The sequence below is a fragment of the Onychostruthus taczanowskii genome, unplaced genomic scaffold (assembly GCF_017590055.1).
Source record: "Onychostruthus taczanowskii isolate IOZ18803 unplaced genomic scaffold, ASM1759005v1 scaffold6, whole genome shotgun sequence".
NCBI classification, from domain to species: Eukaryota; Metazoa; Chordata; class Aves; order Passeriformes; family Passeridae; genus Onychostruthus; species Onychostruthus taczanowskii.
In genome coordinates this window covers 5500887-5620655 of record NW_024503679.1, presented here as the reverse complement: position 1 = coordinate 5620655, position 119769 = coordinate 5500887, and the positions used below count along the sequence as shown (strand labels likewise).

Here is a 119769-nt window from a genome sequence, read left to right as displayed (position 1 = left end):
CCAGCCACCCGTGCCAGGTCCCAGTCCATCCTCCAGCTCTGCTGGTAGGAGCTGCTGGGTGTCATTGCTGGTGTGGAGGAAGCTGGAGCTGCAGTGTGGCTGTAGCAGTGCAGGAGCCCAGCGCAGGCTGAGAGCAGTGGTAATTGCCAGAAACCCATTAATTGCAGGGGAATTACTGCAATTTGCACCAGCCAGCTCTGCCTTCAGACAGAGTCCCCAAAGCCCAGCTAAGGGGCTGCCATGATGCTGCACTCCTGGCAGGGTGTCATTAACTCTTCCTCTCAGGGTAGCCCCTTTTGTCCTTACAGTTCCTGCTCCGAGTGTTTTTGATCTGGTGTCACTGTAAGCATGTTTAGACACTTTCTTTTTTCTCATGCTGAACTCCTGACCCAATTACAACTGTATTCCCAGATTTCAAGTATGTTACACTAATGCTATTAAGACCCACCATAAAAATGTTTACTTTTGGCACATTTGGTCACTTAGTAGATTCCTGTTTCATTCTAAACCTGTGTACAGTTACCATCTCCATTACCTTCTCAGCAGAGATTCACTCCTTCCATGAGCAGATGGGCAAGGACACTTTGGGCTGAGCCCTTGGGATGCTAATGAACTTTCTCTCCAGGCAGCCTTCATGTACAGCAAAAGCACACCTTGACAAAGGGATTTTAACATAATTCTCATCTCATCATAAAACCACTCCAAAGTGAAAGCAATAATTTTATTTACTATATTAGCATTTTTCCCCTTCCAGCAACCTTCCCTGGCCCAAATCATGGTGTACCTTTGCCAGATTGTTTCACAGTGCCCCAGAGGCAGCCTCCAGATGTTTACCCCCAACCCTTGAAGGCTCATCACACCAGAATGAAGAGGAACCCTGCCATGAATTTCAGCAGGAGATGGATGACATGCCATCATCTTCTCCCCTGCTGCCGGAGGTAACCACAGGCAGTTTGGAAGAGCAACCTCACAGGGATCTGGCAAAGTGCATTTCCTTGCTCTCCCATGCCCATTTGCTGCTACTGGAAGGTGTGAAAAATACCTAAATATTTTTGGTCAGTCAGCCAGCTGTTTCTGAGATGCAGGGCACCAGATCTTGTTGGTACTTTTAACAAACTGCAGAGCTACAGAGAAAGCGGCATACCTGATCCTAGATGCAATCTTGCCCTCAAATACAGTGTAAATACTTTATGGTGTAGAGTTAGGATTTATTGCAGCTCCAAGCTCTCTCTTCTGGCCTTCATGCCACAGCTGATGCTCCTGTGCTTCAGTGAATTTCTCTGAAGACATAACCTGCCAGAAAAGACTTTCTGTTTTTCAGTAGAGCTTGTTTTTTCCTGGTTAATCTCCCAAATCTAGCTCTCAGCTGCAGAAACACCGAGGGTTGCAACATGGAGCAGAAGGTATGGCAATGGCATGGGACAGCAGCTCAGATCAACCAAACCACCATGAACATTTCCCAGGCCAGTGAGCCTGCACACTTTTGCCATGCCACCTTGGGTTTCCAAAATGGAGCTAAGCACCATTTACTTCCTCTGAGCTCAGGGGTGCTCAGGACTCCTGTGAGGAAAGTCCTCACCACTTGGCTGGCATAGGACCAAAGTGACAGCAGACTGGCAGCAGCAGCAGCTCGAATTTGCACACTGAAACACACAGAATATTTTCATAAAGGGTTTATGCACACATAGAAATTGTGAAGCACAGGAATAGCCAGCAAGCGGAGACTCCCATTTTATGGGAGCTGTCCCATAAAATGCATTTGCAATGTATATATTTTTTAATTGGCTCACTAGTGTCCCCTCTCTCAACCCTTTCCACAGCATGGAAACAACCAAAATCCTGGAAATGGTGCAGTACTGTATTCTGATGTTGTCTTCCATAAATCAAAGTGTTTAGGCACTGGGTCGATACACTAAGTATCAGACAAAGAATAACTCAACAGAAAGAAAATATCTCCTAGGTCACCCTTTTCTATGTTTCAATCTACAAAGGAATCTCTCAGAGGCAGCTTTTTGTTAGTCTGTCATGCTTATCATGATAACCCACTGTTCTGCAGCTATTTGTTTAGCAACAGGCATGAAATATGGTCTCCTTTCATCCCTATATGTTACCTTCATTCTGCTGTTACAACAGGAAACAGGCAAATAATTTCTTCCTCTTTTCCTCTATATATTTACAACGATAAAACAAATATTAGAAATAAAATAAATGAAAAACAAGGCAAGCCAGAGGCTAGCTAGCACTTGGACATACTGCTGAATATACCATGCTACAGATACCTATTTATTTTTGCTGTGAAAGATTGTCTTTCCTTTGTCTTTGCATTCTCAGCATGTTAACAATGTGGTCTCTCCTCTTATCTACAATTTATCCCAAGGAACTATTAAAAAGAAGGATTGGAGGAGGCTTCCTGCTGCTCTTGGTCCCATTTCATCTCTCAGAGACATAAGGAATTGCTGGTCAGCGAGAGGCCACTTGGCCAAAGCAGGCTGTGCCCCATGGGTTTATCTCCGTGCTGCCAGCGCTGCTCCCTCCAGCGCGCTGCCCTGTCACGGGAGAGCGATCGCCTCTCAGGAGTGTGAAGATAAACAGATTTGAAGCCTTCAAGGCATGTTCCCACCACCTCCTCCCCCTCACATGCACACAGAGGCTCGGCCTGCAAATGCCCCTGCGCACAAGGCGGCTTTGGGGATGCAGACCGAGACGTTTTTGAAGGGCCACACGAAGCTGTGACTTGCACCAAAACGGCTTGGCCAAGAATTCGGGCTGAGCCGCTAAAGGCAACACCCTGGTGCAAGGAGCGAGCTGAGGGGGGTGAACCCAGGGGAGCCAAAAGCTGGGCATTGCAGGGCTGATTTCTTTTGATGCCCAAATTGCTGCCTCCATCAGCTGCAGTTGCTGGGATTTTATCTCAGCTGGGCTGCAGGAGTCACTTGGGGGCCCGTGGGGATCTCCTGTTTAAAGGCTCTGGAAGAACTGTCTGCCCAGTGCTGGACAGGATATGAAGGCAGGAGACACAGCTGGATCACAGTGCCCTGTGTGGCCCAAGGGACTGTGGGGAAACAAAGCAGCACACCCCAATTCCTCCTTCCCCTGCATTGTTACTAACCTGCCTTAGGTCTCCAGCTGGTTTCTGCCCAGCACAGCAGAGCAGGAGGAGATCAGAAGCTCTGCTGGAAGCACATCACCAGATGCCTTCAGTTTAATGCAATTCAGCACTATCCACCCCAGCATAGGCACTGCCAGCTGCAAAGAAGTTGTGTGGCCAAGTGAGGAATCAAGAGAACTAATCCTGATACAAATAACTTGGGGGGCAAATTACAACCTTTTTTTGTTTGTTTGTTTGTTTTGCTGGAATTAATTCCCTGCTTCAATTTAATGTGTGGCATACAAAGGTATGGCTGCATAATGTATCAGGAGAGCAACCAGCAGTTAAAGCTGCTCATAGTATAACTGCTCATAGTGTAACTGTGCTGCTATCCAGCTATCTGTGCTGATAATCATTAGTCCAGGATTATGTTTGCTAAACAACATTTTGCTGTTATTTGTGTTCAGATACCTCTGTATGACCACAGATGCCAGATGCTGGCACATGACAGAACTTGTATTGTTTAAGTAATACACATATGGAATACACACCAAAACGTTCATGCTAAGTAACTTGGGGAAAAAGCATGTGTACCATGTGTACGGGGCATTTATGACAAGTTAGGGAGTTAAATTGGCCTAATGTGCTCACTGAGAACCAGGCCACTCCAAGTCACAAAGTGGCAGTCCCATCTGGCGCAGCTGGGGCCATCCCACCAGCCTCAGCAAGCTGCAGCACCCAAAGCACGATGCCTAACCAGAGCAAAATTTCAACACACAGACAGCAGCCCTACAACTCCTGCTGGATTTTCCAACTGCTGCTGGCTTCAGGAGGAGCCTGCCCCGTTAACACCTCCAGGGCAGGACAGCCCCAGTCACATCCTGGAGCCCACCCCCGCCACGACCCAGCCCCACACCAACTGACTGAGCCATCACATACAGCCTGATCAAGATTAATTTCTTCCTCCAGTTGGAGATCAACTGATCCAGCCTGTTTGCACCTTTAGAGTCAATTAAATAGCTGGACCTTTTCCAGTACAGAAAAGCATTTACGTGACTGAAGTGTTGTTTGTTTTTCAAATTCAGATGTAGGTAAGCATGCAAAATTTCCACTTCACCTCTTATCTTTACAAAATTGTAGACATTTATATAAATGAAAACCTGTTCTTAGAAGGGCTTATAGTCAGACCCCAATTCTCAGTGTGGAGAACAGCAAAATTAATTAATTTGCAAAATAACAATTTTAGCTGCATATTAATAGAGCTCAATTGTATTATATTGGATAAAGCAGCTCCTCACATTTTGATAGCTAACCTTTAATTATACTAAGAAAAGCACTTATAACAATCTGATAAAGCACAAAGAATTACTTTTTACTAACCTGTGAAATAATTATTCTGTGAGTCTTCAGCACAGTATGTCTCTAACTACAGGACTGAGACCCAAAATAGGAATGAACAGCTTCTCAGTCCCCTGGTTTTGGGCCCATTTCTGTAGGTCTACATAGAAAGGGAGGCATTTATTTAAAACTCTGCATTACAGCAAGCAATAGTGCATGAACAACTAATTAAGCATAAATCTATTAAGGATGGACGACTAATTGCTGGGCAGTAATACATAGAATGGAGAGGCTCATAACTCCATCAAACACTTTCTGAAACTGAATTTATCATATAGTTATCACAACTAGAAAATAATGTGGTGTAGCTGTTCATCATAAATAAAATATATTTTCATTAACCACTAGAGAGTAATTTCTAATATCTTCTATAGAGAAATTCCTTTACTTGGGCAAAGGAAAAAATCAGATTTTCCAGATAAAGGGATGGCATGGCATGGCGTGGCCTGGGTAACTTCTGATAAAGTGGCATAGTTTGTCATATCTGACAACCCACTGAAGAAAGTTATCACTAGTTAAGGGCCTGACCCTGCATTCCTTAAGTAGACAAAAATCCCTTTGAAGTCAATGAAGCATCCTGCTCAGATAACTATATCAGGATTTGGCAATTAATGAAAACTTCTAATTTCTTAAGTAGACTATGAAAGGTTTTCCCTGAAAAATAACTATTACATGTTACTCACAGCAACTCCTTCACAGTGCAGGTTTGCTTCCAGCAGTTCTTGCAGCACAGGAACTGTTTTTCACTAACTAGGAATTACCAAAAGTCAAAACCACATTGTTTTCTATTTGCATTGATCTGCCTTAAATGTTCTTCTCTAGCTCATGTCTAGTTGAAGGTTTTGACAGCTTTGCATTCAAAAGGTCAGTAAGCAGTCCTCGGGGCAATTTGATTTAAACCTTCAGCGTTTTGCACACTCCCAAGCAGCAGTGCATAGAAGGAAGTGTATTCACAGCCTCCAAAAGATCATACTTCCCAGCCCTCAAAACAAAAAAAAAAACCCAATCAGAAATATTTCAGCTTGTAGAAAATATCAGAAAAGCCAACAATTATGAAAACATTTGCCATTGAATTAAACTCAAAATGGTTAAGAAAAACAATTTGTAATGTATGTTTTTAGACTTTGGTGTACTTTGATGGGAAGTTTCACATTCTGTCACATTTGGGAAAGCTGCCTTATCTGTCTTTCCTCAAGAGGCAGGCTCACTTACTTAATGTCTGTTTAGGTTTTCCAAGCCACTTGGCCTCCCCCTCCCCAAAATCCCAAGCCTCTCTCTGGGATGAGAACCTGAAACCTACAATGCAAAATTTGTTTGAAGTCTCATTAAGCAAGAAACCTCAAATTAAGGACAGCTCAGCAAAACAAAACATTTTTCTACAGAATCACGTGGACAATAAACCAAGCATTACATGGAAGTTCTCCCTCATTATCCCCTTTGTGAGTTGTTTGTATTCTGATTAGCGTGCTAGTGATATATGTTCCACAGAGAAAAAGCAATTAAGTCTCCACTTCAAAGAAAAATGATTTAGTGTAAGAGCACCAAAGCTTGTGCTTGCATCTCCTCCTGATTATGTGATGCTGCAGAACAAAATGGCAGCTGTTAAATGCTTAATTCCCATTTATAACCATGGAAGATGGTACGTGTGGGCTGTCTTTTAAATGAACAGACATTTCAAAAACGTGCTTCTAGGCCACCAGAGGTATGGCTCCTTGGTGGTGGTCAGACTGCAGATAAATGAACTCCTCTCAGTTCACATCACAAGAACTGCAGAGTGAGTCTTTTAACAGTTCATAAAAAAGGGGAGATATTAAAATAAACAAACTGCCTGATAAAAAGCAGTTTGTTTATTTAGAAAAATATAAGACCCTATGCGAAGAACTCAAGCACCACAAACTAATTAATGAGAAATAGAAAGCACACATGAACAGACAGCATGAAAAATAAGACAGAAGATTCTTGTCTCCTAACAACTGACATTATTTTTGACCCCACAAGAAATTAATAAAATGAAGACAATATTTAAAAGTACACCTATTCAGTTTTAAGTATTTGATATGTTTTAGCATGTCACCATTGCCACAATGCAATTCCCAGCCTAGGGAATTGATGAGTATCATGTATTTGGTAAGCAATGCTGAAATTGCACTGAAAAAAATAGACAAAGGAAAAAAAAAAAAAAAAAAAAGGAAATGTGTGCTGATCCAGGACACGTTCCACACTGACAGTATGCCAGAGGCAGCCATGCATTTCAAGGACACGTGTGCAGATTTTTGTAAAGATGTCATCAATTAGTGAAATAGCACCAAACTGTGCTATGGATCTACAGAACAAATCAAACGTCAGGGCACTACATAGCTTACAAAGTAAGTGTATATATGAAATAGTGAAGTTAGAGAGAGAAACAGGATAAAGAATGAAAATTAGTAGTTTACACCCATGTATTTTGCTCAGTATCTAATGTATTTAGTCCTAGTCTCTAATGTAAAAAAAACAACTTGTTTGATATGCTTCAGATGTGATTTTTTAATAGTAATTAAAAAGAATTTAAGTCATGTGTTCTTCAAACTGCATAAGTGAAGACTCAATGGCACTTTCTATTGAAATTGTTGTTTTTCACTTCCACTTAACCCACAACTCTACCTCATGATGCAGCCAGAATGCTGAAGAATCACCTGCACCACCTCGAGAAGTGAGACTTGTATCAAGTAACACCCAGCCTGTTGAGAGCAATTAATTTTGAAGAGAAAAACCAACAACACCCAGTGCCCCAAACCTCCAAGTGAGTGTTGAATGTGTCTCCTTCATGCCTAAAGTCTCATTTCCCTACCACCAGGCTGCAGAGCAGTTACACAGACATTACCTTCAGAGTAAAGGAGAAATTTTAAAGTTTCCACTACAAGTCTTTGTTGAGGTTAATCTATATACTTACCTTTTTTAGGCCAAATAAATTCCCTTCAAAAGCATCCTAACTATTTATTCAGAAACACTCTTTACTATATAACTGTAATAATTAATACACTAATTAATACACAAATAATACCACCAGCCTTATTAAACATGCAACAGGAATAGTTTAACTTCCTAGGGAAGTTTCCTGAAAAGTTTCCCAGAGGTTTCACACCATCCTAACACCCCTAACCCCTGTTCCAGCAGCTCACATCCCTGCTGTGCCAGCAGCTCACATTCCTGCTGTGCCCCATCACCCACTGACCCCAGGGGCCTGGCCCAGCCATCTCCAGTGCCCAGGGAGGCCCTGGCCACTCCCAGCCCAGCCAAGAGTCCAAATCCCGGGCAGAGCCTCCACTGGAGTCTCCAGGTTCTATACAAGATTCCTGGAATCAGTACTGAGCTGCAGAAACCACAACCAACAGGAGGGAAACATTTTGCTTACAGCTCTCCAGCTTGGAGCAGCCCAGAAAACTGCAATCACAAACTCATCTAAATTTTAAAATGTGGTGTTTTTAAAGCTGAGAAAAGCAAAACTATTCCTGTTGCAGTCATCCTCTGCCTCCTGTTGTGATCCATCCTCTGCCCTAGCACGCACATTTTTCTCAAGATCTCTCAGTTTCTTCATAGATCAATATTTCTTAACCAGATCTGCACAAAGTCAGACCAAACATCAACTCTACAGCTATTTTTTCTCCAGCAGATTTGCTCTTACCTACCTGAGAAACTCTTCCTCCTTACCCCTCACCTGGCACCTCCCCTGAGTGTTAAAAGCCATTAAATCAGTGGGACAGAGCTGGTTGCTTGCTCACAAGGAAGCAGCTGTTAACCTCTCCTCTGCAATGGCACAGTAAGAAATCTGCAGCTGGCATGCAGAACTGTGTTTCTGGTGAAAAAAATGGGTGTTCATAGGAGTGTCTCTGGAGTTTCCCCCTCTCTCTGTGTATATGCTTCAGGAAATAAAGAGGTTGATGTGCAGAAAGTACCAGTGCAAAGGGCTATGCAGCAGATCCCAAAGAGCACCTCCCTGGTTGCACCCTTGTTCAGCTGTCCATGACTCCCTATGGAAGCCCCCCAAGCCTTCCCCTTGCACTGCGCTGCCCACAGATGTGAGGGAATTGTCTCCCCTAAGAGCCAGGGTTTACAATTCCAGAATTTCTTGACAAGCTACAAAACCCACCCTGCTCCCTTCCTCATGACAAACAGCAGCCTAGGGCAAGTCCTGACCAGGATGTTCCCATAAGGGTCTGCACCAGCCTGTTGGCCCTTCTGCAGCCCTCACTCACAAGCCATGTCTTTTACTCCTCCCTGGCTTTTCCCTGGCTGCCTCTGTGTTCAGGCACACAAGGCAGACCCCCTTCAGCCAGTGCCATCCTCCACAAAGGCTGCCTCACCCTCATCACCCTGTCCCATCTGACCAGAGGGTTGGAGCACCTCTCTAAGGAAAGGCTGAGAGAATTTGGATTGTTCTGGAAAAGAGAAGGCTTCAAGGTGACCTTATTGTGGCCTTCCAATACTGAAAGGGAACTTACAGGATAGATGGGACAAGGCATGTAGTGACAGAACAAGAGGGAATGAATTCAAATTGAGAGAGAGTAGGTTTAGATTAGCTGTTAGGAAAAACTTACTGTGAGGATGGTGAGTCGCTGGCACAGGTTGCCCAGAGAAGCTGTAGCTGCCCCATCCCTGGAAGTGTTCAGGGCCAGGCTGGATGGGGCTTTGAGCAGCCTGGTCTGGTGGAAGGTGTCCCTGCCAGTGGCAGGGGGCTGGAATGGGATGATCATCAAGGTCCCCTCCCCAGCTAGGCCATTCCATGATACTCAGCACCACCAAAGCTCTCCTTTACTTAAGCATAAGCTGCTATCACCACTCCCTCACAAACTTAGTTTAAAGCCCACAGAAAGGACCTGCTGCTGGGCAGGGTTTCAGGGCCCCTCTCCCACTCCCCACCCAGCTGTGCTCCTGCCAGGAAGGTTCCCAGAGCAGGGAGGAGCCTGGCCCTGCCTCACCTGCTCAGTGGCCTTGCCGAGGGGCCTCCCCTCAGCATCTCCAGGCTGGCCAGCACTGAAGGCTGACAGTGACCCAGAGCTTCTACAAAAACACAATGTGTGCTTTTCCAAGGCTGCATGTCTCAGCAGCAGAACACCAGGAGACAGCACTGCTGCATCTTCACTGCTCTGCAAAAGCAGCAGCAGCATGTTGTGGTGGAACTACTGCCATGGCCTACCTAGGAGGACAAAGATGACTCAGTTCTTGCTATTTCAAGATTACTGATTTGCATTTCAAAGAACTCAATCACAACTTATTAGAATAAACTTTTATTTACTGCTCTCAGGATCCTTATTTTATACTTTAAAGTATGCAACAAAACCTGCTACATTCAAATCTATACAGATTTACTGATATATCATTCACGTTTTACAAAACTGCATATAGATTTGGGAAATTTATATAAGTTACCTTTATTTACATGTAATACTCTCAGTCCTAATGACCTAGTCAAAGGATAAAACAAAGTGGGATTTTAAATATCCCTTAAGACCCATTAACATTTGTTACATAATTTACATATCTTCAGAGAGATGTGCTACACTTCCTTCTTGCATATTTATAAAGACTGTGACTAAACAAATTTGGTGGCCAAAACTAGGTACTGCCATTTCCTCAGATCATATTGGTAATAAAGTGTTAAAATTTGAGCAAGCCAGGTATACAAACCAAATTTTTTTTCTTTCAGAACCAACTTTGCTAATCATTTTAACCAGCATTTGCTCAAAAAAATGTTAATATTAATACAAAAAAGACCCACATTTACAAAAGAAATCAAACTAATATTTATATATGACAAGTTGATCTACAATAAATTGCACATTGTTGGTTATGACTTTGGTTATACTGTATTAACAAATTTGGTTTCTAGACTAACACTGGAGAAAAAAATATAAAAATGCAGCTGTAGAAACTAGCAACCTGTAAACATATCACAGGACCAAATTCTGCACCTGATCACATGTGCATAACCTCCATACAATTCAGGAGTTTGCACATAACAGACTGCTGAATTTGGCCCAGAAAACCCTGTAAACATGTTCTTTATTGTTATGTAGTGCAATACTGCAAGAATGGATAATAAAGGCCTCTAACTATCAGTAACTAAATACTGAGTGATATCCATACAAATTTCACTTTAAGATTGATTTGTTGCAAAAGGCTGAATTGAAAGTATTATCATTCAACTACAAATTTATCCAAAAAAGTGATGAACACTCAATAAACCAACATCAGTATACAAATTCAAACAAAAAATGGATAAAATTTCTCATTAAAAGTCAGAATTATGCTGCTTATCTGTTTTGTATAAAAATCTTGGGTTTGTTACACTGTTTTAGCAAAAGCAAGTTAGAAACAGAAGTCTAACAACTGTAGCAAGTCAGTGTTCTGCAAACAAATGTTTTCCAATGTTTTATCTAATATGCTGAATTATAAGGTGCTTTGGGCAGATCTGTTGCAAAGAGCCTGAAGCAGCAAAAATTATGATATTGTAATACATGAAGTTTGTTGGGCTTTTTGTTTGGCTGGGTTTTCTTTAAAACAGTTTAGCAATTTCAGTTGCTCCTCTTAAAGCAGCAAATCAAATTTAAATCCTCTGCAAAGATTTCTTCACAGCTTTACTTCAGTAGTTTACTGCAGGACAGTCTCAAATATTGTACAAGAGGCAACTGCTAAAAACATTTTAGTTTTTGACTTACTTGGCACTGGCTGATCCAATGTGTATATTGCATGTATGAGCAAATACACAAAACTATCGAAACGACAAAATCTATTTTCAAAAGTTACTAATTTTTAATACTTAGTTATTTTATACACGGTACTATGAAGGTTCAATAGCCATGTGACTAAATACAATGGTAGTCCCTGGAAAATTCAGATTTGTTTGTAAACCCATAAAATGAAATTGCAGCACTGGACCAACATAATTTATGTCTGTGTCTTAATCAACCCCATCAAAACCCTGAGTGTTTTCAATGGCTAGAAGAAGTTTATCCCATAAATCTTCAAACGAGTCATATGGAGGCAAATCCAAGCGATTAAAGCTGAAAAACAGATGAAAACTCTTAAGTATTTTATCACTTATACTAGAGGTCATAATTTATCTGAATTAAACACTCACCAGGTATGAGCTCTTGGCAGTTTTTCAGGGGTACCCCACTGCTCAACTGTGAACAACTGTGGTCCATTTGAACCTGAAGAAAAGAATACATCAATTTTCACCCTATTATGAAATCCCTTTAGAATCAGACATTCAAATGATGACGTATTTGGGGGTTTTGTAATCCAGGTCTGACATTTGAAGGAGCTATCTATATGAACAAAATACAGACCATAGAAAGTAATAGCCAATAGTCCCAATTCCCTTGTATTTTAGTTATTTCTTGCTATACCTCAGTTTCAGGAGATTTTTACACCTTCAGCTCAGAAGCCTAAGACCTAAATGTACATGCAGAGTAGCTGGCTTGGAAGTTTTCTGGACAAAATAATTTTATAATTTTATAAATTTTACATGTAAAAACGTATACATGTTTACCACCAAGTTTTATAAGCTGGTAGAAAATAGTCAATTGCCCACCCTACCTATGCAGCAACAAAAATAGAGTAACCGAGAACTTCTGGAAACACGGCAATCATATGTGCACTCCCAGGATGTTCTTATGCACCTGAGAGAACATTTTTTGGCTAGCAAAAACAGCCCCAGCTCTCTCTATCCTCCAACAACTGTTTCACAGCATCTCATCTCTAAGTTTCTTGGACTTCTCAATTCTCACCAAGCAGATGCAAGGACTATTTTATAACCATTTCCTTAAGCTGGGAGAAGTTAAAAAAAGAGAAGGACAAAAGCGGCACTATCTCAGAGAATGTCTGTTCAGGGTCCCGGCTGGGTTTGCTCCCGAGCTGGGAGCGCTGGCGTTTGAGAGAAGGAGCGGCCGGCGGTGCCACGAGAGGGAGATCTCCGCCACGGAGCGGCTCCAGCGCTGCGGAGCGGCCGGCCAAGGGAGCTCCGGCAGCAGCAAAGCGCCACGGACCAGCAGAAAACACTGAAAAACCACGTACAGCTCTTTCAACACAAGGCACAGGAAATGTAATTGTTACTGGGGTTTAGGAAGGACGGCATGCTGGCCACAGTAAAGCAGAAATAACTGTAAGAGAAACAAACAAAGCACTGTGCAAGACAGCTGCTAGTTGAATTGTTCATTAACGAGTGAGTGAATACAACTACAGAAAACTGCTCAAGTATATTCTAAGCCCTGGGCAGAAGGAAGCCAACAACTTCAGCAGTTTCTTTCCCAGTATCAATTCCTAGTTCTGTGTCTAGTAGAGTTCTTAGACAAATGAGCAGAGCTCCTGAGGCAGCAGAATTCTGACTGGGTTCCCTGTGATGAGCACGTGCAGTAGCACCAGCAATGCCAAGGCTCAGGTGCAGCAGCACACACATGTGCTGAGCAGCACACTGCTCTTCCCACTGCAACTCACTACTCAGTTACTGATGGAACAGAAAAAAATAAACCAAGTATTTATGATGAAAATGAAGACATGGAGATGGGTGGTTTTGTTCACAATCCTTTTGTTTTATAAACAAATTAATGTCCTGTTTATAAAAAAGGAAATGTTTAATCTAAGAGGCAAGTTAGACTATTCAGTCATTTGCACAGCATCTCAAGCACTTTTATCCCTAATAAAGTAGTCTAGCAGAAAACGTAATAGCTGATGGCAGCTGAGAACAGACCTCCCCTAAGCCAAGCATCCCCACCCTTTGTGGGCTGCTCTATCTGCTTGCCTGAAGTCTGCCCACAGTGGCTTTTCTGGCTTTGCTATTGAAATTTGCTCCCTGCTGTCCTCTGCTTGTCTCAGTCTCAGCTTTGTAGGTTCACTACTTTTCTTCTGACTTTATGTTTAACTCATGACATTTCAGTGGTCCCCTTTGGAGTATATCCTTACAAACAACTGCATCTGCACAAGCATGGCTTGTGAGTAGATAAAAGCAGTTGTGGAACTGAAGTTAACTGCTGATGCCAGCATGTCTTTGTAATCAGATCTTGGATAACTGAGAATTTTCTTCAGGCTCAATCATGTGTTAAACAGGGATTTTTGCAGCTCTTGAGAACTTTAAAAATCCATGTTCATTTGAGAACTCCTATACATTTAAAAACTTCCAAACCCAGAATTAAAACAATATGTTCCCATATAGAATATGGGAAACATGTCATATAAATTACTCTTCTCTAACTTTGTTTCTTATAACTGCCAGTACAAACTAAATTTTAAAACAAAATTTGAAAAAAAATTAGACAATGTCTGAAGTCAAACACCAGGACAATGTTGCCATCGGGTTCTTTGTTACTTAATTGTGAAGATAATCTTAAGTACTCACCATACAGCTCAGCAAACCCATTCATGGGAACACGTGATGTGCCAGTAACAAACTGAAGTAACCTTATTCTCTTTTCAGAGTCCATCATTAAGACTGCCTATGTATGACAATGATTACAAATAAAGATTTTTTTCTTAAAGTTTTAAGCTAATAGACTTATGCAACATAGTATCTACCTCTAAATCATTATCTGTGAAATACATATGCATTTTTTTAGTGACACACACAGTCATTCTCTGCCTATTGCTTAAAGCTATAAAGTCAAAAATTTTTTAATGGCACTGTAACAAGAGTATGGTCACTGGCTTAGCAGGCTGTTAAAATGCTTCCCTTGAAGATTTGGTCCCCTACTTTCTTTGAAGTTTCTTATGTTATGAACTAGAAGCCAAAATCCTGTAATTTATTAAACAGAAGAGTTTAACACCTCTTTAGTGTAACCATGCCAGGAAAACCTACACAAATATTTTTAGCCCCAGTCAGACAGGGATATTTTTGAAAAAGCAATCATCAGTATTGCATTTCCATTCTTAGCATGCATCTCATCTTTAGTTTTCTTACTTTCTCAGGAATTTTAATGGTCAGATAATATTTATCTAACCTTTTAATGAATGAAACTACAAACTAGCAGAGAGGCAGCAGCTTTTGAACACATTTTCAAGAAGAAAATATTAGAACTTCAAAATACCTTCCAGAACCACTGTATTACTTGATGGTTTATGTTGTAGCCATTTTTGTACTTTGTGTGTAGTTTCCAATCAGCCACATCCACATCTCCCAGTCCACACATTAACAACTACAGAGATAAAAAAAAACCAAAACAACACCAAAGTTTAAGTCAGTAAACTAAAGTTTCAAAATAATTTTTTCTCTTTTCCATGATACACCTACCTCTAGCTCATTTTCATCAAAAATTTTAATCAGATCCTGTGGTATCAGTTCAAAAAAGCCCTAAAAAAGATGAGGGAAGTTTGTAAAAATCAAGGCAACATTATTTTAGTTTTTAGTCAAGAAGGATATTGAGAGGCTTTGGTAAACACAGCCAAAGCAATATATCAAAGACAGATGCTTGGACACCAATCCTCATTTTCATTACAGTACCTTTAATTGATTTCTCACATCTTTACTGTGCAACACTGAGTGAGGAGTATGGAAGTCTGAATATCATCTATGTATCAATTGGTACAAAAAAGGGTAAATTGCCTAGTTTAAATCAAACTAATTAATTAAGTTTCATTTCTGCAGAGGTCATTAAATAGTTTGCTCTACAGCTAAAGCTGTCAGTCAGGATTGAGAAATAAGCAAATTTTTCAAGACAAATTAAACACCTCAGTAAAAACATACCAAAATATTTTTAACTCTGAAATCATTCAAAGCTGACACTACAAACAGTATCACTGCCTTTTCTAATACTTTTAACAAAATTATTAGTGAGTCTTCAGGGTGTCCAAAAATATCAGATGCAACAAACTCTTAGAAGAATTTATTTTGTATTTAGAACTGTACCTCTTTAAAGGCTGTCATTTGTTTCTGTACTCGGCTCACAAATCTCCACTGAATTACAAGACTGCAAAAAAATAAAAACCCAAACAAAACCACATTTAAAATAAAAGTGATTTATATACAAAGCAACAACTTCCTTTTGTAAATAAAGCTAACAGAGAGCCCCTGTGCTAGAGGGCAACCCAGGGAGGTACATTGCACACAGCAGCCACTACTCACTGAATGTAGTCTCTCTTGTTCTTGTTGGTGACAACTATTTCTGATCCGCCACTTTTCAGTTCATGTTGATGGGTCTAAATGCAATGCACAGAAGAGGTCTTAAGGTGAATATATAACACAACTCCTATGTTAATATTAGATAATTCATGCAACTCTTGAGGACTGCAGAATTTGAGAACTATGAGAAAACAGATCCAGTCACACAGGTCACCTAATAAATAGAATGTGGTATATATTTTTTAAAAAAAAGATCTATTATTAAGGGATGCAATGGGAAACCTCCATTTTTTCTGACCTGCTACACCACACAGGTTCACAGTAAGGCACACTTCTCCAACTACATATTCCATGACCCAGCCCTCATTCCAAATCTCAAGGAAAAACAATTACAGAAACCACTTCAGCAATCAAGTCAGTAAGTGAATCAATATACATCTCCCTTACCAAGTGACTTATACTACACTAGAACCTCAGAAGACAAATATCTCATTTTCAGTTATCATGGACGTACATTTTCATTGCTTCTTCTCAGGATCACTGCTGTTACACAAGACCATAAATGTTATTACCCTTAGATCTAGCTGGCAACTGCAATTTGGAAGTTTTATTCAAGACCTGTGGTATTTCTACACGACTTATCTTAAAAGAGCTTTGTATGCAATAACCAACTTGTTTATTCTATAGGTTTTTAGTACATCTTAAGAGAAAGGAAACATGTTATCTCCCAGCAATTCCAGCATTTTCCATAGGAACTCATCCTTTCCAGCCAATCACATGAACTCAACCTCTACTCCAGATCAAATAATGGACTATGGATATCTCAGTTTTGGTTACCTTCACAGCAACAGCTACAGCTACATTTCAATGCAAGCAGTATTCAACAAAAAAGCACAAGCAATTTTTAAAGCTCTGCTTATTTCCAAGTCCTTTATCACACCAGGCTAAAATGCACTCACCACATGAGTGGAAAGAGCTGAGTGAGCAAAGGGCTTTACTTGACACCATGCACATAAAATCCCCCAGTTTCACAGGTCAAGTATTTTGTTCCATGTTTTTTCTATTCCACATTACATGAACATACTAACCTGACCAAAAAGTTCTTCATCAACTATGAATCTGAGGTCCAGTTCTGTTGGATCATTTTCAAGAATCCATCTCAGTGAATTGTAATATTCACTATCCTAAGAGAAAATTAGAAAAGAGTAAATGCTAAATAAAGCAGGCACCTTATAAACTGCAAGAGGTACCATGACAGCCCAGTGAACACTTCTGCCTAGGGTAATCCTATACTGGATACAGAGACACTGCAGTTGTACAAAGCTCTGAAGACCTTTAAAACTTGATTGCTCAGCAATCTATGTAAATGTCTCCAATAGCAAAATGGTGGCAAGATGGTATAGCAATATCTGAAGCAATAGATTTTGGACTCTTCTCTTGTCTCTCAAACTCTATCTTCTTTCTCTTGTCAGGCATTACTACAAAGAACCTTAGGAAATGAAAATTAACATAAATTCAACCACATATTGGCTGCACCTAAAGCAGTGTGACCAGAAGGTTGAGGGAGGTGATTCTGTCCTTCTACTCAGCAGTGCCCAGCTCTGGGGCCCCCAGCATAAGGACACGGAGCTGCTGCAGTGAGTCCAGAGGAGGCCACCAAGGTGCTGTGAGGGCTGGAGCACCTCTGCTCTGGTGACAGGCTGGAAGAGCTGGGGGAGCTCAGCCGGGAGAAGAGAAGGCTCCAGCACACCTTACAGCACCTTCCAGCATCAATACAGGAGCTCAGAACAGATGGTGAGAGACCTTCTCTCAGGGAGTGTAATGATAGGAGGAGGAGGGTAGATTTAGCTTGGATATTAAGGAACTCTTCCCTGTGAGTATGGTGAGTCACTGGCACAGGGTACCCAGAGAAGCTGTGGCTGCCCCATCCCTGGGAATGTCCAAGGCCAGGTTGGACAGGCCTTGGTGCCAACACCCTTCTAGTGGAAGGTGTCCCTGCCTTGCAATCCCAATCCAAACCATTCAATCATTCTAGAGTACTGAACAAAAACCAAGCCAAAAAAAAATCAGGACACCTCTATCGATCTATTAGTCAGAAACAGAGAGCAACTACATGCTGTAATCTTAAAGGGCAGCAAAACCACTAACAGATTAAAAAGCTAGAATAAAAAATCACTTTGTCCATGACCATTCTAGATAAGAGTCATTATCAGGGAACCAACCAAACAAGAAAAGTCTAAGGGACACGTTTTTCCCTCTAAAAATGTTACATTGTATCACTCAATTGTCAGTCCTGGAAAATTATTATTTATTTATAAAAATTTATATTTTTAATCAAAGAAAAAAACTAATTTAAAAACCAGGTTAAGATAGGAATCCTGAAAGTATTTATATTCCAACAATCTCAGTGTCTAAACCAGTGTCTAAATAGAAAGTTTAGGTTCCAGTTTCCAATACAGCTTAACTGACTTGAACCAGAGTCTAGGTCTGATTTTCACTGGAAGTTTTAATTCCTATACAACTTACAGACTTATAAAAGATGTAGCCTAAGATCGTTAAATCATGCATTTTCAACCTTCAAAATGTCACTATAGAAAAATATATATATATACACACATACATAAAAATTATAAATTAACATTACATTTGTCAACATGATAAAGCAAATTACATACCACGGACTCCATATCATGTAGTGTTATTGGTTTTTGGAGCATCATCTTGTAAAATGGACGAATAAAAAAGGCTTTGAAGAAGAAGAAATAAATTTAACAGATGTAAGGACTTAGGACTCAAAACATATGCAATATTAATCTGAATATCACATTACATAAGATAAATACTAACCATCCAAAAGTTTGCCATGGTAAACAGCCATTCCAGCCACACGACCTATAAACTTGAAATAAGAGAGATGATCTTCATTGCAAAGTCCAGAGTTCGGATTGATCTGCAGAGTATAGTTATCTCTGAAGAGTTGAAGGAGGGAACAGGGAAGAGAAAGAAAAACAAAAATGTACTATTGGACCAGTCTCACATTTGAAGATCTGAAAGACATCACTTATTAAATCAGCTATTGCTTTTCATTATGATATCTAACATTAAACAATACACAATATAAGGCTATTAGTATATGAGAAACACCAACCACAAACTACCTCAGTTAGAGAAACTACCTCAGTTAGAGATATACCAAAGAGAAGGGATTAACTCCCATTCATTGTAAAGCAGAGTAACATTCTCTGCATTACTGGTTATATACTGCCTCTTCTGTATGCAGGAGATGGTTGCAAGCACGTGCTTGTCCATGCAAAAATGCCATGGCTTACGTTAGACTGTTGTAAAAAACCCCACAATATTGTCTCCACATTACTCTTCTGTCAAACAACTGAGTGCAGATTATTGCAGTTATTATCAACTAAACCCTCTGGTACATTTGCAAGGGCAGCAGGAACCCTTAAACCAGGGAATTTTTTTAAAAGGTACGAGAAATACGATCTCTTTTCCTAAGTTTTCACATCTTCCAGAGCAGTATTACTTACGTAGCTGAATATTCAAACAATCCATAATAAGGATTAAACATTTCTTTAGAGAGAAGGAAGAACCATTCCCTGGCAACTCCTCCATAGTCTAAACCTTTTTCACCATCAAATTCAATCCAAAGTCTTGCTTTAAGGAAATCTGCTCTCTTTACAGCTATGATTCTTCTGTAGGAATCTTCAAGGATTGTTGTGCGATGAATTTTCATTTCAAACCTATTTGGAATATCACTCTAAAAATGAGAACATGAAAACAAAGAACAATAAAACATCTTCCAGCATCTTAAAAGTTTTGCAGAATATGCAAATTCTGAAAATAGACAAAGAGGGCACAGAAACTGTTTCCTTACATAACTTGGAAACATAACACAGTATGATTGAAAAGAGGCTCCATTTACCTACAATTCAACTAGCAAAGAGAATTTCAGACACTAACTTCTATTTCATGCTAAGAAAATACAGTTCAAGTTCTTACTAGTAACAGCATATGGACAGTTGCTCTGCATGCAGCAAGGCATGGAGTCTCTTCTGACATTGAACATTTATCATATTACACACTTGATTAAAAACAGCTCACAGTTGACACATAAAATTATCTGGAACCATTTTTCCTGACTTATTCACCTCTAGTTCAATATTCTATGAGCCTAGGTGTCCCATTCTCTTACTTAAGACAAAATCTACAGTTGTATTTCATTCTTAAACCACCACAATTCTGTTGTGTGGCTGAGCTCTCTATCTCAGATTAAGATACTGACATTTGAAGGAATGTCAATCTTGTTTTACTAGGAACACAAAAAAAGAGGTGCATATATAACTTTGTGCAATTTACACGCAGCTCAAAATGCACAGGAAGACTTGGCAGGTAGAAGGTGAAGCATGGATCTAAACTCAAAGGCTATTATATATGTAAAATATCTCGCAAGGATGTAAAATTTGATTGAGCTTGTGCAGACTCATTGTTACCTGGCTGTCCAGATGCTATTTACAGTCTTTTATGCTACATGTTATAAACATACCTGGCACTGCCACTTCAAACTAGAGTTTGGAAACAACATTCATAGACTTCAGATTTTAAGGCTGTAACAATTTATTGCAGTCATCCAGCCTGATCATGATGACAGCAGAGATTTCTACATAGACAGACCAAAATCCATTCTGAGAACTTTCCATATTCTGACTTTCAAAAACTACTCTATGCTTGATCAGTGATTTCCAAACTTTTCTGTTGCTAGTCTTACTTTCAGGCTCATGACATTTTAACCTTTGAGAATTTCTACTTTTTAAATCAGATTGCTTACATTCTTCATCAGTGTATAAAGTCACAAACCCAGCTGTTAGAGCAAATACTAATTATTATAGTTGGCACTTCACAAATGTATTTGTGATCAGACAGTAAATTTACTTTCGCTGTAAATTTGCTTTCCCTTGTTTAGGGGCCTAAGTTTCATAACCTTCTGCTGGATTCCTACTGATTACTAACCTGTTTCTTCAATTTCTTTCTGAAGAATTCATACTTCCGCTTATAGTCCCTGGAGTAAGGCACAGCCTTTGGGGGGGAAAAAGAAAAAAATTCTTGTGTGTCTTGTGAAACACAGACAACCCATTTAAATTCTGAGATAACAGGAATACACGTTTTACTGAGTGCCAGGGGAAACTTCCAATTTATAAACACCAGGAATGAAAAGCACTTCTCTGTTCAGATCAGATGCACAGAACTCATGCTGTACTTCCCCATTAGCTGATGTAAGTGCCTGAGATCCCTGAGTGGCCCAGATCAAAGTGACCAAAATGCCTTTGGTGACGTCCATTTCCCTGCTGGATCATGAGAGACCTGGCTACAAACACCTCTATTTTCCATGGACAGGGAAGGTTGTTTACATATGCAGGCTATTAATAAACACAGATATCAGCTGAACACTAAAACCCATCTATAATTATAATGCAAACCATCTTTGCAATTAGTTCTGGTAATTTCACACTTCAGATTAAGTATTGAGGCTGGATAATTATTTTCCAGTTGAAAATCAATCTAATTCCTCTTTAAGCCCTTTTTTTTTCTTTTTTTTTTCCTCAAATTTACTTCATGAATTGAGCTAGTGTAGACAAGAAATAAATAAGACTTCCTTACCTACTTCAAAGCCCTCCCCCCAGTCTATAAGGAAACTTTCTTACTACCATGGGAACTTCTTTTTCTTTCTGGCATTTAAAGACCATTTCCCCAAAAAGCTTCCTAAACAGTCTTTAAAAATAAAAATGCTTTGTTCAGACATCCTGAAAGTTTTGCTTTCTAGACTGACTAACTTTTAAATGACAAGAGTTTGTTTGGATTCTATTAACAGTATGAAAAATCTACATTGGGAAAGCTTACTGGTCCAGTTATTGCCACATTCTGCAGTCGAGGATCCTCCCATTGTGTTCTCTTTGTATCTGCAAGAAAATTTTTCATTAGTTTCATTAATTCAAATAATGATCACAAATAAAATGATGAGTAGAGAAGAACACTAAATCGTACATACTGTGGTTTATGAAGAATATTCTTCCATCTGTGTGAGTTCTCTCTTCCCACCCTGGCTGTAAAAAGACAACATTTTTATTACATTTTTTGATTACATTTTTATTATCAATTTCTGATCACATAGCATGCATAGAACTCAACATGATCTACAGTTGTGGGCATTCCTCCCCCATCTACTGTCAGCACTGAAATTCAAACCAGTATTTTTTGTATGAAGAAAGCAGGCTGCATTTTCTCAAGTGCAAATTTCAATAATGCTAACTTAAACAGTTAAATTGTTACATTTTTCATCTGCAAAACAAGTACAAAATGGTTTACTTACTGGTAATGGGCCCAGGTCACCTGGATCTAGGGAAGTCTTTCTCCTTGGATGAGCAGAAATTTTCAGTCTTGGATCTTCCTTTGAAAAGCAAACAAGCAGCATGTTAAAATCCTTTTGCTGCTTTGTTTTGCTTTTAATTTTTTTGTCTTTATTTTGTCAAGAATATGCCTAGTACTTGTTAGGTAATGGTTACATATTCTGCAGCCAGAGGAATCCTTGTGGATTCTCAGTCCTTCAGTAATTTACAGTCATCTTCTAGTAACCTCTCACTTTATTTACATATATATAAATATAAATCCCTCACTCCATTTTTGTGTAATACAGTCAAATTACTCTTTCCACGCCATTTCTGACACACCTTATATTTTTTGGGTTTGGTGGCATTTTTTGTTGTTTGCTTGATAGGTTGGGGTTTTTTGTGGGAACTAAGATGAAGGTGGTTATATCATATGAGTTCTTTTTATCTACCTGGAGAAAAGAATACCCATTTTGAATCAATTTAATGCATTTCTCTTTCCCTTTCACCTGACAGTAACACTGACTTACTCTGGAGATGCTTAATCCCATCTAACAGCACTGCCAAGTGGTGTGCAGTGCCCCTCTGTGGAACTGCAGCTGTACAGCTCCCTCATCCATATGGCACTTGCACCTGGTCTGCTCTTCTAAGCATTCACAGAAATTTGTGTTGTGCCCTGTGATAAATTCAAGGTAATGGATTTCCTGTTGAAGGTATGTTTACAGAACTCATTTCTGTGAACAGCTCCTATAAGCTACCACAGTTCTGCAATGTCATGCAGGAGAGGCTTACATCTGCAAAGCAGATTCCTGTTTTCCTCCTTCCAAGCTAAACTTTCAAGTACCAATATAATTAGTAAAATTTATAATCTTTTACTCATGACAGGTATTATAACTTGGCATTTTTATTACATTCTCACTCAGACTCACACAGAATATTCTGGGTTTGAAGGGACCCACAACGATCATGGAGTCCATCTCCATGGCCTGTACAAGGACTGAATGCCCCAGCTTGGCTTTATTAGCACCATGATCTGACCATGCTCCTGAACAGACAAACACAGCTACCTCGGCACTAAAGAAACATACGGAAGCTTGCTGAAAGCAGAGAAGTTTTGATTCAAGAGGAACTAGAATTTCAGTTCATGAGAACAGTTTTCCATTACCCATGTTGTAGTTTTGGTATTGTGGTCAATAAAGAATGGTCTCCCATTGGGTGCATGTCGGACTTCCCAGCCTTTAGGAAGAAATCCTTGCTCCATTTCAGGCTGCTGCTGAGAAGACTGTTGTGATGAATCACTGGATGCTGCTTGTGGCTGTCTTGCTACAGAAATACTTTGTGCAGCTGACGCCTGACTTGCTTCCGCAGCAATCTATGGTAAATGACCAGAAAACATCCTATCAAATCAAACCCCTGTAAAGCAATATCTTTTTTCTATTAACCTGTATTTTGACTCATGAAAGCAGTTTCATAAAGCAAGTCCCTGACAGATGTCATGATATCAACCACATTGACCAACAATCACAGATTGTGGTGAAGGTTTACAGAAGCTCTCCAGCCTCTCCAGAAGGGAGAGTGACTTGCCATAAACATTGCTGTTGCTAACTCTCCAACTCTCCATGCAGTCTCTCAGGTATTTTATGTGGTACTTTACAGTTAATGCCTTTTGTGTGTTCTATTTCAAAGCCATCTCCACTTCTATTACATGAGATGTTTTAAAGGTTCAGTGAATACAAACATCAGTAAATTGAAGACAGGCAGTACCTGTACAACTGGTTTTATCCAGGTAGTGGTTCTAGAATTGTGATCTATATAATATGATCTTCCTTTTTCATCTTGTCTTTCTTCCCAGCCTGGGGGTAATCCAGATGAAGTAGGCAGTAACTAAATGTTAGTGATAACAGACAAAAAACAGTTAAGGAAACTATGAAACTTACTGTGAAAAGGTTTTCCTCTGTCAATTTAAAACAACAAAACTATATTCCAGAAGGTTCATGACTTTTATGAGCTGAATAAAATAGATAAGAAGTATTTAAGTCCTTTCTGAATAGCACGAAGTAACAGATTTTTATTTGTTTATACAAAACTCAAACTCCTCATGTTAAAGGATTCATTTATATACCTGGTTTAGGCTGATCCAGCCTAGTACTTCTGGCTATGAGATCACAGTTTGCAGTGTCACCATAAAAGCATAATGGAATGTGGGATAGCTTTTAATTAAAAGTAAACAATTATAAGGCAAACCATTTGAAAAATGAAACTCATATCATCAGGGCAAGACTACTTCCTTCTGCAGGCTATGCATCAAGATAATGCTAAACAAAGCTGAAACGTGGAAGCTTTACAGCTGAACTAGACCCATAATTGCCATTTTGTCAGGACAGCTGCTGGGCAAGGAAGGCCAAATCTCATCTGAAATGTCAGCAGCTAACACAGCTAAAAGCCTGTGGTTTTTGAAAAATGACTTACCACTGGATGTGCAGGCTGCTCTTCAAGTCTGTATGTCTGCAGACTACCTCTTCTGCTGGAATGGTTCTTGAAGGAGTGGAGAGGAATGACACATTAGTTGTTTCTGCAGCTTTAAGGATGGCAGCAAACAGCCAACAATGGCTATTACACTTCAAGCTATTACAGTTTCCATCCTGAGCAAAGTGTTGTATTTGTTTTGAAACATGATTTAATATGGTATTTTTCAAACTCTTGTTTTAACAGCTAGAAACATCAAGTTCACAGAGTCTATTATAACCTTAGAATGACAGAGGCTTGTGAAAGTTCAGAATACTCCAGCAAGAGATGTCTTGGCAGGTAAAACATTATTTACAAATAGTTACAGTACAATTGAGTTTACAGAGAGTTATAGAACTTTTTGTGTTGTCAGTAAAGTCTGTGATAAAGCAGAGCTAACACAACTTTCCAGAGAGTAAACTAGGTCAATATTGAAAAGGCATGAGTGTCTGAGATAATAATTTTGAGAAGAGCAATTAAATCCCTGGACTTTGCCTAAGTGTCCACCTTCCTACCTACAGTCACATTTCGGTCTCACTTGCTACTTAATTAGGCACATGTATTTCATTTTGCTCCAGAGTTTCTACAACTACTTGAAGGATTTTTCCCTATACACACACTACTGAAGTACTTAAAAGAAAAAACATTATTAACTTCTAAAGTTTTTTTTTTGTGGGGGGGTGGGGTGTAATGCAGGTGAAAAAATGCAACACTGCCATTCTAGCTGACTCTTGCAAATAATTTGAACATCTGCTTCTTTCTTTGCCCAGGCCACCCAAGCAAGCTGAAATAACAGTTTCTTTGCTATCCATTGAATACTGAACAGCAGAGATCAAGTAAAGTCCTGTTACTCTCACTTGACTGTTTCCAGCAACACTAGTGATACATTTGTACAAACTAAGATAAACATTGTCAATTCCAAATTTACATTTGGAAGGGTATTCTTAACATCACACAAACTAATGATTATTTCAATACCAAAATCTAACAGACTAGATGGCCTGGGTCACCTCTAAAGGCTTTCCTCAATGGACAGTGGATTTCTCACGTCACATATCAGGTTACAAGGCTGTTTGTGGAGCTCGGGTTTCACAGGACAGCTGAGCTTATTTAATTGCTTGTTACCACACCACCAAAAAGTCGAGTTTCACCCTGGCTACATGCTCCTGCTGTTTTCCCTCTGCTACTGTAGCATTTGTCAGACGACCTAGCATGCTGTTTCAGTTGCTCAAACTGCAAAAAAGCAGAGTTGGGGAAAAGAGCATAGTTTACTGCTGGGTTGCTGAACAGCTTCATGCAGAGGTCTGGCAAGTTCCACAGCTGGCACAAGGGCTGTGGAACTGTATGAGCAAGCTCCCTATTTTGCTGCTAAGGAAGCAGCAGGTTTACACAACCCAATCATAAAACCTTATCCCAATATTCAGAACGAGAAATGGTCAATCTTAGAACTTCTTCTAATTGGAAAAGTAACTCACATAGCACAACTCCCTTAGAAATAAGCTTCCAAGATACAGATAAGATTTTTTCATTCGTAGTTTTCAGCACTCTATGACATCAGACTAAGAGGTAGATTTACAGACTGAAAAATAGTTCACATAAATCTGTTTTAACCTCAGGCAGAAATCCATATAAGCAAAGCACAGAGAAAGAAAATGCTTGCTTAAATGGGATTCTACAGCAAAAAACTATTCTTAAAGTCTGTGCACTTGATATGAAATTAAAAATAAAATTCCTAAATAAAGTATTTATGGATTTAATTCTATCAGAACAATGAGAAAAATAATTTACAGTGTGGGCTGTTGACTGGCCAGTAGCTGGACTTCCAGAGGTAGTAAGTCTGTTACTCAGTTCTTCTGCAAGATGACTCTGTATATCACAGCTACTCTGCGAGAGAGGTATTTGAACATTCTGACTGCTGTACATCGTTGCCTCATCTTCAGTTATAATTTCCCAGCTCTTTAAAAGGAAAGCAAAGGGAAAACATTTTTAAAAAGTAGTTCCAAGTTACAATTAATTAAGACAAGCTTTTTGAGTAGGCTAGATTAAAAACACCCCTTGCATTTCAGAAACACGTGGAGATGGATTGTTTTACCTCAGGGGAATCTCTGTTGTCGGTGCTCTCCGTATCCTCTGAGATCTGTCGCCGGTGAGTGAACACGTGCTGGGCCTCCAGCTGCACACTGCCAAGATCTGCAACAGCCACACTGTCCCTGGTGGGGCAGGGGGGGAGAAGTCAGCTAACGGCAGCCAGAGTTTATCTTTCAACAGTAAGCCAGGCTAACAGCAAAAACATACATCAGAGTCATTTTGGCAGAAGAAAAAGAAACTGTCTGGACTACATAAATTAATGTAAACTGTTTAAGATGAATAAGCATTTATGTCAATGTGAAGTGTAAGCTGAAGAACCAGGTAGCATTCCGGGGTGGGGTAACAAAAAAAAAAAAAAAAAAAACAACCAAGGCAAACAATTCAACAAAGTCCCTGTGGGATGAAAAAACCAGGCTGAAAACTGAAAAATTATTTATCTTCCATTGCTATAGTTGTTATCTCTCCAACTGCAACCAGTTTCTATTTGAACACAAACTTCCAGAGCACACTACAGTCAAAATGATCACTAGTCAGTGATCACTGCATGAGGGCTTCCAAATGAAGTGAGGGAAAGCTCTCTAATAATTTTGAAGCTGTTCACTTTTTATTTCTCCTTGCTTTCAATGTAACTAGGGTGAATTACACTAGCTAATATAAGACTTGAATTTGCAGGCTAAAAGACTTACTGTGCAGTTGGTCTTTTCCACTGTGTTCTTCTGAACTCATGATTGACGTAGTAGGTCCTGCCGAGGATGTCTTGTCTTTCTTCCCAGCCTGAAGGCAGTGGAGGAGATTCCTGCTGCTGCTGTTGTGGCTGGCTAGCAGCCTCTGGTTGGTCCAATATAATCCACCCAGGCTGAAAGACATAATACAGCTACGTTTAATACTACAGAAGCTGAAAAACATATCTCAATTTTTTAAGCCATTCCCCCTTTTAAGGTGTAGTTCATCTCAAGCCACTAAATTTTACTCTGTTTTAGTGTGTTTATTTCTAAAAAATGACAGGACATATTATGCATGCAGAAATCTTATTTTTAACTCAAGATCCTTAAATATATTAATACCAGAAGTTCTTAATTCCAGCAAAATAAACAGCATTCACAGAATACATTAAAAGCTTAAATATTTTCATTTCATACACATGCTGTGAATGTATGAGGCAGGTGAACACACCCTTCTGTAACAAAGTTTAATTACAGCAAAGCTGGTAATGCTGAATAGAGCTAAGTCTGGAAAATAAATCCATTAATCTACATTGGATGTGCTTTAAACAATCATATATACATGGTAGGTAAGATCAAAATGTCCCTATGGATTGGAGAGAATTGAAACTCTAAAACCAGAGAGATGTTAGTGTGTCTCTAGGGTCAAAAAACATTAAACAGTACATACAGCAGAAACTTCAACACTTTAAATTGTATGCACAATACAAGCAAACACTTTTAACTGGTTTGTTTCTAAAATATTATTTATAGCTTAGTGATTCCTCACATTTATGTTTTAGCAATAAACACATTTTTTCCTACCTCTAATTCTTCAGCCTGTTCTGTGGTTTCTTCTTCAGACCCATTGTTTTTAGGTAAGTAAGTCATTTTTAATCTAAGGTGGCCTTTAACTCTTGATTTATGGCTGCAGAAGAGAAAATAACATCTTATTGTGCACTTCTAAAACAAAACAGCTGAAAAAGCACAGCTAGAAGATTATTCTTAAGTGTTCCAACACAAACGTGACTTTCTATAATTTACATTAATGAAGTTCTATAATAGCATTGAGGCTTCAGACTTCTGAATACAGTAAGTATTTAAAATGCTGACTTTTTAGTAGAATATCAGTATCTTAGAAATGGCTACTCAAATTTCTTGGATGGAAACAGAAAAACTTAGAAAATGCTTATGTAGTTACAAGTAATTACGTAAGAACATGGTTTAGATATAAAAATTAGAATTTCCATGTGGTATTTACCAACCTTCTTGGATGAAGAACAAAATCCTTAAATGTATATGGTCTCTCCATACTTGGATTTTCTGTCTGGAATAAGAATTTTTTTCAAGAAAAATCTTTATCAAGCACTTGAAATCAAAGAAAATTATCAGAAATTTCCAGTTGATTTCTCTGAAGGCCTTGTAACATTTTAAAACTTAAATTACAGGTTCAGGTACACTAACAGCAATACCAGCTTTAATCTTAGCAGTAAGACCAATATTCTGGTTCAAGAAAACAACAACTACCTTTCAGTGTCTATGCACATTACAGAATGAAACACCTGCTCTTGGAAAAGGTTTGCCATGGTTGTTACCCTGTTTTTAAGACAGTTTATGACAAATCTGTTAGTATCTGCTAATATTTTGAGAGTTCAGAGGAAAATGAAAAAGCTTATTTATTTCAATGTTCTTAGTGATATTTCTTAAAAACTGATTATCTGCCTTGCAAAAGGATTACAAGAAACAGAAAAAAAATGACCAAAGCAACAGTAGCTCTATTTCCCACTTACCCTGTTTTTTGAATCTGTTTATGTGAATAAGGAACAGTAAAAATAAATTTACAGGCTTTAAAGAAATATTTTAAGACATGACAATAATTACAATCTCTTCGTATCTTTAAGACTGTAAAACTATGGAAAAGGTAAAGCACTCCAGTACTGGAAAACAAGGTAACCTACACTATTTTATAAATATCAGCACTGAAAAACCCCAAAAAGATCTACAAAATAAAACAAAGAACCCACAGAGCAGGAGAATTTAATCACTTTATTACCAGTATTGTTAACTTCCTTAGATGACTAACAGAGTGCGTATAGAAATATTATTTCCCTTTTGTAGTCTTAAAAACAAACAAAAGATACAAACCGGTAACTGATAAAGAGGAATATCCACTTGTCCAAGAAAATCATCTCGAGTCTACAGAAAACAAAAACAAACACCACTGAAAGTTGAAAGCTGCAAAGTGTTTTAAAAAGCTGCAAAGTGTTTGTCCCCCACACCCTGGTAACATACCAATGCCTTCTTAGAACCTGAAGGCACTTTTGAATTCTAGGCAGTAACTTGTTCTGCACAGAGCAAGTTCTGATTGACCCAACACCCCAAACCTTGGACAGTTCTGCCTTCCTCAAAAAATTTGTGGGAGGTGGAGATTTAGACTGTTTATTAAATTATACAGACTAATGTTAACGGAACAGGAGAGTTGCTCAGCATCAGGACTGAGACTGTCAGTATCTCCAGTAGAAACATTGTCCTAAAGGACCCACCTCCTAGGAGGCCCCAGCAATTTCCATAAACCTAGGCAGCTGTTTCAAACAGGCATGTATAAACACTTTTTTATTTTTTACAGCAAATCTTACAGCTACTGTCAAAGCTAACAAGAAGCAAAAGTAAGTGAAATCTGTGGTAAGTGCTTTGGAAGTTCCAGCAATTCCAGTGGTCCCAAGCTTGGCATGAAAATCTGTTAGAACTATGAAAAAATGCCTTCTGTCTACACACACTGCAGAGTTTAATTTCAACAATGACCATCCAGAAGATTTTACCTGACCTGGACATCTGGACTGTCCAGCTGGGACCAGACTATGAAGGCAGCAGCTGTCAGACCAGGGCAGGACTGACAACACACGGTATTGCTGCACGCTTGACTTTTCCTAATGGATTTCTGCTTGTCAAATAAATTACAATTTCAGTAATCTACATAGGTAATTTCAGTATTCACCAATAATCATCACCAGCAGTACTCGACTTCTTGCTGGATTTGGTGCCTATTCTTTCCTAAATCTGTTGTTGCATTTATTCAAACTAATCACCCCAGATTTTTAATGTCTGTCCATAAAACTTTTCACCACAAGGCTCTGCAGCTTGCTGACATCTATTTCCTTCACCTCAGGGCAAAACCAAGTGTTTCAATTTTCTTCTGGAAAACTTACCTTGATTTTCAACTCAAATGCTTTACAGCCTTAAAACTCCCATCCAATCCTACCCATTTTTTGGTCCCTCTGACATTAAAGTGCAGGTATAGCTTGAAGCAGTTCTTTTTGCCTTAGTAATTCTGGTATCTTTTTTCCTTAGCTCTGTTCTCCTAAGTTCATCCATTTAACCTTTAAGTCATACATTTATTTGAAGAATCAGTGTCTCATGTGGGCCTCAAATTTTTACACCTGAAAAAAGTGCAACTATGTTGTTATAGGTGATAAAATATAGAAATTTGGAGATATATCACTTCAAATTCAGTTTGCAGTGTGATTGCCATGTTCAGAACTGAAGGGGACAAAAATTAAAATATACAAAAAACATCCACTGTTTTAGTCCACAAACTCATTTGAGCTAGAAAGCTACAACAGGTTTCATACCTGTGCAGGCTTCCCTCAACTACTGAAGGAACACTTTCTGTGCTATTATAGACCACAGGACTCTGGAAAAAAATAGTTATCATTTTTGCCTATGAGGTTCTTTTTTAAATGGCACAGCACATACCTTAGACATGCTAAAAGGCTTAGTATTTGTAAAGTTCTTGGCAAGCCTCAAGTGGAACATGCCTTCCAAATAAATTATTGGAATGTGGGACAAAAGTTTTCTCTATTTTAGAAACCCTCAGAACATTGTGTTTGTTACCAGCATAATTTGAGTATGGGCTCCTGTTATTCACTTTATTATTCTGCTGCCTCTCCTCCTATTTTTAGCAGAGTTAGCCTCGATAACCAACTCTTTAACAGTACTTTCTCCTCCAGCCAGAAAGCAAAACCCTGAGTGGAGATTTTTGTTGACCTCCAAACAACTAACACATAAATCAGATAGCAGGAATGATCTCCAGCAATGTGTGCCCCCATGACAAGCTGACTAACTGCCTGCCAAGAGGTGCCAAAGCAGCTTCGCAACAGACATGGCACACAGGAACAACTAAATGCCAGCGGAGCTGAAACTGTTTGGATCTCTGTTCCATCACAGCAGGCAACACACACAAGTGGGTCAGTTGTTCTTGTCAACTTCTAATTTCTTAACAGCCAGAGAACTCAAACTTACTGCTTGGCATGAACCTCAATTAATGATATACTGCGCTAACAGAGAGGCCTTGTATTTTACTGATTCAGTGGTTTAGTCTATAGAAAGTTATTAAAAACAGGTGAGGACAGACAGCTGCTGTACACAATTCATTTGAAGAACTCCAGTGCAATGCCAAAGCATTCAAAAAGACAGTAATTCTGTTGAAAACTCATTTTCATCTACTTTACAAATATATGCTTACTAACTTTTAGATTTTGGACTTTTTTTTTCTGCAACTCCCATCAGAAATTGAAGTAAGATTTTAAACAGACATGCTTATCTGAGTCACATATTTAATAGCAGTACCGAGAACATAATCCAAAATTTATCAGATTTGAAAATGGGTCACTGAATTTAATGCCTTTCTCAATTGCTGGATTCACCACATAGCCTTTTGAAACAGCTCTTGTACAAGACAGGGTGTTGAAATAACAAGCATTTTCTCTACCAGTTTTTGTGACAAATGTTTGGTGGTATTAGTGCATTAATTAGAATCCAAGCATATTTCCAGTCTTTTTCTGAATAAACAGGCAGCTAGTTGTGAACAGTTCAGTCTTTGCACAGAAATCCACAGCTGTATGGCAAAACAAGAAAGCATACAGCTTTTATTGGAGGGAACATAAGTATCAATTCAAATTGAAAAAACAAACAGTGATCTGGACTATCGCTGCTTAAGAAAACATGAGCTCAATAGATGCCTTATAAAACCAACATTCTTCTTGCTTAAACACCCAAACATCAACATTAGTTACAAGCTTGATGAGAATGAAAAAAACTTTCCTGAGCTACACTAGCAAATTCAAGTATTTTTCTTTTCATGCTGCGCTGAGTGTATTATTTCGTTCTCTTAAATTCTAAACTGAAAAAAGTGAGCATTTTTTCTTCCATAATATACTGCCAGCATATGCTATTCATCATGAAAAAGTTACAGTTTCAAAAAACCAAGATTCAATTATGACATTAAGTTTGTACCAAATTCATGGATTCCACAAGTAATGTTTTCTCTATCTTGCAATGCAATAAATATTTGGTTGCAAGGAATTCATTACAGTCCCATCTCCTGTATTTTTAAGGGGGACCTGTGGATTGTGAGACTTCTGTCTTTTTTTTTTTTTGATGATATGTAGGCCAAGTAGGCATTTCTTTAGAGTTGGCATCTATGGCAGTGAGATACAAGACCCTATCAGCATTTTCAAAATAGGGAGAATACATACTGTTAGGTCAAGGGTTATTACACAACATGTGTTTCTGCAGGACCTTCAGCCCTGCTGGCTGTTTCAACAGCAAGGTGTCAGCACAACATGCCTCAGCAGTTTTACCATCTGCTTAACAGACAGCATTTAGAAATGACACTGAGGTTATTTTCACTAATTCTCTCTCACTTCCAAAGATATTTTCAGACAACTGTTTATCTAAAGACCAGAGTAAAAGCATCATCTGTTTCTCCATTTATAGCTTACACATTTTATATGGCACCAAAATCTTACTGCTTCCTTTAAAGTTCATATTTAGTATACAGTACTTTTACAACAACATTCATATATTAGTGCACGCAAAGTGTGCTGCTTTGAGAACTTGTCCTTAAAAGTTTATTAACAATGACATTTAAGATAGCTTTTTTTCCCACACAGTTTACAGGAAGTCAAGTTGTCTAATATAACCAAAGCATACTTCAGAACAACATAAACAGAGAACATGTCAAAAGGTATTAATGCATTGATTTTATTCATCAGGACTTCAAGTTGCTTTGGTTTGATGTATGCATGTGCCAAACAAACTACCATATAAAAAGCAGGCATATTACATTTTATGAAAAGTCAAAAGCCAATCCAGACTTGTCCTCTTGTGTTAAATCTGCCAATATTCACCACAAAAACTTTAGAAAACAGTATCAAATATTTAATTAAGTACTATTTCAACAAGTCATTCCTGACATCAAGTCAGTTATCTTCATAATAATATAAAAACATAAAACCCTTGCATCTGTTTTGTGAAAGCTTTTTTGCCATATTTTACGACTTCAAATAAAGTTTGAAAAACAAACTCTTGTACTAACAATTCCAGGCGCACTTTCACCTTCTCCATGTAACACTACAAAGCTTAAAACACAGAAATGTAAAATTCTATCCAATGTTAAAACTGCATGTGTAATTTGGTCTCAGAAGTAACAACAAATAAACCAGGTACTGCAGATGTTTACTACAGTGGCTAATTAACACATTCAGCTCTGAAGGATTTCATACAGTCATTCAACTTTTTGTTTTTCAGAGCAAGAGGGAAGGCATAGAATTAAAAATAAGAGAAACTAATTTTCTCCAAAAGGGAGACAACTGGAGCATGTCTGCATCATGGTCTCACTCCTATGAAGTTCACTTGATCCAGTTCAGGATCACACAGAGGCATAAAGCTGGAAGCTGCTTTTCAGCCCTAAATTACCTCAGCTGGCCAGGGCTCTACAGGTACCTGGCCACTTCTTACAGCACAAGCCTAGAGCAGGGCTGGATGCAGGCTGTATGGCCTCACCTTGCTCCAAAGTCAGTCCAGCAGTTTTCAAAGGAATTCCCAAATGTACTGTCAATGCAAATGCAGCACCAACACTGACTCAGGACAGCCCTGTGCATCAGCACACAGGTGGTGGCCACTGCCAGCCACACCACAGCACTCCACACCCAGCTTTAGCCCCCAGCCACTGCTGAACAGGAGCCTCAAGCCTCACCTATCGACCTCTCCCAGCCCCAAGCCTAAACCTCTTGCTGCCAGGTGTAAGGGTAGACACAGGACCTGGCTAGAGCAGAACTCACGGTTGGGTTTGTTTGAAGGTCCGCTGTGAATCCCACCTGTCCAAAACCAGTCTGCATGAACTGACCTTGGATGCCTCAACCTCTAATGACAAAAGGCAACCACAACACAAATAATCCAACCACAATCACTTTTCCAACAAAACAGTATTACCATTTATTTCAGACAAGCTCAAAGACACTAACAAAGTTATATTACACTTCCCACCTCACACATGGTTTTATTAGCCTATAATTTGTCAGATGTTAACTACTTCAGATTTCTCATTAAAACACTAAATATTTGTCCCAAAACAAACTTAGTAGAAACAATGATTAGTAGAATAACTGGCTAATGTAGAAACTCAATTAAAAATAAGTAATGTTCATAATAAATTCTGGAATCCCTTTCCCTTCAAAAAGCCCTTGTACTTTGACGTTACCAAAGAGGCCATCTCCCTTATGCTAGGAAAATCACTGATTGCCAGAGAAATCATCCAGGTCTGAAAGAATCCAGTCCTGTGTTTCTTACCACATTCCTCTTACAGAGTAGCTGGAGTGTTTCATTTGCATTTTAATACGCCCTAACTTCAATGACTCCAATTCAAGTTTGTATGTAATTTCAGCCAGCAACTTGCTGATGTCCTTCTTAAATTCTGTTTGCTTATGTTACAGTGGATACAGCTGAAAGCAGCCCAAGGTCTCAAACAATAATTGCAGCTATCTGTAGACTGTTCAGTTTATTGTAAACTATCATGACAGAAAAAAAGAATGATGCACTCTCTTGAAACAGAGATGATTATAGATCCATAAACTAACACTGCAATGAGCTACAAACATTTTGCTGGCTGCATTCCCAAATCAGCATGTTCTGTTTGTCACAGGGAGTAAGGAAAAAAGTACACTTGAAACAGAGACACTTCACAGAAATGCAGGGCAGTCCCCTTCAGACAAGGGTGAAAGTCAGTCATAAGCAAATGACTTGAAAAGGCCACTCAGTTTTGCTTACTTGCTTAATCTGCGAAATTCATCCACTTCTGGAAGATGAGAAAACACGTGTTGGAACACAGAAGAGCACTCTGCCAAGGGTGAGGGGAGAGCATTTCTACCACTTGATCCTCTGTGGCTGCAAGGGCTGCCAGGCACCAGAGAGCCTGGGGGTCAGATTAACACTCTGCCTACCCTCGTATCCTTTCCATGTAATGGCCAAGAGCAGATGCTTAAGGAATAATAATAATAATAGTGGTAATTAAGAACAGTACTTCCTTTGATACAACCTCCAGTTTCCAATGAATAAGTGGTCATGGACCCCTTGATCCTGACATTAAAACACATATTGAAAATACCCTTTGATGGATATTTCTACAACTTACTTAACTTGTTAAAATCTATTTCTACTTTTGATATGAAGATCTTGAGACCATTTGCTTAGCAACACATAAAAGAATATATTTTTTAAAAAGTGGAATGGAAAAATTCACCTCCCCTAAAGTATAGTTTTACAGATTCCCTCTATACCACCTTTTTTTTTTCCAAAGCTGAAAAACCCCTGGTCTACTTAGTGTTTCTCCTCACATAAAACTCACACCAATCTTGCAACCCTTCCTTTTTCAGTTCTGTTATCCATGCTTCCTGAAGAACCACCAGAAATATACATGTCATGCACCTATGTGGATTTGTGCAATTCCATAATGGTGGTTTTAATTTTGTTAGTTTATTTCTTCCCTAATAAATCCTAAGCTTTTATTTGCCTGTCAACAAGATCTGAGCTAACATTTTCAGCAAGTCTTTCCCCATGACACAAACCATTTCCTGACCAGTACAGTAGGCCATCATCAAGGGTACATCATTAGCTGCTTTTCATGTGTGGAATACTTGGCACTTTTCAACACTGATTTCCAAATTGGAAAAAAAAATTAAATTAAAGCAATGATCTTGTCTCATATCTAAAAGCCTGCAAGTTCCTCAGGTAGTGAGGAGTAAAGGAAGAATGTCTCTAGCTTGCCCTGTGAACAAGTTTTATTTAACACATTCTTGTAGGTATACCACATTTCAAAAACAGAGTAACTATAGCTTGTGGCAACATTAAAGAAGCCACAGCATCAACGCTAGCCACTCTCTCATGGAAGATTAAAAGGACATGAATCACCCTGAAGGCTGGATAATTACATATTTACATAAGCTGTTTCAGGAGGCCTGCTCTGCATGGTTCTGCAGTTTTAGTTTCCCTATTTTTTTCTGGCAGGAGAAACCTGCCCAAATTCAGTTCAGCTGCAGACTGTAAACAGAATTAGGCTAATCATAATCTCCACACAGGACAATCAAATAAAACTTCTCCTTAATATGTACACGTAATGTTTGCTAAGGACTGCAAAGTGCTAGAGCTTTAATATACTGGTATATTCAAGTATCTGCTTCCTTACAGTATGATGATATTCTGAAAGTTACATACGGCTCATTGTTGCCAAATACAACCTGCAAAACCTGAAAAACTTCAGGGATCGAGTTATTACCAAATAATGTTATTTGATCACTTCCTTTGCATCACTTTCCTAATACATCCATGCAGTAGGCTGTACGATCTATCCCATCCTTTGTGTGCCATCTTTTTCTTCCTCTGAAGAAAGACTGCTAATCAAAAAAGCATGAAGAAAGGTTGAGAAGAAGTTGTAAGTAAACTCTGCATTTAGCAAGAGGAAAAACAGAAGAAATTAGTACCAGCTATTAAAGCACTACAGGTCATTAAAGCACAGAAGCAGGAAATTACCTACAACTAATTATAAATTGTTCATTACTGTGATTAACACAGTTTCCACTGTCTTCCCTTCAATGTATTCATGTATACTCCAGCTTCTAAAACTTGTCTGAGGCACAACACACACTCTTATGTGACTGAAGTCTAACATAGTCACTCCCACAATTCCTCAGAAAGACACAACCTTCCTTTCAATCCCAACTCTCCCTGACTGAACTGACAGACCATGACACAGCAATGCACCACATGGTCCTGTAATGTGATCCTCTCAGATATGCAACACTGAACAATATGAAAGTTGTTAGATTATGGGGTTACCATAGCACAGTAGCATAAAGTGATGCCAATTTGTGCTTTGCTTTTTATTGGCTCCATAATCTTCTGCTTTTGCTGCTCCTTTTCCACCTCACTTCCTTGCACAGATTTGGGACACTGATACACATGCAGCCCTTTGCTCCATGTGCAAAGCTGGAGCTGAGCCACAGCTGTCCTTCCCTTCTCTTGGCGCTTCTCCCTGGCTGGATCACAGTTTTCTGGGAGGGAGTTATGCTGTGACAGAAGCTCTATGCCTAAGGAGAATGCAAGAGAGAAGACAACCTCAGACTATTCAGCACTCACTTGTGGTGCAGCATTTATCAAGGGAATCACAATCTTCCAGACACAGGTTCTGGTCCCCTCAGCGTGTTCAGATTAGCTGGGAAGTTATTCAAGAGAGAAACCCTCAACACAGCCCCCTCAAATTACTGTATTACTAAATTTAAATTTAGTAGAGCAAGATTCAAATAGCATCTTTTACGAAGGCAAAGTTTCAGAGTTTGGTGAAAAAAGCTCAAGAGGTCCAACTAAAAGGTTTCCCTTATGTGAATCTGCCAGTAGAAAAACAATTTGGTTATTTTACACCATAAGTCAAGTTTGGGTTTTTTTTTTTTTTTTTTGCTTCAAAACATGTCATTTCAATAACTAGAGACAAAACTCGAGCAAAATTATTTGTAAGGCCTATAACACACTTTATTCCTTCAATTGTATAAGAAATTATTTTAAAGGTATAGAGCTGCTGAAACAGATTTGCAAGTACATTTACAATATTCACATTATCCAATAGAGAGTGATACTGATGGGGAAGGAACAGCTAATGTCAACAAGGATGTCAACATGATATTTTACTTGTAGAAGAGATTAACAGAACTTTTAATTTTTTAGAAATTTGTTTATGCTCTACAAGAACTGGAACTGTATTCACTGTTTCTGCCTTTCTCTGTACGTCTTGGACTTCATGTATGTATGATGACAAGTAACCTGTTCCCTTACTCCAATCCACACCTGTGATGTCAAAATGCTTTAGTTGCAGATTTATTTCTACCCTAAGCAGAGACAGATGCACTAAAAAAAAAACCCCCAAAGCCCCAAAACAATAACGAAAAAACCCAAAACATTAAAGAAGAAATACATAGTCAAGGACAACCTTCAATGCTGTAACCAGGGACTTCTTTCTTCTGCTCCACATAAATGGAATTCCAACATCTACTACAGAACCTATGCAATAAGTTTCCAGTAAAGACCAGAAGTCACACACTGGCCACCTCCATTCCCCATTTTGTGACTTAATTAAAATAATCCAAAGCCAGTTGTCATAGAAATGGTGTTGATTTTTTTTAAGCCAGCCTTTAACAAGCTGTTGATTATGGAAAGCAGGAAATGTGATCCGAGGTGGCTGAAGGCTGGTAGCAAGGCATGGAAGAAAAGAATGCATAGACCTTTTGCTGCTTCAGCCTCTGGAGTCTCTGACCACAGCACTGATTTGATTTCATGGCTGCCCTGTACAGATAGCTGACATTACTAAATGCTACTCCAGTATCAACTTGTTAAATTTGAACCCAGACTCAGCATATCAATATACTAGGCCAGACTAACTGGAGTCAAGAGAAATATTTTGGGAGTTGTTTATTTTTAAATGAGTCACAATACACCATGATAATTAACTGGACTATGTAATTAAATGATTGCCACAGAATCTGTTGTATTGGTCACAAAGACTAATAACAAATACAATGGCATTTATCTACTTTATTCCAGTGAATTACTGAACTGCTGTGAAGTCAGTTAGGGTTTCTGCTTGGTTTGGTGGAAGAAGCTTTTACATTTTTTGACAACATGTTTTACAGACTATTTACCTATATACTGGTTTTACATAAAAACTGAAAATAGCCATTTGAGGACCGAAAATTTTCTGTACCTGATATTTCTGTCAATCCATTGTAAACACTGCTTCTGGGAACTGAAACAAACTACTGCCAGTCCAGTGTCCTAGGAGGTTTGCTGGAAATGTTAGCTAACAGTCCAATCCTGAACTTGGATTAAAATACAGACTATCTTCCATATCAGTTGTCATTAAACACAGAGACCAGCAGTGCTAGTTGATGAAAAATGCATGTTTTTGAAGTGCATGACTCAACATTATCTTCACAATATACTTTCAAAATAACTGACACATTTTAATAGTCTGGATCTAATCTGTTTGTGCTTATTGTGGATTCTACCCCTCAGTTTACAGTGAGATTTTGGGAAGAATCACCAAACAATATTTATATATATATATATCTCTATATATATATATATATCTAATGATTATCTGTGTTCCACTGTGAGTTTTATAAAGAATCTTAAGCATAAAATCTTAAGCATAAATCACAGTTTCCCACAAAGGAAAGAGCATTTTTCTTTAAACTCTAAGCAAAATGCACTGAAGAAGTCAGAAAGTGTGGAATCATCAGGCACTGCTCTAAGAGCAACAAAAGACTGAAAATTCCAGGCTAACACCTCCAAGGTGTCCTACTAGTTTAGACAGGAATTGTCATAACTGTAAGGTCTATGGCAAAAAGCCCTTTGTTTAAACAAACATATTAGTTACATGCTAGTAGTGTCAAATCAATGAGAATGAGTTCTTAAAACAATTTCAGTAACCATCAATTGTTGCACTTTTATCAGCATTCATAACTAAAAATATTCAGATAATTTAAGTCCTCACAATGTTATTTAAACAAGGTTTAAAATCTACCCTCCATGTGGCCTATGCTTTACTAACTGTCTTAAGAGTTAATAAGAGTAGACACCTCTGCCGTTTAGCTGGACATGAAATTCATTACAAAAAAATATATATTTAATATAAGCCTTCTAGACGCAAGTACTATAATTTAAACAGCAATGCTGTTGGAAGAGGTATTAAGTTACTCAGTACTGCTCAGGCTGAAATAGTAGTTGGAAGGAGGAAAAAAAGAGCGAGAGGAAACTGAAAATTCCTGTGGTTCAGGGTGTATACAGAAACAAATGGTATTTACAGTTTCTCTGCTCAAATAAGACTTATCTTTAATTCTACATACAACAAACTGTTCTGTAAAATAAAGCCTATCTGAAATAAAACTAAAAGATCACTCATTTCTACCATTTTATATGCAAACAACTTCAGTAACTACTATTAATTTATGGAAAAGTTAAGTGTTTATAACTACAACATTTAATCTGAAGTTTAAACGACTCCCATGTCTCAATAACTAGACAAGAAAATCCCTCTGAGCTCATGTAAACAGCAAACTATTGTTTAAAATCTATTAAATACACTTGTTTCACAGCAACACCTATTCACCTATGCTACTGTATGCCCCATATTCTAAGAAACTAATCTAAAACCCAAATGTTACAGATAATTAAAAAATTAACTTCCTAATGGTGACAATTTGACACCATTAGGAAACTCTGAAATCACTGCACTGAAGTCTTGATTGCAAGCTTTTACTACTTTCCAGCTAAATTTCAGCTCTAAGATGCCATCACATTTTTCTATAAACCACAACACTCACCTTCTGGGGCCTCCACAAAGTGCTAGACATTTCCCTTTTAGAGGTTCCATATCTTTTCCTAACACCAGTTGCTTTTCCTTCATTCCCAGCTTTGAACTGTATGTGCAACTGAGACGTCCTTGCACTATGACACTTGTATTTAAGGCTGGATAAGCAGCAAGAAACTTTTTGACGTGATCCTTCCAAGGAAACACTTCTTTGCAAAATATGGGGAGTTTTGCTCATCTGTGCATTCGGTCTTGCTAGTTCATTTATATTAATCTGATATTCTGAATCTGTTTTTGAGGGCAGACATGCAGATGTGCTACGTTCCAGTTTTAAATGAGGGTATTTTGTACCAGAGTTCAGATTTAACTCTGGACTACAAGAGCCATTAACCATTTCACTGCTTGATGCAAATGCTCTTTGTGTAAGATGAACTGAAACACGTGAGAAGCCATCAGGTACTTCTTCACAAGTTGCCTGCTGAGGACCACTCAAAATTTGACTTTTGTCCTGTAACGATGCATTCAAATAAAGCGGTCGCACGTCTCTGACCTCACCAGAAGAGCAAACTGTTTTAGACAGTCTAAGTCCATTGACTGCTGTTGAAAGGAATCCCTTGGAAATGCTCTGGTCTTCTTTTTGTGCCAGCTCACTAGGAGAAATAATTAATTTATGAGATGTTTGATAGGTGCCTCTGTGTGGTAGCTGACCTGAGCTTACTGGAGAAGCTGGAGGAGTACTGGAAGGACTCCTAGGAAAAATAACCAGTGATGAACAACGTCGCAATGGAATTTTGGTTTTCTTCCTCACTGACAAAGCATCTTGGTCAAAAGTAGTATTACTTCTGTACAGTGTTTCCTGAGATGAGTTGCTCCTGGAGGGATTACATTTGTTTCCAGTGCTTCTATATGAAGAGTCACCATGTGCAACACTACTACAGAAAGTACTGTCACTTGTCCAAAGAGTGCCACTGCCACTGTCACTGATGATACTGTTAGTATACGAACCTCCATCACTTGTGGTACTTGCACATGATCCGTAGTCACTGCCAGCACTGCTGAACGAGCCACTGTCACTTGCTGCAATGCTGCTGAGACTGCCCCTGCCCAGGGCAGCACTGCTCAGAAGGCTGTCGTTAGCTCGATGGTCAGACACTGCTCCAGCACTGCAGCTCCCTTCACTACCAATACCAATGAATGAAGTGTCTTCACCAGCAGCCACGGCGTCACCAAACCTAGAACATCCACTCTGCTTCCTAGACTGCAAGGAAATGTGCAATGAACTGCTCTTTTTTATTTGCAGTGAAGAAATAGTTGTGCTTTTCTCTTGATTAATTACTTGTTGCACTACAGGTGCATAAGCAACTTGTCTAGGAATCAGTTTCACTTGTGTAAAGCTAGGTGCAGAAGTCTGTGATTTTTTGAAGTACACACAATTATTACTATCCAAAAAATCTTCAGAGGTTTCTGATAATGGGTCTGTGTTGCTTCTTTGGGTAGCAAAATGCAATCTTAACCGTTGTGCCATTTGTTCTCATTTCCATGCATGTTAGCAAATGAAACCCACAAAGATTCTTCAGCAGAAAGGCTACAGGCAGCTGCACAGAACCCAGAGCTGGTACATTGCAACAGTAAAAGCCCATAAAAGTTACAGTCTTTGTCCTAATTTCTACAATATACTAGCATTTTAAAAGAAAGTACCTCTTGAAATAAGTCAGCCATTCCTTGAACTGTAGTTTCTGGACCGTCGTTGATTGCTTGCAGTCAGAAAGCCTTCATTTAAAAAGCACTTATGTTCCAAGGACCTCAGCTGCGACACACTGACAAACACTACTGACCTTGTTCCAATTACACCTTCTGGAATTTGCATAAATGAATGCTATAATAGGCTTCCAGAACTTCCAAGTTCCAAACAGCAACGCCTGCTGCGGCTGCACGAGCTGAGTCAATGTGTCCGTACTTTCCTCAGCAGCGTATGACTACTAATATTTTTACCCTTAGGTTTAGAATTACAGGAAGTTGGTAGGAATGAAGTCCCATATAATTGAGTATCAAGTCCAGGATTGAATTTCCAAATAGTAACCATGCTAGCAAACTGCTGAGGTCTGAATTATGCACAAACTAGTGAAATAAGCCTCCTTTCCCTTAAGAAAATGTTTTTCTGCACTATTTAAATAAAACTTGAAAGCAATCTGGCATTATCTTGCAATCCACATGCTGCTAAGCAATCACACTTTCTAAAGATTTGCACATAGTAGAACCCTCTGTGCTGATTAATTCATAATTTTAAATGAGGTGCAACTGAAAAGGAGCCAAAAAAAGTTTTGCTGGTTAATAACTTGGCATTTGTTTTTATTTCTAGTTTGACCTTTTCTAACTACAGCTGTTAAAGGTAGAAAGAAACAAAATTATTCTTACAAATCAAACTACCTCATCTTATTTGCTGGAAGCCCAGAGTAAGGACACATTCATTACAGTTCAATGTGATTTGCAGATATGTGACCAGCTACACAAACTTTAGAAAACTGAACTAAGTATGCACAAAGGTATTACCAAACAGAATTACAGAAGAAAGCTATTCTGTGTCATTACGTACAAACTGCCTCACAGTTTCATAACTAATTATTTTTAGTTTTCATTTTTTAAATAAAATAGTCAGCATGTCAAGAAGTTAATACACTATCAATTCTTCCAAGAGTAACGGGACTGAGAATTCCTACAAAATGTTTCACTGGCTCATATTATCTGTAGAGGTCCTTTGCTGGCACCTAGTGGGACTTTTGATAAAAGACAATCTTGAATCTTGCTGTTAAGAGGGATTTCTGTTGTGGGTTTTGTTTTGAAAAACAGCAGCATTTGGCTAAGAGTGTACTTTTGAATACATAAGCCATATATGATGCAGTACTGAATGCTACTGCTCTAACATGAAATTACTTAGTGCTGCTGAAAGAGTACAAACAGAAGAGAACACTAGGCCATTTATACTTTTATAGGTCATACTACTAGGAGTTTTTTCTGCTTCATATTTATTTAACCTTTACTGTATTTTAAGCTAGAAGGCAGTAAAATTAACATTTATGCCTCCTTCCCAAAAAAGAGCCAAGAATCAAATTCACAGGACCTTGTTTGCAAGCAACAAATTTGTTTTCTAATTATACTCCAGGGCTCACTTAACCTCCATTACCTGAATTCCATTATTAGAATGCAGCAATAAACGAATACTAGCTTATTCATAAAAAGCCAACAAATACAACACTTAATTTATTTCATTATAACCAACAGGACTGATTCTAAAGTTATATGTTGGTGGGGACTGGGATGGGGAGAGAAGAGGAAAGGAAAATACCATGAAAGGTTCTTTTAGTCAGTTTCAAAAAGTTACATTTGTACTTCAAGCAATACAGTAAAAAATACCCATAAAACCAAACAATCCAAACACAAACTAAAATCATCAGCAAGTGACCCTAAGATATGTGAGCAAAAAGTAGAAAATGCATTTCTTAAGGCTTCTTCCCTCCTCAAGAAAAAATATATTAGTGGCACAGTTTGTAACATGTTGGTCTGATGTGCAGTGCAACCATTGGAGGTGCTGGTTTCCTTTAGTAAAAGCATTACTTTCTCCCCCAGTGGATGATCTGAAATGTTTTGTTCAATTTTACTAAAGAAATCCTAAGAAAACAATAAACTGACATAATTTGGTAACTCAAGGCTTAAGATTCCAGCAAAATTTCTTGACATGCCTCTCTTCCTTAGCTATACCTGTATAGGTATTGCCAGCCAACTACAGCTTTCTCAGGCAATGTAAAATGGCTTTTAAAGTGTTAAATTCAATGTTGCTGAATTAGAGTTGGCAGGAAAATAAACTAAAAGTTAGTATTTTTTAACTATACCAATAGTTCAATTCAAAGCTTAATATAATTGATTTCTCCAGTTTCAATAACAGATTTAGGCACTTAGTTTGCAACATACTTAAATTGTGGCAAGGTATAAGACAGATAGCAAGAGGCATGGCCTCTTCACTGATTCATCTCCTAAGTGACCTCAGTGTTCTTCTTGACATTTTTCTAATGTGTTTTAGAAGACAACCATAATTAAAGACTCTGCAAACTGCTCAAGCCCTTGATTCTACCAAGGGTTTGCAAGTCAGAAGAACAAACTAGATTTAGCACTCCTTTACCAAATCCAAGACAAGTGATTTTTGAAAAGTTTTAAAGCTATTACAAGAAGATTTCAAAAATCTGACTACTGGCAATATAATCAATGCAGCAAGACGTGACATATAACAAACTCTGAAGAAAGGTTTTGAAGCTGGTATTCAAGAACACAACATTTCTTAAAAACAAGCAGGTATTTCTGGCTTCCATTTATCCCTAGAAGTTAAAGGAAATAAAAGCACTTGAGAGAAAATTTTGTAAAGAGGAAATTAACCATTGGAAGGACACAAATAAGAATATTTCAGTTTTACCAGATTGCTCACATTTAGACTTTAAACAGTCATCCAATAGGTAGATGAAAGAACACTGAAAATACTAAAATACCAAAAGTTGAAACACCTTTTGATCATGGCTACTTAGCAAGGCCCCTATGATTTTTGACATGTGAGGACGAATTAACAGAAGTGGGGGAGCTTGTCAACACTAAATAACAATCATAGCTAAGGCAATAATTTGTCTTACTTAAAACAACCCAAGATGTCTGGGATAAAAACAGTTTCTGAGAGCAAGCTGAAGAGAAACAGGGAGATGAGCTGTTCCATTCACCAGCTGATACCCACAAAATGTTTAACTGGTTCCTCTCCATAAGCAAACAGATCAAACAACTTACATATTTAGATTACAGAAAGAATGTGAAGGAGTTCTATTGGAAAACACAAAGAAAACACTGGCATTCTCCCCCCAAAAAATCAAGGACCCTACTTTCTAATCGTGCCTTGTGGCTTCCAGGTGGTGGCAGCAATGCTCTAACAAGACATGCAATGGACAGAGTGATGTGAGGGATATGCTCTAGCCCATAACACTACGTGCAGATGAAAATCTGAGCATCCTGAAAAATCACATTTAACCTCCCAAGTGCTTGTGATTGCCTTTAACACTGCTTTTAAAAAAATCAAAGAGACATAGTATTTTGAATACTTGGGACAAGTAATATCACCAGTTAAGTGTAAATGGCCTTGGGACACTGTAATGCCTATAACCAAGAAACAAGCCTCCTCCTTCTTAAATCTCATTATTCTAGGCAGTTTGTACTTATATTTACACACATTTTCACTCTTCCCAAGCTCAGAAGAGCAGCACCTTCAGAGAAGATACAATGGTTTACTGAATATATGCATTTTAGGAAAAAATGTTTTTAATGGCCAACACACTACTCAAGCACAAAGCACAAAGAGATCCTTTATTTGGAATGAAACTGTGTTTGGCCTGCAAGAGCACTCAATCCCTCCCATTAGTTCCAAACTCCTGCAGAAGGGAAAGGTATTTATTTCAGTGACAAGGAACGTCAGTGAAATGGATGCCAGTGTCATGACTGCACTGCTACAAGCTTACTCACTCACCATGAAACACACAAACAAATACAGGTAATCAGACATCTGGACACAAAATAAGAGCTTGGGTCAGAGGAGGAATTTTGATTTCACTGAGATAAAAGCACAAGCTAGCCTTATCTCACCAGTGACCTGCTGCTATTCAGAGTGACACCTATCTACAAGGTTACAATCCATTGTTCACTTCTTGAGCTTTCCAAAGAAAATCTATGTATGCTTTCTTTCATGCTACTCCTCACACACTGAAGAAGCTTCTCACACCACATCTCAATACTGCTTTGTTTGTAGGGAAAAATAAACATCCAATGCAGAGCTTTCAATATCAGCAAAGAATTTGGTCCTGTCATGTGAACAGCACTATGAAAGAATGATGCTTTCATGAGTTAAAGCACATTAGAAGTTTACAGTAATAATGTAACTGCTTCAGAGCTTCAGGAGTGTGGTAATGTCAGATAAATAATCAGGTGTGCCTTTAGCTTTAGGTTTCATTATAGAAATTAAGGTTGTTTAGAGTGGGTTTTTTTATCCACATTGAATAGTGATAGACTTGCTTTCATTCAAGTCTTTAATACACTGCAAAATTAACACAAAAAGACCTACCAAACGGTTTTCATCAAATACTTCAAAAAGGAGTCTGTGTTTCTGAGGATTAACCTACAAAAAAGAAGTATAGTGATAATTAACATATGTACTGAATTCCAGCACTTGTCTTCAGCAAAAACTCTGTGTTTATGCAGGAGGAAAGAAATACCAAAGGTCCTTATTAAACAGCAAATTTATACCCTGCTGCCATTCTACTATGCAATGCATTTCTATTAGAACCAATAAGACATAACTAGTACTACTATCCCAAACCATTTCTAAATAAACATTCACAGAATAAAGAAGGCAACACCAAGACTGAAAATCTGACATTTGTCCCAGAGTTAACAAATGTATTTCTAAGGAAAGCAGTTTGTGAGCCTTTCAGAACATTAATTGTTAGTTATTAACAATTAGCAAATTAACAATTAACAAATAGTTAGAACATTAATTGTAGAGTTATTTCTGAATTAGGGAAGAGTTCTGAAGTGGGGAGAGTAGTGAGTAGTTTTTCCCAATGTGTAATATATCCAACCTGTAATAAGGCTATAAACAAAATCACTTACTCTAAATAAGAGTTCTTCATTCCATTTTGGGTTTAAGGACTATGTACAAAGGAACAAAAAAAAAAAAAAAAGAAAAAAAGAGCATTAGTTATACTGATAATTCTGTACAAATGTACATAATTTTTTATGTACTACACATTTTATTCCATGTAACAATCCATTTAAGAAAAAAGTACCTTTAACCTTGATATTGCTGGTAAAAGTCAAAGGAGTCTTGTACCATTTAATGCAGTGCAGAATGGAGACAATTTATGCAGGTGTTGTGAGCTATTGGCTATGCCATGGATGCAGAGAAGGTGCATGACACACTTGAAAATAGTTAATTTAGAGTAGGTACCTTCAGTAATAATCACTGCCATCCTCTCAGTTCAACACCCACATTACTTACATGCAAGCTCTTACCAAATGCCAGATCTCTAAGCAACATAAACTACACAGACCAGGCACAGATGGGCCAAACAAAGCATAACTCACTCAGCTAAGCTCATCTTTGAACTGTGATATTTAAAAAAAATACTACAGACAGTTTAGCTACAAACAGAGTTTAATGCAACAATTATCAACATGGAAAGAAAAATGCATGCGTGATCTCATAACATAAATCAGAGCCACAATCTGAGAACAACAATTTGGAAGAGTGCTTTCCCTCTCACATATACAGTTCTTCATTTTTGGTTAAACTGTGTTAGCAGTGCTGACTTTTTCCTGCATGAATTCCAGAAAAACAAGTAGTATCCTAATTCAGGTGGTGCAATTTGATGTTTAAACAGAACAAACTGGGTTTGTGTTTTTAACATAAAAAGATAAAAAGTTGTACAAGAAAGACTCTAATATCATTAAAGATCTCAGAAAAATCAGAACAATCAAGTACTTCCAACTTAATGACATAGTTTTCAATCAATACTTACCTTATATTCCTCAGTTTTCCCTCTACCTTTCAATAAAATTTTGGAAGAGAAAATACCATAATAATGCCATAAACAGAGAAACTGAGCAGACCACAGAACACCCCTTTCCACATGTCCATTCACTCAAAGATATGAATTCTCATATTTCCTTTAGCTTTAACTTTTCCTCTGGAGTCTGTTTTAAAAAAACCCTCAACACAATACCAGAAACCCCAAACAAACCCCACCACACCCACATAGAAAAGATGACTAACCTTTCTAATAGTTTTTGTCTGAATACTGGTAAGGGCTCCATTCACTGGATCGTACAATGTCACTTTCACATATGGGTCACTGGTAGGGAAAAAAAACAAACAAGTAGTATGCTGCTCTATGACCTTTTTGGTCACCATTATCAGCAGTCAAGTTTTGAAAGGCTTAAATTAATAGCAGTTATGTAACCAGGGGGTTACAAGTACTTTATAAATACCACAGACATTTGTAATTACAATCATTTCCTGCACAGTTTTAGAGATAAAACTAATATAAACACTAGTAGTGATAATGATCATATTAGCTATGCCATTCTGTGTACCAGTACAATTTGACTCTCTGTTCTCTTTCACAGTTATTTCAGGAGAACAGATTCAATAAATCGTCTCACATTTCCACAAGACAAGCATGAAAAAAATCAGTTGTGAATGAAAAATCTTGAACTATTAAGTATCTTAACACTTTAGAACACCTGGAATTTGAGGTACTTCCTCAAACATGCAACAATTTTACTAAATGTTCTATCATTTTGACAGAGTTTGAGTTTAACCTGAATTTTTCTGGTAATGAAGACGTCAATATTGCTGCTTAAAATGTCTTACTGCCTTTTCATTTCCTGTGGTACTAAAACCCAACGTATTATAAGAATATCTACTTTTCATGAACAAAGCACTCAATTGCTCAGAGTAGTAACAAAAAGTGACCAAGACTGTCTGCCATACAGTAAAAGAGCACATGGTTTTCACATATTTTAGTTATGATGAGAAAAGCTGATCTATTTTTGCTTGAAGTAAAAAAATAAATTGTACATGAACAAAAATTTAAGGGAGACTGTCTAGCTTTAGGGAAAACACAAATTTCACAACAGAATTTTTTCTATTGCTAAACTGATGTCACACACAGCAACTTTGTGCTAAAATAACAACATTCCTGCACATATGCCAAAGCAGCTGACAGCAGAACTTGTACTAAACCCATCAATACTCTTCTAGACCTTTTGTACAAAGGTCAGAAGCAAAAGTGGCTTTAGCACAAAATTCATTCTGCCACTTGTCAACTCTACAAGTTGAATCCTAAAATCCTAAAAGCAGTTCAATTACCAACACACAAGTCTGATCATTCCTTTGCTAAATGTTAAGCCACTGCACATAATTTGAGCTGAAACAGTCTTATAGCCACCAGTGTTTTGTACTATGCTCATTCCAAGTTTTCCAGCACAGATGAGAACTCTGACTACAACTAAACTCTAGTTATTTTAACTGTAGTTATTTTAGCTGCAGCCTACCTGAAGTGAAACACAGACATGGATCTATCCTCCATGGCAGAGCTACTTTATTATGCAGAGAATAAAACATTCCTCTACTTCGTTTTGCCAACACTTCAGATCTGTCCAAGTCACTCTTGGACATGAGAGCAGATATCTTCATGTTTGTACAGTCTCTAATAGTTTTATAAAGTTGCCAGTTGAAGGAGATTGGATTCTTTTTTTCAAGAGGCACAGAAGAATTTACTGAGAACTAAAGAGCTATAGAAGGAAAATAAAGAAGCAGCTGACCCTTAATACATTAACAACATATTCTTACCTGGCTCCTAAGATATCCTTCTTGGCCAGGCCAATTCCAGCTATAACCTTCACCCGGACGATTCGCGTGTTCTCCTTAAAAACAAAGTAACATATTCAAAATGCATTCAGATTCCTTTTTCAGGTCTATTTTCAATTAATAAAGCTAAAAGAAATCGTGGCCATAATTTTGAATTCACACTGAAAACTACAGACTAAATGATGCAGTTACTTTGTCTGACAGAAATAGCTCTATCAGTAACACTCAGACAAATCTGCATGGACCACAGAAGTTTTCACCTAATGGTGTCTTGGCATGCATCAGAGGGAGTGAAATAGACTCTCACAACATTTATTTCCTGGGAAGAACAAAAAGGATATCAAATTTATCAAAATGGATTAATAAAGCAGTAAAACTCTGGAAAGAAATGTAAGAACAAAAACATCTTGCATCTATTTTTAGTAAACAGCACAGAGAGGTCATACTTAAAATATCAAGATTACTGATATGACCTGCCAGCAAGGTATGAGTTTTTTTAAGAAACAAAAAAATATTTTAATTACACATTATACAAATTAGCTTCACAGGAGTGACATAAGTAATTGCACTTCTCCTGTTAATTAGTACATCTGCACAGTCCTACATGGCTCATCTGATAAGGAACTGAATTCAAGACGGGGGGAAAAAATTCCCAACAGCGGTGACTGTATCAGAGAAGGAAGACAAATGATTATTGTTTCTCTGAAAAGCAAAAAGATTTCCAGACGAAGGGCTGTTTGTAGGAGATGGTGAGCCAGAGACACTTGTGAGGAAAGCTGATCCAGTCTAGGTTAAGGAATTAAACAGATACAAGAGCAATGTAAAGCAGCAGATGCTCCCTCTGGGGCTTTCCTGAATTCCACATTCTAAAAGAGACTCCTAACAAGCACTAAGAATGCTTGATCATTGGTTTTCTGTATAACCACAGGGCTAGATTCCCTAACCAACCCCAACTGGAATGGTTCTTAAAGCTAATGGAGAGAACTGCATCCTAATACTTAGGCAGGAACTACCGGCTAAAAATGTAAAACTGAGAACAGACCACTAAATAAAAAGAAAATAATAAAAACACATGCAAGTTTCTCCCACTGTCTACAGTTAGAGGTGATTGCCTGGGAACTGAGATGAACATCTACAATGCCCACCCACTGACAAAACAAGTCAATTCCAGCCAAGTCACAAGTCTGTCTTCAGCCTTCACCTCAAAGGAAATTGTCTCCTAGACTAGAAACTCTTAAGAGTCCAGAAAAGGAAGACCAACAGACAACCTCTCCCAGCACTGACCACTTGAAAGTGGCCTAAGCTTTCAAAATCCTTAGTCATGACCAGGCTTTTAAGGTACATAACATTATCACGTGTTTTATGACAACAACAGAACTGACCAGATTTAAGAAAACATAAGTAAAAAACTATGTTGACATCAAATTAAGAAGAGCTATTTTATTATTAACATTTTTATATATAACAAATATCCTAACATGCCCACCCATCTTACATTCTAAAACAATGTCCAATTTATCTTCTACCAATTCCTTGGCTTCAGTGACATTCAACATGAGTGAGTTTCTGTGATGATTCAAGAGTCCCACGTGCATTTCCCCTCTCCCTGAGCACCTCTGCACTGCACCCTGAGGATGCACTGCATCCTCCAACAGGAGGATGGTCCTCAGTCACAGCCCATGGGACCCAACTGACAGAAGTCAGCTTGACAAACAAGCCCACCTTTTCCTTCTCAGAAAAACGCCGAGAGCCAATGTTGATGTGGGACACACAGCCCTAAAAGACAATTAGGTTTTCTTGTCTCTGCATTCAGCTGCTTAGACCACGAGATTTGCTCCATTATTCAAGCATGAGAAAAGCAAAGACAATTAGATGCTTTTGGGCACAGGCATCCCAGAGTCAGGCTGAACACTATATCAGTGCAGTCCACGCAGGGGAGATCCCAGAATAGGATCCATGCTCCTGAGATTTTAAAGTTGGCTTAATCACATGGTTTGTTTACTTGTATCATAACAGAGATATGAAAGCTATTTTACAGAGAAACAAATTGCTTTGCACATAGCCTCAGGAAACTAGAAGCCACAAACCCAATGCTGGCGTGCTGAAGGTTGATTTAAACATGCCTTGCTGAAAGAAAGGTTATTTATTTGGGGTCAGTGCCAAACTAGGACAGCTACAGCATTTTAGTTAGCCGAGCAGAACAACTAACCAAACCACCATGAAGGTATGAAAAGGCATGCCTGTAGAAATACTTTTCTAAATTAACAGAAACAGTTTAAAAAATTTCCAGAATTGTTCACAACAATCTTCCCAACAGATCTCCATTTTCACTTTCACTTTTTCAACTAACCACTCTCACTGCCAAAAGCCACCACACCCCTTATTGGTTTTTTTTAAGCTGATAGGTGACACTGAAGGGTCCACTTCTTCTTTTCCCAAGCCATGGCAACTAGAAACTCCAGGAAAAAAACCCCATGCTAACATGCAAGGGCAATACATAATCACAACATACAAGGTTCCCTATTTTCTGGTCAGGTCAGTGTGCAATGAACATCAGGGGAAATTCAGACAGCTTGATCCAAACACAGGCAGAAGGGCCTGACACTGGAAGGAGCCACGATGCCGTGACCCTGCACATCCTGAAGAGGCAAAGCTGCCGACAGGATACCGGCAGCGCTGCGACCGCCTGACCTTTCCTCCTCACCCACTGATGGCACAGCTCAAAAAAGCTGCCACAAACACTCTGATCCCACAAAGCAGTGAACAGCCAAAGAGCTCCAGGACCTTCTGAAGCTCATCTAATGCAGACAAAAATTAGGCCATGCAAGCTCTGCGTGGAGAGAAAGCATCGGATACTTTATTCTGGCACCCACCAGGAACAGATTCAAAATCAAAATTTCATGGTTTGAAAGGCAATTTTTGAACCTCATCCTCTTCATTCACCTTTGCTCAGGAGATCCTTATGCCTGCTTCATAGCCACATACACTAAACTGTGGATCAGTAACTCCTGCAGATCCACAGGCAGCTGCAACAGGAGTGTTTTTGTAGTCCAGAAAATACACAGGCTGCAGCCTGTACCTTTTACTCTTCCATATTGACTACAGACACTCTCAAGCTTGCCTTGCTACTCTTTTACGCCACTGCCATGCTTCAAGTGGTTCTGGTGGCAGAGGAGGGGACAGGCACCTAGCCACTAAACAGGAAGACACCAGCAATGCCTAGCAGCACTGCAGTTTATCTAAGAGACTGATCTCTCAGCCCAATTTATCTCCTCAAGAGTCTCTCCCCGGATATAAATGTCTACCCAACCTTCTGCAGTCCTGACATTAACCTGAATGAATCTGAATTTATTCTGTCTGTACAGCTAAAGAAACTGAGCATCCTCTGCTGCTTTGCACACAGGGGGAGTTGTCCAGGTTTAGTGCCCAGCTGCTCTGTACCACAGACATGCACACAACAGCCCATCAAAGGCAGCAGCTCTGGGCACAGACTTGCACAGGGATTGTTTGTACAGATGGAACAAGGACGTTCAGCTTCTTTTGACAACTTCTGACTGCCAGCCATTCCAGAGGCTGGAGGCAAAAAAACAAACAAACAAAAAAAAAGAATACAATAATGTCAAAACTGAACTGTTAAGCTGTTCCCTCTGAGAATGTAAGTAACCCAACATGAATCAGGTAAAAACAGCAAATGAAATAGAAGAAATATTGTTAAAATTACTGAATCTGCCAGGGAGTGGCTGCACACAGTCTGTACCAGTTAGGCTGCTCCCAACAAATTCAGGCTTAAATTGTTTTTAGGGGTTATATATTATTTTAAAGCTAAGGGGTAGGGGAATAAGGTTAAGACATATTACAGAGACTAAACTGTTCAAAACGTCTTGGTCTGATTAAGTGAGACAAAACATCCTTTTCCGAGCTGAATCAGCAAGATAGTTATCTTATTATCAACTTCCAGGTTTTATCATTATTTTATTGTTAACCATATTAGTATATTCTAAAGTACACGTTCAAGATGTTAGTCAAAATAGCTGGAACTACTAAACCACACCACATTCACCATCTCTAATAATTAATCTATTTACTAGCAGATACTGTGTAACAAGGGATGAAATAGGTTTCTGAGCCAGTATGTTGACAATCAGTATCTTAAAGCTTTAAAGGCAATGTTTTCCAGCTTGTGATTCTTTGAACAAATAATAAAACATAAATCTTTTCTATGTATGCCTTAAAATAGTTGTAAAATGTGTTCTCAGAGTAGCAAAGCACATGTCAAACCAATAAAGTGGCATTTGAAGAAGACAGTTTCATTCCACAAAAGTCACTATGAAACTACGTATGTTCAATGAATATACATTAAGATGAGACATTCTTGAACTATTCATTTTGGACACGAAAACAGTGCTTGGACAGAAATGTCATCCATATAAGCAGTTTAAAACTTGTTCATAACCTTGAGACTGGAATGGTCTTGCCTGGCTTACAGTCAATAATTACAAAGGACAGGGATTAACAAACTGTTCACTCTCACTCCCATTCTTTCAAAATTCACATGGTAGGAAAATAACACCAAAGACACCTGGGAGAATTAGTCCTGCCTTAGTGATAGAAGTCCAAGAGAGAGCAGAAGACATAAGAAAAATACAAGCAGGAAGAAAGGGTGAGATAAAAGGCACAGATCAAGAAACTGTGGCATATTGATGACTACAGCCAAAGCCAGGATGGTTAATTTAAAGTAAAACATAAAATGGTAGTAACTGCTGGACTACTAGATAGCTTTTTTTAAGGAAGCCAATATACAAATGACTGAGTAATCTAACAGAGAACACTTGGTAGTAAACAATTCCTCTAGGCAATAACATCCTGTTATTCTTTTGTTCCTGTTAGATAGGTCAAGAATCAACTACCACTGAGAAGCCAAGATAAGAGCACCAAAGCTTATTACAACAATAAAACAGTACAGCAGCATCAGCTTTAAAGATTCTGGCAATATCAGGAACTATATATTAAAGCTTTCTTAAGAATCATATCATGTCTGCATACAGTACTCACTTGAAAGAAAGCATTTTCCAAAAAATGGGGAGCCTTAGGTGGAGAAAAGTACTTCCTGCAATAATCATGTTAGGTGGCATCCAAATGATAGCAAGTCCTTTTAAGCCACTGAAACTTCATTTCACCAGGAGAGGGAAAATGGGAAGGAGACTTTCCCATTTGGCCATTGCTTTACAAGACAGAGAACACTGTCCCCTCTATAGTGACCAAAAGAACTGAACCATTTTCTAAGAAATCATTTCAAAACAAAGTTTTAGATTCACAAAGATTCCTATTATAAAACTCCATTAATTGATCTTTTAAATATAATGAAAGTCATTAACTTCCTCCCCTTCCTCGTAATTCACTAGAAGAATTTAATTGTATCATGTGAGCATTTTGTGCTCATAAATGCAAAAGTCTCATCCATCAAGAAATGTTGGCTCTTACTACAGATTGTATTTAACAGCTGCATTTGACTACAAATTAAGTAAGAGATTCACGACCACAGAAGTCCACTAATGGAGTTACCAATTTGCCAACAAAATTTAAAAAATCCAAAGCCCCTCAAGCAATCACCAAACAATTTTTCACTATGTGCAACCTAGTATCCATTACAGTCCCACTCAGTGTTTATTAGTTCCGTGTAAGGGAATGGCTTTAAAAAAACAACACAAAACAAACAGAGGGACATAAAATAGCTTCTGGAAACCACCAGATCTACACAAATTACACTGCTGTTCAAAAAAACACAAGCAAACACCAAACAAAATCAGGAAACCTCTCAAGACTACAGGCCAGCAAGCTTCCCTATTTCTACAAGAGTCTCAACTAATCCAGATACGTGGATTCTAGGCCATACCCTGCAATGGTAAAGTCCTTCACAGCCTAGAAAAAATTGAGAGCCTTTCTAAAGGCCAGAGACATGAATGTCTATTTTTTCTGTCTGAGTGCCTGTATAAGAACAGTCACATATAGAATACACCTTGTACAAAGGCACTGGGGAGACCATGGGCTTTGAACAGGAACTGAAGCACTGGGCTGCTCCAGCTCAGGCACGAAGGAGCCAAACAACATTACTGGCTTTGTCAGAGGCAACCCAAAAGGTTAGTCCGTGCCAGTCTCCGAAGTCATGTCTGAAATGTTTCTACTCGTCAGCATCACCTTCAAAAGACAGCAATATGAAGAGCTGTGGGGTAAGGTGTGCAGAAGCTGAGAAGACAAACCACGTATCCTAGACATTCAATTCACCAGCTACAAGCTAAATAACCATAGACAACCTACTCCAGCAGTAGAGCCTAAAGGAACATAATAATATATCTAAAGCTTTCCAGAATGAAATACCATATGCCTTTGAGGAATCTTAGGCAACCTGCAGTAAACAAGAATGCTTGTTCTACACAGGGCAGTTCTCAAGCAACTGAGCAAGCTGAAATGGCAAATGCATGCATGTAGGAAGTGTATTTTTGCCTGTGAGAAGTTCCCATTTCCAGTTTCATCCCTGAAAGCAACCACACATAATAGATACAAAAGATCTAAAAACCTATCTAACTTAGAATGTTATCTGGGCAACATAAAAAGAGCTAAACAACATAAGAAGTCTTTAATACAGGCTGGGAGTGTAGGAACCCTGACACACAGACATCTATACATTAAACCATGAAAGACATGTATATAGACACTCAGTGGTTTTTTACTGAATGCCATTCCAAAGCCCCACAGTGCAAGCAGGTATTATAATAGCAAACAGAAATAGATATTGGACAACTCGCTAAAAATTATGTTTTTAAGACAGCAAACTACTGAAAAAAAAATAACTCCTTCTGTAACCAAAGAAATAACAATGCATTAGCTAAGATATCAACAATTTTTCCTTCAGTCTTTGAAAGAGCATTCCACAATGACTGTTAGAAAATACTGTATTTAGTACTGCAGTCCATTTTCACAAAAATACAGTAAATGGAAGTGAATACCTCATTAGAAAATGCTTGATCAAAGTGATTAATCTACAGAAATCCAAATCTTAAGAACTTGAAAGTTTTGTATGAGAAAGCCCCTCAGCCAAAAGCCTGTTGTGACAAAGGAAAGCAGCAGTGTCGGTGTGCTCCTGTGGGTGGGCACCAACACCTGCCCCTGCAGCCCAAGGAAGATGCAGGCCAGCAGGGCTCTCAGCACGGCCACGCCTGAGTCTGCAGCAGGGAAGGGAATGCTCCCCGCCATGGCTCCAAGGAACTGCAGCAAAGAGCGCTGGGAGGGCAGGCTGACCTGCTGGGAAGAAGGAAGTACATTTTATCACATTCCTTTCCCCTTTTAAAAAGTTACTCGGATGATAAAAAGCAACATGTTGTTCTTATTTCCATACCATTTGAGATCTACTTTTCTACTGCTAAGACCTTGCTCTGAATACAGAACTATTGTTTTTTCCACATTGGCCTTACTAGTGCTCATTATTTCAATACTCAACTAAGCCATAAGTCCAGGATACTTTTACGGAAGAAAAACTGAGCCAGAGAAATTAAGGACACCTGCACCTGCTAGATTCAGGCACTGCAACTCAGATACCTACACACAGCATATACACAAACCCACTGTATACACAATAACCTCAACTACACGTTCTTTTTTATGCTAGCTCCTTTTTGTGTCAGCAACATCATATTAGCAATCCTTTATTGAGTCCAAGTGATTAATACACCATTAACAAAGAAAGCTGTCATAAATGCCTAACCTGAGTAATGATGGAATCCACACTAATACTGCATTCAACTGCCTCAACAATTACATTTTCTCCTCACCTGCCATCCTGAATAGCAATTTATTTATAATTATTATATTTATCATAGGATCATATCCAAAAACTGCAACAAGAGGTTTTGCAGATAACATTGCTTTCTTGCATTAGACAATTCTGATTTACACCCAAAGCAAATCTATCTTGTAGGACAGGCCCCAGAGCAGCCCTGGGAAAGCAGCAGTGTGCAGACAAACTATGACAAGACTGCAAAACAATGTGGGGGGACAACAGAAAAGTCCTTGAGGATACTTTCAATATGACTTGGGTTTCTGTCCATGTTTTTCTTGTGCTTCTGTGTACACAATCTTCCAGATTTAAACTCTATGAAGACAGAAAAAGACCATCCAAGGAGGGAGTACTCTATTTTCCATTCTTCTATCCTAGGCAAGAGCAGCTAGCAGAGCAGTTTTCTTGTAACCCTAAGATCATTTGTTTTGTCATTTGTGCATGCAGAATCTCACATGCAAACTATGGAGATAACTGAGCAAGATTTTTACATGCAAATCAGTATGTACTCACTGAATATTAAAGTCTCTGAGCACAAACAAACTGAACTTCTCACATATGTCACTTGAAAAAGTATGGCTAAGCTTTTGAATTACAGAAGAAGTTAGACCTAGTGGATTTTTTACATGCTTTCCCCCCCTTCCCTCAGTTTCAAAGGAACATATTTATGCTCAAAAAGATTGAGGGAAGATCAGAATTGTTAATTTTTAGGCAGATTTCAAAATATTTTCACCATAGCAATGGAGGCTACAAAGCAGCTAAACTGAACAAAGCTTAACAATGTTAAAATAGAGAGCCTAAGGCATGGAATCTTTTAGTACAGCTACATAGCCTCAGAAAGTTACTAGCAAATGAAAACAGGATCTTGCAATAGGAAGTGTTATGCAACCCTTGCAGTATGGAGTGCTAATTTTGTATTAGAAATCCTATGTAAAACAAACACTAAGATGAAGAAAAAAAGTTATTCAATAGCTTTTTAGTTACTTCTCAATAAATAAAGCACAACTTGAGAAAGAGAGTTATGCTAACGAGAAAAGGAATAGTATTTTAGAGCTTTAAAAAACCGAATTCCTATTATGGATGCAACAAGTACGCACTGACACAGAGATCATCACTGCCTGAACACAAAAAAGAGCTGATCAAAGACAATCTTGGTAAAATATCCTGTTGGCTCAAAGACAACATTACTGACATTTCACACAGGTCACCAAACAGCTTTCAGAGATACTGCTTTTAGTCTTCCTGCATCTGCAATAAAAAAAAACAAACCCTGACTTTCATTCTTCTTGATAAAGTTAACTATTCCATAATATTCCACCCCACGCACAAGCCTCGGTTACAATGCAGCAGCCACCCCCACCTGGCTGCCACTTACACCCAGTAACAGGTACACCAGCCTCAGCCACCTTCCAAAAGATCCACGTGCTCAGGAACTACGACCCGAGGACAGAGGCCACTGCAGGAGTCACTTTCAGTCACCCACGGGTTTATTGCAAAAAACACTGACACGCACACAGGCTTTCACACTCCCGCTGATGGCAATGCTGGGATGAGCCCCGTCGCTCGCGCATCGCTCTGCCTTTTGTACCGCTCTAATACCGCACCGCTCCTGTCACACTGCCTGTGACAAAGCCCGGAACAAAGACGCGATTCTTCGGTACCGGGAAGAGAGCGGGGGGGAGAGAAGAAATCCCGCTCCACTCCGTCACGAGGAAGTTGCGAGCGCACGCGGATCCCTCCGTCCATAGAGGAGGCTCCACAGCTTCCAATGGGAGAAGACAGGAATGCCGGTGCTAGACGCCACGGCAGCCGCCAACTCACGGCGGGCCGAGGCGCAGGGCAGCCGGCACCGGGGCGCCGATCCCGCCGGAACCCCCCTCATCACCTCACCCCGCTCCCCCGCCCCTCTCCACACCGCAGCAGGTCCGCAGGGAATACCCGCCCCGCAGAGGGTTCGGCCCCGCGGGGAAGCCGCCGCCCGTCTCCGCGGAGAGGGCAGCGGAAGGCGCGGGGGGCGGCCCGGGGCCTCGCTCACCTCCTCGCCCGGCAGCCCGAGCACCTCCGCAGGAGACGCCGCCATGGCCGCACGGCGCGCGCCCCCCGCCGCCGTGTTTACCTACGCCCCGCCCTGGGCCCCGCCCCGCGCCCGCCCCGGGCTCCGCCCCTCTCATCTCCCCATCGTCTGATTGGCGCGCGGAGACTCGGTCCCGCCCACTCGGGTGCCGGCGGCGCCTCTCGATTGGCTCCCGCTCCGCGCCCCGCCTGGAGACACGCGCCGCGCGGGCAGCCTGAGGGGGCGCGCGGCCGCCGCCCTCAGCCCTGCCGCCCCTCAGGGCGCCGCGCCGAGCTCCGCCCTGCCCTCCTCGGCAGCCCTACCCAGGGCCGCGGCGGGATAACGCCGCTTTTCTAAAATTTTTCCTAGTGGTTTATGCTGTCGAGGTCTTTCTTTACAGAATCCCAGAATCCACTATGTTGAGAAAGACCCCTAAGATCATCACGTACAACCTACGACCGAACACCATCGTGTCAGCTAGACCATGGTACCAAGTGACCAGTCTTGTCTGAACGCCTCCAGGGACAGTGACTCTGCCAGCCTCCCTGGGCAGTATCTAATCACTCTTTTTATGAAGAAAGTCATCCGAATATCTAACCTAAACCTCTCCTGCTGCAGCTTGAGATTATTTTTGCGCCTCTGAGAGCCAGGCCTAAGCTATGGAGCTCTTGCCTAACCCCTCATACTCAGGGAACCTGAAATTTGAAAAATTTAGGGAAAACAGAGAGGAAAAAAGGACTTTCCCCACCAGGATGTGGCAGTGCTGCCTTTCAGGGTGCTCTGAAGAGGAAGGAAGTCCCATCTGTGTGAGAAGATGACCTGACATCACATCCAAGTGAGGAGAATGCCAGAGGACAGAAAAAAATAAACTGTAAAAGCCATGTCTGAAATCAAAACAACGATGTTGTCAAGATTTTCTCGAGAAAAAAATCTGCTTGCCCCCCATGCTCCATGCAAGGCTGTGAATCAATCCCTCAGGAATCCCTCCATGACTATCCACCTTTCCAGCAGGCAGAGGACAACAGCAAGAGCTGTGCTAAAAAAGCTGTAAATAGAGCGGTTTAGTCTGAGCTTTGTAACCATAAGCCTTTCTACAAGCCTAGGCCAAACTCCTCCAGTGAGTGCACAGTCTGGGAGTGCAGAGAACATACCTCCCTTTTAGGATGAACATGTTGAAAATCACTGGTCACTAACAACAAACAAATGTAGCAGCACCTGTACTGACAAGGAACCGGGGTCTTTCATCACCTTTCAACTGATCCAACCTCGCCCTGGGTGACCTACTTCTGCCATCATCATCTGATGAGAAATCCTTCCCTTTCCAAAACAAACACAGATCCAGGCTCAGCTCTTTGGACTGTGCCCCAAGCTGACCACAGAACACGCAGGTAACAGCTCCTCACAAAGACTCAGGCAAACCTGTGCCCATTAGCACACACACACTCATGTTCTCCTTCCAGAGGCTAACCAGATGCTCCAAGGAAATGCAGTCTCAGTATCAACATCAGTTTGTGCATGTCCCAAAATCAGTGTAGGGTATTAACTATGAAAATTCAGCTGAGTGTCTTACAAACAGATGAAGTGGCATTTGGGCAAGTGGCTTCATATGAATTGGTAGACTTACTTGGGGAAACAACGTCTAAGACCAACCAAGACAGTTTGGAAAATAAGACCCAGAAAAGTTTTTGGGTATTTCAAAATAAACAGCCCTTTTCTGTTTCTGAACAGACCCTCTGGACACCCAAAGTTTCCAATTCCTTTGGCTCAGCTTTGCCTACATCAGTCTTCCAGCGCAGATTTAGAGGTGTGTCCAAATTGAAGTTTCTGGGTAACAGCCAAGGAAGGAAAATCTGCCTAAGTTACAACAGGCATGACTTCCAGGTCCATTTTTTTCTGGGATTGAGTATAACGATGATTAGTAAATTGTTGTTACAGCTTACCAGAAAAAGCATGTGGGTTTGTGGCTGTCAAACACGAACACTGGGTTTTACAGTGTTGTCTCATACTCTACAGTGTACAAACCAAGTCAAAGAAAAAGCATCAGAGCCCCAAAAGCTCACAGCTGAGGTTTTTTGTTAATTTTTTTTTTCATTTTTGTAGTCTATTAAAAGATACTCTTTTATTTTTCCTTATAAATATCTTACTACACATTACTGTCACTAGCCAGAGCTCTGCCTGCCTTTCTGCAGTCTCAGTCTCAGCTTTTCTGTACAGTAAAGGCTATAAGAATAAGCATCCCAAAGTCCTGTTTTATAAAGGTTTTATTGTGAATATTTTATTAGCACATTACTTATTGGGCTTTTCTGTAGGAGATCAAAACTCAAACATTAAATTTTAAGTAATGTGTCATTTCAATAACTTTGAAATTTAAAATTATGCCCTTTTGAAATTTACAACAGGACAGTAACATAGTCATTTTGTTATATTACGTTTTTTAAGTAGCAGAGTAGCACAGCACTGACTCATTTTTTGTGTGGAAAGACCACTGACTGAGAATAGGAGTTAGTTAGTCCATGCCCAAATCCATAAGCAGATGACCTGCTATGAACAGGTCTGAAGGACAGAACTTGTGTTTCTGGGTTTGATACCCAGAGGCATCCATATATTAAGGTAAGGTCTATGTGCATTTTCAGTGGGATCAATAGTTATCTCCAATATTCCAGCAAGATATCTATCACTTCACCCAAATTATTATTTTTCTTAAAAATGGGGAAACATAAACCATTATATGTTTTTTAACAAACATTCAGTTCTTATGTTAGATATATATCTCCAGCATTTAATATTTTAGAGTGTTATGCTGTTACAAAATATTAGTGGAAGAAAGCTCTTCTGAAAGCAAATAATTGATTTTCAGTTGCAGAGAATAACCTGAATTTGGATCATCTAAGTGCAACGGAACATTTTATATATCCATACCATTAAAAATCTGTTAATATTTTATTTCATTAGTCCATCCCAATATTGAGTTCTTATCTGGTAACAAATTTGACTTCTCTTGCCATCTAAATTAACCTTCAGTGCCATGAAAGATCAAAAATTGCAAAGTTTAAAAAAAAATCCATCTCTAAGCTGAAGGCATTCATCCTGATAGATCCAATTTGTGGTTTTAATTTTATATACATTTATGATAATATGGTTTGTGTCTTTCTTTATCATTAATGCTTTTCCTAGGCAAAAGAGAATCTGTGCACCATAATACTGAATTACTTTGAAAAAAATCCAACAAAGCAGTGTTTGCTTTTAAAGGAGGAAACTATGTGTATAAATGACATTTGTTTCAGAATTCCAAAGGATTATCACAATAGCCTTTCATAAGAATATATGTTAACTATAGTGATGGTTAAGTGATAAAAGCTAGGACATCAAGTAACACCAAAGTATGTTTTAACTTATGAAGTGTAGGATACACTTTTGCTACAGAGGATTTTAAATCAAACTGGATACATCATCTTTGCTGGTCTTCCTTTAAACCAAAGGAATAGAAGTGATTTTAACTGCAACTAAACAAAACAAAACAAGAAAAAAACCCAACAAACAAACAAACAAAAAAAAAACACCCCCAAAAAGCAAACAAAAAACCCAACAACAAAAAATCAAAACAAAACAAAAAACCAGATGCAAATAGCAGAAACAGATTTTTGTCCTATTGTCTTTTGTTCTACTGAGTCATACAATAGAAAATGTTATGAACCACTCACAATGTGACAGTGATAGGTAAATGGAAAACTGTGTACAACGGGGAATTAATAGAAAAATTATATTGCTCATGAGTCATTGCTATGACTAAGAGAAGTAAACACCTATTGGCATCCTAACAATCTCAATTTCTTTACTATTAAGGCAATGTCTCAGAAAAGAGACCAATGCAGAGATGTAGTTAAGAGCCCAAGACTTAACATTCTTGTTGTCTTTACTGTTAAATGTAGGCTAGATCCTGGCAATAAATACTGATTTCAAACACCATGACAACGCGATGCAAAACTGATCCAAACATGAAAGCTTATATTTTGTAAGCATGGACTTCAGGCTGGTAGTCACTGCAGGCTGGCAGCTGTCTCTGCATTGCATTGCATCTGGGCTGATTTTGGCTCATTTGCAGGTTTTCATCAGCCCCTTCCTGCTCCTTTTCACTCTCGCTTCTCCGAAGTCACAGGTTCTGTTTTCCTTAGCTTTTCCTCTTTCCCCTAAAAGCAAACATATCCTTGTTTGCATACATGTGCTTTGTGTGTTGCCTGAAGCCAAGCCACTGCCTCCAGCAGTCTCAAGCCCTAGAGCTATACTTGCTCCTGCAGGATGACAGCGAGGTGTGACCATCACCCACGGACACACCAGATGTGAACCAGAAATTCTCTGCTCAAGTAGCTCCTTTCCAAGGCAACCAGCAGACAAAATTTAACACTGCTCTCCAAGCGTGGGCCTGTGTTCCCCAGGCACCAACACCTGCTCTGGGCCAGCTCCCTTCTTCCCTGCCTCCCAGGAAAGATGCTGAGCTCTCCAACTCTCACAGGGTAGAAGAGAAAGATATAAAAAATATTTTTCCTAATTTTTGTGACTTGTATAACAGTTTACAAGCAATTTCTTTTGGAAATATCTCTGTCTTGATGAGCAAACCTGCATAATAGGAAGAGCAACTGCAGTGGAGGTGGAATGTCATACTCATTTTGTGCATATGCATTTGAATGAAATGGTAAACACTTATCTGAATCACCACCACTCAGATGTCATCTTTTTCTCTCTATTTTCAGCTTGAGGGGGAGGAGACCTGCCAGAACAGAAACCCTGAAGCGATGAGCTCCAGTCAACTGCTCCCAGATTAATTATCCACCAGTGATCCCATGTTTAACACACTACTTATGGATATTTTTGCTAACAGCTCAACTCATCACAATGTTAGAGAAGAACTTTCAAGGGATTACATATTTGGGCTTTTCTTCTTTAAATACCTTGAGAGTATCCTTCTCCATATGTGTATGAAGTAGTATGTGCTATATCCTCTTTGCCAACGCCTAAAACATTGCTAAGACCAGGAGAAGCTGAAGTGTTCTGATATGGCGTGTGACTGAGCAACACTAATGCACTCCCATCTTCCCACATCTCAGTTTCACACGAGATACTCCTTATAGTGTTTCTCTCTTATTTCATTAGGAAAATGGGGATAGTAAATAATTGCTGTTATTAGCTGGTTTGAATTACTTCTGAGGTGTTCTTCATGTTCAAATACTTTTGAGTACATAGATTTTCAGTGTGTTATCCTTGGTCCACTGATTGGCTTCCAATGATCTTGAAAGTTTTGTCACTGGGAATTAATTACTGATAGTACCAAACTACACTTAATAGCACACCATCCAAGAAATGTCCACATATCTTCAGGTCTGGCTGGCATAGAAAGTAATCCCACAAGAAGGTACTTCTAAAAACCAGGTTGATTGACAAGAATGTAGGGCTTTGTGCATGCTGTAAAATTATATTTATTAATGATGAGAGTATTATCTCTGCCAAAAGCAAAGGGAAATGCAAATATCCTCCTATTATTATACAGCTACTGTTTTTGATAAAAAGCTAACCTCAGATAATTCCTAAAGCACTGAAGTAATTTAAAGTTATATGCAGCATAACAGGTCTCCAGGATTTCCTTATTAGTAAGCACTGAGATATGCTATTTTGCTTTTTCAAGACAGCCATTTTAGGCCCCTGTGTTAGTTTTGTTGCCCACAATTAATCCTTGTCAGAACAGATTTTAGTTATGCTTTTTGGTGCAAGAACCAAGAACCTTTGAGCAGGGCCTCTCAGACACAGGCACTTCATCATCATTCTCATCTATACATATGTAACAGGAAAGATGGTTTTAATTTTTCAAAGCAATTTGAAATAGAATCAAGGACAATTTTTTTTCCAGTCAGAATTAATCATTGCTTATACACAGCTTTTTAAACAACACATTTCAAAATGCCTCTTCTTGTCTCAGAGCAAGGAGGATTTGGGCATGATCCCTCTGGGAAATGATTATCGTAGCCTTGGAACAAGTGTCCTTTTGAAGTACTGATACAGGGCAGGCAAATAGAACACTCAAGGGTATTCTTGATAGGGAAAGGAGATGACCAAGTCCTTATCAGTTAATTTATAATGCAGGATAAGTTACAGTGCTGTGTTTTCCCATCCATACTAGAAACAAGAGTATTTGCAAAAAGAGAGCCCAATAGCTCTCTAAAGTAAGTATGTTGAGAAGTATTGATTGGAAGCCATTGGTAGGTTGGCTACCTGAGGAAAGCTGCAGGGACAGCTTCTCTTGATTCCCACTAGCTACCTCCTCCACACATCGCTTCAAAAACCTGAAGCTACAGATGGACTCAGCTCCAGCAGCAGTCAGGTAAATGCCCTGTTGTGTTTAGTCATCACAAAAATCCACTACCAACAAGTTAATAAGTGAACACAAGGCTATCGACCCCTGAAGAAATAAAAATGTATTTTCAGCTTCCTATGTATCTTCTTCCTACCTTCACCACATAGGAAGGCTTTAAAAGCACATTTAGCTTATTTGGTAGAATATATACACAATTTAAAAATAGTTCCATCAAAAAGTGGCCCCTTGTATGAATAGGTAGGTTAAAATGAAGCTCACAAACTGCTGAGACTCATTTCAGTCCTTGGGCCAATTTTTCAAGTACAATTTTAACATTTGACTCAAAACCCCCCTACAAACATCAGCGTATGCTTTGGATCAGTAGCATACTGCTAACATTATCTGAACGAGCAGCTTGAAAATTTTATTCTAATAGGCATCATCTAATTAGGTAGTGTGGATAGGCAAAGTTCCAATGATACATAACTTATCACAATCCACATAAAAGCAGTTTATTTAAAAGGAAGCTGACAGCAGAGAAAAGATGAGCCAGAGGGACAAAAATGGAGCCTTTTAATGATTTCAGAACTGAGGTATTACCAGATATAGAAAATGGGTAGGCAGGCCCAGGAAGAACAGACTCAGGAGGAGGCACGACAAAGCCATTGGAGAATAGATATGCAAATGTTCTAACACATTTCAAGTATTTACATCACTAGTAGGATATTTCCTATGTATCCAAAGCACATGGCAGAAATGTTATGACCTATCACGAACTATAATAGTTCAGTTATGTATTCTGCATTATATCAAGACAGTCCTTTATTTGGGGTATTTAAACACTGTGATCTGCAAGAAACAGCTGTCTTTTTAGCATAGAACGCTTTCTAAACAATTTTTTCCATGTCCTCAGTTCACTTCTGACTTATTAATCTGTTTTTCCTGAGTTTGTATTTCACCCCTTTCTCTTTTTTTTTAACAAGTTAGGTAGGAAAAGCAAAAAAACCTGAAAGATTTGCAATTTCATCAGGTAATGTTAACTATGCACTAGAAGGTGTTGGTTTGTTATAAAAGCAGTGACAAAGGCACTCAGATACTGTGAAGTAATGCTTAAAATGCCATTTGCTGGAGTGAGCACTACAAAGAGAGGATAGTTCAGACAGTTTCACATCCCTTCAGATCCCCCAGCTGTGCAGCACAGAATGGTCCTCCAATCCACACACACATCTTGCCTATGGAAGGCCAGCTTATTTAAGTTTTTACAGGATTTTCATACCAGAAAACAAGTCTGCTCACTACTTCAAAGGTCAAGCAGAAAGGATGTTCACATGAGAACATCCAGCTGCACTTTCAGATAAAAGGCAAGGACACACAAGTGGCATCATTGCCAGCACTGAGTGGGAGCTGCCTGCAGGCTCCTCTGTTATGGCTACCTGGCCAAGGTTTCCCTGCAGCCAGAGGACAAACAGCACAGCACAAGGACAGCACAGCCCAGGCCTGGGCACGTTCAGGTTAATTGTTAACTATTTTGTGGATCCCAACTCAGAAACATCTTAAGCATACAGTCAGATCCCTGCTCCTTTCTTAAGTTTGGAATCACTTCCCAGTGTTGCTCTAATTTGTAAGCCTCGCTATATAGTTTTCTTCAATTTTGTCTCCGTACCCAAGCTTAACTTGTACCATTTTTATGAGAGGGAGGAGAGCAGCAAGATCCAAGCATTGCTTAACTCTGACTGGCTTCAGATGGAGCTTCTGTCTCTTGAGCCTAGAACAGTTTCCAAAGAGGCCATTTATTCCGTGACCACATAATAATGCAGGTCTGCTCTAGAGAAGAGGTATCAGTTGCCAAAGACACTGTATGGAGTACACGAACCACTGCCTCATTTGATACACCAATCCCTAACCCCAGAGGTGGAATTCTGTTTACTGGAATACCAGCTGCATTGACACATGCAGATTGTATTTCTGGAGATGTAAAAATATTTCAAAGCAATTGCTTAGGGCTTACTCTGGATGTCTTTATTAAGCACATAAGCATTTAATAATTTGAAATCTACAAAGCTCATGATTTCAGTTCCAATATTTCTACCTTCTTAAATCTTTCCTGTTAGGACATTTCCATTCACAGATTTGTTTGCTCTTTTGATCCTTTTTATTAACCATTCAGACAAATTCTTTCAAATTTACAGCTGAGAGGTTCCAGTTAAAACCCATTATTACTTCAGGTGAATCAGCAATTTCTAAAGTATCCTTCTATTTTCTCCTACATTATATTCCACCTCATACCTTGGGAGTTTTTAATTTCATTTTTTATGACTGTGGAACATAAAGGGTGTCTGTCAATTGTTCGCTGAGAACTCTTTGTAAAGCATGTTTAGAATTCAGTGAGATATATTAATAGTATTCCTCCCATGATATGTTAAATTCATATATTTCTGATTCTCTTTCATTTATGTTGCCTTATGTCTCTGTGATAATTCTTCTTTGTTGAAGAGCCTAAAGGATTTTAGGCAAACATCAAATCTTGTCACCTGCCAACTCATCTCAGCACCTCTATAGTCTGGGATGTAGTCTAAGTCTGAACACTTTGGCAGGAAAACCTGAATATTTATCCTCTCTCAGTTTTCTGTAGCCAGTTCCTGCTCTGTGGCAATGCCTTTCCATCCTGTTCACACAGACTGTTCTAGGCACACTCATGGGTTTACACGCAATTTTAAAATCCAAATACAGGACTCCATAGATCAAAGCACACATTTCCCCTTTATGTCAGCAGCTGAAGCCACACTAACACTATCCTGTAAGAGTGCCTTACAATATGGGAAAGCAAAACCAGGCAAGCACCAATACAGTGGATGGCAACACCAGCAATGGGATGTTGTATGTCACAAGAGCAAGAGCTGGCACCCAGGCATGAAACCAACACTTGGGCTAAGTCTGACCAAGGCACCCCAGCGAGGAAGATTCACCTTCACACTCAGCTTTACTGGGCTCAGCAAGTGCAGCAAGGTTCAACTGGGCAGTTGTCATCACACAAACTACCAAGTTCTGTATTTTAGGCCAGCCCTAAAGCACATTTTCCATATAAAGAAAAAACTCCAGAAATAATTTTAATACAAAATGTTTTTATTGTTTTTGAAAACATTTAAAAAACAATTTTTGAGCACTTTCAATAAAAAAAATAACTGAAATGCTACTGCAATATTCAACTACTGTAGTCTCAGCAGTACAACAGACAACAAAACACTGGGGAAGAAGGGAGAAACTGGATTTCCTGCACTAAATGAAAATGTGGAACAGGGATTTTTCTTTCCTTATGGTGCAGTAAATAAAGCACAGTATAGTACAAGACTATTATATGATCCTCAGATGCACTGCACAAGAAACGCTTTCCTTCTTTTCAGTTCGGAAGTCAGTGCTTATTGCAATTATTTGCAAATTATTTACTTCATGAATTCTTATCATGATAAAATGATGCAAAAATGTTTTTCAACACCAGAACAATAAAAAATAATCCAAGAAAGGAACATATTCAACAATAACTAAGCTGAATTAGTTAACATAAAAAAGTAAATAACTTGTGAATAACTATGCTCACCTGGTTAACACTGAACCAGCTTCAATACAGCAAAAGAATAAAAAAAATAAAAGTGGTTACAGGAATATATCTAGTACTGTACAAGATTAAGTCATTAACACTCATGCACGTTTTGTGATCATGTATTAACATGGTGAAGCAAACTAAACTTAATTTTTCCTGCTGCAATATTCTCATGTAAGAGAATCAAAAATAGAAATATCTCATTGAGATCAATGCACATTGCTACATAAGACAATTTCACCTGTCACTTTTAATGACATTTTGCCTTTTAATAATGAAACACATTAAAAAGTTCTTTTTTTTTTCATTTTGCCTTTTTTTTTAAATCTGTGGGCCGTATTTGTTGCATTTATCCTAAGGAATGTGCCTGCCACAGGTTCAACAGAATTTTAGTGCAATATATGAACCCAGAAAGTTTGCTGGACTAACCAAGCAATCAAATTTAAAGTGTTTGCTGCAATACTGTACACAGGGTACAAATTCACTAGTTTGTATACTTTAGCAAAAACTGCTATCAAAATAATTTATTTCTTACGTTAGTAGGAAGCCAATAATGTAAACAAGGGGTCAGAACTGTCTCAAATTCAAAGTTTTGGAGTATCTGACAAAGACAGGCTTCCATTTGTTAGGATCACAGAATTTTCCTTTGGGTATTGCATACTTTGGTGTGCAGTAGTGCTCTGTCTCAATGTATCATAAAGAACTAACTAGCACTAAGTACAGGGACCTAACATTAATTATAACACCAACACACAAACATCTCTAAAATGATACATACCAATGTACAAAGCTGTGCCTGTGCCTTGGATTTTACTTGAAACAATTCTTAGCAAATTTAATACTTTTAAAATTAAACATATATTTGCTTTAAACCCACTGATTATGGAATATTTCTGCTAATTAAGTCACATGTTAGGCCCAATGTAATGCTTGCATTTAAAGAGAATTTTAAACGCACTTTTAAAAACCTTTGGTGATGGCTGCATAATTTAGAATGAATCAACTTTAAATCTACTTTTGCTTTTGTGAGAAATCTTCTTAAAAAAACTAGCAGTTAGGCTAAACCTTCCTTCCCCCAAGCACTCCTCAGTGTCAGTGTCTGCGACCCGAGGTGAGGCCAGCCCACCGTGGAACAGGGCTGCTGCAGCAGCCAGGCAGCTCCTCCCAAGCTGGCTCCGAGTCAGAGTCACACAAGAGCTGAACTGAAGGGTCCCTCTCCCTTCATCCAAGCAGGTTTCACCTATTCACAGTAGTGCTGGCACTTCACACAGGGTCAGGAAACAGAACCAAAAGGTGCTGAGTATCTCTCAGACCCATCCTCCTACCAGGGTGAGAGGATGTTCAACACATCCTATCAAAAGGCCATGGGCAAGTACAGGATTCTAGCCCTGCCTTCTGCAACTTTAGTCTACAAGAAAAATGGTTCAAGTCTTACTGACAGACACCTGGCAGGACAACAAGCAGAAGGTTACTGTGCAGCTTTTAGTCTCCTCCCCATCGCCTTGGAAGAGTCATTTGGTCTTAAAGCAGACCACATTATCACAACATCCTTGTGCTTCAAGGAGGGATCAGAACTCTCCAGGTTCGCTCCTGATGAAGTAGCAAAACTTCTGATGCAAGCAGTGAAATCAGGCCCCTGTCAGGTGCTATTACTTAGCACACCTGTTTGTCCTTGCAGAAGAATCGATAAACTGGTGATGAATTGGGGCAAGGGCAAGAGAAGCCATGATATACCAGCACCTCCAGTGCCAATGCAGCAGCACAAGTTGAATCAGCACTGCCAAAAAAACCGACCAGTACTGGGATCTCGAGTCATTTACAAAAACTGAAGAAACAGAAGACCACCAAGTCACTTAAAGAAAAACACTAATCATGTGAAAAATTTGAGCATCTTCCCTTAGAGAAATCTAGGGGGGGTTTACTGAACCTTCCCCTTTGTAAATTTATGACCACTCATCAAAGAAATGCAAAAGAAGAAAATTTTTCCTGCTCTATATTCTGCTTTCTGTCAGGTCACAGGAAAAGTAATCCATTTTAAAGGATAGTATTGTAGCATACTCAATGCACCACTTCTTTTGTAAAATCTGCCTCTGCAAGTCCTCTTTCTAGCATCAAGACCATAGCTGGGTAAATGCCTCTCTCTTTTGAACATTTTATCAGCATGTATGCCATGCTGATAAAACAAAAGGTATTTTTGGTTTGAGTGAACCAGTGAGACAGGAGTCTAATTCTCATTTTCCAGAGGAGCAGCATTTTTTTCCTTCAAAAAAAAAAAAACCAGATTCATCAACCCTGTCAAATCACTTTTGAAAACTGAATTCGGGCTTCTAAAACAGTAAGTACTTTTAAAAGAAGTTTTACCAAAAGAATGATCACATGTCTTACTGTGTATCTGTAAAGTGCCTGGCAGTATTATGGCTCTATGAAATATTTTTAGATTAACCACATTTTCTAATATTTTAATAGTCTTTTGTTTGAGAGAAAGAGGGCAAGCAAGAAAGACAGAAAGGCTCAACCTACTGAAATAGAGAAAAAATAACATCTTCCTGTGCCCTCCACTAGGTTAGGAAAGAGCAAACTTAAAAAAAAAGGAACTTTTAGAAACAGTATTTTAATGAGCTCCAGCAGCTCTCTGTTAAAAAAAAAAAAAAAAAGGAAAAAAAAGGGAAAATATCATGTTCATTCTCTAGCATTGATACACAGTACCTATCACTTTAAAATACAGGGGTTATGCCTAGATTAAATCTCAGTGCTCAAAATCTTTTTGCATTAATTTTACCTAATATAAAAACATTGACATGAGAACTAAAATATCAAGTATGTAATGAATATTAATGGATAAAGTAACTACATAGATTTATTTCTCTTAAATAAAAAAAATTAGTGCATCTTTTTCCTTGATCATTCCTGTTAGCTTTTCCCATCTCTGTGTTTTACTGGAGATGCCAATGGCACCAATGCTACAGAGATTTCCTGAAGTTCACCATCGAGCAGCGCTCCAGACAGCTACACAATGATCAGGCATCTGCATGTCACTTGTACCCACTCCCACCACCTTACCTTCAGGCACCCTGCATTTCAAACCTGGATGACAAAGGTCAGTAAAGATCACCTACTAAGAAGTAACAACCAATAGAAAGTATGGAAAGCCTACTAACAAGCTTGAATTAAAACCCTCCCAAAGCATCAACCATAGCTGTCATCACTGGCTGCCATTAACTACTTCTTTATTTGCTAAAACAAGAAATGTTGAATGGGAAACACTCCAAAATTCAAATTTTAATACTGGCTCTTTGATAGCCCATCACCTTCAGAGATTTGTTTAAAATTGGTAAGACTGCCTTTTCCTTACTGAAGAATGAGCAACAGGTACAGCAAACTTTTTTTAAAAATGCCACAATACATAGCAAGTGTTTCTGCTGCGGGAGGCACTTCCATTAAGACAAATACAATACGTCTGTCTTTTAGATACAGTGTGCTACATACATATTATAAAACAAGATTAACCCAACATTTCAACAGCAGGATGATCCTTACTCTCCATCCACTCAAAACCTGATGCAGTCATTGAGTTAATGGATTCATTGCAGATTTGTTGAAACAAAGGGTCATTTTTTAATTCCTCCAGTGTAGCATCATCATCTTGTCCCTGCTGACGACCTGGATCAAACAGTAGATTTGTGTCTAAAGTGTTCAGATCGTTAATGCTGCCTGAGAGCTCGGAAGACAACCTGATGTCGCTGGGAAAGACAGATGCAACGTTATTGAGATCTGATGCCACCTGATTCACCAGCTGCTGGTTTGTTGGCAGACTGTCCTCCCCTAAAAGGTCTTTTACAGTGCTGCTAAAATCTAATTGCTGCTCTCCGATGTCTGATTGTGCTTGGTTATCTCCAGAAGAAAAACTGATCTGATCGGTGCTGCTATTTTTTGTGAGGTAACTTGGTGTTTGGAATTCATAAACTGAAGTGCTGGAATTGATCATACTTTGTGGGTTGGCACTAGGAAAAGCGGTGGATGTCTCCAAAATCTGAGTGAGATTCATCCTGGCTGTGTAATTTGAGGGCATGTTGTTCATTCCCAAACCTCTCACTGCATCGTCACTATCAGAATCAAGTTTGTTTAACAACACACTGGTTATTTTTTTAGTGTTTGTTTGTTTCTGAAGAGACGGGAAGGCCGTCTGCATCATCACAGTCAACGGGACTGACTGGCTTCTCTGTGCTATGTTATTGGCACTGGTGTCTGCATGGATATTAGCAAATACATTGTGAACTTCGGGAGTCACTGGACTTCCAAAAGGTGTCAGATTAGAACGTGGTATATTTGACACAGGGTAAACAGTGCTTCCACTGAGATTACGCTGGCGATGGACAGCAGGGCTCACACTCCGGCACCTCAGACTGTTGTTGAGAGATGAACCAGTTGCTTTGTTGTCCAAAGGAGCAGGAACAGCAAAGCCCTCCTGCTTGGTAGTGCTACTGACAGGGGCTGCCTGGTGCTGCACAGGTGAAACAGGAGTCACGCGACCAAAGTGAGTGTCGTGGTGGCGCGGCTGAGACTGGTATGACTGGCCGGGAACTGCAAAAGCGTGAGGTTTCCTGAAGCGATCTTCCACCAGCTCCTGGTAGCTTGTGAGGATGCCATGGTTTGCAACTGAGGAATTCCCAACCCCACTGTAGCCATTATTCATCCACTCGAGCTTGGTTTTGTCAGGATGGGTAGCCATAGGCCGCTGCATTGGCTTCACAGGGCTACTTGATATGATGCTGGCATCGTGGTAAGCCATACTAGAGCTGATGGGAGTAAATGCAAATGGGTTTCGGCATTCCACAGGACTTGGAGGGACACTGCTGCTGCAGTTGGAATGGGGTGTGCCAATGGGCGTGTGCCGGCTGCTTCCTAGGGCACTGTCTACAGGAGTTGTCTGAGCCAGCCTTGAACAAGGGCTCTCTCTTGACATGTTCTGAGATCCAGCAATCATTTCGGAGGTGGGTGTTGGAGTGGGGGTGGGAGTGGGAGTCGGGGTGGGAGTGGGGGTGGGAGTGTGAATTGGAGTGCTGTTGTTATGGATCGAATGGTAAAAGTGCGTGCTGCTTGGATGAGATGATACGGGAGCTCCTTGAGCTGCAGCCTGACTCTGAAGTGCCATTCCTAGACAACCACTATAAGGATGAGAATTATTCATGGACATTTGTTCCTCCATGAGCACTAGCTCCTCCACAATGCTGTCCTGGGTAAGGTCGTCATCAAATGAAAAGAAGTTTTCATTTGACTGAGGGACTGTATGCTCAAACTCTTTCAGCTCAGACTGCAGAGGTAACTGATTTGAAGACTGTGCTTGTATTTGATCCAAGGAGTCCTGGATCTGGCTCTGTAACTGCTGGCTGTACACATCCTGCTGCATACCTTCGCAGTGCACCGGCTCCCACGCGGACTCCTGTAAGTCACTAGAGCCAGAGTGCCCAGCAATAGTCATAACACTGATGTCTTGCTGCTGATCACAATTCACAGATGCAAAGTCAGAGGTTTTGGTGATATGGTGCCATGTATTTGGGTTAAAGCTGCCATCAGATTTTGAATCATTTTCTATGATAAACAAGTTTCCTTCCAATTTTACTTTTATATCTGGAGATGATGCTGATGCAAGCTGCTGTTCTAAAGCAGGATCACAGGTATTTAAATTGGTGCTCAAAGAAAGGTCTGTTGCTAAGTTTGCGGCAGCTGTAGGAGGTACAGGTACTGTCACGGGTACCTTGATGGGAACTTGAGCAAGCGTTGCTGTATTGTCACTGTTAGCTAATGATCCAACCTTCAGAGCCTTCTTAACATTGTTAGCCTTTTGACCCTCCACAGCATTACCAGCTGCAAACTGCTCCACTAGTGGCTTCTTTACAGGTGGTAACTGGGAATCCTGAAGTGTGGAAGGTTGTCGCTTTCTTGGACTTTTAGTGCATGTTTTGTCTTTAATCATAGACTCACCAGTAGGAGGTGAATTGATGCTGGTGCTGGACAAGTTTTGACTGGCAACTGTGAGCTTAAGAGTGCTTTGATTATTGCCTGCTGAAGAAACTGGTGTGATTTCATCAGACTGTGTCTTATATTTGGTCCCTGCTTCTTCAGCTTCCTGATCACAGCTCTTACCTGGTTTTAGTTCCATGACATCATCCGTTGAAACCTTTAAGGCTGCAACCTCAAAATTAATTAGCTGTGCAGGAGGCAGGTCAGGGGTTGCCTTTATGGATTTAGACACGTCAGAACTCTCTTGGCCCTGTGCAGAGTTCTCATCCAGCAATGCTTCTGGTTCTGTTTTGATCTTGACTGCAGGTGTAGCTGCAGCAGTGCTAGGCTTGGATCCTGGAGACTGAAGTGAGACAACAGATCCATTTTTGATCTGTGGACCAGTCCTCCCTTCTTCCACTGCTCCTGCACTAGTGCTAACTGAAGGCGTCTGTTTGACGGGCACACTACTGCTGCTCGGGGCAAGAGATATTGCTGTCATTTTTACCACGTTTAAGGAATTCACATGTGGAGCTGGCACAACAGTCTTGATTGGGCTACTGGTAAATAGCACCGTGGTGGGAGAGCGGATGGTGAGAGCACTGGTGTTTGCTGGCTTGGGTAAAATCTGCGGGTAGCGATGCCGGGCAGAGCGGTCACCAACGGGGCTAGCGGGAACATTCTGGGGAGTCTTTGGTGGCTGCTTGACTGATTGCATGTGCTGAGTGACCACCTGAACATTGAGTGGCAGGACCTTGCTATCAGACGATCCCATAGGACTTGGAGAAGTCACCAACTGCCTGGTTCTTGGCACCTGTAAAGAGAGAAAATGAAAAGGTGTGGTAACGAAACGAGAGGTCCCCGTGCCCACACATGACCTCAGCCCCAAGCATTTCAAAGGTCTTCTGCTAATGAAAGGGTCATTCTCTTACAATCCTTCACCACCTGGGACAAAAAGACTGACACACAAAGGCTAAAGAGGAGAGGATGTGTTCAAAATACTGCTCATTGTTAAGGTTTCAAAAGTGAGTTAAATACCAACTCACTATCCAGCAGAAAAACTGGCTTGCCTATCAAAATGAACAGCACAGTGAACATCTTAACACCAAATAACCTTCCTGTACTCCCTAGCTCAATTTCATAAGGCTGAAAGACAAAAATGTTCTGTATTGCAGACATTAATTCAAAACAAAATTGTACCTGTCACTAAATGCACTGGGCCAATGAAAAGCAATTTAGATTCCATATTAGGGCCTCAGTGACCCACACAAGTGGTGTCAGCTCTCTCATCTGGTTAAACTTCATGTCAAGGCTCACTTTAATGACTTCAAAGATGAACTTGGCCTATGCACCATGATCAGAATTCTGCTGCCTCTGTATCAACCCTATAAATAATGTGCTATAGCACAAACCAGACAGAAAAGCATCGAGGCACCCAAGCCTGTAAATGGAAACTGTTCTAATCCACTGACACCACTGCTTAGTTCCTGGCAATGTACAACCTTTTCATGGGGTGGAATCTCTAGAAAGTTGCTGCAGAGCATTACCGGTATGGGGCTGGGGACAGCAGCCACAACAATGCCAATAGGTGGAGGGGACAGAATGGCAGGACTTCCATTAGATATACTGGTCACACCGTTGGTTGCAGCGCCTTCTGTTTTCTTTACTGGAGACTCTCCTGGCAAAGGAGACTGCAGTTTCTGTTCTTGCTGCTTCTTCTGGATCTTACGCTGCAGCTGCTGCTTAGCATCAACAGGAGATGGCAGAGTTTTCACTTGTGGTTGAAAAGAATTACTTTCAGCAGTAGGTATAAAAGCTGAGGGCTGGGGGATCCCTTTTATTCCTGAAAACAAAAGAAAGAGAATGAAATACAACCAAACATACCCTGTCTGCTGTGGTGCCACTTCTACACCTAAAAGAGATTATCTGGCAGGCATCTCCAAAACCATTCTGGGAACACCTCCTCCATGAGTTGCTCCCATCCACTTCATGTTTAAATCTATTCAGCTTCAGTTTATTCCCACATTTGTGGCAAAAACTCTGTCTTTTAGACAAGCTGGGCATTAGTTGCTCAAAACTCTGTATGGGCCTCTTGTGAGGCCCATATGTGAAATGGCAATTTGTGTGTCAGCACAATCTCAGCCCCGTGCACTTCACTGGACTGGCAGCAGAGGGCGGCGGGCACGTTTCAGATGAGCCTTTAAAAACCAGCACCTGCCATGGTTTTGTTACCTGTTTTTCTACCTGTTTTAAATGAAAAATGCTTCCAGAAAGGTGTGGGTCTGTGTCACAGAGGAACAGCTTTGAGTATATGATATTATCTAATGGCCAAGGCATTAAATATAGCGCATCTAATATCAGAATGGATCAAAACCTCTGTGTGATCAAGGATAATGGGGGAAAATGGCAAAAGGACAAGTGGTCATGAAAAAAAAATAAGAAAAAGTTGAAAAAACAATAGAAATTAGAATGGGAGAACATGTTTTTCTGGAGAAATTACTTTGCTGATTACAAAGCAGGCAAGTGCCGCTTTCATGGAGAAAACAGACTTAGTGTGCTCTGTGCAGTTAGTACTAATTTCCCTTATAAAATCCCATCACATTTATGATCTTCTGTTTATTAACAGTCAAGAGGATTAGCATGCTCTTTAGAGACCAAATAACCTTGCTGAACTACCCCTTTAGAAATGCTTTAATATTGTTTAATTTACACTTTGAGGTAACAGAGTTTTAAAATTACTCCTAATTACAAATTAATCAATACCATTTTACTACATTACTAGTTTTACTGACACTAATTTTACAATACTAAACCCAAGTATCTGATGGCCAGCACATGCTTAGGAATTGTGATCTGGAAGGCCACTCTCTCAGCAGCACTCTGCATGTACCACGAGAAGCTGAATGTCACAACATGCCTCCACTTCCACAATTTCTTCTTCACAGAGCAGTGAAATGCCCAAATATATTGCAATTACTGGCACACACTTCTCCTATATGGGCAAGAAATATTGATAAGAAAAAAAAAAAACCTAAAACTTTTCTTTGAGGGTAAAAGCTGTTTTTTTCTCAGTTAATGCACAGAGACCCTGCAGTTCCCTGCAAGAAGAATGGAATTATTTTTGTCGTGCTAGGAAGAACCTCTTTTAAAATGACCATCCAAGCCATAAAGGCATGCACTAGAAGTAGCTGCCCTTTTCCTTGAAGGAAACCATCTTCCTTGAAGGAAGTGAGAAGGGGAAGATACAAGAGTTGAAGAGCTGTCCATACACTGAGTGTCCCTTCTAGCAGCATGGCAAGCAGAACCAATGCAGCCAAGGTGTTAGGTCACAATGGAGCATACAAGCAGTAAAACCCACCACTGCCACCTGTCAGGTCCAAGCTGGAATAAAGGAAAGAGAGCTGGAAGGAAAAAGAACATGATCCAGAAGGGGATCACCTGAACACCACTTTCCATTTAAAACTGTCTCAACAGGTTGGCCTTGATCTGAAGACAAGTCTATTTAGCTTGATAGGCCTAGTCAGAACTTCTCAGAGGCAAGTCTGGGGGCATGTTGTGCACCTGCATTTTCCTTCTCACCCTTCAATTTTGTAATTTACTTTATCTACAGACACCAAAACACACTAAATTATTAAGTGACTGATTTTGAGCATGCAGAAGAAAACAAAACACACCAAAAAAATCTGCTCTTGACAGAAAATTGTTTCCAAACTAGGGCAAGTTAGCATATAGAAACACAGCTACTCCAGCAGTCGATCTACAAACCAGCACTGTAGAAGCACCAAACTCCTGTTCTAGCCAAATATGTAAGTTCAGCATGATTACTCACACACCCTGAAGCTCACACATCCTGAAGTGCTTTAAAAGACCAGGATCCTCACCAGAGGAGGGTCACCATCGAAACCTGAGACCAGTGCTGATTTTCAGATCTTTACCCAGACTACCAGCAAAACCAGTAATTTTCAGCAATGTGACTAAAATCACATAAATGAATGCTGAATGCTCAGAGTCAGTGTTAAAGTTTGCCCTGAAGAGAAGTGCTTTCTCAAACCAAGCTGTTACTACTCCCTGCAGGAAGATCCCCCATTTCAACATTCAGCATTATCTCATTACCTGCTGGTGCCCCTGCCATTACTGTTAAAGCTGCCATTGACTTGGTACCAATATAGTGACTTTTGACAAGGAAACGAGCCAATTCCAAGACTGTATCAAAAGGCTGGCTCAGCACTTTCTGGGCCCATTCACAAACAAGCCGGCAGGCTGCAGAGACGACTTCCTCATCGGCACTTTGCAGCTGCCCCGATGGCTCTGCTCCATCCAACTAAACCAAACAAACAGAGGAGGAAAGGTTACTTTCATTAATAAGGGTCATTAAGGCATGAAAACAAAAATCGAAAGCAAATTATTATCCGAATCACACCAGAAGTTGGAGTAGTGTGTTCACAGTTTTACATGAAATTACGAGAATGAGATCACAAAATCAGTATCTTTCAAAATTAGATGTCTTAACGATAACCTGTGGGTTGTTCCCAAAGGCATTATATGGAATTGACATTTCTGGAAGGAAATCACAGACAGAATCCTAATATTTGGAGCACCAACAATTGATTTCTCCTGTACCCAGCGTCTTGTCAATTTAGTAGTCACTATTACCCAGGAACTGCTTCTTTCACTGGGGTATCTCTTCCTGAGCACTGACTTAAAAAATACAGTAAAAACTAAACAGAATCAGAGTTTAAAATATGTATACAGTGAATAGGAACACTGTGAACATCTACCTCACTTCCTAAATTAGTTTAAGAGTATCGCAATTCATTGTGAACTTTACAGAAAAAAACATTAAACAACGATTCAGAATATAAGAATCATAAAGACAAATCTTTAAAGCTGCACAGATCTTCACTTTTGAAGAGTTTTGAAAAGTTCTGACAGAAAGACAGCATAATAAATGCTAACTTGCAGAAATATATATAAATAAGCAAATATTTTTCATACCCCATCTCCAGTTTTATGAAAGTCAAGGTTGGGCAGTGTTGGCATATGCACAAAAGCCTTCTTCCTCAGTCCACTGTAGCAATATGTGAACAACAATTAAGGTCTACACTGTCTGATTGTTAGCTGAGGGATAGGAGAGAAGAGCAGTAATTCCTCTGATAACCCTCATAAGCTTCAAAAGCAAACTCAAAACAGAACTAAGAACTCCTGTCATTAGCATGATCTCACAGCCAGTCAGAATCAAAAGTCTATCAAAGGCTGCATTCTTGGCCAGGTCACTGGGTTTGTCAATCCATGCAGAGATACTGGGTATGATTAATTTAATTTGATGACTTAGAACAAGCACTAAACCATTCCAGGCAGCCTCAATTAGCTACTCAACATTCAAATCATTAACATAAATTTTGACTAAACTCTCTTTCTAAAACAAGATGGGAGAATTAACAACAACAACAAAAAGTTAATCACTATTAAAAAAATGCATTCTCAAACTTAGGTTCTACTTTGTTTCTTCTCCTGAAGGACCTCCTCAAACTGAAGTTTCCCAGGACAAGATAAAGTGCCCGATGAGTGCATTTCTTCCTAAGATTTCACACTACTTTTGAGGCACTCTCTCCTTATCCATGATAATTTTTCTGTAGAAATATAAAGACCCAGACTTTTTCTTACACCAATCTCATCAAATCGGTACACAAAAATATGCTCCCTTCAGTATTTGTACTCACTTGTTTATAGGTCTAACAATCAAATCAGCCTTTTTTTTTTTCCTCTCCACAGCATCAGTCTGGGAGCTCACACACAGTGTCTTTTCTCCATGATACACAAATCCTCTCCAGGATCACTAATTTTTCACATTCTGTAAACATGTCTGTATTATTTCCTAGGCCCTGTAGTTTGCAATTGCTTGCATTAACCTGGATGGAGTATAGTTACAGTACAAGAAATCTAAGGAGCCTGGGAATTATGGTAGGTGTGAGACAAGGTCACATTTTGATCATTCTGAATTAGAAACATTGGAAATAGAGCTTAAAGAGATCCCCTGGGTCAAGCTACAATTACATCGTATGAGTTCTTCCTGAACACTTCTCTAGCTCTATTCAATCATGAGCACTAAGTTTCAGATTTCACTGCTAGATAATCCAACACTGTATTTTATGAAACAGTTTAACTGACACATAACTTCTCCATTTACTACAGCGTGGAAGGTTTTTTCCCTCAATGGAAGACGAGCAATTCTGGGCTGCCTGCTAGCATTTAATTCTCTAAGTGCATGCTTCAAGTGAGACCTGGCAAAGGCCAGTACCACAGCACATCCATATCATTACTGTTACTTCTTTTGAGTGGCTTTTAATTAAGGCCTATGAACCTCAATGCCTTTTAGCCTTTTCATGCTCTCCCTCCCCCACTTACTGCAGGGGCTTTGCCTACCCAGCACATCAGGACGCAGTGAGAGTCAGCCCTGGGGAATGCAGCAGGCAGGACATTACTTCACCATGGCTTCTAAGGCCTCTCATGGGAAGGTACAATTCTCAGCTCAGAAAAGAAAAAATTCCGACTGATGAAAAAACTGGTCTGAAAATCACTAACAGTTTTGGTTCCTTTATTCCAATATCTCTCTTTGCACTAAATTACAAAATTTTTTTGATGCCTTGCTGTTGTGACAATTCAGTATCAGAACCTAAATTTAAATACTTGTTTCCAAAGTTATATCTTGCAACCTAACACTACTGCAACTAGTAATTTTTAAAGAACGTTGGAAAAGCATCGGCATTTTTTATTCAACATTACTTCTACATTTAGCCGGTAGTTAAGCCACAACGACAGATGTTCTCCAGGCAAGAGCAGAACAAGTTACTGAGAAGCGTTCTAGCAAAGGATATTTTGATTTGCCTCTTGTGCCTAGACGACGGGCCTTCATATTTGGAAAGACATTTTTCATGATCTTTCCAAAATCAGCAGCACTTAATGGGTGGTAGCCAAGATTGTCACAATAGCTCCTGCAACAAAGAGAAAGAAAGCGTGAATGGAATCGTAGTTAATACCAGAGGCCAGCCTGCATGCTAGACTCCAAAGGTTTTCAAAAGAAAACACTTATCCCCGTCCATATTTAGAACCACATTTAACATTAATGAAGCTATCCACAACGAACTGAATGCATTAAAAATGTATAAACAGAGCTATTAATATCATAGTTTTTGCCTTGTTCTCTACAGAGTTCAAAGACAAGTCATGTGGAGACATAACAAGCAGTGGCACTATCTAGAGCACAGTTGAGATTTACTCCACATCTCAGTTTGAAGCATATGTTCCGATTCACATATTTCAGGACACAATAAAGCAGAGATCCTGTTCTAGCCAGAAGCACAGCTTGAGTGTGGTAAATCCTGCAGGAATATCTGAAAAGCAGTAGGTAAGAGATGCGTCAGTGTCCAGAGAAAGATTTTGCATATATAACTTCTATTTAATAGACTTCAACAGAACTAAACTTAAAAGATGCCTTTCCAGGGAAGCAGCTTTAGAGGTGTAACATAAGCACATACTGAGGACCCAGTCCTCCTACCACAGTGGCTCTATTGAACTATGAGAGCTGCTTGATTATAGACAACCCTATTTAACAGTCCTAAAGTAACAGATTCCAACTGCTGCTACAAATGAAGATCATCATGCAGCTCAGTATACAACCTGATGATATAGGGGAATAAAGAAACAAAACATAATTATTTTGCCATCTTTACTTGTTCTAGTAAAATGGGCACTGTTACCTGTCTTCAGTTCTCAAAAACAGCAAAAGGAATTCTGTTTTGGCATATGAGACATTTAAAAAAATACATTCTTGAGGCAGAGAACAAGAATTGTTGATTTTGCTGTAAAAGGTGAATGTTCTGGAAAATCAGAAACACAAAGCAAAGGAGAAAAAACCAGGACCTGCTCTGGAAGTGTGTAAGGCTGCACGAAGACAGCAACTCCCTGCACTGTTGCACAGACACCGATGTCCTGTGGCCTAAAATGTACCAGTATAAATCCTTCCCAGTGAGACTCCCAACAGCCACAGCATCAACACAAGATAGCAACAACCTCCTTTCCCGTGAGAAGTCCTCTCAGCAATACACAAAACCAACCTGCCTCTGAAAAGGTGACTGTACATGATCAGCGTGGTTATCAGCAAGAGCGCAGAGAAACAATGACTTCACACCCCACAGTTGCCTCTACTCTAATCAGGTACACACACACAAACCAACCCCGGAAACTCAGGCAGATGCAAAGAAAAAGCAGCAGTGTGGAACAGATTCTTCACCCACAGCATCACCCAGTAACAATCTGCATCCAAGCAGGCCAATCAAAATGTCTTCTCTTCAAGTTGTAGCTCTATAGAAGGCTGTATGTATTTCTTGAGATGCTTCCACTACCTTTACTTTCTCAGTGAAAATATTGGTTACTACAGAGCACGTATCTGCTGCTTTTACCATGGCTGTACGTTGGTATCCTCCACTTGGAAAGCACCGCCACAGATTTAATGATTTTGATGAAGACAAACAGCAACATTTACACTCTCTGGTGCTGATACTCCCCTGCAGAGCCTCCCCACCACATCCAAACCAGGAGACATTGCCTACAACTGGTACACAGTCAGGCATCAGTCTAGTTTCTATGTGGAAAATCAAGAAGCTTTATATACAATTTATATACCAACACATTTCATTTCAACGTATGTCACTCACAGAAGCTGGTTTCTAGATATGTCTCTTTGAAGTTATTACAAAGGAATTCTTTGCTGCCTCACTGTACCCTCATAGGAATCAGACATTGCTCCATGTTTAATAAATCGATCTCTGTGTGCTTTTTGTCCCTTGCATCGTGCCAGGCCTCCATGGATTCAAACTTTCGGCTGAAAATTCCTTAATGGAGGGTCTTTGTTGCTTACTGATGCTGATTACTTTAAATCTCAAATACCATTCAAAGGAGGACTCTCCTAATTTCTCTGCCATAGACAGCAGTATCTTTGATTGAAACTCAACAATGTCAGCAAAACAAAGTGACAAAAACAAAAAAAAAACAAGCTAGCAAAACACCAGGATTAGGGACCTACTATTAACTTCAAAGTTAAAATTATTTCCCCCTTAAGAGAAACTAAGTAAAGGGAATAAAATTATCCATCCCTCAAGTCTAGCACATCTGCTGCAAGACAATCACCTGCTAGCAGCAAAACCATACAGTCTAAATGGTCCCCTCATATCCACAGTGGAAGCTCCTGCAAGCCTGTAAATTCTGAGCTATCAGTATCATGGAATTTCAGCCTTCAGACAGATCATCCCACATGGCCCTCCCCCTCCTGGCTTGGCGGAGAAGCCTCCATGTCCATCTGTGGTCTCTCATTGACTTGACAGGACATACCAGGAGTCTCTCCCCTGAAGCTCTTCTCTCTGCTACTTGCACTCTTGGCACATCGCTGAGCCCAGGAGCTGTTTTGCTCTTTGAAGGGAGGTGGGAAACAGACAGGGGGAGGGAAGGTCTGAGCAGAGACAGGAATGACAACGGACACGCGGTTGCTTTGTTCCTTTGTATAGAGCTCCCCTACACGATAAGCAGAAAAGGCTTTTTTTTCTGGGGGGAGGGGAGTAAGATCTTTGAATTGAATGTACTCCAGACATAAAATACACTGGCGGTGCATTTGAATTAAAACACACCAAAAAAAATTAACCAAAAAAGATGAAGAGAGGCTATGCAGCCCAGCTTACACAGCTTCCTGGGCAGAAAAAAACAGCATGAATAGCACATGATAAAGAACCTACTGAATGAAACAAACTGGAGTTCTTGGTTTAGCCAACCCCAAAACAACTGGTCTCCCAAAATGGGTTAGAGTCAAGAACCTCAGAAAGGCATAGGCTCTCATTAGGCTGACAAATAACGCTGGCACATAAATGAGTCCTTATAATCAGACAGGATGGAAATCAGATGTCTCACAACCACTAGAGAAATGAAATTGCAGGTCAGACTCCCAGGAGCAGCAGCAAAGGTGAGAAACAACTGCTCTAAGTGGAGTTTGATTGGCTTTCAAAGGAATTACATGGGTAGTTGCTTATGACATGGGACTAGACTTTGTAACAGAATAGGTCTCATCCTATGTGTATCAGGGAATTTTATATAAAAACCCTGGATAAGCATTACCCAACAAGATTAGTATGTACCTTGTGTCCTTTATGTGTTCAACAGACATGGCATACCTATACCTACTGCCCTCTTCTGTGTCAACTTCTGAATATTCTTCTAACTTGTTGGTTAATATTCTTAACACTAAGTGCATATAATCTATGCATCAGGTGGCACCAAGTGGCCTAGCAGCCAGTAAGGCAAGGATTAATGATTTACAGACTAAAGGAAAGAGATACAGGAAGACTCAAAGACCTCCTAATCCATATTAAGCGTATCAAGTGAATCTTCAGGACACCAAACTTAAATATGAATGACTTTTGTCCCTCACGTCACGGCAGTAGAAGTAAGGTAAGAGGACTCAAGTGTTTACTGAAGGCTCAACAAATAATTTTGTGGGCAAGCAAGGATTTTGCCTGCATAACTACTGCAGGACTGCATTTAGATTTGAAATCCTAATTATCTAAACTCAGCTAAATCTACACATGGCTGTGTGCAGAAGGATGTTTTCTAACTGGGACAAGATACCCAAGTAAAATTGACTTACATGAAAACATTGAAAGGATCTAATGGGAAGCAGCATCCATTCACTGCAGGCTGGATAACGTGCTGGGCACCTCCCCTTGAGCTCCCACACGTTCCAGCCTGTATTCCCACATAACTCCCAGAGGAAGATGGCAGAAGAACTTTGAGCACCCAATAGAAACCCAGCCTCTTACAACTCCATGTATTCTGTCAGTACAAGGAGCATCACAACATCAACAAGAGGTGAACCAGCTCCTATCTACCTCCTTTCTAAAATTCAGCTGCAAGCTCTCAGCCTTCCCAAGTGCTACTGCCTTATATTGTGATGCATTTTTAATTTATTTATCCCTTTCAAAAGAAAGATGAATCCACTCACTTTTATCCAGTTAGAAACACGAATTCACACTTAAATTGAAGCGTAACAAAACAGAAAGAAGAGTCACTGTATTGAATAAGCCCAGTGAGAAGGGACTACTGAAATGTGGAGGAGCTGAAAACACTGTCAGCACTTGCCAATGGTGAACTTGTGTGGAGTGCAAGCTTCTGTCTTTTCCTCTTCATAGAAAAAAAAATGGAAGGTGATGCAGAAGGCTGGTAGTTTTGCAAGATTTATTTTGACCAAAATTTATGGCAGGAATGAAGATGCTGGTATGATGCAGCAATCTTCTGAAGCCTTGCACTTTTGATTTACACATGCAGAGTGCATAAGCTTGCTTATGTGAGCTCATGCAAGGTCCATCTCTGCACACAGAAGAAAGCAATGGTAACTGGTTAATATAACAGAACGGAGTTTTGTGAGGTCTTAGCACCCTTAGGTAAAGAAAAAGGACAAATCAAAACTAACTCACATATTTATATGCCTGTTCCCCACGTCCCACTCCAGGACTACTTCTCCGTTTGTGTGTAAGAATAGCTCATGAAAATATTCAAAGAAACTGAATGTTTTAAAAACAGAACAGAAGCTTTCAAAGGAGAACAGATTCCAAACATTTGATATTTTCCTGAATATTTGCTTACCACCCTTATTTTGTTAGGGAAAAAAAATACAATACACAAATACTTGATGCAGCTACATACAAAGCCATCCAAATTTCACACTCCACAATCTGTAGATGATGATATTTCCGGGCATCTGCAGCTTGGCACAGCATGGAAGCCAAGCAGATTTGTTGCTGAAGCAGGCCATAAATTATTTAATAAGAAATATATTTAAGAATAAGGCTCCCATCTCTCTCCTGCACAGCAGCTGCCGCTGTTGCTGTCTGCGCGAGCGGCTGCTGCTCGGGGATTGGCCGCCCCAGCGTGTCGGTGCCATTGGCTGCGCTGCCAGGCTGCGTCACCGCCTGCAGGAGCTCACAAATAGGTGTGTGCATGTTTATCAACCCCAGGCAAGCCAATGCCATCACGCTTCAGCTCAATCACAGTAAAACACTTCAGCAGAGAGAGTTAATTAGAAGGAGGTATTTGCAGAAAGCAGCCCTGCAATAACAATTACTATTGGGGTGAATCCTGTAGGCACTTAGGAGGTGAAGGGATTCAGCTCTCTGCAAATTACAGTAATCGTTCAGATTATGGAAATATTCATACTAGATCATAAATCTGTTATTCATCTTCAGGCAACTGCACTGAGGATGATTATTTCTTTCCCCCTCCCTCATGGGGTATGTTCTGTAAATGAATTCAAATCCAACTTTCATCAGACAGCTCTCTCTCCCTTGCTTCTAATCGCTTTCTCATTACACGGTAGCTTTGAGACTTGACAACACAGACTCACAGTGGCCTTGGTTACTGGTTTCATACATATTCAGATATATTGTGCCTCTGTAGAAATCAGGTTTGCTGCAGGAAGGTCCAATATTTATGCATTATTCTGAAAAGAAAGGTGTGACGGGCAAGATCATATGTGCAAAACAGCTGCATCTGTGGGGAACAATTCAATCCCTCACCCTTGTTAAGGCAGTCATATAGGTATGTAAACAGGCAGATCAACACATATTGTAACTGATGCTTTTTACCTGTGCCACTGCACAAAACAAACCCAATATTCATTCATTCACCTACTGATACTGATATTCACTTGTTAAGAAATACTTGTCCCTTTCCTTCAGCAACTGTACGTGTAATGCACAATTTAAACATCAGTCTTATCTCCAGAGGCAGCAGCAATGAATACAGTTTGCCACATACTGCATTCTCAGGTACAGCAGCATGGTCCATCACGTGTCCACACACACCAGTGGGGACCTGCAGAGTCAGTGTCACAGAGCACTGCACTGGCTAAAGCAGCAGCATGGCACTCACTTGTACTCATCATACACCTCCTGCTTGGGAAGGGATGTCTCGGGGTGCTCTTCCAGGGTGTTGCGTATCCAGGAGAAGGCGTGCATCTGCTGGGCACGGCTGGACGACATGGAGAGCTGATCGCTGCGGAGAGAACGAGCACGGCTCATGAGGACATGGCTCTGTGGAAAACTTCAGAACTGCCTGCCTATACAGGTGGAGAGAAACCAGAGACAAGGAGGGCCTGCACCTCATGAATCTACCTATTCCTTGAGCCTTAGGCAGCAGTTTCTCCCTCTTTCATCCACAATTTAGCAGACTCCACACACCAGCCCTTGACTGATACACAGCTGCGAGTACACAGTGACTCTTAAATTTATTATTCCTTACTGGCCACCTGTAAACTTTTGCCCACTGAGTTTGCCAGCTGTCCTTTGGGAACACCCAGTTTTCCCAGAAGATACTCAGTGTGCTTCCTGTAGGCATCTGCCTGCCTATAACCATCCTGCTGGGAAGGGGTCTATTTTGTGACACTCTGATCTGCGGGCTGGTTTTCTAGAACTTCCTTCAGTCAAACGAGTGTTACCAGAAATACCATCAGCTTTTTCTTTCACCCACCATCACACTGGTGTTGCTATTTTATGACTTCATACATAAACAGTGTAGGAACAATTACACAGACTGTGAAACACTTTCTGTGATGACTCTTTCATTTTAGGATATTTATAATCACAAGCTTTTCATGCAATAGAAGATTCTAAAGTTTAAAAAAAACCCCAACATCTGATCTACAGGAAAAAAAAAGAGTACTTAATGTTTAATAAAGATTGCTTCTGCTACCAACATCATGTGAATGATTCCTCAGCAGTTAAGTGCCACAGGAAGTAAAGCAAGTTATCAGTACTAACTGCTCACCTTTACATTCACACACATACCTTTTGTCTCCATTATTGGGACCCGAAGGCAGCTGAAGGTAGAGGTAGAGTTTCTCTAGGTCTGTAAACTTCTCAACTTCTTGCTAAATAAGGTGTTTTGATTTGGGAAAAAAAAGTGGAGAGAGGTAGGAGAGGAAAAAGCACGTAAGAATACTTGAGCTTGACAGCTAAAAACTGTTATCTGACAGTATATTCCTAAATAATATAATTTAACAAGAATATATTTATTTATGTGAAAGAACATGACTGTGAGCACTATGGGACTAGAAATGTGATTTCCTACTTTATTTGCACATGGTCACCCACCAGAAAGCACTTGTTACAATTACAAAATTCACCTGCAATAAAAGCAGAATCTGGAAAAATGTTAACAATGGATTGCTTCTGTAACCAGACATGTAACATGAAAACTTGGTCTTGTCAGACAGAGCACACAAGAAGCACCTCTGAGAAAGCAGAATCATAACCAGCTACGCTGTAACAGCATAGAATGCCAGATGTGATGCTGCACTCCACTATATTTACTAATAGTTAAGTGTCATAGACTTTTATGAAGCCATTTCAAAACCTATCTATGTATGTATGGGTTTTTTTGTTTCCTTTGGAAATCACTTATTGAAACTGTTACTGCACACAAGCCCTTCAGCTAACATCCATCTCACTTATGCCAGGCTCCTCCTCCAGAGGATACCAGCTGAGGATCAGACACGAGGGGGAGTTTTACCTGTTGCATGCAGCCAGTGATTGCTACACAGAGACCAGCTTTTGGTCATCTGAAATCAGTACATGGACTTAGAAATAGAAGGAAAATCAACTGTGATAACATGCTCAGGGCCTGCTCAGCAGCAATGCAAAGAAAGCCATGCCGCAGCAGGCACAGGGGGTTTCCTTCAGGAAGATGCCACAGAAGCACTGCCTGAGCTGGTGCACCATCAGTACAGAGCTGGAGACCCACACAATCCTTTCTGAAGTCAGAATACAGCTTCTGGATTACTGCTAATTCTCCTTTGTCTTCACTGGTGTCTTACTGCCAATGTAACATCTTCCACAAGGAAGAGAAAAGAGGAGGTACCAACAGGCAGTGAGATCTGGCTCACTCCAGCAGTGAGCAGAATGGGGAGTGGGGAAACCAAAAACCTAAACTTCACTTCAAACTGGGGCTCCCTACCAGACCCAGTCACATCCAGACCAACCTTGTTGGCACAAAACTGACAGCAGCACAGCAAAGAGGAGGTTCCACTTCCTCCCCCCTGCCCCCAGACCCTGCACAAGGACTGGTGGGACACGGTGTGCCGGGAAGGGTGCAGGGAGAGCACGGGGTCTCCGTGATCCCAGCCAGCAAACCCCACCCCAGAAATCCTGCACACAACAGGGCCACCAGCGATGGGACAGCCTGCCCAGAGCCAAGAGAAACACTTCAGCAGCACACAGGTAACAGACACTGCATGTGTTGCTTTTATAAGCTGCAGCAAACCACAACATTTGGTTGGGTTTTTTTTTCCTCTGACAAACTCCTGAAATTTGCTGACACCAATTTCTGTGTGGCTCTACAGCAGCTTACACAGCAGTGGTGCTCAGACCACCAAGTATCCAGAGAGGTATTTCCTAATAATAGGTGTATTTTGTCAAATTCTCTGTTCTGCCTTTCCTGTATGAATCACAGCATTTAAATTGGTGGGTTTTGCTTTAGCAAGCTCATTATTGCGAAGTCAACATTCTCCAAAGAAAGAATTTACAGAAAATTAATTATTTTTGAGAAGACAGAAACTTAACAAGAAAAATTGTACTTCGGTATTAGACATCCTCTTATCCAAGGAACTTAGCTCTTTTTGTCTTAAATGGCAAAAAACCAAGCAGTACACCAAAGGGCACCGTCTGGGTGGGATTACCTTGCATGGTAAGCACTAATCCATGAGACAAAAGAATCCCAGGCAAAACAAATCCTCCCCTCCTCTCCCCATGAGTCTGACACTGAAGTGAAAGACAAGTTCTCCCTTCCAAATCTATGCCCTAAGTGTAACACAGGAGGCAAGGTTTTAGAAGAAATATTAAACCTTCCATCAAAATACACTGCAGTAGTCTCAGTGCCCACTGCAGCTGAAGCCATTTCTGTGTCACGGTAGGAGGAAGGGGCTGTGTGGAAGGGCCCTGTCTGAGCCATTCTGCTCACCTGCAAACCCCCCTAACTGATGAAAAAACAAAAAGCCCCAACAACAAAGGAAAAATGTGACTGGGACTGTGTTAGTAAAACCTTTTCCAAAGGATGTGAGTGAGCTGGTCACTCTCTACGAGCAAAACTGCATCCCTGCATCTGAGGTGGCTGAGGATTACAGCTTCCTCTCATCCCTGGCAGAGGCAGCTGGAGAGTGATGTTATCTCACTTCTGCACTCAAACCCCACTCCTCTCCATGCCTGGCCTAGGCAGCACTTTCTGCACAACTCCTTCAGCTTCCAGCAACAGTAGCAGGGAAGCCCTGGAAGGCAGGATCTCCTCAGAATGGGAGAGTTAAAAGAAGTCACAGGCAGTTCACAGAGGTAATCCTACCTGGTTGATAATTAGATAAACCTAAGCTTATTAGATGAGACTGAATCTATTTAGAGAAAATCATCTTAAAACTGAAGCAGTGACAGCAAGGAGATGGAGTATGACAGTCAGTGCAAGTAGATTTGGGAAAGACTGCATTTTGTTTAGTTAAAATTTGTTAAACAGTGTTTTGTTTAGGCTGTTTTCTCTACACATTTCTGAAACCCTCAAAACCTGGTTACAGTCTTGGTAAGTACAGTCTCTTCTTCAATCTCAGCTGACATTCACCAGTTGTCAATGCTAAAGGTCTGGTGAATCCAGTAATAACTGCAGTTACTGTTACTGCAATTGTCCAAAGCATCAAGAATTTACCATTTTTTAATGCAATCAGAATCACAGTATTTGGGAAATTGGAGGAGCACCTCAGCTGCTCTATTAACTGACCAAGAAGAAAAAGGTTCACTCATTCTGTGTTATTCTTTGTGCTAGGTTGGATGCATATGGAAATAAATAAAAAGGAACAAGAACACAGAATATTCTACAAATTCCCACCCCAATCCCCAAATAGGTCAACAGTGTGGAAAAAATAGGTCATGAGAGTGGAAGAGAAAAGGAATGATGCCATTTGAGTGGCATCAAAAGGAAGAATGTGATGCTGGCACCATCTTGGACAAACTCTCCTTTGTGCAGCCTGTTAAAGCTTATGCTACTGTTGTTCTAAAAACCACAGAGCCTGTGCAATATCTGGGGAATCCTTTTCTGCTACTTAAAAGGACCCAAGTAAAAATCCTGCTTGAAGTTTCCTGACCTTGATTGACTGGTTCTATCACATCAGATGAAGATGGTGTAGTTCTCCAAAGGCTATTTATAAATCATATTTCTTCAAGTTGCATTAGAAAAATGCACAAGCATGCTAAACTGCTTGCAGGACTGAGGTGTAAAGCCAGCACAAAGCATTGCCTCTGGTACTCTTGCTCTTCACACATTACCTTTATCCCCTGCAACTGCAACCATATAAAACAAAGGAGGATTCAAAGAAGATGGGGAGCAGGCAGCGTTCATACTAATTTTTACAACTTGGTTTCAATTTAACCAAAAAATCTATCTCAAGCACTCAAAATACCTCCGTGATCTTATGTTCTGAGACAGAAAAACAAAGGACAAAGAATTAAAAACCTTGAGTCACAGCTAAGCAAAGACTTTCAGTAACAGATAAAGCAACAGACATCTCTGCTATTTCTGTTTTGATAGTTTCCAAATACAGATAGGTAACTACAGAAATGCACAGAATAAGTAGCAAACAAATTAAGCCACATAGATCTGCTCCAAATTAATCTGTCCTTTTGCTGCCTAAGATAGACATGGAACAAGATTTTCACTGAAATAGATGCAACTTTATCAGTTTAACAGGCATTTTGATTGAGCAAAATAAACACCTGTGAAAATAAACCAGGATGACCAAAACTATGTGGGGTAGTTTTTTTAATATGAAAATAGCACATTTTGATATCTGTTTCCATGTGGGAGACACTAACTTGCCACTGCAAGTTTCTGCAGCATAAAGAGACAAAGATCTATTCAGCACAGAATGAGGTTAAGGACTTAATCTGTGCTATAGGAAACAGAGTTTATTCATGTTTCTGCTTGAAGCAGAGAACCTAGAGATTTGAACAGGAATCCCCAAAATCAAAGAATATCTTTCAAGGTTCCTGACCTTGGTGGATTGGTTCTCCCTTTCTGGTTTTCTCTGACTGCTGATCTACTGTCAGGTCACAAACATTAGTCAAGCTTCATTTCAAAGTTGTCAAAAGGCATTACCATAGGAAAACTCCAAGCAAAAAAAAAACAAAACAAAACAAAACAAAACAAAAACCATGTGCTTTTTCTGGATTGTTTACCTAGTCAGGCCAAACTCTAAATAAGATAGAAGAAGAATAGAGTAAGGAACAATCAGAAGAGCTGCTACTTCTGTAACGTACACCCTGCAAATGTCATTCAAATTTGAACTATTTCAAATTTCCATAATTAAAGCAGAATTACAGGTTATTTTTGTCCTCAAATTTGGATAAAGGGAGCTGAAGGCCAGGGGCACTCTGCAAGCTTTATGCAAGATTACTGTTTTAGAGAGCATGGACTGCTCTGAGTATTTCTTTCCACACTTTGAGTATTTATAGAAGACTACACTCTAATCAAAGTGAAAAAGTGCCAATGGCAATGTAACCTGCATCTACTGGCAGAAAGGCCCTAAAATTTGTCATACTTCAGCAGAACAAATATCTATTATTTAACAACCAGAGCTAAAAATAGCAAAGTAGTCAAGCAATCATCTCCCCATTCTATGAATAGAGAAGCAAAAAGCAAAGGTGAATTACTCTAGGTCAGATGGTTTGTTGGAAGTATCACCAAGACAGAAAATAACTAATATTAAAAACACTTTTTTAATTCTAGAAAGCAGCCAAATAAATACATTTAATATGCTTTATCTGAGCAGAAGCAGGAACATATTTCACGTGCTAAACATTCCAAACAAGCCCTAAAAGCACATGGCAGCTTTGTTCTGACAGTATCCAAGCACAGCTGCCAAGGCTTTGTGGAGCTTCTGCCTGTTTCCTGTAGGACCCAAGAGACAAGTGGCACCTTCGCTGCCTCAGGACAGACAGACACTGCCTCAGCACACCCCACAGCACCAGCAGCTCTGGTTTCCATCAATCCAGCACTCTCTCACCAGCACTAACCTCTTTTCAGAGGACTAAGGAAAGAAACCTTGGCCTTCTTGCTGACTGATTATATGGAGCAAACAGTTTTAAAAATCCGGTTCAAAAGTTCACTTAGTATGTGGCTACAAATATAACAAGAGAAATCATAAGAGAATCTACTGCTAGACATGTTTACTACAGTTAAAAAGATGTCATAATGAATTTTTAATGACTGTTTACACCACAATTCTTGCTAATTATCTTTTTTGGATTGCACAGTACACAATGATTTCCTTATGATCTCCCAGGAAGTGACAGTATGTGGGAATGTGAGTGGTGCAGTGTAAAAGTTGAAGGCAGGTAACTCTGGACTCTTGCAGGAGCAGTTGCAGTCTCAGTGCCCTTACACTGGCTGCTTTCCACAGTGACCTCCACTCCAGACTATCGCCATCACCTCTGCTTCTTCCTAGAGCTCTCCCTGCTGAACTGTTGAACTCGGCAGCCTGTGAACATTTGTGTGCGGCTCTGCACACGGGGGCTGTGACTGGTGCTACCAAAGGAGGGATTCAGAGCCACACAGCCACAGCCTTTCAGTTCAACATGCTTGTAGATTCTCTCTTGCAGCTCACAGCTTTCCAAAGCACTTAAAATCACAGAAACCGCTTTGCCAGAATTCAGCTAAATTTTGATTTCCTCAAGCTATTCTGATCTTGGATTTTTCTTTTTAAAACCTGAACAGCATTAGATCTACCTTTGCTAACCTAGAGTGGCTTTTCCACTGTTGACACAACTCCTCTGAACTCATCAGCAGGACAGACAAGGAAGCATCTGGAACAGAAAATTAGACCATCAGGACACTGCTGCTCCATTCCAAGTCAAGCCATGGAGACTGCTTTGTGTCCAAGACTTCTCTGCCAATCCAAGGGATGAGACCTACCCAATACCCTCAGTACAAACTGACAATCCCTACCTCAGTACACAAGGTCCATAAATCTGCAGAACTTAATGCAAAAATAGTCCTAGTGTAATTCCATTTTCTTAAAACAGATTGCCAAAAGTAGATGACTGGTGAGCCTCCTACTTGTTTACTCCCTCTCCAATGCTGCTTAGAAACACCTACCCCAACTGCCATTTTTTTCTACAGAAATACCTGGTGTTAAAAGAGTTTTACAAATGCAGTTTTGCAATCTGTCCTTTTACCACTGAAGACTCATATACAAAATTAAGATCTTACGGCACCTGCTTGGTGTTCACAAAAGTCACTAAGAAATAAAGGGGACAAAAATTACATTCTGCATCCCTATTCCCACTAGGTGCATTCAAGAGCTTTTAAATAGAGGTTCAATGGGGTCCAAAGTTTGTTTGAAACACAATAAAGCTTTAAATCTTGTACAACAATAATAAAAACATTTTAGGGCAAGACAATTCAGTACCACCTGAATTAGCCTTTGATAATGTGACTTTGAACAGTATTCTTTGTTAGCTCAGCCATACTATTTGATAGTATCAGATGGCTGTCTATGGCACATTTTTGTCTTATCCACTGGTACTTCTGGATGAAGTGCTGAAGGTAGAAAGTCAGGATAAGCAATCCCTTCCAGTGCTAAGATTTATGATCTCAAGACTCTGATTTAAAAAAACTTGCAACCCGCTCACTACTAAAAACAAATAAAACCTCTTTCTGAACTACTGCTTCCCAAAAATAATCTCTTATCACTGCCTAGATCCTGTTATTTTAATGCACAAATCAAGATTTTGCAATTCAAGGGCCTTTCCTGCTTCAAAAAATGATCTCTCTGCCCTAAGCAGCACAGCAGAGCCAACAGGACCTGCAGTGTTGCACATTTCTGGGAAGGTACCTGAGATGGTAACTCATTTTGATCACATTTAGAGGTAGTACCTTCAAGTACTGCTAAGGAAAGGCTTCATAATAGCTGTCAGTCTCCAGAGCCATCTATTTTGGTCTTGCAGCTCATTAAATATTGAAAAGCATTCTGGAGTTGTACTTACCAAAATGCAGTCCACTTTAGATTGTACAGTTTTGCTAGATGTGAGGGAAGAAAGAGAGAAGAGAAATACTGAATTAGTTTAAAATCAATGACAAAAATATTACATATTAGAATTTCTATCACTGCATTACAGACTTTGTATCTTACTCTGAAATATCCTGCTAGTCTATGGAATAACAGTCAGCTGTCTTTCTGTAGAAAGTGACCCAAACTTAACTGCTTGCTAGAATTCTTGCTGCTTGAATAAGAACTTTTACATAAGAACTGCATTTTTTAAATGAAATACCATTGCAACTATTATCCCAAGCTGCAGTGCAGCCAGGATGGATGCCACTACTTTTATTGTAGCTCTTACACAATTCAAATGCATTTGACTTGTTTATCTGTAAACACAATTAACATCCCCTTCTCCCCATGCTAAATCCCACCACTTCAAGGCATGTATTTCTAGCTTTCCAAAGAGCTACTACAAGGCACACAGCTGTTATTCCACTGGCAGCTCTGGAGTTCTCCAAGTTAGTCTCTCTACCTCCCAGCTGGCTTATTAAGACTACACTGGGTGGGGATTCAATTGAAATATGCCAGGAATGACCTCAGTGCATGTGCCAGGGCAGGCAAACAGTATGGAACTTATTATACTTCCTATAAACACACCCATGAGCAGCTCCTTTGTTTCTTAAGGGTGCTGTGCTTCACATGCTTCCTCTGACAGCATTAGTTGAAGGTAGTTTGTCACTGCTCTGAAGAGGAGCAGGAGGTTTCCAATACAGAAAACCCTAGCCTGAACACGTACTGAACAAGCATCAAACAATTATTTTTTTAAGTTCAGAGAGCAATTATTTTCCTAGTAAAATAAAACATAATTCAATCTCCTTAAACAACAAAACATTCCATGGAAGCTATTTTGCTTTTGTACAGATGCTAAAAAAGCTAGACTAAGTCAAGTAACTGAAGGATCTCCTAAAACTCTAAGAAAGAAACAAGTAAAACAAATGGCTCTAGTGTCTGGTGGTGAGAGGAACCAGCATGTACTGTTCCATCAGATGCCCAGAGGCAGGAGTTTGGTTGCTCTGCTTGTTACACCACTTCCACTTTGAAACAAGACAATCTAAAAATCTGTTTTGTAGAGGCTGCTAACACTGATGACCCTTCCCATACAAGAACTGCTCAGGTTACAGTGACAGACTACAATAAAAACTTTCAACAGGTCAGAACATTTGAAGTTCACTGAAACAGATCCCTCAGCAGACATGCACTTCAGCTGACTTTGTGTAGAAGCCATCAGGTGAGTAGAGAGGAACACCAAGGAGACAGTAAAGCAGAGCTGCTGAGGATTTTGAAGAACAGGGAGTGCTAAGGATGGTAATATGGAAGCTCTGCTTTGCCTTGGGAAAGATGCTCACATACACTGCAGCAGCTGAACAAGGGAACCTAAATGTCATCTCACTCATCAAAACCCACCATCTTACCAGCAAAACCAAAGGACACCAAGCATGGGAACCTGCTGCTGCTACATGTTGCCAGTGCATCTGACCCAAAGCTGAGCAAATTGATGGGGACACAGCTGCTCCAGCAGCACTTCTCCACCCTGGACTCCACCACTGCCTCCAACCCCAAGCAGGTCTCAGTCCCTGTGCTGCTGCAGATCAACAGCCTCTCCTACAAAGCACAGGCAACAGGAATCAGGCATATGTACCCATTCTTGTACTCAAAGCTCTTGTGTGGCTCCACATGACAGCTTATGCAGACAGGATACATAAAGGGCAAGGGGATGCAGGGTACAGACACAGCAAACTCAGCCCAAACACAGCCCCTACAGACTTGCAGACAACACCATGCACTGGGCTTTTCAGGAGAGCACACTCCAGCCAGCACAGCTTCCCTTCTGCCAACCTGAGCATCAGCATGCCCATTTGCATTAACATCTTCTTCTTGCAAAGAGAAAGAGGCAAGTTGCCAGGAGGCAGCTGGGCAGGAGATCCCTAGAGCTGTCCTTTTATCTCCAAGTATCAGTCTGAGTCAGGAAACGTAAACTCTCAAATTTAGTTGGGGCTCTTCCAGTTGTGACCTGTGCTCCTACAGCACCGATCAACAGCACCGAGAAGCTGCAGCAGAGGAGCAATAACAGGGCCAGGAAATACAGCTTCACTATGTTTCCTTTTTTGTAAACTGGTGGCACAAAAAGAACAGTCAAGTTCATGCCCTCCAATCTGCAAGCAGATGTTGTGACATTTTAAAAGGCAAAGGTCCCACTGCTTCAGCAGGGGTAAGTGTGATCTCTACTTAAAAAACAATTTTTCCATCTCCTGCTCCACGCTCTTGAGTATACTGGGAGGACATCTTTCAAATTTGTTAGTGGTAAACTGAGGTTTCTTTCTTCCTAACCAGAGCACAGGTAAAAGTTGCTTCATTTTATAAAGCTTGTGCCTAACAACAAAAATGCCTATTTCCCTTCCAGCCGAGGCAATCAAAGTGAAGGAATGGGAGGAATGAGCCCTTTGACTGGGACAGTACTGGGACCTGAGCACTGCACAGAAACACTCCATTTGGTGACACTGCAGGATACATCCCCAGCACACCAGGAGATAAAAGGACAAGTGAGAAAGGTGGCAAAGGGACAGACATCCCAGTTACACCTGCCACCTTTGTTTATTTTGCCCCACTTGTTCTCTAGCAGAACATACATGCTTTGAAAGCTGAAGTTTCATTTACAAGTAAGTCAGTCTGCTTCTGTCCCTGTCAAATGAATCCCTTATCTAATTACTACTGTAATTACCATGCCTGCAACCAGCAATTCCAACAACCAGGCTGAATCAGGCCCTACACAGAGCCATTTCTAACATCTGGAGGCCATTACCCACATATTTTTGCTACCCATGAGCAGCTGCAGGAAAACAGCAGGAAAGCAGCAGACGTTCTTTCTAAAGAAAATAACCATTTGAACCTCTTTGGAACCTAAGCCCATTGGAAACTCAGAAACTGCACCTAAAGCCCACAGCCAGCACTGCCCCTCCTGGAGGCTCATTGTGATTCACCCTCACCTAGAAGCACAGCTGGTGTTACTCTCTCCTTCATAGCTCTTCATGATGACAGTCTCCCTCAAGTTAAACTAGTTCACTTACTTGATCCAAAAATTAATTCAGGCTACTTCATGAAGTTTTATCCAGGACAAGATTTGTGATTCTGGGGGTAGCTGTCTCTTGTGAGCAACAACAATTGTGGCTACTTTTACAGCTGCCTTGGATTTGCCAACTTGTGCCCAATGACCCAACACAAGAACCACAGAGCTCAAATTTTGTATCAAAACCTTGTATGTGCTCCTCTCCAATCAAAAAATACAGACACTACCACAACCAACAAGGAGGCATTTATTAATTTATTATTATTCAGTTGTCATCCTATTGACTGTTTCGAAGACACATGGAGTGACTCAAGAGGGACCCTGCTGTACTGTCTACAGCAATGCTCCTCAAAAATGTCAACTGCTCTAAACACACCAATGCAGATCAATCTGGCCATTTCTGGTCACCTACCCACCAGCCACTCAAAAACATGCACCCAGCTTCTACTAATTAATAAAACACCAGAGAAAAGGAGGTTTCTTAGGCTGTGCTTGGAGAAGCTGCACAGGGCAGCTCCCTGAAGAGCTGCTGTGTCTCATGGAGAACCCCAGACCCTACGACTTCCCAGAGAACCATGTGTTGGCTGTTTTGCGTCTGCAGCAAAAAGCCTTACAGGAGGGGCCAAGACCTCTAAAGGATTCTTGAAGGTAAGTTTCAAAGGCTGTAGTGATTGAAGCTTCTAAAGGCTGAAGACAAACTCCTGAAATTATCTTCAGGAGAATGAGATCAGGAGAAATCAGATGAAAGTATTTCCTCAAACTGCTCTTCTGCCTTCTGCCAAAGTATGCATTTCTGTTTTCCCTGACCTCTTTATGTATTTCTGCTCAGAACAGCCCTGACCTGGCATGAGCAGAATTAGGAGTGTATTCTCTTCCCAGGTGAGCAGCTGAGTTTACTTTGCACTGAGGGAGAGGGGAAAAAAGCAGAAGAATAAGGCAAGGAGATGCAATTCTTTTTTCTAAGTGGCATAAAACCAGATGCTGCCAACCTTCCTCTAATTAAGCAATACTTTCCTTTCAGGAAGGGGCAGCTGAATTGTACTGAGTAATATTAGACTACTGTATTACCAGAAGTGGCAGAATTCAGTTGCTCTGAGCACGAGTACCTCCTTAATGTTGCAAATAAGAGACGCTTTCTGTCTGTGAGACCAGAAAAAGGGAGGTGGTTGGGAGAAATAAAAGCAAGCCCTTGAATTTATCAGCTCCTGCCTGGTTAACCCTGAGCCTTCCCAAAGCCTGCACAGCCCTGAAACCAGCCTTTAGCAGCTTGGCAGCTGAGAGCACTCAGCCCCATGAAAGGCAGCAGCAGGACCAACACTGTGGGAGCACAGGGAACAGCCACCCTGCAGCACAGCTCCTTTCCTGGGACACACATCCCAAGCACAGCACTGATCCCTGGCAGACGGGACAGCAGCACCTCCAGGACATTGCTGTCCTGCTCCCTCAGGGGAGACCTCCCAGCCCCAGCGTCACATAGGACATGGCTCTCACCATTCAGGCACTGGCAGTGCACTCACCCCTCAAATGGAGGAGGATGTCAACAACAACAGAGCCAGTTCAACCCAACTCAGCAGACAAGTGGAGCCACAATCGGCTGTACAGAATTTAATAACGGTTTGAGTAAGTGGTCACATGTGGGAAGCCCAGAGTGATTTTTTCATCAAAAGTTTGGTGCATTCTGTGAAATTGCCACAGATACTCTGCTATCCCGTTCAGCCCAAGACTGCAAACATTTGCACAAACTGAAACATCCTCCTGAAAACAGCCTCTGTATAGCTGTGTTTCATGGGCTTGGCACTTATTGGACAACCATAATGCAACTGATGAAAAGAAACCACTTTCCATCACTGCTCATAACTGAGCCTTACATCAGGAAGGCAGGGCTTAACTCCTGACCAGACAGCAAGGGCTCCCCTCTGCAGGGTCCCAGTTTCCAGCACCAGAGTATTAAGTTACATTATTACCCAACATGCAGCAGCAAAAAGTTGCAACTAAAATGGATAACCCCAGTGTGCAGTTACTTACCATGGGCACAGTTACCTAGTTATTCACCTCAGACTGCAAACCACCCTCTCAGCCATCTGAGAGAGAAAATGTTTACAAAGTTATAAAATAAACGTCCTTTGGAAAAACCAAAAACCCAGCAGGAACTGTTCAGGCCACAGGAAAGTTCTGAGTGGCTCACATACAGCACACACAACCCTGACAGTGCATGGTGACACTGCTGCCCCGGCATTTCACTCACACCTGAAAACAAGCCTTCCACAAGAGAAGGCTTAGAGCTGTCTGCCAAAGGAGTGTCTTGGTCATACGTCCTTTCAAAAATGACTGCGATCTGAAAAGCCTCCATTTCCCAGTGCATCTGCTGCTCCTCAAGCTGCTCAGCACAGGCCGAGGGGTACTCTGGAGGGGCTGCTCCTGTCGGCAGCAGGAGCACATGAGCAGCCCTGCCAGGCATGTGTCTCCCAGGCACAGGAGGCATTTGGGTGTTGACAGCACCCAGGAACTCCTCCTCCTCTGCAGTGTCCTGCTGCCCCTTTCCCTCTTGCAAAAACCCACTTCAGCTCCCAAGGAAAACAAGTCAGAGTCCACTACAAAGTACCAACAGTGACAGTTTTGGCAAAGTCATCTTTCTGAAAACCTTGTTAAAATAGGGAGGGTCATTATTAAACTGACCACACACCCTTTTGGAAAGATTCAGTCTGAATTCCACTACTCTGACTGCATCAGGTGACATTTAAAAAAAAAAAATCTCTATTTACTCTGTGTGCTGTGAGGAACCACTCAATAAAAGGATTACCAACCCCATTACAGTAAGTGGTACTATCAGAAAGGTACTATTATCACATCCTTACCACGACAAGCACTGTGTCCCAGCAGTGCCTGCAGCAATCAGCCCTTAATTCTTAATCTTACTGAATTAATGCTTCTCTTTCTTAGACTAACAGCTCTAAATATATCTTTATATAACCTTCCACTCAGAAGCACAAAGAAATGTTAAACTGGAGCCAAGGATCATCTAAGGAGAAAATTATGAAACAGCCGCCTATGTGTGCTGCTACTCAATTAACATCTTAACATATGCCATGTTACATTGTCTGGCTTGGCTCACTGTGATAAAGAAGTAAAATGGCTGTAAAAGCATTTCAATTAAATATTTAGAAAGCAGAGCTGCACGAGGTTGAAACTTGTTTGAATTGGCAAAATGACGACTATCCATACTGCTCAGCTACTGCCGTAAGAGCTCTAGCCCAGGGCACCGAGAAAGCAAAGCACACCCCGGCCATGGCCCTGCACCCCGGGGCCAGGAACCCCCTCCCATCCTCACCTCTCACCCCCGGGCGTGCAGCAGCCAAAAACCAGGAGGCTTCTGATGCCACCTAGGGGCTCTGTCCCTGCCTGCACTGCTCCCTGCCCCGGGAGAATCCAGTGTCGTGCCCCAGACACCGGGCACTTGAGCCTCGCACAAACACAGCAAACAGAGGCGAAACATTTAATGCAAGACAAATTAGATCTTTCAGGATTCAAATGCATTTATATTTTTATTCCATATAAAAGCCACAGGGACCACAATTGCATCCTAAAAGCACATGAAGTATCACTATTTCCCTGAAGTATAAAAATAGAGGAAATGCAGAAAAGTGTCCAACTCTCAGGCCTCAAAAAGTAAACAAAGCAAGAATTCACCAGCTGGTAAATATTGTCTCTTTCGGTCTGAAGGCAGATCCCTCCTCAATCCCAGGCAAACCACCCTTCTCAGCAAACCCAGGAGGCAAACGTTCAGCAAGCCAATAAAACAGTGCAACAAGAAGGGTGAGCTGCAACTACTTCACCCTCCCTGTAACCTAATCCATCTCCTTCCACTCACCAGAAAGAATCAGCCAAACCAGTTTTCCATCACACATAAGAAGGAGCAATGCTATATCACAGTGCTGAAAAGCATAGTGGTTCAGCATGCCTTGAAGTTAATGCAGGTTAAAGTGTGTCAAACATGTGACTTCAACACTTGTTACTAAAATAAATGCACTTAAAATAGTTCATAGAGAATAAAAATTTAATCCCTTCACCATTTCTGACACTATGATCATTTTATGAGTATAAATAATGCCAACTATACAAACAGCTGAACAAAGAAGGAAGATGAGACTGCTAACGAAATGCCCAAGTCTCAAATGTAGCCCATTGTAATGAACTGCCAAGAAATAATTAGCCAGCAGACATCAGAATACCTATGTCTGAAACGTAGGTCTATAAACATCTCTTTCTGCTCTCTGAAGAAATGTAGTTGCATTCAATGCTAAAGGCTTGTTCCACTATTCTTAAAATAACTGGGAAGAACTTGCAACAACCACACACTGCCAGGTGCTCTATTCCAACAAGACAGTCATTTAAGTTCCTGGGGTTGGGGTTTTTTTTACATTTATTTAAATTCAGTATATTGCCATAAGTTACAGTAATGAACTCTGAGAAGAGACAAAGAAAATGCTTTTACACAGCTCTCACCCTCGTTCTTTCAGCACTGCTCTGAATTAAAATCAGTGCATATTGTTACATTCAGGCAGGAGATTCTTTTCCAAGGATGCAGTGCCCTCTGTACAGGATGTGGGAAGATAATATGACTTCAGAGGAGAGCATCCTGTATTTATTACTAACAACCTACAATCTCAAAAAAGTATAACGAGAAAAGATTATTTCAGAAGAAATTTCATTTCATGAATGTCCCATTGAAAGCAGAAAGTTGGAAACAGTCACTAGACATGCAGGTTTGTGGCTACAGAGCAAATCATCCATTGCAACAATTCACATATTCCACAATGAAAACTGCTGGGTTTTGAAACTAAGTACAAAAAAATAAATCAACCTTTGGTTGCTTCACAATCCAATCTATACATAGCTAAGAGATCTGCTGTGCTATTTTCAGCTGAGGTCACCAGAAGCCCCATCACAACATTATTACTTAAGGGTCTGAACTGGAGGCACTGTAAAGCCAACTATGAGACACTGGGATTTTACTCCAGCCTTTGTCCCACATAGCTCCAACAAAGGATGCCTAGTGAAACCAAGGGGGTGACACTCCCCAGCAGAACTTAAAAACCAAACAGGAAATTCAGTGCATCTACAATACACACGCACAAAATTGTTTCTCTTCCATGACTGCAGAGCCAGGTAGCTGGGGAGGAGGAGGAAGGCAGCACCTTGCTGTGCATCACAGCCTGCCACAGGTCACAGACCTGATCCTCTACTGCCTTTCCCTTGGGAAATGGTGGCTACAGACACCTGATGGCAAAGCAAAACAATATTCATGTGAGAAAACAGGAAGAGTTCTACACTCTGCTTACAGGTAACACACACCCAGCAATGTACAAATCTGCACAGCGCTGAGTTTACTGTACATAGCTCAGAGCTCAGCTGAATCCAAGAGAACAGCTCCCAGTGTCAGCAGCTCTGCAGCAAGGCTTTCCCAGCACACGTGTTTCCCAATGCTGGCACAGGTGCCTGGATGGCAGATTTAAGCCTGTTCATAAAAACTGGGTTTCTTCTTCTTTATTTCACATTATTTCCTTCAACATTTTCAAGACCCACAGCTATCCTAGTTACATTCTCTTAACAGAGAGATTTGCTGCTACTGGTTGTACCTCTCTATCTCCTTATTCATTCGACACCCAGGGGCTGTCATCTGGTTTGCAGTGCCACAACCCAGTCCCATCCAAGCTCTTCTGTGGCTTTATCCTGAGGGAGCAGATGAGACCCCCTTGCCCTGCAGAGCCCCACAAGAAGCCAGCAGCCAGACAGTGCACACAGCCATCCCCTCCCCAAAACCTGCAGGGCCAACAGCTGCCGGTGTCCCTCTGCCAGCCGGGAAAAGAGCCCCAGCCTGCCAAGACGCTGCCATCTCAATGCTCCCTGGGCCTGGCACACACTGGAAGCAGAGGAGCAATCCAGGGGCTGCCCTAGGCCTTTCACAGACTCTGCACTGAGGAGACCCAGCTTAACCTGCAGGGTTTCCCTGGCACACTCTTTGTCCCTCCTCCATGCCACAGATATCCTTCTCCCCCCTCCACACTGAACAGCTCCCCCCATAGGTATCAGCCTGTCCTTCTGCAAACAAATTCAGCTTGTATCTAGCCCTCTCCTGCCAAGGCTGCTTGCAACATCCTATTACCCCTGCTTCTGCCCTGATTTCTGCACACATGCATTCCTCCTTCTCCTTGCTCCTTCTTCTCTCATGGCTGCCCACCACACAGCTCCTGTGTACCCTTTTTTCCACTTGAGGAACCTGTACCCGATTGCTGACTCCCATGGAATGCAACTCTTCCAACCTCTTAGGTTTCCCTGCGCTGAGTAATGCCCTGAGTATCTACATGCACTCTCCAAGCATCTGCCCACTAAAAGGGTCACTCACTTCTTTCCTGCTAGATGGGCATGGCTTCACTGCCACAGGAAAGGCAACTTCTCACCAACTTGTGCCATGGTGCTCACTGGCACATCTCAGAACCCTCTCCTGTCCTTGACTTTACCATCAGGTGAAAATTTAAAGCTGAACACATACATGCAGGATGAACATACAGCCTCCCATCTCAGAGGACTCCCCCTTGTTCAGCTTCCACAGGTTCTTTCAGGCATCCATCCTTCAGCCTTGCACCTGCACCGAGGCACTTCTCACTCACCTCTGCTCAGCAGCTTCAACCCACTCTTGACACAGAAGCTCTGGTCTCTGCAAATAAAGAGCTGCAAGTAGCCAGAAGACTCTTGCCTATCTCAAATGCCAGTTCACTGAATGCTAAAGCTGTGTAACTCATCAGCTTTCCATACTCTGCTTCTGGGGGTAAGAAAAAATAATCTATGTGGCACTTTTTAAAATGGTTTTAAACCCTAAAGTAGGATCTTTAGTAGGAAGAGTTACAAACACGTGCTACTCCAATTCTTAAGGATTTTATGAAAAGTAGTTTAAACACAACTGCACTCACTCCTAGGTGGAAAATTAACTTTGTCCAAGAGGTACCTTACATGGCCCTGCAGGGCAGGACTGGCTGCTCCCACCTGGATCACATTTGCAGCTCTGGGGCATTTTCCCTCAGGCCAGCCCAGCTCCACAGCAGCAGCAGCACAGAGCTGCAGGGCAGCACTGCAGAACCTGCAGTGTGGGCAGGCCAACACCATGCACTCCACCCCACACTCTGCCTCCTTCCCTGCCTTCTGACCAGCATTTAACACCCCACAACTTCAGGGTCAGTTCTCTGTCCTCAGAACAGGGAGCAATGTGTGCAGCCATCCTACTTCTACAGGCAATGAGGGGGACAGGACCCAAAAACCTAACAGCTTAGCCATTTTCTTCTCAAGCAACACACCTGCTTTGCAGGCACAGCATCATCCATAGGCATTTTGATACCTGTTTCAGGAGTTTTCATATTGTCATGGTGTTCTTTTGAAAATGCAGCAGAGGGCATGTCACCTGTCCTAGTACAAAGTACTGAAGCCACAGCCACACAGGCCACTGAGTTTAGCACCCTATTCAGACAATTTACAGAACACCTGCATGGATTCATTATTCACAGCACGTATATTCTAAACATCCCAGGGAGCTGCACAGTTACACCACAATTTATTTAGTAAAAGAGTCAAAACCAGAAAAGGCTGTGCTTGATTAAATCTAGATCAGATTTCAGAAAAGCTGCACTACACTTCTGACTTTCCAAAAATCATAACAGCACAGAATTATATTTCAGATGTACGTAGACAGCTCTACAGAAGTACTCACCAGCGTAACAGCACTGTTGACATTTACCTATAGGCTACCACATGTTTTCAGCACCTAACAATCCACTGAATTATGCTTCTGCAAAAGTCTCACGCTAATGGTACCCACAATTACTTGTCTGAGGGGTCCTTCCAGAAGCAGACAGTGTTTAAGAGCCCTACAGAATTGACTGGTCTGGATTTTCATTCCTGTGAATCACATCATGCGTAAACATTGCAGCAGGAGAGCAGATGTCCACATTACGAGAATGAAAATGTCCATTCCTGATTAGTAACACAGTTTGATTTCAATTTTCACAGTGAACTATATGCTGCTTTGCCACTCCTTTGCTCAAGAGCTGAACTAATCAAGTCAAAACTGCAACTCACCTTTCTGAGTTTGACAAATTCCAGAAGAATACAACACACTCAAGCTATCTCCAGATCCTACACTGGGCCTCAAAACCTACATTTACCACAAAGCTACTGCTATTTAAAGCACTCAGCAGTAACTAAGAACTTTACTAAAGTGACAAGAATCACTGCGAAGTAACAAATAATTAATAGTCCTGCACTGCAAACACCCATTGCAAATATTTTCACCCTGAACAGCTGGAGCTGCTCACTGACAGCATCCCAGGGCATACATGGGTGACTAAGCGTTCACAGAGGGGCATCCACACACGGAACCATGTGGTTTTCAATTAAGTTACAAGGTTCACCAACTTGATTGTACAAACCATAGCAATTGATGAGTCCACATTCCTACCCTTCCAAGAGAAGGAAGCTGCTACCAAGAAAGATGCAGTCCATGCAGACACGTTCCATGAAAACCAAGTGGGGACTGCCTAAACTCACTGGTACTAAACAAAACAAAGTATTTTGTTTCATGTCTATTCTTAGCCTTAGAGCTCAAGACTATGATAATTTTTTTAGCTGCTATTAACCAAAAACTGACTACTCAGAGTGTATTCAGGCATGGATCTACAGGGTAATCAGACACCTGGCTTCTACTCAGAAGTTACCAATAACAGAGAGGTGTCTGGATATCCTCATGGATCACAGAATTAATTATACAGGTTACCAAATCTTAAGGGTCAGCATTTTTGCTATTTTTTGCATGATAAAATGATGCTCAAGATTAATTTTTAACTGAAGATTCACTATAAACTGCATTTAGACAAACCTTTGTCCAGCGTAATTAAACACACACAAACCACCAGTATTTCCAAATATTTCAATTGATTCAGCAAGTTATCTCCCAACAACTAACAGATTATGCTCAAAAATCTTCCAGAGATATTTCTTGCATTTTAAAACTATATCTACCATTCCCATTTCACTCACTTGTTGAATGGAAGAGACAAATACTTTTCCCTCAGCTGCCATTTAATTTCACAACTTTTTAGGAGTCAGTGATTGAACTATAGCACTGGAATCAAGCATAATGAAGGTAATGCTGTAGAGCAGGTTCCTGGAGCCAAAAGCAGGCTTAGCTCTTCAGCAAAATGTGGTTCCAGGTGTGCAGCTTCCAATTACTGCCACTGAGTAACTTGACAGTCTTTTAAATATCAACTAATTAATTTAGTTTATATGGCCACTAATAGCAATTGTAGGCCCTCACCATTTATCATGCTAAAAGGCTTAATACAGAAAGAAAATCAAACCATAAAATTGACCAACCTTTTATACACCCTTAATGAAAGGAATTTTGTCACATTTTGTCAGAACTTGGATAAAAAGTTTCTGTGGCATAGTCTGACTCCTGCAAAAATATTTCAAGATTATTTTTAGCCCTTTCTTCAGACAGTCCCATCCTAGCAGAAGGAGCTTTCACCAAGGGCTGGCTGGCCTCACAGGTGCCTCACCCACAGCTACCAGGTTCCACCGAAGCAGCACAAGGAGAGCAGAGCAATCAGGAGCTTGCACAAAGCATCTGCACCCAGCTGGGAGCGGGTGATGCCGAGCACCAAGGAGCACCACAGCTCTCCTGGGAACGGCACCCTGGGTGCTCTTCCCAAGAACCCTCAGCACACACAGCAAACTCGTCCTGAATGTCCAGCCCTGAAGCAGACACCTCGAGTCTCAGTTTCTGATTGCCTCCCGACACTGCATTCACACAGGATCCAGAATCCCTTTGCAGAATTCTCTTCCCAATTTAACAAGCACCCAAGCCTCTCAAGTACCTTCCTCCACTGAACTAGCAATAAAACTAACATGTGGTTCTGAAAGAAGGAGCTGTCACATTTTTTTCAGAGCAGATTAAAAAACAAGACTAAAATTCCATCCACAAAAAATATTAAATAAATGTTAAAGCTTTTCAATTTAGAGGCCTTCAATGAGTTACCACTTGTGGCAGTAAGTAACTGCCTTCCCAGCCTGTATTTTAATGTAGCTGAGGTTCTGAAGAGGAAGGGAGAAGGCACACAGGGATATTTCCACTGAGGTCACAAAGACTACTCCAGGTATTTTCAAGCGATTTCTAAACAAGGGCAAGAAGGAAGTAAGGCAAACACAGGAGAACAAGCTGCCCATCCTATTATCCAGCACACTTTTTTTTACACACTAATTTTTGTTTGTCTAAAGGATGCTCATGTTGATACTTACAAGGCAACCTCATTCATACTGAGAAAAAGTTCCACCAGTTTGCACTGCTGATCACTTTAAAATCAGTATAACCCACTCCTTGATATGCAAAGCCACAAACTGTAATTTCTACTGTCCAGTGCAATCTTTTTCACCCACAGGTGTCCCAACAACCACATAATGGCACTTAGGAATTTCTGACTGAGAAATACAGATTGCCTGCATGCAATCTGTATCTTTGAGGCCATCCATCATGGACCTTGACATTTAACCACAGACTTTCTCTCAGGGAGAGATACAAATATGCCTCATTTAATAAACAAGTTCTCCCCAGGAACAAGATTTTCTTCCCAAACTTGAAGCACCTGAGAATGGGCAAGGGACAGCACTCCTAGCCAGCTCCAGGGAAAAGCTGAGTGAGACTCATGACAGTGGAGGAACACAGGGACACCCCCAGACAGCCAGGGACACACGTGCTGCCCTGGAGCAGGCAGGTGCTGCCCTTGCAGGGTGGCTGTGGCTTACAGCTGGTCACACGAGCCATGGGACAATGATGGGACAATGCCACTCACCGGCTGCAGGTGCCACCAGCCAGAGCCGCCCCATCCCCGCTCCTGCAGCAACGCCGGCCTCCCCACCCTTTGACAGGCACACTGTCACCACAGCAACCACAAGCAATTAAAAAGAAGCCACAAGGAAAATATTTGGGAAGTTTTGAATAGTTTTTTTCCCACTGTCTTAATGACTAAACGTTCAACAACACAAAACACTGGGCAGCTTACTGATGGCACAGCAGCTGATAACAAGCATCCTACTTGGTGAGAGATAATCCTTTTTCCATTAAATCAAGAAAGCATTAAAATTGAGATACTGGCTAACTCCATTTAGAACAAAACAAAACAAACCCTTGAAATTCCCAAAGATCTAATGAAACACCTCAAAACATCCCACCACTTCCAGAATTTTTAGATTTAGGGGATTCTTCTCACTGGCTTGAAAGCACCAATTTGTGCTGGCCTTTTGACAGGCTCTTTCTGGGTGACAGTGCACTCACTGCTTTTTCACCTATTCAATTTATCTTTTGAATCATCTGCTGATAGCTTTGTAACACACAGTCCAGCATTCTACCTGGACTGCTCCAGAGGGAGGCAAGGAAGCTACCTCCCTGTCCTTGTCACCACAGTTTAAAAATAAAGAGCTCCTTATTTATATATGAGGTTTTGTAATATTAGATATTAGAAAGGCTTGAACCAAAAATCCAAATTTGGATCCTGATCTGAATTTTGCAGCTCTGGCCCTTCTCCAAATACTTCTGTTTGGCAAGCAGCTGAGTAGAGTAACAAGAGAAGGCAACATACATAACTTATGGGATCTGTATAAAAACATTAAGCTCAACCCCTGCTCTCAAAACTATACACACACAGAGAAAAAGACTAACAAAACCACCCTAAGCTCCAATTAATTAAAAGATTAATCATTGCTTCAGTAGAAGTCTGATCACCCCAACCTGAGCAGTACTGTCATCTCACCCAATTAAACTACTTTTTCTTATTAATTTATACAGTATCCAGAAACTTTTAGGGGGAGTTTCCAAGTGTTCTTTTCAGGTAGAGATTTGGATTCCTACTTGCCAGTGGCATACAGACCCATGTAAATAATGCAGAACTCTCCTAAATGGCAAGCAACCCAGCTACAGAGGCCTGGGATGACAACCCTGCAATTCTGTGCTTATTAAGGACTCATTAGAACTGCTGCACTGAACCACAATGTCACACCATCTGACTTGCTTCAGCGAAGAAACTCCTGCAGTGGAAAGTAAAATGTTTATGAAACAAGGAATTCTGTATGTTTGATGCTGTGAAGTCAACAACTGCATGCACCCCAAAGGATTCCAAGTGAACAACAGTAAAACGTATCCAAATCTTTTATTACATGAACAGTGCTTTTCCCCGCCATATAGTTTTTTAGATTCTATTGTTTCAAGAAACAAACAAAACCCAGAAATAAGAGTGAAAAATCCACTCTTCCTAAAAGCAGGTTTATAAAGACCTTTTTTCTGCAAAGCTATTCCCTCCAACTCAGAGCCAGGATATTCAATAAAACCTCAGCTCTGTTCTCCAAAGGTTACATAAAGGTCACCATTCATTTTACTCGGGTTTATTTTCTAACCTTGTAAAAAGGCCTGCAGACCAAATTGGCCTGCACACCTGCTGACCTAGAAACTGCACCACAGCGGTGGCCGTGCCCCGTTTTGGAAAGCTGCTGCTCCTGCCACGCCGCTGGCACCGACGGCTGCGGCGCTGACCTGGGCTGGGCCAGCAGCACTGCATGCACTGCAGCACCACAGCACAGCGCCTGCCCTGCTGAGAAGGAATCCTTCCGGGGGCTTCCGCGCAAAAGGAGTGTCCCGCACACGGGAATGTGCAGTGACAGATAAAGGGGTACCAGGCCCTCGTTCAGAGGAGTGGAAGGTTTCTGAACAACCCACAGAGGCCGTCTCCAGGAGAAGTCAAGTTGAGAAAGGGATGTACGATTTATTTTACCCAATTAATGAGTTCTGCACCACAGATGGTTACACCCTGGTTTAAAATTTGTGTGCTGTGAGAGAATTCGGCACATGAAGTGATGGGATGGATTGTTCTATGGAAACATCTTTTCTAGGAGCTAGCCCTCACCTCAGAAATGCCTTTCTTTCCTCCACAATAACTACGCGGGAACTTGTACAGAACCAGGCGGAGTGAAATGAAACAAATTCCACTTTCTGTTCCAATCCATTTGGGGAAGCAGAGTGTGAAGGAGAATGACAAGCTGCTAAATGCTTTGTCCAAGGAGGGGTGACCTTCCCTGAAATCACCATGAGCCACTCTAAATTACAGTCCACAGTTCAATTTTTTCCTGTGTATTTGACTGCTTATACATCATATCAGGAAACACATTCAGGACAGGCAAACCTTACCAACACCTGGAATCACTGGAACCAAGAAGCCAGGGAAAACTGAGTCAGTGACAAGAAATCTCTGCAGTTTTACACTCTCAGCATCTCTCAGCTAAGGGGCTCAAGGTACTTTTTCAAAGCAGATAAACACACTTCTGATGTTGCATAGATTAAGTGAAGTGAGTGCAGCCTGTACACCTGTCAATGACAATTATTTGATTTTCTTCACAGAAATCAGCGATCTGTCATTGAAGAATTATAACCTGTGTTTCCCACCTCCATCAATGAATTAACCAGGATGAAGGAGGGAATGATGGCCAATGCATTTTGGGCTGGGGGCACAGAATAACCACAAGTACTCTGTAATCAGAGGAAATTCGGAGTTCTCCCAGTTTTGACAGGCTACTTAACAAAATACCGAAGGTTATGTTACGGTTTTTTTCCTCTTACTTCAGGTCTCCCTCTTGCAAGCTACAAGAAAGAGAGAAAATGCAGATGGATTGGTTGACACATTAATCCAACCTGACTCAAGAAACACTTGTTTTAAAAAAATACATACAGAAATTTCAACTGCAAAAGAAAACTACCAAAAAGGTATATCCATCTGCATTTGCTAAAAGCCTGAAACACATACCCTTTAAGATCCCCTCTTCATTGCCAGGCATTTTATTAAAAATATCAAGTCAATCAAAATTAATTTTTATTTAAAATATCAAGTCATTATTTTTTTCTGCTGACCTAACTATATAAATAAGTAGCAATTCCTATTATGAAAAACCTCAATGGCACTTCCCAAGTTGCAGAACATTTGCTCTGCCAACAGCTAAGTGATGATCCACGCTTGCTGACAATGCCTAATGAGGAGTGATGGATGCAACTGCAGGAGGGAGCAGGAATGTTTTAAGCCATAAAAAAGAATGGAGCCTTCCAAAGATTAGAACCCATCGGTGTTACAATCAGCTAATCTGGTTTTCTAGCACAATAACGAGAGCCCAAAAGTACCAAGGGCACAATTCACCTCCTACTCCTCCTTCAACATGAGACAAAGTGGGCATCAGGACACAATTTCAGCACTGCCCAGACTCACTCATGTGGTTTTCCAATACAACTTGTAGCCAGAAGAGTGATTGGAGGACAAAAAATTATGGGTCTGAAACCCACAGCCACGTCCAGCCTGAAATGGCTGCAAATGCAGTGCTTTGTGTTTGCCACTCCACACTGCCTGCTCCTCAGCTTGGTTTACACATGAGACACTGGGGCGGAGAAGGAGAGAAATTAATCTCTCAAGCAGAATCGCTATATTCAAATCCTAACAGATGCCTTTAGGACAAAAAGAGCTGAGATGCAGGCAAGGTGAAAGAAGCTGAGGCCAACCCATGCACAGATGTAAGCACCAGATTACTATTTACAATGGTAAACAAGTGCTCATTGCAGAACCATCACTAGTCATTTGCAACAGTGAGCAAGAAAACAAACCTGTCTGCTACTTCAGTGTTCACAGCTACTGGATTTTGGATTAATACAGTGAGCAGAGGGATTAAATTGCCTAAAACTGTTGGTCTTCTTCTTTTATGCCAGCGATGACAGACCCTCAGCTGACACCATCCTCCCTTGGCCATCTCTGCATCTCAATCCTCGTGCCACGCTGCTTTTACATCCATACTTCATTAGCTGTCTTCAGCTGTAAGACATTCCTTGGCAAGTCAATGTGATACTGAGGAGACTCTGCCTTCACCACCATATGTTTGGGTACAGAAACATCATATACAAATAACACACATTTGGTAATACAGTACCCTCACCCAAAGAAATAAGTGAAACCCCATTAGTCTATATGCTCAGACAGCTGACTAGGGAGGTTTTCCCGCCTTGGGCTCCAACGTCTGGACAAAAAGCTATTAATAAATATGAAAGCTTTAACGAATCGAAAGAGAAATAAAACCAGGCAGATTAAGGCCCAGTGTCCAGCGAAGACCAGGGCAATTTACAAACCCGCCCATGCTGACACTAATCAGGCAGGCCGGGCTCCCAAAGACGTGTTCTCTCTGTCTAGACTTCTAATCCGTCAATGGGAAAAGACATCCAGTATTATTTCTGCCCGCTTCACCCACACCGCAAGAACACATCCAACCGCCTCAGCAGCTCACGCACGCAGCACCAAACAAAACCAGACACCACTTTGCCTCATGTGTTCCAGTGGGGCAGCAGGACACAAACACAGACAGACAGTGATGAGCTGCAATTGCTGTAACCAAATAGCAGTTAAATACCTGGATATGATGTTGTAATGCAAATAAATACTTCCTGATTTGTTTTTAAGCACTCTTTTATCTTCCCCTCCTCAGCTCAAACTAGTGGTCACCTTATATGCCAAAAAACACCCCAACAAAAAAAACAAACCCAAACACAACAGACTGGACACCTAAAAAGCATAAGTCTTTTAAGTCTTCAGTACCAATACTGACCATGCCTGCAAATGTAACCAGCATGGCTTAAACTATTGTTTCAATTTAAGGGACTCCACATGTACACAATTACTTAATATGTTTTTGTCAAACTACATTTTAATTTAATAAACAGAATAAAATAAGTATGAGTTGAGATAATTAATAGCTCATTGTCCCACTCGTGGCCTGCATCAGTCTCTATATTTATATTTGTCTGTGAAGTGGCGGGACAAGCACAGACTTGTTTGTGATCCTCAAGTCCAGTATTTATGTAGCTGCTATATTTTGCTATACTATTTTCACTGACAATACAATCCAAAGACTGAAACCTTTTAAAAAACAAACCAAACAAAACAAAACCAAACAAACAACAAAAAAAACCAACCAAACAAACAAAAAAACAACAAAACCAAAACAAAAAAAACCCCTGTAACAAACACAACCAACTAAAAGCCTCCAACCACTATGTACAAACATGTGCAGGAAAAAAGGACATGGAGGGAGAACAACAGAGAAGAGTACTGAGCTGGATGTGCTAAACCTGCTGGGAAGCAAAGGGGGAACTGAATGCACCAACCTGCCAGCACATGCAACTGCACGGCAAGGGAAGAGGGGAGGAAGAGGAGGGAAGGAGAAAAGAGGAAGAAGCTCTGCTCTGCACATCACATCTCATTCTGTTACAGCAGTGCACTGCCATTTTCAACCCGGCCTTCCACAACCTCTCCTGCTGTTTATCCACCACCAGCACTGAACAGAGAGCAGGGCCCAGCGTGCTCCAGTTCAGGAGACTTTCCACTGTTTATTGGGGCACAGTGTGCTCAACACCCCCAGCAGTGCTCCTCATCCCTGCTGCACCCAAACACCAACCACATGTCCAGGAAGATGGAAATCCACATTAAACTCCAACCTCAAAGGAAGACTGCTTGATCACAATAGAGAAACACAAGATTTGAAAACATCAAAAGAAAAGGTCTTCTTACAAAAAAATAACCTTATCTTCAAATACTGCATTTCAACAGCACAACCTGCAGGGAATGGATGCTGCCTGAGAGCAGCAGGGAAGCTGAAGCCCGGTGCAGAAGCAGGTGGCCAGGAGGAACACTGTGGAGGTGAGGAACGCCTGTGCAGCAGCAGGAGACAGGGCTGCAGGTGCTGGGAAACCTCTGCCGGCCACAGGCACCTGGCACCAGGCAAGCCAGTGACCCGGGGCAAAACGCTTCATTCCTCTGCACCAAACATGGGCTCGGGCTATTCACCAAGTTCACCTGAATCAAACTAGCTGTTTTCATTTCAGAAGCTAACCTATGTGCTCTTTTCCCTTGAAAAGAAAAGCCACAATAAAAGCAGAGGTTTTACTTAGTAGCCATTTTGTCTTCAACTTGGACATGATACCTCCTAATCTGAATGCAATGTAAACATGCTCTCCGAGGCTCATTTCCACACAGCACGTTCATGCAAAGAGAAGGAAACATGAAAAGACCATCACTAAATACCATGATAAATTAGGAGGTGTGAAGATTTTATGATCCAAAAAGACAAAAAATTCTGCAGATCATATTCCTTCTCTAGGTCACATTGCAGAGAAGACCAAAACAAAAGGTAGCAAGTGAGGATGAAGGAGAATGAACTATTATTTACTGTTTAAATAAATAAAAACAAAACAAGCACCATCCCAATAATAAAAGCAATTTCAGTATGCCATACAATAAAAAAAATCTGAAGGCAAAATTATATTTAGATTCTCTTTATTTTCTAGTGACATCCATTCAAACCACACAATCTAACTGTAATATGACGTAATATGCAAGGTTGATCAGTATGTTTTTATTGGGATGAGTTTATGTATAAAATACACATGGTGTTTGTGTGTATAAAGGAAAACGTTACATGAGTAACCTGTATTTACAACTCCCAACTTTCAGTACTCTTTACCAGTGCCCCCAGCCAAAAGCAGCTTTTAAAAACGTACGTAAAATACAAATGCTGCAGGTGACAGCCTCTTGCAGCTACAAAAAAAAAACCAAAAAAAAAAAAAAAAAAAAACCAAAAAACCAACAAAGTGCTCTATTTGTACCAACCTAAACGCGGTTCACCTCGTTCCACCAATACACATGAAATAAAATTCTTAAATAAAATGCTGATTTACTAAGAAATTGAATTTTTAGGGGAAAAAAATCAACAAAAAATAACCTGGATTCCTATGCAGAAACTTGAAAAGCATCGTGAGCTCCAGCCAAAACTGCATTTGAACTGCCTGCCTGGGACCTCAGAAGAGCAGAGCTTTACAGGAGGCTGGACAATCGCACCCTTCCTGCCCAGCTCCGCATCCCCCGCTGCACCGGCGGCTGCTGGGCGCTCACGTGCGCGCTCCGAACGCGGCCGGGAGCGCCGCGGGCCGCGCAAGATGCGCCCGGCTGCAGCGCCCGCGGCAGGTGACCCGAGCCCCCCGCCCAGCGCAGCGGGGCAGCGCCGCCGCCCGCCCGCGCACGGGGCCGGTCCTGCCCGGGCGGCACCGGCCGCGACCCCCGCCCGCGAACACGCGTGTGCTCCGCGCTGCCGCACAAAGGGGCCGCGCCCCCCCCGCGCCCGCGCAGCCCCCTGCCCTTCCCCCGCTCCCCCGGCCCGGGGCCCGGCCCTTACCAGATGGAGCTGCGGATCTTGTGCTGCAGCGCGCTGGCCTCGCCGCCCTGCAGCCCCGGCACCAGGGCCGGCAGGGCCCCGCCGGGCGCGGGGGTGCCGGCGAGCCGCCGCGGCGGCTGCCCCCCCTCCGGCTGCTGCTCCTCGGCCATGGGACGCGAGCGGCGCTGGCCGCACTAGGCCTCTGCCGCAGCGCTCGAGTGAGTCGCCTTCCCCCGCTGCCCGGGGGACATCACGGGCGGAACCCGTCCCGCCGCTACGCCGCAGGATGGCGAGCCCGGCCCGCGGCTCGGCGCATGGCGCCCGGCCCCCGCCGCCCCCGCGCAGGGTCGCTCCGCGCTCCCCCGCCCNNNNCGACTGGGGCCGGGGGCGGCGAGCGCAGCCCGAGCGGGGGGGCGGCCCCTCCGTCAGCCCCGAGACCCCCGCCGCGGTGGGGAGGGGGCCGCGCTGCGCCCGGAGCGGCCCGGCGGCGCAAACAACACGTGTGTGCGTGCGTGTGTGTGTGTCCCGTGTGTCACGGCGCACACACCGCGCGGCACACGCCGCTGCCCGCTGGCCGGGCGCGCCGCAGACACGTGAAGGCGCTGCGGCGGCAGCAGCATTACATCAGCTGCGGCACCGCGGCCGGGTGCGCCCCGCAGCCCCCGCGCCCGGCCCGCCCTCCGCCGCGGCTCGTAACAAAATAACAAGTGCCGCCGTGCTCACATGGCGCTGAGGAAGCCAGACACCGGCACGGGCGGCGGTAGGCCGGGCCAGTGCTCGCCCTCGGGCTTCCTGTGTGTGTCCCTAGATATAAGTGGGGCCGGGTTGCCATTAGTCCCACCGGCCTTTACCCACAACCTTTCTGCGAAAACATTTTCCCAAAATTTAAATTGTGCAGCTACCGCGACTGCTTTCTCTGAACTACAGAAGCAAGCCATATTTCTGCTCCTTGGGATCGTGGCTTTTAATGAAAAAA

At 40.9% G+C, this 119769-nt stretch overlaps 2 protein-coding genes across 4 annotated transcripts; both read right to left on the bottom strand.

Moving 5' to 3' along the window:
• Window positions 1-9737: 9737 nt before the first annotated feature.
• Window positions 9738-60373, bottom strand: NEDD4 (NEDD4 E3 ubiquitin protein ligase). Of its 3 annotated transcripts, XM_041418587.1 has the most exons (29): window positions 60278-60373; window positions 50394-50467; window positions 48813-48891; window positions 47651-47689; window positions 47103-47156; window positions 29413-29463; window positions 28533-28594; window positions 28093-28195; window positions 27253-27422; window positions 26571-26688; window positions 26267-26434; window positions 24443-24508; window positions 23738-23857; window positions 23139-23345; window positions 21958-22035; window positions 21637-21691; window positions 21489-21547; window positions 20601-20666; window positions 19121-19350; window positions 18426-18547; window positions 18254-18324; window positions 16667-16762; window positions 15582-15655; window positions 15366-15426; window positions 14751-14810; window positions 14548-14655; window positions 13863-13959; window positions 11607-11679; window positions 9738-11529 (listed from the first exon to the last, which is right to left on the bottom strand). In XM_041418587.1, the coding sequence occupies exons 1-29, from the start codon at window positions 60320-60322 to the stop codon at window positions 11427-11429; spliced, it is 2709 nt and encodes a 902-aa protein (XP_041274521.1). In that variant the 5' UTR covers window positions 60323-60373; the 3' UTR covers window positions 9738-11426. The 3 variants fall into 3 exon arrangements, with proteins under 3 accessions (XP_041274521.1, XP_041274520.1, XP_041274522.1); XM_041418586.1 differs by lacking the exons at window positions 47103-47156; window positions 47651-47689; window positions 48813-48891; window positions 50394-50467; window positions 60278-60373 and adding an exon at window positions 40974-42896; XM_041418588.1 differs by lacking the exons at window positions 47103-47156; window positions 47651-47689; window positions 48813-48891; window positions 50394-50467; window positions 60278-60373 and adding an exon at window positions 35374-35465.
• Window positions 60374-69743: 9370 nt separating this feature from the next.
• RFX7 (regulatory factor X7) lies at window positions 69744-119155 on the bottom strand. The gene is made up of 9 exons (XM_041418653.1): window positions 118815-119155; window positions 97350-97383; window positions 90120-90202; window positions 89206-89328; window positions 83112-83228; window positions 81232-81316; window positions 80350-80557; window positions 77784-78079; window positions 69744-77050 (listed from the first exon to the last, which is right to left on the bottom strand). The coding sequence occupies exons 1-9, from the start codon at window positions 118961-118963 to the stop codon at window positions 73739-73741; spliced, it is 4407 nt and encodes a 1468-aa protein (XP_041274587.1). The 5' UTR covers window positions 118964-119155; the 3' UTR covers window positions 69744-73738.
• Window positions 119156-119769: the final 614 nt, after the last annotated feature.

Bases quoted from the DNA above. Each gene is read 5' to 3' on its own strand.
- NEDD4 (XM_041418586.1), bottom strand. From the start codon at position 42,485: ATGGCACAACGGTTAAGATTGCATTTTGCTACCCAAAGAAGCAACACA. The intron at 26,435-26,570 runs GTAAAACAATCC...TTCCTTTTAAAG, and splicing joins ACAACAGAGATTCCCCTGAG to AGCTGGGAAATTATAACTGA. The intron at 18,548-19,120 runs GTAAGTAATACT...TCAACTCTTCAG, and splicing joins TTGTTTGAATATTCAGCTAC to AGATAACTATACTCTGCAGA.
- RFX7 (XM_041418653.1), bottom strand. From the start codon at position 118,963: ATGGCCGAGGAGCAGCAGCCGGAGGGGGGGCAGCCGCCGCGGCGGCTC. The intron at 90,203-97,349 runs GTAAGTACAACT...CACCTTATTTAG, and splicing joins CTAAAGTGGACTGCATTTTG to CAAGAAGTTGAGAAGTTTAC. The intron at 83,229-89,205 runs GTGAGTGCCATG...TCTTTGTTGCAG, and splicing joins GAGGTGTATGATGAGTACAA to GAGCTATTGTGACAATCTTG.